Raw genomic sequence first — 141,176 nt, forward strand, 5'->3', positions numbered from 1 at the left:
CCGGCCGCGGACCATTTTCAGAAGTGGCGGGCAGACCGTGCGTCGAGTACTTGCTTTCTCGCGCGGCGGTACTGGGGTTCACTAGCATTGTTAAAATATTTTCATTTGCCATGAACTTGAAATTATACACTGTAATTTACGATCTTTTGTCAATTATTACAAGTTCTTCAAATTTATTCTTTGAAAGCAAATGATTTCATTTCACTCAAGAATTGTCTTGTCCACCACTACAACCGCCACCCAGCCGCCATCCATTGGAAGAGATAGGCTCTGCGGCACAAAGTGTCGTTTTAAACTGGACTGGGAACCAATGTGTGATGACATTTCGAGCTAAATTTATGCTCATTGTGTACCTAGAAGCATTGGGAACAACGCTCTGACTGTACATTTTTAGATTTTTGCCTCTAAATGAAAATATTTACAATCAAGTACTTTGCGAGCGCAGTTTAGAAGCTCCCGTAATGTTAAAGTCCTATCTCCTACAAGTATGTAAATACTGCTCTAGGGAACCAACAGTTCGCATCGTACTAGCTTTAAATCATATCCATATTGTTCCCAGTACTTTGCTGAACACTGTGGTGAGTGTACATTTTTCGTTTTTTGCTTTACAAGCGTAAAATTCGTCTGGTTTTATACCACTTCATTCGCTTCCATAGCCCGGTAACGGCGCCGCGCGGCGCGGCCGGCCGGCGCCCGCTGTAGTTCCAAACACTGCCCGATAGATGGCAGGCGCAGAAGTGGTCCCAGCCGTTCCGGTACGGCCGGCCGGCCGGCCGGCCGTGGGGACGCTCTTCAAAAGCTAATATCTTAGGAACGGGACATCCGATTGACAAGCGGTCTTCTTTACTGAATATCACTTGGACGTAAAAGTTCTGTGGTGTGATGGCCACCATGCGTTCTTGCCAACCACCGCACGTGGCGGCTGGCGCGTGGTAAAGTTGGACATTTTTTAAGAACCCCCAGAATTGCAACCTCAATAACGGCACAACGGTTGGGCCGATTGAATTGAAACTCGGTACACAGTTAGGTCTCCATCAGATAATTCATCTGCATGTGTTAAGGTTGGGGTGCTACAGCACGTGCGCACGTGCAGAATGCCGCTTCCAGATCTCAGGAACGGCTGGGCCGATTGCGTTCAAATTTGGCACACCGCTAGCGACCGGTTAGAAGGGTGCTTTGCACAACCCCGTTGGAACTTGGAAGTACCCTCTCGCCCTTGCGCACGTGCAGGGCTCACTATCTCGCTCGCTCGTTCTTCGCCCAAAAGGCGTTTTACTGGTAGGTAGTACGTTTTTGACATCGCACAGTAAGATAAACAGTACCTATCACCGTGTTCCTGAGCTCAAACTGCATCTGATAGACACATGAAAAAATGCGTTTTCTAAATTTGATTTTTGTTTTACCTGAAAGTGACCTGACCTCAGCTAAATGCGGCTGCAAAATGACTTCAAATTACTCAGACGATCGTTTTCGAAATCTATGAGTGAAATGGACCATACAACATGTGTCACGTGACCGATACATGAAGTACAATTTCCGTGACCTATGATGACCTGGCCTTTACCTGAAAAAAAGAAGTACAGGGTGTCCAGAAAAAACGGATAGGTACCTACTATTGTTTTTTGCTGTAATTCCAAACATAAACACCGCACAATTTAAAATGGCACATGCTTGTATTCGCAAAAATATGGCAAAACAGACAGCAGGTGCCACATGGCATATAAACTCTTTGGTCAGTCGCGGCAGCTCCTCAAAGTAGATTCTCAATGTGAGCGGCCTTCCGGCGGATCAGCTCCAGCACTAGCACAGTCTGCAGGTGACTGATGGTCATGTTGACCATCTCGGAGGGCAGGCAGACAATTTTCCAACGACGTATTACAGTGCCCATGAGTTTTGCCACATCTTGCACTATAAGCACATGAAGTTGGAAAGAAATCGGCACGTGCGTTAATTAATGCGACTTAATTTCCGTAGTATCTTTTTTTTCTGGACACCCTGTAGGTACGAGTTCCAAGTTATTCCAGCTCAGCTATTGTAGTTGGGAGAAAAAGCATTAAAATAGGCATGGGTGACATGTACGATAACCACACGATGCTTGAACAAGAACGCCCAAATAAAATTCCAGACGGTTATGGAATAAAGGAGCATTAAAAAAAAAACGTAAAAACAGTAAGACACCTAGGAAGAAATCATTTCCCGTGTATCACAGAACAATGGCGACGGGCGGAAGCCTCGGTGTGTGTGGCTCATTCGAACGACTGCGAAGAGAATCTATGATTGGCAATTAATGATATAATGAGGAGTTGATACATGTTGATACATACATGTACCTTTTATGAATGGCTAAATTTAAAATACGGGGTGGCCGCTTTGCCCAGTATCCCCTACCTACCTATATCCGGTCTAGTGTGCAAGTCCTTCGGTATACTTTTGCATGAGAAATGTTTCATCAGAGTTCCGCCTCATGACGCGTGTCAAAGGATGGCCACCAAGCAAGCCACCAGGTATGCCGTATGTATGTAGAGGGCCAACAAATACATGCCTTTTGTCTTTTTGTGATCTATGTATGTACTATGTAGATAACAATGCAAGGCGTTCCCACGGTCATATTAATGCGTGTTCTTATACTAAGAGGCTGTTTCACGAATAGTTCAAGTCGGCGATTATAATGTTAATTGCGAAAAGCGATAATACCAGCTCGAGGTGTTTGACGTGACCTCTGATATCACTTGTTTATCTGAGACCCTTAAAGGAAAAGGGCCACCTTCGTGAAATATGAAGATTTCGTTGTTTTTCATTTTGACATTATTATTTTTCATTTTCTTTTTAAAACTGGTGCCAGAAGTGCACAATTCGCGAAAAAGTATTTAAAACTATTTAACATATTGGTACTATGTTGATACTCTCTACGGCACCTACTGTATGATGGCATAGCGATGACGTCACACTCAAGCCAATCAGCGTTCAGAAGACAGACTCGTCGGATTGTGTCAGATAAGCTGATTGGTTAAAGCTGAGCTGGTTGGAGCTGATTGGTAAAAAACCAAAGCCTCGCCGCGGGTGGCTGTATTGTCGGATAAGAACGCATTCCTGGGATAAGGACGCATTCCTGGCGTATTTTCTTTTAAAATTGCCGATAACTACGAATGGAGTCCGAAATCGGCCGTAAGGAGGACGACAGATAGGTTTTCGGACACGGGCCACAAGATGGCTATCTCAGTTTCAATCCCCATGTTAAAGGTGGCCCTTTTCCTTTAACCCGGCGGCCGCTGGGCCTCCGCGACACCCGCCGGCCGCTGGGGGGGGGCATATAGTTGCCCCCCCTTTACTTCTGCGACGATATCGTCGCAACGCGAAGAGATAGAGAAGCGAAACTTTGCACACATCTTCCTGAATACCTAGTCGAGGTTGTGTCCAAATTTGGTGTCGATCCCATTTGAAATGACGTCACAGTGACGTCATAAGTGAAATTATAGATTTGCGACTCTCATATTCCTCACGATACATCAGATATATGGGACCGAATATAAAGGGCCGATTATTGGTCAGAAACTAGATGGAAGTGTAGTTAGATGTTTTAGGATGACAGCAGGTGCTGTCTAGTTCATTTACAGTCGAGTTTCATGCTCAGCGTCATCAGAAACGGTCTATATCGGAAAGCGACAAAACTTTATGACGTCACTGTGACGTCATCTTAGGTGCTACAACCACAAAACTTTCCTCAAACATTGCCTAGGTATTCATTTGAAGCTATGCCAAGTTTCACGTTCGCAGCTCGGAGCTTTCGCTTTCGGAGATATTTCACAAAACGTAAAGGGGGGCAACTTTATGCCCCCCCCCCAGCGGCTCGTGGGTTAAATTGGGTATCATCGGATTTGTCTTTTAGTAGGCAGCATGCCTATTTTCAAGTTTGTTAGTAAATATATTTTTACGGATAGCCTACGCGCGAATAGGTATGAATTAGGGGAGAGTGGTGCAGGAGGCCCCCCCTTAAGCTCAGTTGCTATTTTTAGACAACTGATAATATTTAAGAGCTAACGTGTGCATGCGCTGTGAGCATGCATCATTTTCCCATACATATTTGCATTCAAAATGAATCTAGGGGGTACACAAACCGTAAACTTTAACATTTTGGAAAAAGTTGCAAAAGGGCCTCTTACACTATGGGTATGGTAAGACGCCCCCCCCCCTCGGGCGTTTAACAAGGCAAGTCGACTTGTAAAAGACGTTTTGCGAACACAGCTGCAAGGCCTTTTATTTCGAAAAGCTAAGCAAATACGGTGTTATCGAAACCAATAACACTTCCAAAGCGCTCGAACAATGCGAAAACTAGCACAACCAAACGCTGATGACCAACGAAAATTGTACCTATTACCTCTAGAAAAAGAAACAGAAAAAAAGAAACAAAAACAAACTCCTTGAAAAAAAGAATGCCACGCCTGCCGCAGGTGCAGGCGTTTTAGCATCGGGGGCGTTTTTTATCGGGGGGGGCGTTTTATAATCCTCGAAGGGAGGGCCTCTTAACAAAATGCAGTGTTTTAACGTCACAATATTTATGGTTTATGAGACATTTGCAGCGCACCAGAACATGGTCTATTCTGAAGCTAACATGTGACAATTTCGATGAGATAAGATTGCATTTGATAGTCATTGTTTTTTCAGATGTATAAGGGTGATAAAGATGCATATATCTAGCAAGTAAAGGGGCAAAAACAGAAACAGGCTTACCAAAAGTCGCTGCGACGCACCTAATACCTCAGGTTTCGTGAGTTGTTGTTTCAAGAGGGCTTCTGCTTTACAAGAACATTAAAAAATAAATAACATTATTGGTTTGGTAAAAAAAGCGATGGGGCCTCTTACCGACCCTGGGCGTCTTACACGGATCTCCCCTAATGGTATAAGGCTTCCTCAAAACTTGTCATGTTTATGCCCCTTTTTGGCTCTCCTAACCTGACGATGAACCATGACGTTCTCTGTCATACCTAGATAGGGTGGAGCTGGAGACTTCCATTTCGCGTCTAGCTATAGACGCGTCTACATGTTAGTCGCCAGTTGGACGCCAGTGGAAGTATCCACCCATAGGTATGCTTCAGTTTTTTTTTAGGTGGGATCAAAAGCACAGCGTCTGCGTTTATGACCTTGACCTGATGGTGATTTGGCCTAAGGTCACAAAAAGTCAGTTTTCGTATTATTTCTAGGTCATATGCTACACACTACACAACAATGTTCGCTATTTATATCTAAAACTCTATTTTCAGCACCTGTTTGAAGTTTACGTCTGTGACGTCGACATTTGCCGTGCAAGAGTCTATAGGCCATTTTGTACTTCAAAAGATATCGAATTGTGGTAGAAAAGATATTGAAAGTTTCGAGCTTCTTTCTCTAAGCGTTTGGAAGCTATCGCAAAATATCACATACGTACCTACTGACAAGCGAGCGCAAAAACTCGCACTCGAATAGGATAGTCTTCCGAGAGCCAAAGAAAAGTACATAGTTACCCCAACAAATGCGCTCTAAAAAACAATTATTTTCCACCGTAGGTAATATTTATTTATGACAAACGCACCATTGCATTTGCAGAAACAACACGATCACTCGCAATTACATAAACGTATCACTCAACATTCAGCAAAACAAGCAAATAAATTAATGTAACTTAAAGCAACAAGCAACAAAACATACTGATCCAACAACTGGAAACCCGCATTTGCATGCCTTTCGGGAACATCGTCACAGACACAATGCCAGCTATTCACTATGCGATACACTTCGCATGCCGCCCAGCACTTGTATATCGGGCCGCTACACGCCGCTCCGTTAAGTTCGGTAACCTGACTCCGTGTCGGGCCGACCCAGACTGGTTCGGAGAGCTGACTTCGAGTCGGGCCGACGCAGCTCATTAGCAGCTGGCCGGGGGCCCAGCGCAGCTCAGCCGCGCTGCAGCAGCAGCTGGCCGGGCACCTGCTGGTCGCGCCGGCGCGTCAGCAGGTCCGCCAGCGGCCCCTCGCTCGAGCTCGGGCGGCGGGGGTGAGCCGAGCCGGGCAGGCCCGATCCCGGTCTCGCAGGCAGGCGCTGGCCGAACTGGCCAGGTCCCGGACGGAAGCCGGGCGGAGGCCGCGACGGGAACCCGGCCGGGGGCGGCCGCCGGAAGCCGGGCGGGGGCCGCCGCTGCAGCTCCGGCCGCGGCCTCGGTCCGTCGGGGGACGATCCGGACGGCCTTTGCTGAAACTCAGCTGGGTGCCTGTCCTGGTCCGGAGCGCCGGAAGGTCGGACTCTCGGTGGCGCCCTCGTCTGCTCGTCGGTCTCAGAGGGTCTCTGCTGGAACCCGAACGGGGGCCTACGCTGACCAGCCGGCGGTCTGCGCTGGCCAGCGGGGCCCCTCGGGGGTCTCTCAGAAGGATTCTGTTCGAACTGGTTGTGGGGCCTCTGCTGGAAGTCACTCGGAGGTCTCTGCTGGAAATCGTTTGGAGGCCTCTGCTGGAAGTCACTCGTAGGTCTGCGCTGGAGGCCATTAGGCCTCTGCTGGAAGTTGTTCGGTGGTCTCTGTTGGAAGCCATTCGGAGGCCTTTGCTGGAAGCCATTCGGAGGCCTTTGCTGGAAGTCATTCGGAGGCCTTTGCTGGAAGTCACCTGGAGGTCTCTGTAGACCGAAGGAAGAAGACGGCCTAGGTGGCCTGGGAGGAGACGAAGGCCGCTGCTCTTGGACTGACTTTTCTGTCACCTGACTGGCTTCCTGTCTGTTGTCGGGATGAGGCTGCAGCGGGAGGCGGCCGTCAGAACTCGGACCGGAAAGACTCGGAGGGAAACGTGTCCGGTCTTTGGATGGAGGACCGGAGGTCAGCTGGTTGAACGGCGGGCCCTGAGGGCGTCCCTTGGGGAGCGGTCTGCGCTGAGGCGGGCCGGGACGGGGGCGTCGGAAGGGAGGCTCGGGAAGGCCTCCGAAGGACTGCGGCGGGGCTCTCTCAGTCGACTGGGTGCTGAAGGGAGGCGGTCGGTTCTGGTTGCGATGCACAGGAGGTCCGATCGGCCTTCCCTGGAACGGAGGGAAGGGAGTCGAGCCGCTGATGGCGCCCGGCCGAGATTGCACGCTGCCACCGGCGAAGCGATGAGCTCCACCGAACGGCCGCGGGGAGTCCGGCAGGTGGCTCGTGGAGGGTCTCTGTCCGTCATCACCGGATGGTCGAGGCGAGCCGCCCGGGCGTTGGACTCCGAAATGCTGCTGTGCGGGACCAGTTGGGGGCCTCGGATGGCCCGTGTTCTTGGGTCCAGAGGGAAACTGCGTGGGTCTCGCACCAAGGTGCTGCCTGGGCGGGAAGCCGGGGAACGGACGCTGGTCGGGGGGACTTCCAGGGCGACGAACATCTTCGGAAGGATTTGCTCCGAACGGCGGCAGGCTTCCAGGGCGGGCGGGCGCCTGTCCTGGGCGAGGACGCTGACCGAATGATGGCGGAGGCCTGGGGAGAACGGACGACTGCTGATGACTCGTCGACTCATCGGCTCCAGGGAAGCGGATCTTACCACCGCTCGTGGCCTCCTTTTCGGGAGCTGGCGCCGGCGCCGGCGGACCAACGGGTCTGCGGACGGTGTGCACGACAGACGGCTGCTGCTGAGGAGCCGCAAACGTGGGCCTCGAGGGGACCTGCGTCGGCCGCCGCTCTCCCGAGACAAAGGTGCCGGACACCTCCACCCGCTGGGACTGGGGCGGCTGAGGCGGCGCCGCGCTCGCCTGGGGTCCAGCTGACGGTTGCGACTGGGGCGCGCTGAAACGAGAAGTGTCCGTGATCGGCTTGAAGCCGGACTCGTAGACGACCTCTGATGGCACGGCGCGTTCGGAAGAGGCCTGGACAGACTGCGGGCGGGGGCCCTGGAAGGCCGGCGATGCCGACTGACGACCGCCGTGAACCTGTGGACGAGTGGCCTGGAACCTCTGGACGTTCGGTCTGCGAATGGACGCAGCAACAGACTGTCTCGGAGGTTCCCGGCCATTTTGTATGGCAGCGGGGCCGTAGTTCTCCCGTCTTGGGCCCCTGGCTAGTTCAGCCTTCGTCAGTACGTCAAATAGCTCGCGCAGGGGTCTGGTCGTGACCTGTTCCGCGGGGAGGCTCGGAACGACAGGCTTGGGAACGTCCTCGGAGGACAGTTCGTTTTCGTTCTGTTCTTTCTCCTCCGCCAGTTTCTGCTTCAGCTTGGTTACTTTATCAGTCAGGTTCTGCTCGTTGTCGCTTTTACCGCCATTCGGTGGCCCTGGCTGGTCTGAAAACTGCTGCAGACTATCGGAGCTGGGCTCCTGCGCTGCCTGAGCTGTATCTCTGGATCCCGGCGACGCCAGCTGCGGCGCCTGCAGGGGCGGCTGCGGCGCCTGGGTCGGCTCGCGGGGAGGGGCGAACGGCGGGTAGTCGGGGTACTCCTCCGCACTCGGTTTGTAGTAGACGGTTTCCTCCGAACCGGCGTCGGCCGGCTGGGTGGCGGCCGGCTCCTCTGTGGGCCGCGCCGTGCTGGTGGGCGGCTGGATGGGTCTCCGGCGGCGGCTCGGCCGTCTGGCGGGGGTCGCCGATGTCTCGGTGGTGGCCTGCTGTGAGGGCCTGCGTCTCCTCTGGTGGGACGGGCTGTGGACAGGCCGGCGGCGGCGCAGTCCGAACGGCCTCCGCAGCCTCGGGGCCTCCGTGGCAGAGTCCTTCGCCTCAGTGCCCTGCTGGTCTGAGGTGGAGTCGGTGGCCGGTTCCTCGGACTTTTCAGCAGCGGCTGGCTTCTGGCGCCGCCTGATCACAGACAGCCGGGCTGGGTCCCGGGCGGCGCTCAGGCGCAGCTTCTTCCTCCGCTGCCTGAGGAGCGCCAGCCGGGCGCTGTGTCCCGCGCTGGCGCTGCCCTCCTCGGCGTCACTGGCACGTCCGTCCGCCGGCCCCTGGTCCTGACCGCCTGGTTCGCCGCCGGCATCACTCCTCTGCTCCGCCTCAGCCTGCTGGTTCCGCTCGCTGGGAGTCGGCGTCTGGTCGCCGGGAGTCGGCGTCTGGTCGAAGGAGAGCTGGTCGCCGCTGGAGAAGCCTTGCTCGGTCAGGTGGGTCACGTAGCTGGCCAGCTGGGCCGCTCGCGATCTCTGGCTGTCGCCGTCGGCGGCCTCCCCAGACCGTTCTGAGGCGGCCGGCGCGCCGCTCCTGTCCCAGGCCGGTCCGGGCCACGCGGCGGTCGACTCGCTCTGGTCGGCGAACAGGCCGAACCGGCTGCGGAAGTCGGTGTCGGCAGAGTCTGACGGCCCGCCAACCGCCGCCTGAGCCCAGACGACCACCGGGGCCACCTCGGCGGCGGGTCCGGGCCCGGCCAGGGCTGAGCAGGCGCCGAGCACCGCGGCCAGCGCCGAGAGCTGCAGCAGAGAGACGGGCACGGCGGTCACACACGGGCACAGCGAGACACAGGGCACAGCGTTACACACGGGCACAACGAGACACTAATAGTGGCGACACAGCCGACAAACGGAGCGGCGGCGAGACTTTGAGAACGAAACACAATTGCTGAGTGGAAACAGATATCAAACCATTCTGGAGAATCATGAATACTCCACTGGGACACATATTGCCCACAAAAGTTGTATCCCGTGTTTAGCCTGAAATCAGTCAGGTCCGTTCCATTCACTTTAGCGCTGAGGTTACAACTGGCAAACCTGTCTCCACACTGTTGCAATAAGTCTGACCCATTGCGCGGCGAAGCGCGAGAGCGATGACGTCAGCAATGAGCCTGCTTTACTAGCATGACGTCACCTGATATCTGAGAAATTGACAGGTTTGACCTGACCCGTGACCTCAGCTGGCTGACCGGAAGCGGAGCTCACTACCATACCCGTGCCGCTGTCCGTTATCCAAACTGGTTCGTGACAAGCTCATTGCAAAAAATAGGCCAGCTATTGCAACGATGAGCATTGGGCATATGCGAACAGGAAGCCAGGCATTAGCGCAGCATTTGCATATTATTGGCTGATAGGATTTAAAGAAACAGTTGCTGCAAATGAATGTGCAGTTCCGAATGAACTGGAATATGAGATGTGAAGCAATGCGCTTCGATGCAGCCAGTAGGTTGTTTGGTTTGATTCTAAAAGCATTCAACCTATTTAGCTGGGTGCTCTTTCATATGTTTCCATGAAACCACACATAAATAGTTAACAATGTAAAATAATATCCCAATAGTATATACGTCACGTATTCCAGAGACGAGCAAAAGCATCTTAAGGTTGTCAATATGACAAAATACAAATAAACGTTCACATGAAATGATTTCCTTGCTCGGTTTCTTTATGTACGCGTAAGATGATCAGCGTAACCTTCTCCAAATACATAGTATCATGAATTGTAGCGGTAAACCATTTTTTAGGATTTTCAGAACTGGCAGATTCCGTGCTAGAAAACCTAGTTTCGATAATTGTGATAAGAAAAGTGAAACATGCTGAAGAAAGTGGCAGAACTGCCTGAAATAAAAATAAATTGAAAAACCTATGCCGCACAGCGGTTCACGTGTCACTTCGTTTGAGCCGTTCACGTCAGAAAATATTTTTCAGTCACCCGTGACGGTCTGTAAAAACAGACAGGTGCGCACCACAAAAGGCCGCCACTGTTTCCGACGCCGGCGGCCCGGAGCGGTTTGACGTTCTCACTCCATGGCGCGCCACAGCGAAGGGCGTCACTCGGCACTCGACACAGGGCGGTCGGATTATTCAGCGGCTCACTGCTGATCGGCGGCCTCCACCCGTGTCCGATAGACAGAGCACTGGTCACTAACCGTGAGTATCCGTGTTCGCGCCATGGCGGCTGCGAGCCCTGTGTACGGGCCGGTGTCCAATGATACACTGCCGGTGGCCGGCGCCCACCGGGCCAGATATAGGTCATTGTTCGACGGCCCCCTCCCCGTCTCGGCGGCTTTCCTGCCGGGTTGCGCGGCACACCGGAAAACCGGTATACCGGAACCGCTGGGCTGTCCGCGCCGCGAGCCGCCGGCAGCCGCGAGTTGGGCAAGGAGTCGGCTCTGAGGAGGCGGACCTGCGCCCCCGGATTTCGGCGGCCTTGACCCCGAGCTGAGCAGACGCCGTGTCCGGCCTGAGTCACCGATCCGCGCCCGGGCCAGGATGAGACTGCTGGGCATTAGTGTCAACAGGTGTTGTGCAAGGTGGGCGCATCTACTAATGAATAGCATGCACATTGCACAGTGCTCATTGCACAGCGTCCATTGCACACAACTTCCGGAGGAGTTGTGCGTCATCGATACGTGGGCGGCTGGGGCGTGCTATGGCCTGGCTGTGATACTCCCGAATTTTCTCTCAGTTGAAATGTGTTGTGGTGAACTAACTTAAAGGGACCCTCCCACCTTCCAAAAAGTTTATGAATTGGCATGAAAGTGATGTCGCTCGGTTCAGAAAGAGCGAAAACGAATATCTACCAAATTTCACCGAAAAATATTCACCGGTTTTCAAGATATTAGACTTTTACTTTTGTTTACTTTTTGGGATCTCCGCTGTTTCTAGCGACTTTTTTTAGAAGTGCGGCGTTTGCGGCAGATGTTGCGCGCAAATAGCATATACCACCGCGTGCTACAAAACGTTTTAGTCAAACATTTAAAAATCGTTAGATATTTGCGCTGACGTCACACATTCAGAGGGGTATTCCTAAGCATTAGCCCCTCTGAATCAAAACGCTGCAATTTTGAAATTCAATATTTCCGATTTAAGGCATTTCTCGATGTTGTGAGTGCCGAAACCGGTAATTGTGAGCCAGGGACCCCATTTTGGCTATCATAACTCAAATCTAATGTTAAGGTGGGAGGGTCCCTTTAAGGCAAAAAAAATCCGGCAAGCGGCTATTTTTCTGTTGGTAAAACTGGCCTCTGACCTGTAACGTGAAACGACATCGATAGCAGTGGGATCAATGAGACTGACACCTAGTACACAGATACAAATACCACAGGGTGTCCGGAAAAAAGTTTACCCAAAGATTCTTTATTAAAATTTGTGATTTGTATTCAACTCATCTGAAATTTATACGATGCTTTAACAATGCAATGGGAAGTAAGAGGGCAAAGTTTCATGCGAATCGGTTGTGCTTAGCAGGAGTGGTGGCACGTCAAGACCCTAGAAGACCCGTGACCGGCAAAACATTTTATCTTTGACCTGACCTGTGACGTCATCGGTGACCCCGAGGTCAACAAAATTGGATTACCTTCAACAAATTTTATAGGACTTTCGAACGCAGTTTGAATTTTGCGGATCCGTTCGGTAGTTTCTGAGATACGAGGGGGGCAAAAATAGCCCCTCCCCCCACCAGGTCGCGTTATAAACCGATCCCACCAGGGCGCGGGTTAATGATGGTCATTGGTCGTTTGAGTAAAAAGGTCAGTCAATTCGTCCCGGAGACAGCAGGGGTCGAGCCAAGCATCTCCCATACGGCAAGCAGCGCCTGGCAATAAGCTATTTCCTTCACGAGACCGGGGGTACGGGGTCAGCCGTGTCACTGGTATAAAACAATTCGGCATGTCGCACACCGAATACTGGTGTGATTTGGAGGACTCGTTGGGAAGTCAATCACCGCCGAGCTTGCAGCGAAGGCCGTCAGCGAACCGGAAGCTCCTGTATCACGTGGCCCAGTTCAAATGACTGTCATTGGCTGCAGCCTGCAACTTAACCCTCGCCCGCACATGGGGGGGGGGTGGTTGCCACCCCCCCCCCAGGTAGTCTTTCTGCTCTGCACTCAACATTTTTAGAGCTAGAAGGCTGATGTTTCGTATAGCTGCTCCTCTATCCTTTCTTGATGTCCACTGAAAATTTCAAGTTTCTGTGATTTTTGGTTTCGGAGATATGACCTTGCTTTTCAGGTCATGTCATGACCCAAATGGCCAATTCTCAACATCTTGCGTTTGCCATGGGCCTTATGAGCTTTTGACACCCTGATTTCGGCCTTTTTTGCCAATCTTACCTCCCACCTATCATGGAACATGTTGTTCGACGATGTACAGGGGTCAAGGTCAGGGTCAAGGTCAACCTAGGTCATCTAAGATAATTGCGTTTTAGGCAAGCTGAATTTACTTTTTTTGAAGTTTTTGGACTGCAGTTTTGGTAAAAGCTTCTCAGATCATGATTTCATGCAATATGGACCCAAAAACAATCGGTGCACACATCAGTATACACACAGACACACACAGACATACAAACACATATAATTGACCTTGACCTAACTTGACCTGAAATGACCTCAGCAGCAAAATTCTGGTCGGGTAGTGTGACAAAGAGGTTCTAGCTGGCTTGGCACCAGAAAACAGCATCGTCATCGGTATTTGATACGCAGCACACTTGATATCCAACGGTGACCCAAAACAGCAACATTTTTTAGTTTGACCTGACCTGGAAGGTCAATGACTGACCTGAGAAGGTAAAACTGGGTATCATTGGATTCGTCTCTTCCCAAAGAATCTTTTTGGTCTTTACTGCTAAGCTCTATCTCCAACAGGAACGAAATGGCGCGGGGGGGTGGCAACCACCCCCCCCCCCCATGTGCGTTCTAGGATGGGAAAATGGCATGTGCGGGCGAGGGTTAAGCGGTGAGCGGCGCGCAGACTGGCTGGGCAGAGATGCGGCGCTCCGTGCTTAGAAAAGACGGCCACTCGGCGACATTTTCACTCAAACAAGCCCCACATTGAAATCATTCATTCTCGATGCCACACATAAGTTTATCAGGGCCATAGTGTAGTGTCATCTCTAAACGTGGACTTTGTGTTTGCGCTTGCTAGTGGAAAGGAACACTGGAGTATATGGCCGACGTTTGGTTACATAACTTCCTGGCGGTGTAACTAAGTATTACCTACTCAAGGAAGCGGATAACTTACTGATTCCTTGAGCGTGAACTTCTAACAAAGTAACATGAGCTACACATGTTGCGAAACAGACGTCAGAGCGGAATTCCTATCGACAATGGCGAGCTGCTTTTCCGGGGACCCACAGCCGGGAGAAAGAGAAAGTCGACGTCTGAAAATCGAGATCCACGAACCGTGTTCGTGCCAGGGAAGACATGATCCCTCGGTTTCCTGTGGGTCAGTCACGAGCGTTGTCTTGAATTAACATTGTCTGTACTGCCTGGTTAGCAGTGGCGATACCATGGGTGTCCTTACATTTTTTTTTTTGGTCTTTTACAGCTTCCGATATAATTTGTTTATTCCGCGCCGGGCCGGTGCTCGGCGCCACCCCTTCTAACTCGGCTCCGGGGGCACGTAGCGACACGCAGTAGGTAAGCGACATTGGAAAGAGCGTCCAAAACCAGGACGAAAATACCCTTGGGTCATTTTTTTTAGGTCAGGACAAAAGTCAGGTCATCAGAGGGCATCAAACGCAAAATGCTGCTTCATTTTACGAAACACCGGCGTATAACATGGGAACCAATAGAGCTACAGCGCTGCTTAAAAGGACCCTCCCACCTTAACATTATATTTTATCCTATAGTCGTGTTAAAGGTTGGCCGTCTTACCCTATCGATAAGGCCGTTTTACCCCATGGGGTGGGGGTATGATGGTTTTCTTCAACAGTTGCGAAAATAGCTACAATGCGTTTGCTACATCTGCTTCAAATCTCATCGTCTGGCCATTGGAAGTCAAATGTCTAAAGAACGTTTTCATTCGGTTTCAAGTCCCGGTGTGATTTCTACGCAGTCGAAAAATGGCGCTTAACCCGCGCACCGACGGGGGGGGCGGATATCCGCCCCCCTGAGGTTTTTCGCGAATAGCGGGAAAACCGCGGCGCGTAGCGCCGCGAAATTTGGTATGCCTATAACCTCATCAATTTTACACATGGTGTGCAAGTTTGAACCTCCTACCTTTTAAGGTCAGGTCACCAGGTCACTTTGAATGACCCAACCTCAAGTCACTTTTTTGCAACTTTGTCACCGTGCCAGAGCTACAGTAGATGTCGGAGGCCTTTGAAAGTCGCAGGATATTATTAGGTCATTAGTAGCTACAATTTGTATATCTCGGAATTTTGATATCGGTGACCTAAGGTCAGGTCAATTTCGCGACCTCCCCATTATAAGTCAATGGGGGGAAAAATCAACTCCCTGTTTTTACCACTAAAACGGGTCGGAATGGCCCCATATACCATACATGACTTCATATACGATCAACCTTCACTACCTTGAGGTCTGTTTTGCTGTTGGGCAGCTGTGAGGTCATGTGACGTCATCAAAGGTCACCAAAGGTTTTTGGCCAATAACTCCGTACAGGAACAAGATACAGACGCGTGGATGGTCTCATTGTGTTCAGCTCGTCAAGACGCATCGAATGATATACATGATGACCTCGAGGTCACGTGACCTGAGGTCAACCTTTGACCTTGACCTTTCGAGGTCAACATATATATCATTCGATGCGGATTGACGAGAGGATCACGATGATGCCCTTAGTTTGTTCCTATCTTGACTAATTCGAAAGTTATTCGAGAAAAACTCTCTCCATATCTAGCGCCGCCATTTTGGCTTTTTCGACCCCTGTGACGTCATCTTTGACCTGACCTGAAAATGACCTTAGTAAAAATTGTAGATCTTGGCCGTGCGTATCCGATGCCGTTTACCGCTTGTCGCTATCTTGCTTCGTTCTCGAGATCTCAGGGGGGGCGGTCATCCGCCCCCCCCCCCCCCGTCGGTGCGAAGTTGGTCGGTGCGCGGGTTAAGTTGTGGTGGCAGTCTTAGTTACGGAGCGAGCGAAGCGAGCGTAGTCTTTCCTTAGATTAACGGAAATTTCTGAGTATGAGCGGCCGGCCGGCCGGCCGGCCGTGCGGACGCTTTTGCGAGGCTTATATCTCAGCAACCACTTGACCGATTTACACGCGGTAAATTTTGTAGGGTAGCTTCATTCCTTCTACCAAGTATTGGACTATTCCCGATGCACGTGGGTGACCCCTTATGCACGTGCCACGTGCAAAACGAAGAGGTGTCAGTTTTGTAATTGTTGCAATATTTCGGTAACTACTTGGCCGATTGCGCTGAAAGTTGGCATGTAGGTAGGCATCCACTAGGCAATGCATATCCATGTGCCAGAGTTGGGGTGCTGCTGCACGTGCGCACGTGCAGGGGTCGTTTCCAGATCTCGAGAACGGCTGGACCGATGGCGCTCAAATTTGGTACACGGTTGGGGACCAGTTAGTAGGGTGCCGTGCACAAGTCAGTTTGGACCCATTTTGCACGTGCGCACGTGCAGGGTGCCGCTTCCAGATCTCGAGAACGGCTGGGCCGATTGTGCTCAAATTTGGCACATCGCTAGAGACCGGTTAGTAAGGTGCCGTGCACACAAGTCAGTTGGAGGTACCCCCTCGCAATTTTGCACGTGCAAGGCCCACCCTCTCGCTCGCTCCGTTAGTCGCCCCAAAAGGCGTTATACTGGTCTTACCCCACTTTCCCTAGCTAACACGCATGACCATTTCTAATCCCAGTCATCGTAACACATCGATGACGATATGGGCAATTACCGCTCCCACATGGTCTTGAGCCACTTGACGACAAGCGACCTTTGATAGATCAAAGCATTTAGTCAATTTCAGAGCAGGTACAGATAACATAACTCTTCTAATACGAATAACTACTTCAAAAATGGACTCTAGTTACGCTACAGTTCTAAAAATAAGTAGGTATTCGCCTCACTATCATACCTGACGGGCCATCCTCGCTTTTGTCGAAAAAAAGAATAGGGTAACTGTGGGGAAAACGCACCCCTGGGTTAAACGCCTCCCCTAAAAAATCGTATTTCTTATCGACGGATAGGTGTTTTATACTGTCTTTCAGAACAGTCAGCTGCTTGTTTACGTAGGTCTCTATTTCCGGTTCTGCGTCTTGAGGAGCAGCGTAGGTAGGTGCTGATGTTGGTTTTGGGTGTTGTTTTTGTTGTTTTTACAGAAGATTCCTAATATTTTGATGCCCTCTTTATATTACAAAACTTGCTATTGTGCACATCACTAAAAACTGCGTTTTATTGTCATTCTGTTGAATTTATTATGCTGCGGCGTTAGTGGCGCGTTTTTTGTCAATATTTTGTTGACCGGAAATGGAGCGGATGGGGAAAGACGCCTACTCGATGCATGGGGCAAGACGCCCCCAGTTTTCTAAAAGGGGGGCGTTTTGCACGGTGGTGAGAGTGCAGGGTAGCGCCTTGTAGGTGGGTGCCGAAAAGGCCTCTCCGTGTCCTTTTTTGCTGATATATCCTAAACGACTGCAGGTATCGTCACCAAACTTTCAGGACTCCTCCGGGCATCCATTTTATACATTGCAACAAAATGTTATTCCAAAGGCTATAATAGGTTGACCACAAATGACGTCAGAATGACGTCAAGTTCTGCAATGTTCATCATGTTCTGTTGCTGGATGGGGTGGGGGCGCTTTGCACATGGGTGTGGGCGTATTACCCAGGGTGTGGGGCAAAACGCCCTTTTGTAAGGGTATGCGAAAACCTTTTTGGAGAGTTAAATACCACACGCAGGTGTCTTTTCTTGGTCTCAAAGCGTGGTAACAAGAATGAGCTACATGATGGTGCCCAAAGGTTTGAGTAATCTGTGTTGGGTTGAGTGTCAGAAGGTTTCGCGCTTAACCCTCGCCCGCACATGGGGGGGGGGGGGTTGCCACCCCCCCCCCAGGCAGTCTTTCTGCTCTGCACTCAACATTTTTAGAGCTAGAAGGCTGATTTTTCGTATAGCTGCTCGACTATCCTTTTTTGATGTCCACTGAAAATTTCAAGTTTCTGTGATTTTTGGTTTCGGAGATATGACCTTGTTTTTCAGGTCATGTCATGACCCAAATGGCCAATTCTCAACATCTTGCGTTTGCCATGGGCCTTGTGAGCTTTTGACACCCTGATTTCGGCCTTTTTTGCCAGTCTTACCTCCCACCTATCATGGAACATGTTGTTCGACGATGTACAGGGGTTAAGGTCAGGGTCAAGGTCAACCTAGGTCATCTAAGATAATTGCGTTTTAGGCAAGCTGAATTTACTTTTTGTGAAGTTTTTTGACTGCATTTTTGGTAAAAGCTTCTCAGATCATGATTTCATGTGATATGGACCCAAAAACAATCGGTGCACACATCAGTATACACACAGACACACACAGACATACAAACACATATAATTGACCTTGACCTAACTTGACCTGAAATGACCTCAGCAGCAAAATTCTGGTCGGATAGTGTGACAAAGAGGTTCTAGCTGGCTTGGCACCAGAAAACAGCATCGTCATCGGTATTTGATAAGCAGCGTAGGTACTTGATATCCAACGGTGACCCAAAACAGCAACATTTTTTAGTTTGACCTGACCTGGAAGGTCAATGACTGACCTGAGAAGGTAAAACTGGGTATCATTGGATTCGTCTCTTCCCAAAGAATCTTTTTGGTCTTTACTGCTAAGCTCTATCTCCAACAGGCGAAATGGCGCGGGGGGGGGGGGTGGCAACCACCCCCCCCCCCCCATGTGCGTTCTAGGATGGGAAAATGGCATGTGCGGGCGAGGGTTAATGGGGGCGTTTTTGACCTATTCACCCTACCTAACTCACAATAAGACAAGGGCTGTAGAGTGCAACATTCCTAGAGATCAAAATCGCATCAACCTTGGTGGAAAGTAAGTGAGCGTCACATCTGTGTCAGACCTGACATACCTATAGGTATAACCGGTTACTCAGAAGGTCGCGTGACCAGCCCAAGCTCAGACCAGTCATGGGAACGAATCCAGAACACGCAAATGGCGCACAGCGGAGGGAGATGTTACCCATTACTGATTTTTGAAAGATTTTGTTTTCCATTACTTTCTAGTTTCTAAGCATATTAGTCAGGGACTAATTTTGGTGAACGGGCAGTCCGGCGTCCTTGGGCCGCCCGGAGTTCTGCATGTATCAGAGGTCAGTGACCTGATGTGACCGGAGCATGCGCAATTATTCCATAGGAATTAGAAGAATAGGTTTAAAGTGCACGTAACAATGTAAATTTTACTTTTTAGCTGTTCGTCAGTACTCCTCATAAGAGTCCCTTGTCTGCTTTGATCTCATAAACTGATGGCGCAGCATCGCTTATACCACCTCCGGATATGGTCGTCAATAAAATATCGGAAAAAACCGTACCTATGCAATAACACATGATGTCGAAGCAACAATATAAGAACATTCTTAAGAATGAAAGTGAAGGTGCAAGGGAGCGTTAGAAAGAGACCTTTGTTTGAAAGTAGAACAGGATTTTAACCGTCGTAAGATACGGACGTTGATATAAAGTATACAGAGAGGAAAACTGACAGCAAGTGAAAATATGTGAACTGGACTGCTGCATGCTTGCAAAATACGTTCGGTATGCGTCTCACACATATCTCGCAGGATCCAGTCTCAGCCAGATCGGGATTTGTTCGTTGGACATCACCTGAGTACAATCCCAACGTCCTTGTTTGTAAGATCTTTATTCTTTGGTCTTTACCGATTCTCACAGTTCGTGCTGCGAGCCAAAATTTCACTAACACGTATGATTACTGTTATACGGTTATCATACACAGGATTGCAACCAGCCATACCTACATGATTCCGAAAAAAAGAACGAAGAGCTCGAATGCTGTTAGAGATTTGGCATACTAAACATTAAGAATCGATCGTTTGAACGATATTACACAATCATTGTGTAAAAAGAAGAATAAATGAGAGGGCACGGATTCGGCTATCGAACCTTTGCCAGCACACCCACACATTACATAAGCGTAATTCCGAAAATAGCCACACATAGATATACAATGGCCGTTCGAATGCGCTGACCAGGGCGGCTCCAGTCGGTATTTGTGGCGCTCACGGCCGGCCTTCTGTTACACGGAGCGCTGAGGCAGACCAGCGGAGCGCTCCGAGATGTGACAGGTCTCCCGGCGCGCCCCGTCAGCAGCCGGCGCGGTGGTCACCGAACGATTACATAACGATGATGACACGGTCGCGGGCGGACGGAAGAAGGTCTTTTTTGCTGCTCTGGTGGGCGGCGAAGACCAGAGGACCCTCGGCTGCGGCCGGTCCGCCGGGGGAGTCGCTCGGAGGAGTCGGTCCCCAGAGGAGGTCCGTCCAGCAGAGGAGCCAGCCGGCAGCCACCTCTCCGCGGAGATGGCCGTCGGTTTCGGAGCCGAGCCCAGCGCGATGTCTACAGAGCCGCACAAGCCACCGGCCATCACCTTCGACCGGACGGGCCTGCACTTCCGGCCCGGAGACAGCATGGTAAGAGCGCAAAGCAGGCCCTGACGGGTGATAATTCTATAAGCTTATCATAGGCGGTGGAACGGGGGGGGGGAAGAGGGCACCGTGCCCCCTTGATTTTGACATTTTAACATTAGCCCTATGGGCTTTGCATGGAAAGAATGGGACCAAAAGTCGACAGTGCCCATCCCCCCCCCCTTAATTGAAGATGTTCCGCCGCTACTGAACCCCATCCGTGCCAGCCATAACAAAAAAAAAACAAGAACAATAAATGCCCAAAATAGGTACCCCTCATTAATTACTGACTGGTTCCAATCATTCGTTAAAATGGTGTTGCCAGAGCGAGCAATCATTCCTTCCTTGAGACGATGCTATTTGACCCTGATCTGTATAAGTGTTTGTGCGGCGGCTTGCGTTAGGTGTTGGTGTTAGTGGGGAGGGTCAATCACGCCCCCTTCAACTGTTTGGTCACTAATTGAGCTACAGCAGGTCAGGTTAATGACCCAAATCTCAGGAAAATCGAGACCTGAAATAGGTCACACCTTTCTGCATTGGAGATCGGGTTACGTCAGGTCCGGTCAACCATCAGACATCCTGCCGCCTATTTTGTGTTGACCACTACTGGCCATAGGCGGCGCAACGGGGAGGGCACCGGGGCACCGTGCTCCCCTTTGATTTTTAACATTAGCCCTATGGGCGTTGCATGAAAACAATGGGACCAAAAGTCGGCAGTGCCCCCTTAATTGAAGATGTTCCGCCGCCACTGCCACTGGCAAGTGGCAGCTGCTGCAGAAGCCGTGCGGCATGAGGTCAAAAGCGGCATGAGGTCATAAAAATAATAGCCGCTTCCCAGGTGCTGATAAATGTTGAACTCGAAATCTGCTTAAAAACTACGGTAAATTGTTGTAAAACTTTAAAAAATGGCAAACGAGGTCATTTCGGATATTGTTTCCGTTTAGGTGTAAGATTGATTAGAGTGACCACCCCAACTAAACATTAGTTTTGAGTTGAGATAGCCAAACTGGGGTCCCTGGCTTGCATTTACCGGTTTGGGCACTCAGTAAGTATAACTTCATAGACCAGAGGCCAGTTTTACCAAAAAACACCAGCCGGCCGCCGAAATAAAATATCCAGCCGAAAAAATAGCCGCCACACAGCCACGAGTTTCACCAACAAAAAAATCCCAGCCAACATCGGCCGGAAATATTTGTCGCCGGCAGTCAGCTGATATTTTAATATCGATAATGGTCAAGGAGATTGATAAATTATTTAAAACATGCTTCAAATAAAGTTAAGCGTGTTTTTTTAAAGCAAATACAACAAAGATTGAGAAATATTATTATTGGAAAACATAACATATATTTTCAAGAGTTGTCACCACAAAATAGACTATAATAAACTTGCCAATACAAGACCACCAAATTGTAAACCTACGTCATTTATGACGGTCACGATAGGAAGCGTGCGTTTTAGTGGATCTTTTTTTCCTGTCAGCCTATTATTTTTCATTTTTACAATACCTTCAACTTGCAATTAACCTTTTTGTCTGCTTTTAGTTGCACCTTGTAGAAAATAATCGTGTCGAACGTGCACGCAATGTATGGACCCCCACTCCCACCTTTTATGAGGTGGGGACTATAATAGATGGGACCCGCTCCCGACGCGGGAGCCGCACCTCTTTCCTAGATGTCAAAAGAGTGGGGAAGAAGCGGCAAACATTGTTCCCAGAGGCGCCACCTGAAGCTGGACGGACAGTTCCGCTGCCGAGCGAGTGAACTGCGGTGCTGCGAGGCGGCTTCGCGCGCACTGCATTACACCTACTTCTAGGACCAAGAGGGCTAAGGATTCGCCAAAGCCTATATGGGTAAAGCCTTGTGCCAAGGCGAGTGTCATACCTCAGGAAGATACCTACCCAGATTAACTGCACCGCGGTCATTGCAGGGCTGAGGGCGGTCATTCGCCCCACTTCGGCGAGGTGGAAGTCATGCAGCCCGGCTAGGTGGTTTCAGCCGATATGCAGGCCCTGTTTGCCGGGCCCAGTCAAGACGAAGGAACGCCACACAGCAAACAATATAAGCTCCGGCCCCGCTACACTGGTCCGGCTCGTAACAATACCTGCGCTAGCTTCGTCGACCGTCGTTCGACTGCGCCCAGTACCGCTCAGTGGAGAGTCCTGCCGAACTCGTCCACGTGTGCCGAGATCATTCGTTGCGCACGGACACAATCGTCCGACGGAGACCGCTTTACATGATGATCGCGTGGTGACCACCTTTTCGCCGGCTTCCACGCCCAGTCGAGCCGTCTGGCTACGCCCCAACCAAATGATCGTTCTAAGCCTTTCGACTGGTTTGCAAAACTCGGGTCTAATATCGAAGTATTTGAGAGTAAGGACACGTTAAATCCGTGTTCATGAACAAATATACATTATGCAACTAAAAACGCCTTACCTACTTTAACTTTTCTGGGCTGATGACAAGGTAAACACCTATTCATTGTAATATTTCTAAAATGTAAATAAATCATGAGCGATGAGCGTAAAAAAGGTGAAAAAAGCGATCAACTAGAAGCTAGCGTGGAAATCCACTGACGTAGGTCGCCTCGTACTGGCGCAGCTCGTACAGCGGCACCGGCGTCTCCCGCACCCGGCCGACCACCTTGCCCGCCTGCGCCATCAGCCGCTAGAAATGGCTGGGCTGCCGCTCAAACATTAGCGTGACCGCCTGGCCGGCCCGGCTAACGCGCGCCGTCCGACGCACGCAGTGTGCCTTCAACAGCGCCGGGATGTCGTACGACACGACCGCGTCCACGGCGTCCACGTCAATACCGCGCGCCATAGCCTCGAGCACACCAGCATCTCAGCTGGCGCGCGCCGCCGCCGCGCTGGCCCGCCGGCACTGCCCCAGGGAACTCGGCCTCGCGCGCGCCCAGCACCGACAGCGGTAGCTCCAGCTGGTGCGCTGCCTCGTTCTAGTTGACCAACACGAGCGAGCGCCGCCAGTCGGGCTGTCGGAGCAACTTGTGCATCAGCAGCGGCTTCAGCGGCTGCGGCGCCACCACGTTGAACGACTCGCTCAGCTCGGCCGGCGTGGTGAACCTGCCGACGAACTGACCGGGCAGTGCGATGGCGGCCGGCCGTGCCGGCCACCAGCAGTCGCGGCTGGAACAGCGACATTCGCTCCAGCTTCTCCGGCCTCCGGGTTCTGTGACAGGGTAGCCAAGAACGGCAGCTTCTGCAGCGGCAGGTGAGGCGCGCAGACGGCGGCGGCCGTCAGCCGGCCGGCGATGCAGGGCGGCGGGCCGTGGCTGCCGCCACCCGCTCCACCGCTTTCAGCCAGCCCGTCTCGGCCATCTCGATCACCCGGTCGGCTTCGTCGATCACCAGGTAGCGCAGGTGCGCTAGCGAGAAGCCCTCGGCGCTGGGTATGTGATCCATCAGCCAGCCAGGAGTGCTCACCACGATCAGCCAGGGAGACCGGGCCGCGCGGCCCCACCGCCACCAGTTGGTGCCCCCCCCCCCCTCGTGCCACTTCGTCTCCACCCAGCAGCCGGACGCAGAGCGGCGTGTCGGCGTCGTACTGGCGGAACACGGCGGGCACCTGAGCGGGCAGCGCCTGTGTGGGTAGCACAGCTAGCGCGCGCACCCGGCGGCCGGCGCACCGCGGCGCCGCGCCTGCACCAGCGGCAGCACGAACGGCAGCGTCTTACCGCGGCCGGCCGGCGCCGAGACGCAGAGGTCGGCCGGTGGCAGCGGCGACTCTGCGGCCGCCAGCAACTCGGGCAGCACCGTCACCTGCACCAGGAACACCTGTTCGATGCCCTCGGCGGCGATGCCCTCGTGTGGGAATAATTGAGGCCAATTATTCCCACACGACATCAAAAAAATAGACGGGGTCGCCTGTCTATTTTTTGGGGCTGTTTTTCTACATATAATGGCGCAGATAAACACTCCATTAATGTCGCATTTGCCGTTGGTGAAACTCGTTGGCTATTTTTCTGGCTGATATTTGTTCACGCCGGCGGATATTTTTTCGCCTGGTTGGTGAAACTCGTCGGCGGGTTTTTGACAGACAAATTGCGCCGGGCTGCTATTTTTCTGTTGGTAAAACTGGCCTCAGTATAACGCCTTTTGGGGCGACTAACGGAGCGAGCGAGAGGGTGGGCCTTGCGCGTGCGAAATTGCGAGGGGGTACCTCCAACTGACTTGTGCATGACATCCTACTAACCGGTCTCTAGCGATGTGCCAAATTTGGGCACAATCGGCCCAGCCGTTCTCGAGATCTGGAAGCGGCACCCTGCACGTGCGCACGTGCAAAATGGGTCCCAACTGACTTGTGCACGGCACCCTACTAACCGGTCCCTAACTGTGTACCAAATTTGAGGGTAATTGGTCGAGCCGTTCTCGAGATCTGGAAACGACCCCTGCACGTGCGCACGTGCAGCAGCGCCCCAACTCTAGCACATGGATATGTAGTGCCTAGTGGGTGCCAACCTACATGCCAACTTTCAGCGCAATCGGCCAAGTAGTTACCGAGATATTGCAACAATTACAAAACGGACACCTCTTCGTTTTGCACGTGGCACGTGCATAAGGGGTCACCCACATGCATCAGGAATAGTCCAATACTTGTTAGAAGGAATGAAGCTACCCTACAAAAATTACCGCGTGTAAATCGGTCAAGTGGTTGCTGAGATATAAGCCTAGCAAAAGCGTGACCACGGCCGGCCGGCCGCTCATACTCAGAAATTTCCGTTAACCCGCGCCCCGCTGGGCTATTCAGCCATACGCGCCCTGCTGGGGGGGGGGGGGCAGATTCTGCCCCCCCTGTCTTACTTCCGAACCGATGGTCGTAGAAAGACGGGGAAAACGGCAATCAAAAGCTCTCAACAAGGCGGATCTTAAGAGCCCAAATTTTTTTGCTTAAGTAGGTCAGAGGTCAGGTCAAGGTCAGGTCAAGGGTACAAAATGCAAGTTTCTGCAGTATCGGCCTTGCACCGTAGTTGCCGAAGAATGGACTGAGACTGATTGCCCAAAACGTGTTCTTAGACTACCAAGACAATATTCGTTGCACACAATGTCATTCAAAGGTCAAGGTCAAGGTCAGGTCAGGTCAGGTCAGGTCACCAAAAACAAAATATAGAAAAGGGCATGTGCGACACATGTTTTATGGGTCATTTTACTCATGGAATTCAATAAGCACACTCAATGAGTGATATGGACCACCTCTGGATGAATTTCAGGTCGAGGTCAGGTCAAGGTCAGGTCAAGTGAGGTCAAATTTTGAAGTTGGTTGTTAAAGGAAATAGTTCACTTTTAACATGGGGTTTTAAACTGGAATAGCAGTTTCGTAGCTTGGGCTGAGACTAGCACAAATCAGGAGCTTTTACGGCTCAACGATCACCCTAGACGAAGATATTCCATTTCTCGTTCCGAATAGAGTGCCTTGCAGAGGAATGCGTGCCTTGCACAGGAATGCAGCCACGTCATCGTCAGCCAATCAGCATGCTGCTTACAGCCAATGCAGTATGCGTAGGTTTGAACTACGCGATATGATTGGTCAACGCGCAATAAGCTTCCGCGTCAAACATTATTTTACATAGAATATAGTTCGTCCTATATTAAAATATAGAAAATAATTGTTTTTACAAAAAGTTTTATTTTATTCCACGATCATTTTGAGCATAAACAATCATAAATCAATAGTAATTATTAGGTATGCTATTAATAACCTTATGCTCATATTAGTAATTATATTCAAAAAGAAAAGTACAAATTAATATATTTCGACTTGCGCCTTCATCAGAATATCGATAGGCGTTATCACAAGTGTATTCGCGGCCATTGGGGCGACGTAAGAAAAGAAAAAACCAACTGGCCCCAAGAACTTTAAATTATCAGTTAGCATGCACCTTTTCCTTGATGTGTAGAGAATTTACCATTAATTGTTACAGAAAATTGCATTTAAATTCTTCCATTTATGCTTTTTTCATCGTTTGCACAATATGTTCTTTTACTAAGCTAGAAACACTAATTAGAAATAGTTCCCGCATCATCAAGAACAATAGGGAAGGCTTGAAGTGAATAAAATAAATTAAACGGTTTTGTTATCTATGCGAAGGCACTTCTAAAATTGCCTGTAGAAATATTGAAGGCAAAAGTTCAACTTTTTCACAAGACGGATGTCTATAAACCTATTTAACTTGTGACAACTCAGCCGGTATTTCGTCGCCTACAGCCCAGCTTTCCCTAGTGACCGATAGAGGCGCTGCTATCGATGTCCGCCCGTGCCGCCTAACGTGAGATCAATTTGTCGACACACGAAATAAAACTAAGACGATTCACTGAGTACAAACGTGCATAAATAAACGGTGGCCTTCAATTCAAGATTAGGGTTACACATTTAGTAGGTCGAAATTCTATCATCATCATAGGTGCACATAAATAAACACAACATGACAGTCAATAAAACTGAACACGTATAATACATATTTAACACTTTGTAATACATATTTATAGAATGATATATAGTACATACAAGTGAATATGATACATAACAGTGAATATGATACATAAAGAATGTCATATAATATACATAGGTACATGAGACAATACATCATACATATAATGCATAAATACAATACCAGGTATGTTAAGTACAATACGAAATACATATATGGTACATAGAACAGGATACATATTTACATCGTATACCAAAGTATTTAAGTATGGTTCGTCGCAGAAGAGCCATGTGTATATGCTGGTGGTCTGAGGAGGGGCCAGGATGACGTGTGTGTGTTTAGAGAGGGTTTTTGGTTCCGAATTTCAATAGATTCTGATATCTTAAGGTCCGCTACGTCTTTGCACACTCGCTCGATGGAAATTTTGAATGACCGTGCAGTTATGTTGCTGGATGGGTGCTGCTGTGCCACATGGTCGCCGAGAGGTGTGTTGCGAGTTTTGTTTTTGGCGTTTCTGATGTGTTCGTTAAAACGATCCCGGACACGTCGCTTGGACTCACCTACGTAAACTGCTGGATTGTCGGTGCACATGTTACACTCAATTTTGTATACAGCGTTCTTTGTGTGACAACGACCCTCAAGTCCCGCTTCGCAGGTGGAACAGCGCCTTTGACCAGCCGGGCAGGGAGGGCTCTGTAGAGCTGATTTGGTTAAGTACTGGGTCAGTGTCTTTCCACTGACCCAAGCAACACGGGCCTGTAAGCCTGAGGACTTGAACACCCCCTCTACCCGGCGGGCCAAAGTGTCATCAATGTAAGGCAGTGATACGTATGTAGTGTCATGCTTGTTTTTGATGTCTCTGTTCGCTTTCCTAGCTGATGTCCTAGTGTTGTGGCCTGTGGTGTCGCTAATGACTCTGTGTCTGGTTCTCTGTATGAGTCAATGTGGGTATCCATTGTGCTTGAACAAAGTTTCAAGCACAATGGATACCCACATACCCACTCCGGCCCATAGTTTCTGCCTGTGGGGACCCACTTGACAAGCTGACATGGCTACTCGAAAGGATTATCACTCAGCTGTTAATGTTTGTTCCTGCGCACCTCACGGATACACAGGACTACCTAAAGCGACTAAAAACACAATTCCCTAACAAACTCCCAGCAGGAGCAATAGTATTTTCCGTGGATGTGGCAAATCTGTATGGGAATATCCCCACTGATGAAGCCATTCAGGCCACCATCAAACTCATTGAAAGACACAAAGATCAGATAAATACATTTGGACTTAGTCTTCAAGATATAGAGACACTTCTATCCCATTGCCTAAACAACAACTATGTTCGATTCGGGGAGAAGCCCATGTGCTCGGAACTCGTACTGCTAAGCTATACGGTCTCCCTAAGACGCATAAGCCAGATGCGCCGCTCCGGCCCATAGTTTCTGCCTGTGGGGACCCACTTGACAAGCTGACATGGCTACTCGAAAGGATTATCACTCAGCTGTTAATGTTTGTTCCTGCGCACCTCACGGATACACAGGACTACCTAAAGCGACTAAAAACACAATTCCCTAACAAACTCCCAGCAGGAGCAATAGTATTTTCCGTGGATGTGGCAAATCTGTATGGGAATATCCCCACTGATGAAGCCATTCAGGCCACCATCAAACTCATTGAAAGACACAAAGATCAGATAAATACATTTGGACTTAGTCTTCAAGATATAGAGACACTTCTATCCCATTGCCTAAACAACAACTATGTTCGATTCGGGGAGAAGTACTTTAAACAGACCGTGGGTGTGGCGATGGGATCAAGGGTAGCCCCACCCCTGGCTATTGTATTCATGGACGCCATTGAGTCACTGCTTTTGACCGCACCCGCCGCGCAGTACCAGCCTGTAATATACATGCGCTATATCGATGATGTGCTGGGGGTCTGGACACACGGACCAGAAAAACTTGATGAGTACTTTCATTTTCTCAACAACTTTCACCCAGCGCTAAAGTTTACCATCGAGAGATCAGACCAGACTCCTACTCAACAAATACCATTCCTAGACACACTCATCACTGTCCAGAACGATGGCACGTACAGCACAGAGCTTTATATTAAGCCCATGGCAGCACCCATAATCATCCACTTCAACTCAGCACATCCCATTCAGTGCAAGCGCTCGGTGCTCTACTCGCAACTCCTCAGAGCCAAACGGTTAGGGTCAAACAGAGAAGCACAGAACCGCGGCATGCACATAATCGAAACTTTGTTCAAGCACAATGGATACCCACATCGACTCATACAGAGAACCAGACACAGAGTCATTAGCGACACCACAGGCCACAACACTAGGACATCAGCTAGGAAAGCGAACAGAGACATCAAAAACAAGCATGACACTACATACGTATCACTGCCTTACATTGATGACACTTTGGCCCGCCGGGTAGAGGGGGTGTTCAAGTCCTCAGGCTTACAGGCCCGTGTTGCTTGGGTCAGTGGAAAGACACTGACCCAGTACTTAACCAAATCAGCTCTACAGAGCCCTCCCTGCCCGGCTGGTCAAAGGCGCTGTTCCACCTGCGAAGCGGGACTTGAGGGTCGTTGTCACACAAAGAACGCTGTATACAAAATTGAGTGTAACATGTGCACCGACAATCCAGCAGTTTACGTAGGTGAGTCCAAGCGACGTGTCCGGGATCGTTTTAACGAACACATCAGAAACGCCAAAAACAAAACTCGCAACACACCTCTCGGCGACCATGTGGCACAGCAGCACCCATCCAGCAACATAACTGCACGGTCATTCAAAATTTCCATCGAGCGAGTGTGCAAAGACGTAGCGGACCTTAAGATATCAGAATCTATTGAAATTCGGAACCAAAAACCCTCTCTAAACACACACACGTCATCCTGGCCCCTCCTCAGACCACCAGCATATACACATGGCTCTTCTGCGACGAACCATACTTAAATACTTTGGTATACGATGTAAATATGTATCCTGTTCTATGTACCATATATGTATTTCGTATTGTACTTAACATACCTGGTATTGTATTTATGCATTATATGTATGATGTATTGTCTCATGTATGTATATTATATGACATTCTTTATGTATCATATTCACTGTTATGTATCATATTCACTTGTATGTACTATATATCATTCTATAAATATGTATTACAAAGTGTTAAATATGTATTATACGTGTTCAGTTTTATTGACTGTCATGTTGTGTTTATTTATGTACACCTATGATGATGATAGAATTTCGACCTACTAAATGTGTAACCCTAATCTTGAATTGAAGGCCACCGTTTATTTATGCACGTTTGTACTCAGTGAATCGTCTTAGTTTTATTTCGTGTGTCGACAAATTGATCTCATATTCTGATGAAGGCGCAAGTCGAAATATATTAATTTGTACTTTTCTTTTTGAATATAATTACTAATATGAGCATAAGGTTATTAATAGCATACCTAATAATTACATTCATAATGCTCAAAAGTGCCATTGCAAGATTACAATAAATCAATAGCAAAATACTAATTTCAGGAAAGTGAACTGTTTCCTTTAAGGCCTAAAAAGGTGTCTATCCGATGCAGTTTTTCACGGCGAATCGAATGGTGCTATTTTTGTTTCCGTACGAGGTCTAGAACTTCCAAAAAATCATTTTTCAAAAATTTTGTGTCGTGACGTCATAAAATTTTGAATAACTCCCACACTTTTGAACCGATTCTTCTAAAAATTGGTATGTAGGTGCACATAGACCACTTCTTTGACATTTATTCCGGTTTTTTCGATAAACTCAAAACTTTGGATTTTGTAAATGTTTCCCAAAAAAGTCAGTTTTTTGGTAAAATTTTGGCCAAAACCCAAAATTTTCAAAAAACCGAGATAGCCATTTGATAGACAAAGTAGAATCACGTATAACCTTTTTTGTTACGTCTTGATTCCTTTAAAAATGAAGATGTTAACGGCGTTTGAAATTTTGCCGTTTTTGAGGCGAAAATGGCGAACATGACGTCACTAAAACGTCAATTTCTGAAAAATTTTCCGACGGATTTCGCTCAAATTTTTAGGGAACGTGTCAAATTGATGTATGATAAGGTACTGAAAGTTTGACGTCGCTGGCGTAACGCGTTTAGAAGTTATTTGCGAAAAACGGGAGGGGGCAGATTCTGCCCCCCCCCCAGCGGGGCGCGGGTTAATCTAAGGAAAGACTACGCTCGCTTCGCTCGCTCCGTAATAAACCTCTGCACGGTGCTCAGATGTCGTAACTTCGCAACGCCCTCAAAGCCAGGGAACTTTCACAGGGAGATGAAACTTACAGGATGTAGTATCTTCCTGAGTTCTCACAACTTGTAGGGGAGTGTGGGGTAAGATGCCCAGGGTGGGAAAGACGCCCCACCCCCTCTAGCGGCGAAACAAAGAATCGAGCCTGGAAATTAATGTTCTTAGCGTAAAGCGGAAGCCTGAATTGTTAACTGCTCAAAAATTTGCGAAGCTCCGTTGGGCAGCGACTGGCTGGTGATTGCATGTTTTTTATTTGCTGCTTTCAAAAAATATTTTGGTGTCAAAACATTGTAAATATCAAAGAAGGTAGATAATTTTTGCGTCCCTTGCTATAGTCGTGATACATTAACATGCGTGTACTGTGTCCCAAACAGTTTGTTTCAGGGTGTTGTTTTATGGCTAACAAATGCTGCTGATATAATGTTACTTCGGTACCTTGGGGTAAGATGCCCCCTGTCCTGATGGGGAAAGACGCCCCCAGCGGCGTATTTAGAAAATCGCGAAGGGGGGGGGGCCAAGGGTTTGGAGGGCGCCACCTCACCCAAGGAGGGCGCCATACGGTCGCGAGATAAGAAATCGCTCAGCGGGGTGGGGGGTGGGGGGGGGGGGTTGGGAGGCGTTTTTTACCATGCCACCAGTTTTTTTTTTGCGTAACCTCGTATAGGTCGTGCTGCATTGATTTTGCATCGTGTGTATTCTTTATACTCCAGGTCACAAAAGGTCAAGTGTTCTTGAAATGCTGCGCCGAAGGCGCGCAAAATTTTTGAAAACAACCTTTTCCTCCGCTTTTTAGGCACGCCTTTTATACGATCACCGTTCAAAGCTCCTCTCGCTCTTTTACCAAATTTGAAGGTGTAAAAAATACCAAAGGTTTGGTCGGGCCGCTGCCACACAAACTGTATAGAAAGCTTGGCTCATGGGTGTCGATGTATAAAAGTTTATTGGCGGTGGCATATCTACGCACCAGATCACCGTATCGGATTGATACCGGAGCGCGAGATGCGTAAACATCATCCAAATTACCTCAGACCCCAGCCTTCATAGCTTTCTCACAGATGCATACAGTGTACCCACATAACCAGTTTCAATCACCGAAACTTCAGATGCCTGCTGTTGCGGCCGAACCTGTTGACAATACTTAATCGTAATCCATATAGATGCCATGATGCACGTAAAGTAGGATCAATCCGTTAAGACCAAAGACGTGTTTTATGCATCGTAGAGCGTAGATAGTTTTGGTAGGTATAGGTACTTCATTCATTGTGCTGAATGCACGTTCATTTGTGGCAGTTTTCACAGGCAAGACATCAACTATGTGCAATAGAACGACTAAGTTGAAAAACATGCCAAAGGAGTAAATAAATGATAAGAGGGCAGCGATCAACGGATGTTGCCAATAGGTAGAAGGGCTGCGATCCACAGGAGGGCGCTAATAGGTAGGAGAGCCCCGATCAACATCCCGAGTTTCGATAGTAGGGCACCGATAGGTAGGAAGTTGGCGAGCAGCAGGAGGGCGCCAATGGATAGAAGGGCAGCGATCAACAGGAGGGCACCAATAGGTAGGAGGGCCCCGATCAACAATCAACAGGAGGGCGCCACCAGGTAAGAGGGTGGCGAGGAACAGGAGAGCACCAATAGGAGGGTGGCGATCAACAAGAGGTCGCCAATAGGTGGGAGGGCGGTCATCAACTGGAAGTCGTTAATGAGCGGAAGGGTGACGATTAAAATGGGGGTGGCAATGGTGAGGAGGGCGCCTTTGCTCAAGAGGATGACACGAACAGGAGGGCGTCTGTGCGGAGGGCGCTGGTCAACAGGAAGGTACCAGTGGATAGGAGGGCGGTGATCAACAGGAGGGTGCCAGTGGTTAGGAGGGCGGCGATCAACACGAGGGCGCCAATAAGAGAAGGGCCCCGATTAACCCGCGCCCCGTAGGGGGGGGGGCCGAAACGGCCCCCCCCTGTCTATTTCGGTCGATATCTCCTAAACGGCTGGAGATATCGCCACCAAACTTTCAGGACCCCTCCGGGCATCAATTTTACACATTGTGACCAAAAATTTTTTCCAGAGGCTATGATAGGTTGGCCACAAATGACGTCAGAGTGACGTCATGTTCTGTCATTTTCGACCGAAAAAAGACCTTCGCGAGAAGACCTGTCAGGACTACAGCTTTGAAGATACAGAAAAATGATCAAGACATAAAAGGTGTAGAATTGACAGGGCTACAAAACTGCTATCTCGAATTTTTGAAATTTTTGAGTTTTGACCCCCAAAAATCAAAAAAGCATTTTTTTGGATATATTCGCCAAAAAATCCAAAAAGTTTTTTGAGTTTCGAAAAAACCGGAATATATGTGATAGTGCCTACCGTCTTCTATCCACATACCAAATTTCAGATCGATACCTCGTTTTTTGGCCAAGTTATAGCGAAAAAACTGTTCAAAAATGATGACGTCAAATTTTCAAACTCAATTTTTGGCAATTCTAGAACTCGTAGAGCAAAACGAAGACCACCATTAGACTCCCCGTGACGAGCTGCATCGAATCGATACCCATTTTATGCAAAAATATCAACTTTGAAATTTGACCTAATTTGACCTGACCTTGACCTGACCTTCACCAAAACGTGACCTAGGCTGGCCCCAAAGGCTGCCTAACCCACATAATCGCATTTGTCATGTAAAATGGACCATAAAACATGTATCACACGACACATTCATATTGTGACCCCCGGTGACCTGACCTCGCTGTGACCTGACCTGGTATCAGTGACCTCAGATAGCAAAGTATGTGTTTGACGAACAATGTACCATCGATGGTTTTCAATAAATTACCAATTTACTCGCTTTCACAGCACATTTCTTGACTTGCCTGTGAACGGTGAAAATCTGACCTTTGACCTGACCTGTGACGTCATCGGTTTGACCTAGGTCAATGAAATTTGGTCACAAGGTAGTTCCCGGGTGGGGCTATCGAACGCCGTTTGAATTTTGAAAATCGGCCGGTAACTTTCCGAGATCTTAGGGGGGGGGGGCCGAAACGGCCCCCCCCCCTACGGGTGGTAGGGTCCGCCGGTAGCCCTACGGGGCGCGGGTTAACATTCAACAGGAAGGACTAGGGAACCAATAGGTAGGAGGGCGGCACTGAACAATAGGGTGCCAAAAAGGAGAAAGGCGGCCTTGAAAATTTCACATGAGGGCGCAATAGGTAGGAGAGCGCCAATAATTATGAGGACGCCGATCAGCAGAAGGGCGGCAATATGTAGCAGGGTGGCGACCTACAGGAGGGCGCCTTCGGGTGAGAGGGCGCTTATTTACGGGACAGCGGCTTACATAGGCGACCACCGTTACGCTTAGAGAGCTACAGCCTACAAATGTGGTTGGAGGGCGCCCGATGGAGCCCTCCAACCGTATTTGGAGGGCGTATTTGGAATGGGCGTCCTCCGAGGGCGCCCTCCATCCGTATTTTCCCTGTAAACACATTCGCGATTGGAGGGCGCCCTCCAGTCGCGATTGTTTTTCGATTCGATTATATCACAATCGCAAAGGGCGCCTTCGGCGCCCAAGGGGGGGGGGGGGGGCCATGGCCCAGTGCCCCCCCCCCTGCCTACGCCCCTGGACGCCCCCCTAAATCCGTAGGCTGTCCTTCAAGCAGCCCGTCAAATCATTTATTACATACTTGTGATGAGAGACAAAAGCCGATCTGGGACTATTGAGAGTCCAGTACGGTCGGGTGCTCCCCATCCCGGTCTCTCGGCCCACACAGCGACTTTTTGGGCGGCATCTGACTCTGAGAGCCCTCACGAGGGTCTCTTTGGGCCCCATTATTGGCTCCAGGGCCCCTCACGACATCCTTTGAGGGCTCCCACGCTGGCTCCATGGGCCGCGCTGGCATCTGAGGTCCCCGCGATGGGCTCGAGGGCCCTCAAGCATCATGAAGACCTATAAGGGCCTCACAGTGGTCTCCGAACGCCACCACGGAGGCTTGTTTGGCCGCGCGGGACTATGATGGCCCTAACGATGACCTCTGAAGCCCCTTACGACTACTTTTGAGGGCCCTTACGATGACGTTTGGTGTCTACTGCAGGCTCGAAGGGACTACTGATTCGTTCAGGCGATTCACGTGCCCATTTATGTCACTTATAGTGCAGGGGGGCATCTTCCCCAACGCCAAGGGGCGTCTTTCCCACCCTGTGGGGTAAGATGCCCCCTTTCACTTCTTCAGGAAAATGCTTCATAGCAAAAAAAAAGTTATCATATTTCAGGCAGGAAACTGTGATATTTTTGGAGAAAAATGATGTCGGCTTCCGTTGAAACTCCAAGTTTTTGCTTTCCGATCGTCATTTTCGAACAATCTATGACATAGCAAAACCCTGGGCATCTTTCCCCACTCTCCCCTATATCTAGGATTTTCCCTAAATGTCACCTGAGGTCAGGTGGTCATTGGTCACGTGACCTCACCAAAGTAAACGGGAAAAAATGAAAACTGCCATTTTGGCGCCAGGCACGATCTAAAGTACGTCGGAATCGTAATTTCAATTACTCCTTGCAGGGTTCAATGCTTCACTTTTGCATTATTGACCTTGCGTGACGTCATTTATGACGTCACTTGGGTCATAAGTTTTTTTCGTCATCAATTCCCGACCAAATTGAACTGGCGAGTCGGGGAAGGCGCCAATGGACTCAGAAAGACCTGCCGAATCGAATGATAGGTATGCAACACGACCTCCTTCGACAAGCTTCGTGACCTGGGGCACTGACCTGACCTTGTCCTTGACCCGTGGTTAATACCTCAAGTTGACCTCATCCGAACAAAAAATATAGGTACCATTCAACGCGCCTGAGCGAGGCAAACACGATGATGCTAAATCGCGGCTATGCAACCGTTTTTTTTTGCGAAGTTATTTATGAAAAACTGAACCCGTGCTTTGGGTCACATGACCTGGCCTCAGAGCTCACCGGTTGACCGGAGACCTTAACCCGCGCCGGGCAAGGGGGGGGGGAGGTTTGAACATCCCCCTTGCGGTTTTTCGCAGATATCTCAAAAAACGGCGGCGTGGAGCGCAGCCGTTTTTGGCACACCTGTTCGTGCATCTTTTCCGCACATGTTGTGAAAATTTCAGACCCAGGTCGCCTTATGTCAGGTCACCAGGTCACGCCAAGTGACCTCACCTCAGAAAAAAATAAGGATGCTCGTCATAGCCACACCGATTGATCGATTGCCTTGAAACTTTCAGCGATTGATAAGAGCAAGATTAGGTATCTATAAAATGTAGGTATATCTCGGAATTTTGATATCGGTGACCAAAGGTCAGGTCAATTTTGTGGCCTCTCCATTATAGGTAGGTACTTAAGTCAATGGGAGAAAATTGAAAAGCGTCTGTTTTGCACGAACGCTATTCTAGACACTTTCAAACATCGAGATGTAGGTAAAATTGACACAGTGAACCGGAAAATGGCAACTGTGACCCCTCGTTATGTCCCCGAGGTCATCTCAGGTCACGAACAGAATCTAACAGTTTTTCGCTAATAACTTCTGATAGAGGCGTGCTAGAGCGCTGAAAACGCCTTAGATGTGTTCGGCTCGACGTTGCAGATCGACTGATATGCCACATGACCTTTTCCGGTCAGGTCATGACCTTGACCTGAGGTCAAATTTTCAAGTTGACCTTGCAAGGTCAAATTATAGTTCATTCGACGCGTCTCGACGAGAGAAATACGATTCTGGCAAAAGTAGGTACTGTCAGGGCTCTTTTGAGTCAAAAGTTATTGCCGAAAAAACACTTTTCGTAAAAACGGCTATTTTTGGAATTTTTGCCCTCTGGAGGCTAAACCGTTGACCTAAGGTCAAATCTGAGAGCATTACACAGAGAGGTCTGTAAAAGGGCTAGGTATCGAATGCGCTTTTCCGCGGCGCTGTAGCTCTATCGGTTCCCGAGATAGCCGTTGGCAGTTTCCAAAATGTTGAAATAGTCAACATTTTACCTTTGGTGACCTCTGGTGACCTGACCTTTGACCAGACCCAAAAAATGACCGAAGTGTTTTCGTCCTTATTTTGGACGTTCTTTCGATTGCCGCTTACCGCGTGTCGCTACGTGGCCCAGGAGCCGAGTTAGAAGGGGGGGGTGTTCAGACACCACCCCCCCCCGGCCCGGCGCGGAATCTCAGAGCACCGGCCTGGCGCGGGTTAGAAACGGGTACCAGCTAACGGGTAAATAGCTAATGTTGTCATGCGCTCGGCAAAAGTGAGCAAAAAATTAGAAGGCGGAAACCATAAATTTTAAATAAATACTTTTGCTGGGCCGAAGTTTCCATACCTACCTACATATACTAGCATACAACATTGTCCACTAGCATTTTGAAAAGTGTGCAGTGTTGCAGCACACACGAATTTGTCATTTTCGAAAAGCCAAGGGTCGCTTCTATCTAGGCCCTGTTGCTTAACATTGTACGTAAACAGATAAGTAAGTTATTGAGGCTTAACCAAAAAAGAGGGCCAAAGTTGCACGAAACTACGGTATGGCTGCTCGCAATAGCTATGCCGATGAAAGATTGCTTTGAATCTTTCAGCGATTGATCAGGGTGACGGTCGCCTGGATATACAACAGCGGGGCGAGGCTTGGTTCATGAGTTATCAAACGATTTGTCAAAAACGTGAATATCAGGAAAAATGTGACCCTCGATGACCCCCGTTGACCCGCCGTCCGCCTGTCGGTGCCGGCCCCGCCCTGACGCCCCGGTCCGCCCGCAGCTGCTGCGCGCCGCGGCGTTCGCGGCGCTGCTGCTGCGAGAGCTGGTGTTCTACCTGCTGTACGTGGGCCGCCAGCTGGCCGACCTGGCGCTCAACGCGCCGCTGGAGCAGCTGCAGCGTCCGGCGCCGCCGGGCCTGCCGCCGCCGGCCGCGCCGCTCCCCCTGTCCGCCGGCCGGCTGGCGCACCGTATCCGCACCGGCCAGCTGACCAGCCAGCTGACGGTGGCCGCGTGCATCGCGCGCCTCCGCCAGGTGGAGCCGCAGCTGCACGGCCTGGCCGAGGAGCGGTTCCAACAGGCGCTGCTCGAGGCGCGTGCCGCCGACGCCGAGCTGGCGCGACTGCGTGCCGAGCTGCCGCCCAGCCGGCGCGACGGCCGAGAGCGGGACTGGGCGCTGGTGACGCACCTGTATACGCACCGGCCGCTACTCGGCGTGCCCTTCACCGTGCAGGAGACGGTGGCGGCGCGCGGCCTGCGTGTGCGCCGCGGCGCCGCCGCCCCGGCCGACTCAGAGGCCGTGGCCGCGCTGCGTGCCGCCGGCGCCATCCTACTGGCCACCACGCGCGCCGCCGCGCCCGCCGAGTGGTGGGCCGCAGAGGGCGACGTCCGGCTGCCCCACGACGTGCGGCGGGTGGTCGGTGACGGTGGCGCCGCCCTGGTGGCGGCCGAGGCCACTCCGCTGGCGCTCGGAGTCGGAGCCACGCTGCTGGTGCCGGCAGCCCACTGCGGCCTGTTCAGCCACACGGCGTCATCCCGGACGGTGGCCGCCAGTGCCGTGCCCCCGCCACCAGCCGATCAGACCGCAGACGAGCTGATCCTACAGAAAATGAGGTCCACCGATAACCTGAGCACGACAGACGCCAACCATAACACCGACGGCATATTCAAACCCCCGCCGCAGAAGGCCCCGGCGGCGTCCGAGCCGGTGCCGCACCAGCCGCAGGTGGGCGTCGTGGCGCGGCACGCCGAGGACCTGCGGGCCACGCTGCGGCTGCTGGCGCGCGGGCCCGTCCAGCGGGGCCGGCTGCGCGAGCTGGTGCCCGTGGCGCGGCTGCGCGTCTTCACCGCCGAGCTGCCGGCGCTGCTCGTCACCTCTGTGGCCACGCGCGAGGCGCGCGCCGCCCTGCACAGCGCTGCCGACACGCTGCGCGGCCGCGGCGCCGCCGTCACGGCCGCCGAGCTGCCAGAGACGGCGCACCTGTTCGAGATCGTGCGCTCGCGGCTGTCCGGGGAGGGCGACTGTAGCACGCTGCCGCCGCCGGCGCGGCTGCTTGCTCTGCTGAGCGGCGGCGGGCGGCGCGGCGCGCGCCAGGCTCGCCTGCTGCGCCGCCGGCTGGTGGCGCTGCTGGGCGCCGACGGCGTGCTGCTGCTGCCGGCGCACCCGGGGCCGGCGCCGCTGGCCGCCCAGCGGCTGCTGAGACCGCTGGACGCGGTGCCGGCGCTGCTGGCGGCCGCCCTGCAGCTGCCCGGCTGCGGCGTGCCCTGGGGCCGCACGGCCGACGGCCTGCCGCTGGCCGTGCAGCTGGTGGCCGGGCCGGGCGCCGACCACCTCTGCCTCACCGCCGCCGAGGCGCTGAGGAGGACGGCCGTGCGGCCCGCCTGGGCCGCCGCCGACCACACAGCAGAAAAGGCGAGCCGGAGCGGAGTGATCGAGACGGACCTGTAGACGGCGGCCGGCGCCGGCAGAACCGTAGGCAGACGGACCTGTAGGCACCGGCCGGCGCCGACAGGCCAGGTATAGGCAGCACAGCAGCCGGCGCTGGCCCGCTGGTCCGTGAAGCCAAGTAGCCGAACTGCTGGTGCAGCCATGCATGAACTGAACTCATAAGTGCGCGGCTGAGTAAGTCACTGTGCGCGACTGAGTAAGTCGCTGGGGAAAATGATGGGGTGTGATGCTAAACATTATTGAGGCGGAAAGGTTGCTGCTGCACCTTGATATGACCAATAAACCGAATAAACGCTTAATATGGATTTGGCTGCATATATCAGGCCCTACGTGTTGCATCCCAGAGAAGATGCCCAGGCAGAGCAGAGCCTACGCGGAAGCAAACAAAATGCCTCTTTGAAATTGTGGGCAAGCTGATAAAATCTAACTCTTTTAATAGCCCTCAGTGATGCCTTCAAACGCAACATCATTGTCAATCAAAATTAACCCGCGCCCTGATGGGGGGGGGGGGCCATTTTGGCCCCCCCTGTGGTTTTTCTTAAATAGCGAAAAAACGGCGGCGCGCAGCGCCGCCAAATTTTGGGTACCTTACCGGGCATCAATTTGACACCGTCACACAAAATTTCAAGTCACAGGTCACCTCAGGTCAGGAGTTATTGAGGTCAAACTGAGGTCATGTTCGAGCAAAAATGAGCAAAAAACATGACATCTTTAAACGCTCACAAATTCTACAGTTAACAAGCAATTTTAAAGTTCTTTATGTGGTTGTGTAGAGAAAAGACGGCGCTACAAAACTGCTATCTCGGATTTTCGAAATTTTGGGATTTTGACCCCCAAAAATCAAAAAAATTGATTTTTTTAGAAAAACTCGAAAAAATTCCAAAAAATTTTCGAATTTCGAAAAAACCGGAATATATGTGATAGTCCCTGCGCTCTTCGATATACATACCAAATTTTAGATCGATACCTCTTTTTTTGGCCAAGTTATAGCGAAAAAACTGTTAAAAATTGATGACGTCAAATTTTTGAACTCAATTTTTAGCATTGCTAGACCTCGTAGCGCAAAACGGAGACCACCATTGAACTCCCCGTGACGAGCTGCATCGAATCGATACCCATTTTATGCAAAAATATCAACTTTGAAATTTGACCTTTTTTGACCTGACCTTGACCTGACCTTGACCTGACCTTGACCAAAACGTGACCTAAGCTGGCCCTAAAGTCTGTCTGACCCACATAATCGCATTTGTCATGTAAAATGGACCATAAAACATGTGTCACATGACACTTTCATATTGTGACCCCCCAGTGACCTGACCTCTGTGACCTGACCTGGTATCAGTGACCTCAAATAGCAAAATATGTGTTTGAAGAACATTTCCCCATCGATAATTTTCAATGAAATGCATTTTACTCGATTTTACAACGCATTTCTTGAAATGCCTGTAAACGGTGAAAATTCGACCTTTGACCTGACCTGTGACGTCATCGGTTTGACCGAGGTCAATGAAATTGGGTCACAAGGTAGTTCCCCGTTGGGGCTATCCAACACCGTTTACCGCTTGTCGCTATGTTGCGTGGTTCTCGAGATCTGAGGGGGGGCCAAAATGGCCCCCCCCCCCCCATCAGACCGCGTTGCTCGGCAGACCCCATCTGGGCGCGGGTTAAAATGCGATGTCTAAGCTAAGAGACTTTGGCGTTCATTGTCTTTATTTTATTTTGCGTTGTTCGTTGAATAACATCGTTATAACTACCTAGTTCGACACATACATAGCTTTCACTCAAAATCCGCGTCGCACTGGTATTGCACTGGTTCAGATGGTCTCAAAAACAAATATCACTTTCAAGGATCATACACGAAAGCATAAAAATCGGATCGGACTACACCTAGGCTAATTGCACCAAAAAAGAACTTACCGAAATAGCCTAAAATTCAACTTCAAACATAGATTCATGAATTTATCCCATCATTGACAAGTCAGAAAATGGTAATGAAGTGCACCTAATCAATGCCTACCTTTTCTTACGCATGCTCAATGGAGGAACATTTTGCCAGCACATGAAAGAAAGTAGCGGAGGTCCGACATACAATCCACTTATAAGACTGCTGAGAGGACATGATTTCAGAACACAGATGTTACCCGTCCATTGCCGCTCGAAAAGCGAGACACTAGCGCAAAGATCAGCTAGGACGAGAATGAACCACGATATAAGACGAGTCGTGAAAAGTTCCACCACCGAGACGACGAGACAATCACATGGTATCAAAACTATGGTCGGCAGTCGGCACCACCTACAACCGATGGAACCAGCCGTGGCCTCCCGCTCAGTGTTCAGCACATTCCCTGGCCGTCCTTCAATCGGCGAACCCTGTCCTTCAGTCACAATTCTGCACAATCGGACGTACTTACACCCGCCCCTCGGCCCGAACTCAGGGCCGCAGACCGACCTCGGGCCTGGACGGTATCGCTGTTTGTCAAGTCCAGAGAGGATCAGATATATGGAGTGCTGGCGCCGCTGTGTGGGGGAGGGAGCGCGAGAGGGGAGGGAGGACTCCAGTGAGCCCTCGCCCACCTCTACTGGCGCTCCGAGATGTACTGGTGGAGGGCGCCGTCCAGCTCTATGTAGTGTACTGGTGGAGGTCGTCGCCCACCTCTACTGGCGCTCCGAGATGTACTTGTAGACGGCCGAGAAGTCGAGCTGGCCGAGGCCGTGGTTGACGAGCAGTCGGTAGATCTGCAGCGCGGCGCCGCCCAGCGGAGTGGCCGAGTCGGTGGCCGCCGCCGCCGACTGCGCCAGGCCCAGGTCCTTACACATCAGAGCCGTGCCGAAACCGCCCTGACGACCGGGGGGGGGGGGGGGGGCACGTCAGTGACTAGTCAGAGTCGGTCCTGCCGACGGGGGGGGGGGTCATTAATCTGGTTCTCCAATATATCCTTTTTCGGGGCCGTCGACCACGCTCAACAAAATGTCCTCCCACGACGCGCACGCCACCGCCTGGTGGAAAACATCGCGGAAAAGTACCTATCCCCACGACAGATATCAAGCGGTATATGTAGACCCGCTATCCCGCTCGCCGACCCACCGTCCGTCCTCTCAGCGCGGTCGCCGGCCCTCGCTGACCCACGGTCCGCCCTCTCAGACCCTCTTCCCGGGGTACCCCCGCCACTCCACTGCCCGGGGGGCCGCCACTGCACTGACCTGGTAGTTGTTGGAGGAGGGCACGTTATCGAACACGCCCGGCACCGGGTTGTAGGTGTCGATGGCCCAGCAGCGGCCCGTGCTGGTCGACAGGATGCCCGCCAGCAGCTTCGGGTCCACCCCCAGCCTGTGGCAGGGAGGAGGGGGGTTAGTGGTACTGGGTACCGGCCAGCAGCTTCGGGTCCACGCCCAGACTGTGGTGGGGGGGGGGGGGGGGAGACGGGTTAGTGGTACTGGGTACCGGCCAGCAGCCTCGGGTCCACCCCCAGCCTGTGGCGGGGGGAGGGGGAGGGGTTAGTGGTGGCACATCGGGAGGCAGAGGGGTTAGTGACGGCACATATCGGGGTAGGGGTACATTTCTTAGCAATACGCTCCCAGTGCAAATGAGAGATGCCGCAGATAATCGAAACACCATAACTAAGTCAAACTAAATGTCCCTGTGTCCCTCAAAAGCCTATACGGCCTGGGAAGTGAAAATGAAAATGAATAAACTCAAGTCACGTCGTCAATGCTACAAAATTAAGCAGATAAAACAGCGCCAGTCCTGCAGGTCTGCTGGCCATGGATCCCCGCCGTCTGCGGGGTGTACCCCGCCGCCGAGCTGCGGGGGGGCCGGGGGGGGGGCTGCCGCCGACTCACCGGGCCCCCAGGTTCATGGTCTCCGCCGCGCCGATCATCGAGATGGCCAGCATCATGTTGTTGCAGATTTTCACCGACTGGCCCATGCCAACGTCGCCGCAATGCACAATGTTCTTGCCCATGGCCTCCAGCAGAGCCTTGGCGGCGGCGAAGTGCTCCTCGGGGCCGCCCACCATGAACGTGAGCGTGCCGCCGCGCGCCGCCGGGACACCTACAGAGCGGGAGGGGAGGGAAGGGGGTCAGTGGGGCCCTGGGGAGGGAGGTGGCGGTCATGTGAAAGATAACAGCTATTAGCTACAGCACGAAAATTGATATTAACTTTGCAAGACTGCCATTAAAAATGAGTTGCAGATAAAACGCGAGCGTTATAACCCATGACTAGAAAAAGGGGTGACAAACGGCCTGCGGCGCCTCCCGGCCCGACAGTCGCCACTGTCTGCCCTGAGACAGGTCATATCCCTCGCGTACCTCCAGACACGGGCGCGTCCATGTAGACAGCAGACTTGTCCTTGGCCGCCAGCGCCATCTCTTGGGAGACGGCGGGATCAATAGTACTGCTGTCCACCATCAGGGTGCCGGGCTTCACCGCGCTGAAACGGCCCGGCAGAGCACACATGAAAAAGGCCGCCCAAGAAAGTGACTTCCGTTCGTGTCCGCAATATAAATAAGCGTAGACAAATAATAAAGTAACACATGCCGAGATCGTGAATAATAATGTTGCGCAGTCGCAGTCCCAGCAACGTCTAAATTATACAAAGCGACCGTCATGTGCTACTTTGGCACGGCTCCCGTTACAGCTCCGGTTCCAGCTGGGCCGGCCGACGGCCCGACGCTCACCTGAGCAGACCGTCGGGCCCGGCGAACACGGCCTGCACGTGCTGGCTGTTAGGCAGCATGGTGACCACCTGGTCACTGGCTGCGGCCACGGCCGCCGGCGTGCGGCACGGCGCCGCGCCCAGGCCGCCCAGACGGGACACCGCCTCAGCGGACACGTCATACACAGACACCTGGTGGCCCTGCAACACGGCGGGTGTGACGTCATACACAACATCGCCTCAGCGGACACGTCATACACAGACACCTGGTGGCCCTGCAACACGGCGGGTGTGACGTCATACACAACATCGCCTCGGCGGACACGTCATACACCGACACCTGGTGGCCCTGGAACACGGCGGGCGTGACGTCATACACACACACACGGCGGGTGTGACGTCAAACAGACACACGGAGGCCCTGGAACACGGCGGGTGTGACGTCATACACAGACACCTGGTGGCCCTGGAACACGGCGGGCGTGACGTCATACACAGACACCTGGTGGCCCTGGAACACGGCGGGTGTGACGTCATACACAGACACCTGGTGGCCCTGGAACACGGCGGGCGTGACGTCATACACAGACACCTGGTGGCCCTGGAACACGGCGGGCGTGACGTCATACACAGACACCTGGTGGCCCTGGAACACGGCGGGCGTGACGTCATACACAGACACCTGGTGGCCCTGGAACACGGCGGGTGTGACGTCATACACAACACCGCCTCAGCGGACACGTCATACACAGACACCTGGGCCCTGTTTCACCGGTGATAGCAGCACGCTACTATCAAATTGCGCGAGCTGACGTAATGTGATGACCTCACACTAATGACGTTTCGTGTAATCCGTGAGCTTTTTCATAGCTACGTTTGGAACAGAGTTGCTGTCTCGTTGAATGCGTTTGATACATTCGCACGGCCGTGAAGATGTTAGCAGCAATATTTGATGACATCACACAGTTTGACGACGCCATGGTTTGTAGATGTTTCCATGGAAACCCAATTTGACACGTGTGATAGCAGCGTGCTGCTATCACCGGTGAAACAGGGCCCTGGTGGCCCTGGAACACGGCGGGGTGTGACGTCATACACAGACACCCGGTGGCCCTGGAACACGGCGGGTGTGACGTCATACACCGACACCTGGTGGCCCTGGAACACAGCGGGCGTGACGTCATACACAGACACACGGCGGATGTGACGTCAAACAGACACACGGAGGCCCTGGAACACGGCGGGCGTGACGTCATACAGACACCCGGTGGCTAATGGAACACAACCGAGTGTTTGAATGCTAGGCGGGAACTGGGAAATTGGAGTCCGACTTCGTCTAGGCCCCACCGGAAAATGTTTATGTGCTGACGGTGCAGGCATGTAGAGCCTGACTGATTGATGACAGGATACCTACCTTAGTGGAATCTTACCTGGCTGAGGAGGTTCTCTGCCATTGGTCCTCCCATGTTCCCCAGGCCGATGAATCCAACCTTGGCATTTCTGGGTTGACTTCCTGAAGCTGAAACGGACACGACGTTAGGCATTGGCAACAATGCGCAAACACCTTGCTTTTTACTTAAGTGATGGGCACGCGAGGAACTGTACCCACTTAAATCCACGCCCTGTTGGAGGGAGCAGGTATTTGGTATTTCAGTCCTAATGTGTTTGGTATTTTGTTGGTATCCTGAACCCCCACTACTGTATAAGAGGCTAAGAAATCGGTAAAAAGTTGGTAATTCCCTCATGTTCCCAAGTTGGTTTGGTTTCGCTATTTCTCTACGGTTTTGGTTGGTTTGGTATCGGTATTCCGATTTTCCGTAACTGACATCACTACTTAATACCATGTTACATAATATGCTAGAGACAAATAGCATCCTGTTTATAATGCCTCTCCTACTTGCTCATGAATCCCAGAACCTGTATTATACGCCTGTCAAATATGCTAGCCTGCTTAACATTATCTGCAGTCAACAATTCTATAACAATGATCAACATGTAAGCCAAATCAGACAAATCTATACAGCCTGTCCAGCACTTGAAGTATGAACCTGTAATGCAGTGACACATTAGGTATCATCCAGCACATGTGCTACCAACACATCACAGATATGTGGACAAAGCCAGCCCATTGTAGGTACCTACTCAATATATCCTGGCCTATTGCACTGGTGGGCACTCGTAACTTGACCCGGACTTCGATAACGATAACTCGATAACCAAATCAGTCACTTCGACAACACGATAGCCAAAACGATAACGATAACTTCAAAAAAGAAAGAAATTTAAAGGATAAAATATTTGAAAAGAAAAAGCTTCTTATTAATATTTAGCCCATTCGATCATACAACACCGGTATTACCCAGATATTATTTTCTCCTACAAATAAACAGACAAGCGTACAAACTACAAACAAAAACTTGAATATCTTATCAATCTAAAAAACTGCTATCTCGGTTCTGAGTTCAAAACCTAATGCTGAAGGTGAACTATTTTCTTTAAGATGCTCGCGTCGTATTTGATGAAGTCATCGTTATCGATTGACCGAAACGGGGACTTCGATATCGCTACTTCGATAACGATAGTCAATAACGATAAACTTGAAAACACGTTAACGTCGATATCGATTTCGATAATCGTTATCGATACGAGTTATCGAAGTGCCCACCACTGGCCTATTGTAGCCTGATTGGGTGATTTCAAAACATCTGCCTGTGTAATTTGATCGAGGGTCTTACTTGTCAAGGTCCTGCAGGCAGTGGCCTGAACACGGCAGAGAAGAGTGCGGAATGATTTCAGGGACAGCATTTTTTTCTCTGAAAAGAAACCAGACATAGACAACTCAAATACATGCGGATTACATTACACACTGGTTGAGTGCTGCTGTGAGCAGGGCTGCAGAGTCGGAGTCAGAGTCGGAGTCGCCCGGAGTCGACAGTTGTGCCCCGAGTCGGAGTCGGAGTCGCCAAAAAATTCCGACCCCGACTCCCGGAGTCCGAGTTGACGCTGCATAGCTCAAAACGTCATTCCCTGCATCTCTTTGTTTGGCGATCCTACTCTCATTGACCTTTCAAAATCAGTTTCTGTAGAACAAAAAGACCATATTCCTGTTTAAGACTAGAGCTTTTGGCGAAAGAAGCAGAAGAAGGTGAATTCGCCAGAACCCTTTTTTAATTATGCAATATGCAAGTTCTTTATAAGGCATAATAGTGCAATGTATGGCCTTGAAACACACAAAGGATCTTTTCAGGCACCTAAAGATATCTCCACTAGAATTTTAACCCTTGCCGGCACAGGGGGGGGGGGGGTTGATGCAACCCCCCTAAGGTTTTTTTTCGTGAATAACTCGCGTAAAAAGCGGCCGAACGCGACGAAACATTCAGTACCCTCGCATTGATCAATTTTACACCTACCCTCCAAATTTCATGACCCTGACCCCAATGACCTTTGGCCTGTGACCTCTTCCGTGACCATGTTTGGCCGAAATCGCGATTCGGCGTATGTCGGCTCGCATTAGCTTCGCGTTTGCAAGCTTTTCGTGGTTTCAAACGTTCAAACATGTGATTTGATGTTGCTCCCATGCATTTGGGTGGGTGTCAAGGTCACCTGAAGGTCAGGTCAGGTCATTGACCTTTGGTGACCTCGGTTCACTTTTTCGAGTTGTACATGTTTCTAGGCTAGTTTTTGGAGCTGAATTCGAATTTAGCAACCATTTGAACATTTACGAAGTAGTTTTAGTGCCTTCGTAACATGTTGCGAAGCTGTCAGAGGCGGATGACAGGTAGGTACAGTCGTGTTATTGTGTACAGGTTGATGGTCCCCTACTCTTTATCCACCGGGTTCCTATGGCTCAGCATTGGCTCTCTGGAGGATTCTAGAGCTTTCTGGAGGTTTCTGGAGGTTTCTGGAGGCGCTGGAACAGGCCCTAAGTGGCCGAAATCCGTTGCGATTTTAATTTTGGGCATAGGTACTAGGTAGGGGCACCACTTCCATTCATGACCCTCCCCTCTGAGTTTTCCCGAATCCGCCTCTGGTACTAAAACATCAAATTTAAGGGGGGCACCTTGCTATTGGTGCCCCCTTGCAGAATTCAAGGGGGCACGGTGCCCCCCTCCGTTCCGCCGCCTATGGTGACACTCAATGAAGCAGCTTCAGCATCCGCATCATCAACGACATCATCAACGACAACGAACGCTCTACCTGCTGAACTTGAAGTCTGCCGAAACCCGACTGGAAAAAATGCCTCCACTACGCTGAAGTTCTCGGCGGAGGTGATGCGCCGAAATTTCGGCGCAAGGGTTTATGCGCCGAAATTATTTTACCAAGCCATGCTTCATGCGCCGAAAATTTTCAAGGCTTACTGATGGCTGCAGGCTGTAGCCACGCACTTTCCGTCGAGGGGGGGGGGGCTGGCGTGTGTGTGTGGCTGTCTTTCAGTGACTACTGTCTACAGACGGTTGTTGGCACGGTCGACGGGATCGGGCAGACAATAGACATCAGCAGGCCATGCGGGACCGAGCACCAGCGTTCGCTAACACAAAATCTCCTGACTCACAAACTCACTGGCATGTTCCATAACGTAACCTTTATTTTGTTGCCCGGCTCTGATCAGCAGTATGTGCCCAGCCGGTGACTGACGCCTGACGGGGCCTTCAACAGGCGTGGTGCAAGCACAGCCGATGGGATCGGGCAGATACCAGGCCACGCGGGACCGATTGCCAGCGTCCGCTCGCAAACCACACGCCGGAAATACAGGAATCACAACGGTCAATACGCAAACGATAGCATACGTTATCTGAACTAGGGGATCCGACAATCCATAACCTCACTCTCGATCGGTGAACTGTTCCCGCCGTGGGAGTCACAATCAGGTTCACTGAACATGACTTAAATACCCTGAGACGAACACGAGACAAGATAAGTGATATTTAAGATGTTTAACTCCCGAAGACATTTAACCCTCGCCGGCCGAGGGGGATTGGTGCCACCCCCTGACGGGTTTTTCGCGACTGCTCCGGAGCCGTTTGCGATAGAGATAGAGAAAACCGTCGATTTACGCCGAAGTACGCCGAAAATTTCGGCGCAAGCCGTCGATTTACGCCGAAGTACGCCGAAAAACTTCGGCGCAAACGCCCAACTACGCTCGAGTTCTCGACGAAAGCGTGCATTTTTTCCAGTCGGGTGCCGAAACACTTGATATTCAAGACACGACTTGACAGTAAGGTATGAAGAAATGTGGATATGAAGAAATGCATGACAAAGAAATTTCGTGGGAAGATTTGTCCTGGAATCATTAATTTTATTACGAGCGAGCGAGCGCAGCGAGCGAAGCGAAGTCTTTTCAATATAACGGAAAAATCTCAGTATGAGCGGCCCGGCCCGGCCCGGCCCGGCCCGGCCCGGCCTGTAACGCTTTTGAGAGGCTTATATCTCAGCAACCGCTGGACCGAATGGCCTGCGGTCTTTTTTGCTGGGTAGCCCCATCCCTTCTACCCCGTAATTGACTACTTTTGATACATCTCAGTGACCGCCGTGGCACGTGCCACGTGAAAAGTCAAGGGTGTTCAAGCAGCTTTGCAAAAGTAATGATTTTGAGAAGCCCATATCTCAGCAGCGGCTTGAGCGATTGTCTTGCGGTCATTTTTATAGGGTAGCTGCACCCCTTCTACCAAAGGTCGGATACTCTTCATCTATGTGAGTGACCCCCACTGCACGTGCAAAATACAACAATAAGAGGTGCCAAATTTGTTCCCATCTCAGTAACTCGGTAATTACTGGGGTGATTTCGCTGAAACTTGGCATACAGGCAGGTACCCACCAGGCAATGCATTCCCATGTGTTGCGGTTAGGGTGCTACTGCACGTGCGCACGTGCAGGGGGCGTTTCCAGATCTCGAGAACGGCTGGGCCGGTTGCGCTTAAATTTGGTACACGGTTGGGGACTGGTTAGTAGGGTGCCGTGCAAAAGTCATTTTGGACCCCATTTGCACGTGCGCACGTGCAGAATGCCGCTTCCAGATCTCAGGAACGGCTGGGCCGATTGCGTTCAAATTTGGTACACCGCTAGCGACCGGTTAGAAGGGTGCTTTAAGCCCGTTGGAACTTGGAAGTACCCTATCGCCCTTCCGCACGTGCAGGCCTCACTATCTCGCTCGCTCGTTCTTCGCCCAAAAGGCGTTTTACTGGTAGATATTGGATTGGGATAGGATCAGCCAATTTCAGTTGGTGCCTAGGTAGGTAGGTACCTACTTGACTTGCTTGGATCACAGGCTTCTAGCACTAATGCAAGCTCCTACAGTGACTACTGACAACACCAAAAGATATTTGCTAATTTGTGCATTTAAATATACAAGGTAACTAAAACCCACATACTTTCCAGCAATTTTATCCACGGTAAGTACATACCTTATGTTTGCCTGCCGGTGCCTTATGCCGGGGCCAAAAAGATGGACTGGTGACCATTTATTCTTTTTTTTGTTAGAATGGTGCCGGTTCTCGGCTTTTCATTGGTGACATTCGCTTGAGGTGTGTGATAACCAATGAGAGGCTGAATAATTTCAGCAAGTGTCTTCCATATATGGCAAAATTGGCAGCACATTCTGAAAAAGCAGCAGCTGAACATCTTTCAAAAAAGACATCTATGCCGCAGTTTTTTCAATCGGGGTTAGGCCCCGCGTTCGATGTCTCTCGGACGACGAAGATTCTACGCCGTCCGGCCAATAACGTTCCATATCCACAGCCGAGCCCCCGCTGACCTTGAACGTGATTGGCCGAACGACGTAGAACCTTCGTCGTCCGAGTTACATCGAACGCGGGGAAAAAGATTTTCGAGACTTCCCTGCCATTAGTTTAGTGGTTGCTTGGGTTGCGCGCTGTCTTGTCCGTGAAAGGGCATTAGATGTTAAAGGAGAATATACGCGTCAATATACGTTTGATACGTACCTATATGCTCTGGTACGGTGATCTATATACTCTGATGTACCCATGGTTTAAAATGTTGGCATTCAAAGGCAGTTTGAGTACCCTGACCCTGACCCTGTACTTACCGTACCTTCTGTTTTGTTTTGGTTTATTCCAATTTCCAGTTTAATCGCTTGTAGCTGCTTTAATCCAATTCTCGTGCTGCATCAACGGTGATCTATATACTCTGGCATCAACATTCATCAGTCTCCAAGCGCTTCAAGCATTTTAGGTTGCGGAAACTTGCTTCTACAATCACTTATTTCGAATGTCACTGGCTGCTGGCTAAGGATTCCAGGCCCCGGGGTCAGGGTTCGTAGAAGGTAGGCGATTTATAACAGTACCCCACTGTATAACAGTATAACAGCATCCTGACTGTATGTATGTATTTATCTAAATGTTAACAGGTATCACACCCAGTTACAGATGCAGTCATTGATAAATATGTGGAGTACTTTCCCAGTACTTTTCCAGTTGTCCCCAGACCATACCTACCTAAGTAATCTTGGTATTAGTAGAGCAGACGTCACACGAAGGTTTTCCAACCAAGGAGAGGTGCCATACCCTGAGGCCGGAGGTGCTTCTTTTCTATCTAGGAAAACCTAAACAAACCTAACCTAACCTGACCTAATGTAACCTACAACCTAAAAACCTACAACCTACAAACCTGCAGTGCCTCTCCTCGGTTGGAATACCTTCATGTGACGTCTGCTCTACTAATGCTGTAACCTTGACCTAAACCCACCTGTCCTAAACCAACCAAAAACATGCCCAAAACCCAGGAGTTCTGGTGGGGTGCTGATGCAAAGGCAGTACCCTGAAGACATCATCATCATCATCATCATTACAAAGTTCTCATGAGAAAGGCCTGTACCTCAAGCTCAGTTTGGCCTGTCCTGTAGCTTAGTTATGGTTGATAAAGCATTGGATTCCTGGAAGTAAAAGCCTGGGTTCAAGTCACTCCAGCACTCAATATTTGAGATATTGACAGAAATGTTCTGAGGTTGGTGGAAGCAGCCATGGCAACTGGCAGATAAAAGTCAGTTGAGTGGGATAGGCCTTGACTCTAGCTTTGATGGGCTTGTTAAAATTTTGACATTTAAATTCCCCTGTCACCCAGAGGCCGGCATTATGCGCTCAGACGTTTGGTAAGTTATGGTAGGGATCAAGGTCTATGCAACAAGACAAGCTCTGCTTAGCATGGTCTACATCTTGGTCAATCTGTCATTTAAAATATTTGAGCTAGATTTATTTGAAAAGGCCATGAAGGCTTGGTAAGCCATTCAGAGTTTGTATTTAGAAGTTCTCCCAGTAAATTATCATATAGCTGCTCTCAGCAGGCTACTGGACAGGAAAGACTCATGATGACCTGATGTGATTGGTGGTGTAAAGGTAGAGCACAGAGTGGCAAGAGTTTGTGCCACTGGGGAAGAGTTGCATCTGTTGCTTACTCGCAGATCTGTGGCTGGAATATGTCCCACACTGCTAAATCAGATGAAGCCAGACACAGGGAATTGGGTGTCTCATGTTCTTGTCAACTGAAAGGGGCAGGAGACTCTGTGTGGGATGAGGATTGGCCACACCACTTTAGCCCATTGACTATTGAATTGATCAGCTGCCTCGTATATGCTGCAACTTATGACAATATTAGCTTGATGTTAAGCATGCTAATGTACCTACTGTTCATGAAGATGTTGCCAGTTCACTGTCACAAGGGAGAATCTGGCATTGGTATGTCAAGATGTTGATATGTGTATGTCACTGGTGACTGGAGAGTGGAGACCGTACAGGGTAGAATTGGACCAACTGTGGTGGATGCTGTGTTTGAACTTTGAGAATACCTTCATGGCTGGCCACTGCAACTTTCTGATTCCAGTGACCTACATCATTGAACTTAAAGGAAAAGTGACCGAAGTACTGAGCCTCTCAGAGCTTATTGAGATATATCAATTCCTTTTCCATGTCTTGCTAGCTTCCCTAGTTTCTGAGATGCCTAATCACTAATCAGTTCTGGTCAGCCATCAAAACCCCCTAGTCCCCCTACCCCCCACCATGATGGGCTGGGCTGAGCAGTGTCCCAAAATATTTCGATTTAGGTGGGAAACGACATCCAAATAAAAATCATTTTGCACTCTCATCTTAAATATCTAAGAGCAATTATCCACTCCCAGCTTTACTGAGAATAAGCATTTGCATTGGTCATTTAACATATTACATTTTACCTCATTATATATAAATGCATGCCATTGATCTCTTTTCCACTCTTTTTGGGCCTTATCTGACTGGGGAATTTTCCACTCTTATCCCCCTTTTTGGAGAGGAATTTTCCCTCTGACACCTAAGCCAAAACATAATTTTGGGACACTGGGGCTGAGTCACACACCCTGACTGCTTTATCTGTGCACTAGTGCTGACAAACATTCTGTTTCAGAGGACAGAGAAGCATGGCCTCAGTCTGGCTCAGTGTGGTAATTTTCAGTACAGTGAGCCTGTGCTCGGAATGTTTTGTGTTTGATGCCGAGGAGATAAAATCGCTGAATTTTGTGGTGGACATATCGGACCAGCCGGTGCTCCTCAGTGAGGTAAGGTCGAAGACAGGCACTTTAAACTATAAGCTGCAAATGCTCGTCATGGGACTATATAAAAACAACGAGCAACACCAACGAATAAATCTGCATCAGCATGCGCCAGTGAAGCTAGAAGTCGCTAGGCGATAGCAGCCTTCACAAGGCGAGGCTTTAAATCATTAAAACACTTGGCGAATAATTCGAAAACCTGTGCATGTGGGCCAGATAATGATTAAAAGTATTGTAAAGGGAACTGCTAGGAACTGCCGAGTCTTCAGTACCTACGTCGGTATGTTGGCCAGTAATGCACGTTACCCCAGTTGGGCACTTCTGACCGCGGTGCTGCCGTTCCTCCGACACGGGCGCTTTGGCTGCGGACAGACGCCGGGGGAGCGCACCGTGCAGATGTACAACCGGGCCGGCCAGCCGTACTCGTGCCAGCTGCCGGACACGGAGGCGCTGCTGCAGCCGCACAGGGAGGACGCCGAGGCCGGCCAGCTCGCCTCCGTGCCCAGTCAGTGACTCTACGGACTCCCCGACTGCCCTGAGTGCCCTGACTCCGCCGACTGCCCGGCCTCTGTGCCCAGTCAGTGACTCTACGGACTCCCCGACTGCCCTGAGTGCCCTGACTCCGCCGACTGCCCGGCCTCCGTGCCCAGTCAGTGACTACTGACTCCCCTAATGCCCCAGTGACTAGTCAGTGTCTCCCACGACTCCCGGCTTCCCCGGAGACTAATTCAGTGACTCTACTCTGCCACTGAGTCCAGCGTCATAGGTCACACGCAGCTGACCGCAGCCAGAAAGAGGGAGTCAGTCTTACCAAGTCGCACTTTGTCGCGGTGACTGTTTGTGGCATTTAACACTGATTTCATTCAGTTTCATCAGTTCATCTTGTGGCTGTCGCTGTATGCCATTTGACAGTGATAACGTTCAGAGAGTGCGCACCTTGCCCTGCCGCGGCTGCCATATGACATTTGACGGTAGTTACATCAGACAGTCCGCACGCTGCCATGCTGCTGTCGTAGTTATGTAATTTGCCGTTGATTCCATCAGGCAGTCCGCACGCTGCCCTGCGGCTGTCTCTGTGTCTGACCCGTCCCGGCGGCGTCTGACCTGTCCCCTGCCCGGCTGCGCTCTGACCGGTCCGGGCGTCTGCGTCCCAGGCCTGTTGGCGCCCATGTCAAGCGGGCCGTGTCTGCAGCGTACCCGCGACTGGTGGACCTACGAGCTCTGCCCCATGGCCGAGATCCGGCAGTACCATCTCGAGGGTGAGTCGCTCGACTAACGAGCAGCTGATGAACGACCGCCGCAGCGCACTTCACACCGTGTGCGAACTCCTCAGAAGACCCCCCCCCCCCCCGGTCCGTTGAGACGTTTCTAGGGGCCAAGATCCGTTTAGTTGGTGGTCCCGTGGTCTTACAGGTCAGATCTGATGCTCGCTCGATAACTTAGGCGGTCAGATCTGATGCTCCCACAGTCCCGCAGGCGGTCAGATTTGACGCTCCCACCGTTCCGCAGGCGGCCAGATAGTCGGCCCGGTGAGCGTGCTGGGACGGTTCGAATCGGACTACGACTGGAGCGGCGACGACGGCCGGTCGCGCCACGCCAAGCACCGCTACCACAGCCAGACGTATGTCAACGGCTCTGACTGCGACCTGACGGGCCGGCCCCGGTCGGCAGAGGTCAGGGTGAGTCAGGGGCGGTCAGAGGTCAGTGACCCGACAGATCGGCAGAGGTCAGGGTGAGTGGAGCGGTCAGAGGTCAGTGACCTGACGGGTCGGCGGAGGTGAGAGTGGATAGGGGGTCAGAGGTCTGGATGGGCAGTGAGCACCCAACCAGCGAAAGCACACCGGCCCGAGCAGGAAGAAACGTTCACGGGTTGCGTTGCAATGCGTTGTGGGGTGAAGTTTATCAATATGCTAGCGTATGTAATTATGTATGTATGTTTATTTGCTAAAATCCATCCATCAGACATTGTTTTTTCGGGAGTTGCGTCATACAGGTATACGATTAAAATGAATAAAAGCAACACGGGTGCACAAGATAAGCGTATCGTGATGTTTGCTCTTATTTCTATAATGCATCAATGATATGTTCAAAATATGACGTCAGGTTCTAACGAGCTTGCCATTACGATCTCTTCGTCGACTGCACTATGGTCATCCAGCTGCTCTCCCCTCTCCTCCTCTCTGCCCTGCTCTCTTAGCCTGACCCTCCACCCCTGCCAGTGTCTGTGTGTCAGTACGTGTGCGAGGAGGGCGGGGACACCGTCCCAGTCTAACCCATCTGTCTCTTGTAACGAATCCATGACAGATGTAAAATGACGATAATAACTCAAGTTTATTGTACAAGACAAAGCTTTCGATACATAAAGTATCTTGATCACTGTCAATGAGATGTAGAATATTTGAAAATTCACAAATAACAAAAACCGACGCAAGTCGTTGCATTTCTTTCTTCCTAACATGTGACATTCACCCTATGACACTTTCACTGCTAATTTTGCTGCTATGCTAGACCATGTAATAAACCCGTTTCTTGTGTTGAACGTATTTCTTGACATGATATGAGCCGCTTCGAGACATTTTCGTTTTCGTTTCTTCATATTTCGTTCCAATATTTTGGTATCGTCCCACTTCGGCAGGTGCTGGCATTCTTCTATGTGCAGTACGATCGCATTGGAAGTCCGGTGAAATTTGACATCGCTCTTATGTTCCTGTAATCGCGTTTTTAATCCCCTTCCTGTCTCGCCTACGTAAGTCTTATAACACCCCGAACAAGGTACTTCGTAAACAATGCTCTTCTCGGAGCCTTCGTTTTTCTCTTTTCTTTCTAATATGTTCTTGATTTTCTGTCCTGAGTTCGTAGCAATCCGCACACCTATGCTCTCTAGTTGTTTTGAGATGGCATTCGCTTCTCTTGAATAGGGAATCGTTATCCATCTATTAGGCTTGTCTGTACGCTTCTTCGTTTGTCCTCTCTTCTTTTTCTTGACGATTTCTTCTGCTTTTTTCCTCTGCTGTATCAGAAAACCCTTTGGGTACTTCAATCTTTCAAAGGTCTCGTATATGTGCTGAAGTTCTTCTTGTAAGTAGTCATCATCACAAACCCTAAACGCTCTAAGGAAAAAGCCAATAACTATACCACTTTTCACCCTGTCTGCATGAGCCGAATAAAAATGCACGTAATCTTCCTTATTGGTAGGCTTTCTGAAAACTTTAAATTTGAAGTTGCTGTCTGTCCTCAAGATGGAAGTGTCTAAAAATGGCAGCTGGGCGTTCTGTTCCTTCTCCAATGTAAACTGTATATGTAGTGGTACCGCAAGACATGGACTTGGACGAAAAACTGAACCTCTTGAATGCTGTCAACCCAAAGATACAGTTTACATTGGAGAAGGAACAGAACGCCCAGCTGCCATTTTTAGACACTTCCATCTTGAGGACAGACAGCAACTTCAAATTTAAAGTTTTCAGAAAGCCTACCAATAAGGAAGATTACGTGCATTTTTATTCGGCTCATGCAGACAGGGTGAAAAGTGGTATAGTTATTGGCTTTTTCCTTAGAGCGTTTAGGATTTGTGATGATGACTACTTACAAGAAGAACTTCAGCACATATACGAGACCTTTGAAAGATTGAAGTACCCAAAGGGTTTTCTGATACAGCAGAGGAAAAAAGCAGAAGAAATCGTCAAGAAAAAGAAGAGAGGACAAACGAAGAAGCGTACAGACAAGCCTGATAGATGGATAACGATTCCCTATTCAAGAGAAGCGAATGCCATCTCAAAACAACTAGAGAGCATAGGTGTGCGGATTGCTACGAACTCAGGACAGAAAATCAAGAACATATTAGAAAGAAAAGAGAAAAACGAAGGCTCCGAGAAGAGCATTGTTTACGAAGTACCTTGTTCGGGGTGTTATAAGACTTACGTAGGCGAGACAGGAAGGGGATTAAAAACGCGATTACAGGAACATAAGAGCGATGTCAAATTTCACCGGACTTCCAATGCGATCGTACTACACATAGAAGAATGCCAGCACCTGCCGAAGTGGGACGATACCAAAATATTGGAACGAAATATGAAGAAACGAAAACGAAAATGTCTCGAAGCGGCTCATATCATGTCAAGAAATACGTTCAACACAAGAAACGGGTTTATTACATGGTCTAGCATAGCAGCAAAATTAGCAGTGAAAGTGTCATAGGGTGAATGTCACATGTTAGGAAGAAAGAAATGCAACGACTTGCGTCGGTTTTTGTTATTTGTGAATTTTCAAATATTCTACATCTCATTGACAGTGATCAAGATACTTTATGTATCGAAAGCTTGTCTTGTACAATAAACTTGAGTTATTATCGTCATTTTCCATCTGTCTCTGTCTGTCTGTCAGTACGTGTGTGAGGAGGACGGGGACACCGTCCCAGTCTGACCCCCCCCCCCCCGTCTGTCTGTGTGTCAGTACGTGTGCGAGGAGGGCGGGGACACCGTCCCAGTCTAACCCATCTGTCTCTGTTTCTGTGTGTCAGTACGTATGCGAGGAGGGCGGCGCGGACGCGCTGGTCCGGGTCGATGAGCCCGAGACGTGCCGTTACGTGCTGACGGTGCGCACGGCGCGGCTGTGCGCGCACCGTCGGCTGGCGCCGCCGCCCAGCCGCCGGCCGCAGCCGGTCACCTGTCGGCCGGCGCTCAGTGCCCAGCAGCTCCAGCGACTGGCCGAGGCGCGACTGGAGCGGGCGCGCCGCGACGCCGAGCGCGCCGCCGCCGACAGGGAGCGGCGCGAGAGCGGCAGGAGAGAGCGGCAGCGTCAGAGCGCCGAGAGCGGCAGGAGAGAGCGGCAGCGTCAGAGCGCCGAGAGCACGGCGGCGGGCAGCAGCGAGCGGTCCGGCGACAGGGGCAGGTCCTACCTGGAGAAAGGTGAGCGGCCACAGAACGATCTGTTGCTGACACTGTTTGATAGTCACCGGATCTTGCCATTTTGCATCTTCCCTTGATGCGCTATTGATAATCTATGTGATGTTATGTTGTTTAAGCTGGCGTTTTGGCGACTTCACAATACAGCAATTGTTTCCCTTTTCAGCGAAGCACTTGTTTGACGGAATCGCAGCTCAGACAAATAAGCTTGGCAATGTACTGGAGGACGTCATTCACAACTACGTTCACATAGTATCGGAATTTAACACAGGTAAGAGCCGTTCTTCAGTATCTCCTCAGTTGGATTGGCTTTTTATTTTTGGCTGGTATGCCTTACACTGTCATGCATATTTTGCTTAATTTATCATATGTCAATTGTCACACCAATATGATATTATCCATCAATATTATCAAATACAAGCCGAATCTTACCAGGCTGATGATTAGCAAATCCAACCATTGGTATCCGAGAAAATGAATGCTAGAAGTGCAAGACATTTTAAATGCACCTGATTCTGCAGCTCCGACATCCTTTTGCCGTGTAGTACCTCACGTATCCGCTCTGTGACTGGTGATGCGCCGTCCTCTGACTGACGACTCTGTCCGCTCGCTCTGCTGCAGAGAAGGAGTACGGCCTGGAGCGTCTGCATGAGCTCCAGGACCGGCACCGCGCCGCGCGCGAGCACCACGCCGCGCACGCTGACCGGATCCGGGTGAGTTACAGCTCGCAGCCCCAGGGGGAGGGGAGGGGTGCCGCGCGCGAGCACCACGCCGCGCACGCCGACCGGATCCGGGTGAGTTACAGCTCGCAGCCCCAGGGGGAGGGGGTGCCGCGCGCGAGCACCACGCCGCGCACGCCGACCGGATCCGGGTGAGACACAGCTCGCAGCCCCAGGGGGAGGGGGTGCCGCGCGCGAGCACCACGCCGCGCACGCCGACCGGATCCGGGTGAGTTACAGCTCTCAGCCCCAGGGGGAGGGGGAGGGGTGCCGCGCGCGAGCACCACGCCGCGCACGCCGACAGGATCCGGGTGAGTTACAGCTCGCAGCTTAGCAGGGGATCAAGGTGAGTTGCAACTCGCAGCCCCAGCGTGGGATCAGGGTGAGGCACTGTCCCAGTGGGGCGGGGTACCACGGCGCACCCGATTACCACGGCGCGCACGCAGATAAGATTGGGTTGAGAATGAGATATAGCCCTTTAGCGGGGTACCGGGCGCGCGTCCTGGGCCACGACGGCAGAGAGACCAACTTTTGAGTTGTGAAATGCATTCAAATAGGACACATTTGTTCCTAAGATTGTACGACTATAACACACCTACTCAACAATGTTCTTGCGGTGTGTGAATTTTTTTCTGTCATAATTGGCATTCATTGCGTCTGTTGGTAGGCTTTCGGCTGTATTTGTCCGTGCTGTAGAGGAGCCACTCTGCCACTGCAGTCATACCGGTGTTGCCAGAGCACCCCTGTAGCCGGTGCCTATGACCTGGCCCGTTAGGCGTTACCGTAGCCACCACTGACCGAGTCCGTGGTCCGCAGGCGCTGTTCGAACTGGCCGACCGCGGCCACTACCTGACGGCGCAGATTGTCAGCGACCTGCTGGCCTACACCGACACACTATCCGTCTTCTCTGAGGTACGGCTCGGGAGGGGAGGGGAGGGTGTAAAGAATCTCTGACGGCTCAGTCAGCGACCTGCTGGCCTACACCGACACACTGTCCGTCTTCTCTGAGGTACGGTACGGGCGGGGAGGGGAGGGTGTAAAGACTCTCTGACGGCGCAGATTGTCAGCGACCTGCTGGCCTACACGGACACACTGTCTGTCTTCTCTGAGGTACGGTACGGGCGGGGAGGGGAGGGTGTAAAGACTCTCTGACGGCGCAGATTGTCAGCGACCTGCTGGCCTACACGGACACACTGGCCGTCTTCTCTGAGGTACTGTACGGTACTGGCGGACACGCTCGGGGAGGGGAGGGGAGGGGAGGGTGTAAAGACTCTGATGGCTCAGATAGTGACCTGCCGGCCTACACCGACACACTGACTGTCTTCTCAGTGGTATAGCTGCCTTCGAATGTCTTGTCACACGAATTCGATCGCGGGTAAGTATGACCACATATCTGTTTATGTGTGCGTTTTGAGACGATCCATATCTTTCCCTCGTATGCCAAATATTGTCATGTTGTTATTGCTTTTAAACTGTCACCGTCGTGTCGAAACGACTTGGACTGCGATGAATAATTATTGGCATGCATGGCTTGTATCGGTTCATCATCATTTTGTTTAAAATATACAACCCCCCCCCCCCCTCCCCACTGCCTACTATCTCGCCAGCAAGGCTCGTCCATTGTCGTGCTGACCCTCCCTGTTCGGCTCAGGTGATATTCGGTATATCGGACGAGTCCCTCCCTCCCCCGCCCTCCACCCGGGATTAGAGGAGGGTCTGATGTCTGACACTGTCCCTCAGGTGATGGTCGGTATATCGGACGAGTCCCGCCCGATATACCGGGATCAGAGGAGGGTCTGATGTCTGACACTGTCCTCAGGTGATGGTCGGTATATCGGACGAGTCCCGCCCGATATACCGGGATCAGAGGAGGGTCTGATGTCTGGCACTGTCCTCAGGTGATGGTCGGTATATCGGACGAGTCCCGCCCGGGGGCAGAGGAGGGTCTGATGTCTGGCACTGTCCCTCAGGTGATGGTCGGTATATCGGACGAGTCCCGCCCGGGATCAGAGGAGGGTCTGACGTCTGACACTGTCCCTCAGGTGATGGTCGGTATATCGGACGAGTCCCGGCCGGGACCAGAGGTTGGGTCTGATGTCTGGCACTGTCCCTCAGGTGATGGTCGGTATATCGGACGAGTCCCGCCCGGGATCAGAGGAGGGTCTGACGTCTGACACTGTCCTTAGGTGATGGTCGGTATATCGGACGAGTCCCGCCCGATATACCGGGATCAGAGTAGGGTCTGATGTCTGACACTGTCCTCAGGTGATGGTTGGTATATCGGACGAGTCCCGCCCGGGATCAGAGGAGGGTCTGATGTCTGACACTGTCCTCAGGTGATGGTCGGTATATCGGACGAGTCCCGCCCGGGATCAGAGGAGGGTCTGATTTCTGACACTGTCCTCAGGTGATGGTCGGTATATCGGACGAGTCCCGCCCGATATACCGGGATCAGAGGAGGGTCTGTTGTCTGACACTGTCCGCCAGGTGATGGTCGGTATATCGGACGAGTCCCGCCCGGGATCAGAGGAGGGTCTGATGTCTGACACTGTCCCTCAGGTGATGGTCGGTATATCGGACGAGTCCCGCCCGATATACCGGGATCAGAGGAGGGTCTGATGTCTGACAATGTCCTCAGGTGATGGTTGGTATATCGGACGAGTCCCGCCCGGGATCAGAGGAGGGTCTGATGTCTGACACTGTCCTCAGGTGATGGTCGGTATATCGGACGAGTCCCGCCCGGGATCAGAGGAGGGTCTGACGTCTGACACTGTCCTCAGGTGATGGTCGGTATATCGGACGAGTCCCGCCCGGGATCAGAGGAGGGTCTGACGTCTGACACTGTCCTTAGGTGATGGTCGGTATATCGGACGAGTCCCGCCCGATATACCGGGATCAGAGGAGGGTCTGATGTCTGACACTGTCCTCAGGTGATGGTTGGTATATCGGACGAGTCCCGCCCGGGATCAGAGGAGGGTCTGATGTCTGACACTGTCCTCAGGTGATGGTCGGTATATCGGACGAGTCCCGCCCGGGATCAGAGGAGGGTCTGATGTCTGACACTGTCCCTCAGGTGATGGTCGGTATATCGGACGAGTCCCGCCCGATATACCGGGATCAGAGGAGGGTCTGATGTCTGACACTGTCCTCAGGTGATGGTTGGTATATCGGACGAGTCCCGCCCGGGATCAGAGGAGGGTCTGATGTCTGACACTGTCCTCAGGTGATGGTCGGTATATCGGACGAGTCCCGCCCGGGATCAGAGGAGGGTCTGACGTCTGACACTGTCCTTAGGTGATGGTCGGTATATCGGACGAGTCCCGCCCGATATACCGGGATCAGAGGAGGGTCTGATGTCTGACAATGTCCTCAGGTGATGGTTGGTATATCGGACGAGTCCCGCCCGGGATCAGAGGAGGGTCTGATGTCTGACACTGTCCTCAGGTGATGGTCGGTATATCGGACGAGTCCCGCCCGGGATCAGAGGAGGGTCTGATGTCTGACACTGTCCCTCAGGTGATGGTCGGTATATCGGACGAGTCCCGCCCGGGATCAGAGGAGGGTCTGATGTCTGACACTGTCCTCAGATGATGGTCGGTATCTCGGACGAGTCCCGGCGGATATACCGGGATCAGAGGAGGGTCTGATGTCTGGCACTGTCCTCAGGTGATGGTCGGTATATCGGACGAGTCCCGGCCGATATACCGGGATCAGAGGAGGGTCTGATGTCTGACACTGTCCTCAGGTGATGGTCGGTATATCGGACGAGTCCCGGCCGATATACCGGGATCAGAGGAGGGTCTGATGTCTGACACTGTCCCTCAGGTGATGGTCGGTATATCGGACGAGTCCCGCCCGGGATCAGAGGAGGGTCTGATGTCTGACACTGTCCTCAGATGATGGTCGGTATCTCGGACGAGTCCCGGCGGATATACCGGGATCAGAGGAGGGTCTGATGTCTGGCACTGTCCTCAGGTGATGGTCGGTATATCGGACGAGTCCCGGCCGATATACCGGGATCAGAGGAGGGTCTGATGTCTGACACTGTCCCTCAGGTGATGGTCGGTATATCGGACGAGTCCCGCCCGGGATCAGAGGAGGGTCTGATGTCTGGCACTGTCCTCAGGTGATGGTCGGTATATTGGACGAGTTCCGCCCGGTATCAGAGGAGGCTCTGATGTCTGACACTGTCCCTCAGGTGATGGTCGGTATATCGGACGAGTCCCGCCCGGGATCAGAGGAGGGTCTGATGTCTGACACTGTCCTCAGGTGATGGTCGGTATATCGGACGAGTCCCGCCCAATATACCGGGATCAGAGGAGGGTCTGAATTCTGATGTCTGACACTGTCCCTCAGGTGATGGTCGGTATATCGGACGAGTCCCGCCGGCTGAAGGAGTTTATGAGCAGCGAGCCGGCTATGGTGACGGACGGCACCCTGGGCCACCTGATCTCCACCATGGCCAGCCTCTCCCAGCTCTCTGTCCAGCTGCGACGCTTCTTCGCCGATACGGAGGTGAGTAGGCATCAGCGGACCGCCCGCCAACGAGCGCCGCTCTGCAGACACGGGTAGACGTAGTCTCTCCGTCAGTTATGATGTGGATAGCAGTGCCTGACTGCACCCCTAACCTGTGGGGCGTCGGCCGCCACGGCACAGCATCGTCAGCTGACAGCTGACGGAGTCCTTACCGCTCCTGTTGTCTGTCGGCAGGTGTGGCAGGCGGAGCTGCTGACCTGGCAGGCCGACCTGGAGTCCACGGAGGACTCAGAGTCCCCGGTGGACTCTGAGTCACCGGTGGACTCCGAGTCACCGACCGAAGGCCAATCCGACCCGGCCGTAGGGGATGCGGACCCCACAGGCGATAGTGCTGAGCCGACAGACGCCGACTCCGAGGAGCAGGGTAAGGGCGACGCTTTCAGAGACGCCGTGTAATGGTGGATACTTTGCTCAACCGGTGTCCGAGAGGGGAGGGGGGGGGGGGCTGCCGTACCGACCATTGGTGTCCGCGAAGGGGAGGGGGCTGCCGTACTGAACACCGGTGGGGGGGGGGGGGGGTTGCCGTACTGACCACCGGTGTCCAAGGGGGGGGGGGCTGCGGCGCCCACTGACAGTGCCCGGTCCTCTGACAGCCACGCTGGACGTACTGGAGCTGCTGAGGACGCACTCTGAGCGCTCCTCCGAGGACAGAAGGAGCTCGTCTGAGGACAAGGGGAGTTCCTCTGTGGAGGACGGTCCGCTGTCCTCTGAGGACTCCGACGAGGACGATACAGAGGATGAGGATGAGGAGGATGATCTGGAGGAGTCTGCTGACTCACCGAAAAAGGTACAGAACTCCACAGTATGCAATTCAGAGGTATACAGAGCTCCACGTGCACGGTATAAATATTCAATACGTATGTGACATTAATACGTGCAATATCTACGCTTATATAATGGATTAAATTCCGCCTTGCAAAAAAAAAAAATATGATGATGCCTTATTACAATATGATTTATGCAGCAATGTTCAGAGAAAATTCACTTGCTATTTTTTGCCTTTTTCTAACTCGAAAACACTTATTCTTGCCTCACTGTTTCACAGCCTGGACTGTGTCGCCCCCGTGCGGCTGCCTTTGTACACTCGTCCCGGCGAGGCAGTGAGTCTGCCACTGAAGGTTGTGACCGCAGTCCTCTCTCTGCCGCCAGAAACGAGTAAAGTTCTCCACTCTGCGCTCCCTGGGTCTGGACAAAATGGTTCAGATCAGTGAGATTGACCGCGAACAGCGGGTCCAGATAGAGCGGGCCGTCAAACAGAAACTGCACAAAGTCGGACTGGATACCAACGGTGAGAACAGTTGGGAGGTGATCTGACGAATAGAGTGGCTGGGGAGGGAGACGAGCGGTGAGTGGAGAGATGAGAGATAAACCAAGGGGAGAGGATTGATCAGCTAAACCAATGGTGACAGGGAAAGGCGAGATAAACTAAGATGGGGATGAGGAGCCCACGGTGAGCCGAGTGGGGAGAGGGAGAGAGACCAACGTGGAGCGGTGCTCGGGAGACAGGCCTGTTCGGTAGTGGTATAGGACGTGCTTCAGCTACGTGCTGTCCCTGTCGAATTGCTATATAATGCCAGTGGTATCTGATACATTTAAGCGAGTCATTTTAATGGCTGGATTGTGGTTATAGGGTCTTCACGTCGAGTGTTCCGCTGAAAGTCTACTTGCCTGATTATTATCGATGTCTGGATGGGTCCTGTGAAAAGGACACCCGACGCCCTGGCTGCCACCAGCCGGGGGTCTGGCATGGGGATCACTGTCACCCGTGACCTTACCTGGGAGCCACTCTGACCTGACCTGAGTGCCAGTGCTACCCTGACCGGGCCTGAGGACCACCCTGACCTGACCTGCGGACCACCCTGACCGGACGTGCCACGTGCCGCCAGGTCCGGAGATAAAGGTGCGCTTCCTCAAGTTCCCGGACGTGGACCACCTGGACCGGGACCACACTCTCAGTGAGGAGGAGATGGCCGCCTTCGAGAACGCCCTCATCGCCGTCATGGTGAGGACACAGCGCTCACCATATCTGCCCCTGGCAGCTGGGGTCCGACATTGGGCTCAGACAGCCCTCTGTCCCTGGAGGCTTGTTTTGTATGGAACCGGGGACGACCACCTGGCGCATCGCTCCTTCGTAGAGGGTGGTATTCGCTAAGCCAGTGGTGACAATGCTCACCCTTTCCCTCTCTTACCGGACAGAGCTATGTGGGCACCACAGCAAATAGTCTAAGTACTATGCTGCTGATAAGTTACGACCCACGCTCCCGTTTGTAAATCATTTATAGTTATGTGTGGCTGACGTGTTTGCTGTATCACTGGTAGCTCGTCCACGGCGTTCGTTGATCGTCTCCTTACTCGACTGACTGCTCCTCTCCACTCCCTATCCTGTCCTGTGAGCTCAGATGGGCGGCCCGCGCTCTCAGCTGCACGCGGCCCGGCTGACCCCCTTACTGTCCCGTGCGCGCAGATGGGCGGTAACGAGGCGCTCCCAGCTGCACGCGGCCCAGCTGATTAACTGTCCCGTGCGCGCAGATGGGCGGTAACGAGGCGCTCCCAGCTGCACGCGGCCCACTGACTAACTATCCCGTGCTCGCAGATGGGCGGTAACGAGGCGCTCCCAGCTGCACGCGGCCCAGCTGATTAACCCGCGCCCGGCTGGGGGTCCTGGATTTCCACGCCCTGCTGGGGGGGGGGTGTTTGAACACCCCCCCTTGTAACTCGGCTCCTGGGCCACGTAGCGATACGCGGAAGGCGGCGTTCGAAAGAGCGTCAAAAATAATGACGAAATCACTTCGGTCAATTTTTTGGTCAGGTCAAAGGTCAGGTCACCAGAGGTCATTGAAGGCAAAATTTCGCCGATTTCCAGGTCGAATGGCGAAAATTTCCAAGAAACCAACGCATAACTCGGGAACCAATAGAGCTACAGCGCCGCGGAAAAGCGTATTCGATAGCCCTATTAACGCCCTTTCTGAGTAATTCTCTCAGATTTGACCTAACGTCAACGGTTTTGCCTGCAGGGGGCAAAAACTGCAAAAATAGCCGATTTTTTCGGAAACAGTTTTTCTGCAATAACTTTTGACCCAAGCCCTGTACGAGCTTACCTTTACCGGCATCGTGTTCCTCTCGTCAAGACGCATCGAATGAACTATAACTTGACCTTGAAAGGTCAACTTGAAAATTTGACCTCAGGTCAAGGTCATGACCTGACCGGAAAGGGTCATGTTGCATATCAGTCGATCCGTATCGTCGAGCTGAACACATCTAAGGCGTTTTCATCGCTCTAGCATGCCTCTATCAAAAGTTATTTGCGAAAAACTGTTAGATACCATTCGTGACCTAAGATGACCTCAGGGCATAAACAAGGGTCACGGACACCATTTTCATGTTCAGTGTGTCTAAACCACTTGTAATTCGGTGTTTGGGAGTGTTTATAATGTCTTTCATCCAAAAGAGGCGCATTTCAATTTTCTCCCATTGACTTATAATGGGGAGGTCGCAAAATTGACCTGACCTTAGGTCATCGATATCAAAATTCTGAGATATACATTTTGTACATGCTATTGCTCTTAGCAATCGCTGAAAGTTTTAAAGCGATCGGTCACTCGGTGTAGCTATGACAGACATTGAAACTTTTTATGAGGTGAGGTCACTTCAAGTGACCTGGTGACCTGACCTTGAATGACCTTGGTCTGAAATTTTCACAACATGTGTAGAATTGATGTATGATAAGGTGTACCAAAAACGGCGGCGCTCCGCGCCGCCGTTTTTGAGATATTCGCGAAAAACCACAAGGGGGGGGTGTTCAAACACCCCCCCCCCCCCAGCAGGGCGCGGGTTAACTGTCCCGTGCTCGCAGATGGGCGGTAACGAGGCGCTCCCAGCTGCACGCGGCCCACTGACTAACTATCCCGTGCTCGCAGATGGGCGGTAACGAGGCGCTCGTGGAGCATGAGAAGCATTCGCAGCAGGCGGCCAACTACGAGTACAGCTTCGAGCGGGCCGTCAACGACCTGGAGTCGGAGCCCGGCCCGGCGGACGGCGGCGACGAGCAGCCGCCGGCCCCCGACCCCGGACTGTTCACACTGGTGTAGGGGCGCCTGTCCCGCCGACCCGGGACTGTTCACACTGGTGTAGGGGCGCCTGTCCCGCCTGTCCCGCCAGCCACCGACCCCGGACTGTTCACACTGGTGTAGTAGGGGCGCCCGTACCGCCCGTACCGCCGACCCGGGACAGGCCACACTGGTGTGGGTGGCGCGGGACGGACGGAGGAGGTCGGACAGTCACCCCACTGTCGGTCAGGGGCGACGGCGAGTGACGCCGATCCATGGGGGTGGCGAGCTTGTGCTTGGAGCTGAAGAGAGTTGACGTACTTCCGAATTTTGGATTATCCATAAAGCTACCTCTCGCCTGTTTCCAGACTAGGCATGGTTGGCGACAACAGGGTACCCTGCGTAAAATTACTAATGAGGCCTTTGCTAGCCCTCACGTCTTTTTCTAAGTCACGATGCACATGATGGGCGCACAGCTATGTTGGAGCTCTGAATGTCTGGCGTAGCGTGACCCTGCACAGGCATCATGTGCCTATGTAACATACATGACTGTATCAAAACAGGCCTGGGGAGTTGTGTGCCTGTGCGCATGCTAGTGATGGTAGGATGCGCTATAGGCGATCAGTGTCACGTTCTTAACGCATCTCTGCGTTTCGAGCTAACAGAATCTTGTCGCGCTCTGGGGAGCTTTCCCCCGAAATCTTTTGTCGATAAGGGAAGTCACCGACAGGTATAAATATATCCGTAAGTCTCGGTGTCCTGATCAGACGGCGCGGCTGTGGGTGCGCTCTGAGCGCCGTCGCGGCTCCTGCGGTGGTAGCTGACTGTGGCCTGTGCGGTGGATGGTGTTACTGTGACTGTGACCTGTGCGGCGAGCTGTTACTGTGACGGTGACCTGTGCGGCGAGCGGTGCCACTGTGACTGACCGGTGCGGTGGGTGGGGTATGACTGCCACCCCGCCTCACCGCGAGCCGGTACCAGCGGCGGTGATGTCACCCCCGTATGGGCGGTGTTACTGTGGGGTGTATTACCGGTGTGTTTTGGGCGTACGGTCCCGGGGTGATGGGCCCCCGCCGGGCCGAGTTGTCTTTCACGGGTTCCGGGGCACCGCTGCACTATGGTTGGAAACGGCCTCACGGATGGCCGGGGGTCAACGCGAAAAAATGTTTTGCCCATAACTTGTTAATGCGTAGACCGACTGCGATGAAACTTTGCATAGGTATACCAGTGTCTTTCGTGCATCATACAGTAACTCAGAAATGACGAGGTCACGTCACGTCACGCGTGTGTGACGTCATCATTGCAAGTATGTCATAAGTCGCCTATGTCTTTCGTTATGTTATCGATATCGTGAGGCATTTTGAACATGTTTTGAATACTGCTATTACTGAATGGATATTGTTGTTATGCTTTAGGGCGAGAAATATCAACGTAGTGACGCACAGTGTCTTACTATTGGTCATAAAGGGTCACAAATTTGGAGAAAGAGTATTTATGATTTTTTTTTAGATTAGGCAAAAAAGTAAGAAATAAAATGACGATCAAATGACAAAACATGCGTCAGATTAACCCGGCAGTTGCTGGGGTATTTCCCCATCCGCCGTTTGCCGGGGGGGGGGGGGGGCGTTCAACGCCCCCAGCCGATAACTCGCGAACAAATAGGCGCAGCGAAACGCACGAGGCGCGGCAAACGAAAGAAGAACGCGACGAGACGATTCACATGAATACTTTAAAGCTGAATTTCGAGGTCACAGGTCGGGTCAAGGTCAGGTCAAACACTTGAAATCGGGCTTTCAGTAGCATGGACTTTAGAACCTCGCAATCGGTGCCTCGCGTTTCGCGTTTCAATTATATCGTCATCAGTTGGTCCTAAATAAATTCAGTCATCAGTTGGTCCTAAACAATCTGTCACAACTGTCACAACTGTCACAACCCTTCATATAAGTGCTAAAAGAGTGTCAGATCAATGTAGGGGTCAGTCAAGCATAGGCCACTGGCCAGGGTCAAAGTCAGGTCAATCAGGTAAGCACATAACCCCGAAAATTAAAACTGGTACCTATCCGCAGCCCATGCATGACACATGTTTTATGGGTACTTTTGGGCGTAGAACACGATGGTGACATTCATTTTATCATACGAGTACGTGGCTGGTTGAAAAAAGATCAATTTCAGAAATGCATGCGTCATGGTCGTGAAGTAGTCACGAGAAATTGCCAACATTCAGTTCAAGATTTTGGAAACTGTAGAACGATGATCAAAAACCATAGATAGCCATTTGATTTGCCATGGTATTGGCAGTGTAATGGAGTTTACAGCATGTCTGTATGTCTGTTCTGTCAGTGGATATCCATATCCATACTCCAGGATATCCATACACGTTTGCACGATATTCATACTCCAGGTGCAGGGGCGAGCAGTTACTTCTTACGAGGGGTGCGGAGTCGAAGTCAGAGTCGGAGTCGGAGTCGGAGTCGGAGTCAGAGTCGCCCAGAGTCGTGGCAACGAGCCAGGAGTCGGAGTCGGAGTCGGGGTCGGTCAGGAGCCCGCAGTGGAAGTCGGAGTCGGTCCGAATCGGAACAGCTCCATCGCGACTCCGAAACACTGGCAGGGGTCCGGAGTCGGAGACAGAGTCGGCCGGAGTCATGGCAACGAGTCAGGAGTCGGAGTCGTAGTCGGAGTCGGATTTGGCGCCACCACGACTCCGCAACCCTGCTTCTTACCATCATTTATAAGGATAAGCGATTGCAAGACTGACGAGCCGACCTGGTGCTAACGAAGCGACGGGTAGGTACGCCTCGGGAGATGACGCTTCACGGACGATTTTGCGCACAAGTGCGCAGTCTGCTTTTACGTTCCCCTTACGCAGAATTGAACAGCGATTTATTCTGCCAAAAAGCTCAATGGAGGTCGATGGAGAACTTTTTGTATGTCCAATGAAACATAAACGCAATTTTGCAAATATTGCTGTGGTGACACTGCAAACAGAATGCAATGCCGTTCCTGATTTTGAACACGCATGGGAAAAAGAGTCACTCCACTCGATAGCCAACATAACAAGGATTATTTTGATATATAATAATCCAGTTTTACAACGTCATGGAGGTACTCCACATGCTATCACCAGCGCGGTTGTTTAAACCTTTGACGGCGCACCAAAAAAGTCACTGTCAGAAACTCCCGATTCCACGTACAATAATGGAGACTAAATGCGCAACTAAATAATTTTTTCTGCCCAATTCAAAACATTTCATCAATTTCCAACAGAATGACACCCCAAATATACATATATTCCGAAATTGCCCACGGCCATCCGTGAGGCCGTTTCCAACCATAGTGCGCTGGGGCGTTTGGCTGTTATTTGTTGTTCCGCCCGGTCGACCGGCTGGCCGCTGCAGTTTTGTTATGTACCAGAGTGTGATCGGTTTGCCTTTACGTGCGGTGTCGTATCGTATGCTGGTTGTGTTCGGGGTGTTATGCACGCTCATGTTCGTCTGTGACCGCACAGAATACCGTGGAACTATCCTATCGCTCCCGCCGGCGGCATGGTCGGCCTCGCACTCTCGCGTGTAGATGAGGCAACTACTGCCTGGAGCGCTGACTTGGGGTTTTCTCTGTGGCCGCTGTGGGCGCTCCGGTCGCGGGTTACGTTTTTGAAACACCATCCACCAAAATGCCCTCTCAGAACATGTTTGTGCCAGTCAATAAGTCTAGATAAGTCTAGATGCATTCAAGCCGTTACATTTCCGTTTTTATCAAACGTACAAATCGTAGACTGCAGCAGCACTGTGTGCCTCTGCGACTTTCGAGTCTGATAACTTGCGACTGCGATATCCGTCCTGGCTGAAACGCTGCACGAATCTGAGCCGCTTCTGTTGCCTCACATCTACCTATTTTCTGAATGGGGTTACCATATCGTTTGAGTGGAAGGACTGTGTTATTGGTTTCAGCCTTTCGTAGCGGTAAGGGGACGCCGCGCTACTTGTGATCTGTTGTTCAATGTATTTTTATGGAAATATACGTCGCTGATAAATTTGCGTGTGTTCTGAGTGTTGGGTATAGGGCAGATGACTACGTATCTATAACGGTTAATACACAGATTCCTCTCTGACCGGGGTCCAATCCTGACGCTAGAGGTGGGGTCTGCCTCTGCCGTCCGCAGTCGCAATGGGTGACAACTGACAGCCGGTCGGTATTTCATTTAAAATATTTGAAACTATTTGACTATTTGAAATGCGGACGTTGAGAAGGTATTGGTTGATGTATTGATGGCATTGGAGGTATCGAACTGGTAGAGGAATTCGAAGCGAATTACTCGGGGGGGGGGGGGCGGATGAGATAAAGCTAGTGACAACCGCGACTTTTCATTGACTGAGCGAAGGTGTAGGCATTTACTCGTGCTGAGGAATGATGCTAATCGTGACAAGATGTTCGCTAGCTCAACTTCACTCTACCGGGAACATCTAAGCGGGGTTCTCCGGTCCGTTTACTTCACGAAAGGTAGAACACCATTGATTCAGGTTCGCAGTCTTTTGAACCCAATGACAAAGCTGCCCGTATGCACATGTCACGTCTCACGGGCGCAACGCTCCACGGTCCGTATTTCCACGAACAATTCGCATCCTTCGTGTCAGACTGGTCAAGGTTTGGCCAGGGCTGCCAGATTGATCCGGATCATATGGCAGCTCCGGCGGATCAATTGGCCGCGCCTCTAGGCCGGCGTCGGGTTTAAGCGCGCTGTTATTGGTGTTTGTACGTCGGCGGGGGAGGATATCGGACGCAGCCGGCGGGACAGCGGAGACTCAGGCCGTCGGGGGCGGAGACATTCCGGAGACCGAGACGGAGGCGGAGGCGTTCGAGAGACGGGTGGACGGGCAGAAACGGTCCTCACGCAGACGAGTAGAGGGACAGCCTTACGGGTCAACAGACAGAGACTGACATACGACAAACGTTTACAAAGTACAAACCGACGGATAGACGGACGGACAGATAGACGGACGGACACACAGACAGACGGACACACAGACAGACGGACACACAGACAGACATACACCATGACGGAGACGATGATCGGAAAGTGGAAGATGGAGTCGAGCGAAAACTTCGACGAATATATGAAGGCGCTCGGTAAGTATGTATCGAACTCATTCGAAGACAATCAAATTGATCACATTGCACCGATGGGTGTGCTGACAGGGCGCGCTACAGACTGCGTATACACTTGCACCGACATCAGGTCGCTGACTTTTCAGGCGATTACTTTACTCAGCGTGTCATTCATTGCGAAGCAGTCCTCACGTCATCAATCAAGTCATTGCAGACCTGAAATTCGTGTGGCATGTAAATAAGTGGTATTGAAACCCTCAGCACGAACAAGAATAATAATGCTTCTAAAGCACACAAAGCACACAAAACCCAACGACTTATCCACTTCGATCTATGTAGACTGTAGTCGTGCATGGCATCGTATTACGGATCCTATACAGGGCACTCAGGTCAGAAACTAACTAGAAAGGTTGTTGACCGTGATTCATTTCAAATGTCATTTATCCTCAAACCGTCCGGCGTCCGCATAGGTGAAAACCACCCAGTTACGCGGCCAAGCCGCCTGGTTTGACCCGGCTGCCCCAGCTGACCCCCCCCCCCCCCGCCCTGTGTGTCAGACGTGAACGTGATGCTGCGGAAGATGGCCAGCACGGCCTCCCCGACGGTGGAGATCTCGGAGCAGGGCGGCACCTTCCAACTGACTACCTGCACTGCCTTCAAGACCACCACCATCACCTTCCGGCTGGGCGAGCAGTTCAACGAGGAGACGGCCGACGGCAGGAAGGTCAAGGTCAGTCCAGGGCCAGTCCGAGTCAGCCGGGGTCAGCCGGGGTCAGTCCGGGTCACCGGTGGGTCGGCGCAAACGGCGACGGCAGGAAGGTCAAGGTCAGTCCGGGTCAGTCCAGGGTCAGTTCGGGTCAGTCCGGGTCAGCCGGGGTCACCGGTGAGTCGGCGCAGACGGCCGTGCAAATCATGGTGGCGTCTCTCCAACACACGTAAAAATTAACCCGGCAGGCGGTGGGCCTCCCGGCCACCTTCCGCGCGGTGGGGGAGGGGCATTTTTTGTCCTCCCCGTATCTCCGAAACTACTGGACGGATCCGAAAATTCAAACGGCGTTCGATAGCCCTGTCAAATTTGTCGAAGGAAACCAAATTTCATTGACCTCGGGGTCACCGATGACGTCACAGGTCAGGTCAAAGATAAAATGTTTCACCGTTCACAGGGCTTCTAAGGGAAAGCGCTATAACACCGAGTAAAACGCATTTTGTCGAAAATCAGCGATAGAGCGTCAGTTGTCTAGTACATATGTTGCTATTAGAGGTCACTGGTCATACCAGGTCAGGTCACAGGTCAGGTCACCAAAGGTCACCAAGAGTCACCACATGAACCCAACTTTACTAAGGTTGTGCGATGCATGTTTTATGGCCAGTTTTTCATTTCCAACTCAATGGTGTTGGTCAGTTGGCTATAGACCATCAGGTACGGTTTAGGTCACTTTCTGGTGGAGGTCAGGTCAAGGTCAGGTAAAAAAGGTCAAATTTCAAAGTTGATATTTTTGCATAAAATGGGTATTGATTCGATGCAGCTCGTCACGGGGAGTCTAATGGTGGTCTTTGTTTTGCGCTACTAGGTCTAGAATTGCTAAAAATTGAGTTTGAAAATTTGACGTCATCAATTTTTGAAGTTTTTTTGCTATAACTTGGCCAAAAAAAGAGGGATCGATCCCAAATTTGATGTGTAGATAGAACGTGATAGGGAATATCTTATATATTCAGGTTTCTTTTCGAAATTAAAAAAAAAAAACTTTTTTGATTTTTCGGCTATTATATTCAAAAAATCTATTTTTTATTTTTGGGGGTCAAAATCCAAAACATTCAAAAATCCGAGATAGCAGTTTTGTAGCCCTTCTAATTCTACACTTCTTATGTCTGAAACATTTTTCTGTATCTCTAAAGCTGTAGGCCTGACAGGCGACAGCTCTTCCCGCGAAACCTTTTTTGGGTCGAAAATGGCAAAAATGACGTCACTCTGACGTCTTTAGCGGCCAATCTATCATAGCCTTTGGAAAATTTTTGGTCACAATGTGCAATAGCTATTCACTGGAGGGTACTGAAAGTTTGGTGACAATCGGCGCAGCGGTTCTCGAGATATATCGAAAAAACTAAAGGGGGGCAAAAAAAATGCCCCCCCCCCCTCCACCGTCTGGAAGGTTAATCGTTCCCTCAGTTACACCGACTGAATGATACCTTTGACACTCAAAGACGGATCCATACATATGTATATAGGCGGTCTCAGACGCTGGGGAGGGGAGTAGTAAAGGAATCTTGGAAGAGGGGGAACCCAAAACAGTTTTTTTTTCCGGCCATTACAAAATCTCCTCGGAGTCAGGTTGCTTGTGGACCTCGGTGTAGTTAAGGGCAAACGTTTTTTCATAAAAAGTTAAAGCAATCAAATTTTCGTTCTATTTATCCTAGAAAAACGACTATTTTTCATCGATTGATAGGGCGCTGCGAGGAGGCATTTGCCCCCAAATGCCTTCCCCCCCCCCGCCCTCCATCCGCCTATTGTTGGCACTTTAAGTCTGTATGTTAAAGGTTGCAGAGTGTATGAAAATATATAGTTTCGCATTTGTGACCTACTTCCTAAGCTGAGGTCATTTTGTGACACACTCACGGAGGTGTGCGGAAGTGTCTCTATAAACTGACCCGGATTGTTGCCGCGGAGTTCGGATGTTCCGCCGCTGAGGCACAGACCGGACATCTGCCCTCTCTGACCGCCCTGCGGCCTCTCCCCAGTCGACCATGACCTGGGAGGACGGCACACTGGTGCACGACCAGAAGGGTGACACGGAGAAGGGCCAGAAGGACACCGTGCTCTGGCGCACCTTCGACGGAGACACCATGACTCTGGTGAGCCGGGAACGGCCCGTGGCGCCCCGCGTTCACCGCCCGGGGCTGTGTGTGATGCAATAATAATGTCTCTTAAAGAAAAGAATAGAGGAGCCGTGTTGAATAGATGACTATAAATAACAAATCGGTGGGCTAGTTGAACACCTTGTTGGTGTATATTAACATAATATATTTTAAGGATTTTAATTATCCATTAACGTTCAAGAATGAAAACCTTGTGTTTTATTTGCATTACATAGTCTATTTCTTGTTATGGATTCAAAACATTATTATGTAACTATTATAAAATCGCAAGGTGATGTTGGATAATTATTTCAACTTGAATTGACTCGCGACGTAGCTGTTTGTCTTCAAAGTTCAACTAACCACCATGTATTTCTGTCGTTTTCAGAAATGCACAGTGGACGATATAACTGCCACGCGCGTCTACAAGCGGGAAAAGTAGGCGGCACCGTCCAGCCCCTCGGGGTACAACAGCCAGATGGCCAACAGTGCGATATAATCTGCCCGAGTGCAGATCGCACACCCGGAGACAGAGCCACCTCAGTTATCCTTAGCTTGATAGGTAATGAATACGCACACTTGGAATACAATTATTTGGTATCGGACTCTCATGTGATGTTATAGTTATGCACGATTGCGCTTTTTATGAGCGTTAGGCTGCATAATAAGCTGCGAATTGGATGTGTCTCATGGCACTTGCATCGAAACAAAGGAAAGGATCTGGCCGTCATGCCTAGTTACTTGTGTCATCAGTGAATCACTGCGATGCGGAATGCCAATCATTGATGCACTGCGGCACAGTATATCAATCAGTGGTGCACTGCGGCACAGTATAACCACAGAGTATAACAATATGTGGTGCACTGCGGCACAGTATACCAATATGTATGTGGCGCACTGCGGAACAGTAGGTATTCCAATCAGTGGTGTTCTGCGGCATATAATGCCAATCATTCTTGCACTGCGGTACAGTATTAAGTATAACATATGTGGTGCACTGCGGCACAGTATATCAGCTATGAATGCATCAAAGTCGCTTGTTTAAATAGCCTGGAAAAATCAAAATGCGTGCTTACATGTCAATGAGCAAAGCCAAATTGATATATTACTGTCGTCTAAACGATCTATGATAAAAACTCAAAAGAAAACTTGAAAGTAGCAGATCCCACACTACGTGTCCTTAACCCTCGCCCGTATTGGTGTTTTCCAGCCGCGAACGTATAAGAGGGGGGGGGGTCCGTTGGACCCCCCCCCCTTTGCCGTTTCGCCCCTGATCGAGCTAGAGCTTCGCGGAAAAAAACGAGCGTGTTGCCCGTGACGAAAGGAAGCTGATGATGCCCATTTTTAAGGTCCTAAGTCATCGGTTGACCTTCCAGGTCAGGTCAATGACCCAAAAGTCGGGAAAATCGGGACCTGTTAGAAGGTCGTAAAGCGTGGCTGCTATGGGGTTTTTCGGGGTGCTGATCACGAAAATCATGTTAGTTTTGATTACAGATGATGTTTTCATGCATTTAGGCCAGGTCGGTTCAGGTCAGGTCAGGTCAACCAACCAGTGAGGATATTCGTAGTAGGTGGCAACCGCCTCTGACAGCTTCGTAACATGTTACGAAGGCACCAAAACTACTTCGTAAATGTTTATATGGTTACTAAATTCGAATTCAGCTCCAAAAACTGGCCTAGAAACATGTAAAACTCGAAAAAGTGAAACGAGGTCATCAAAGGTCAATGACCTGACTTGACCTTCCGGTGACCTTGACACCCACCCTCATGCATGGGAGCAACATCATATCCCATGTTTGAACGCTTAAAACCACGAAAAGACTGCAAACGCGCTGCTAATGCGAGCCGACATACGCCGAATCGCGATTCCTGCCAAACATGGTCTCGAAAAGTAGGTCTCAGGTCAAAGGTCATTAGGGTAAGAGTCATGAAAATTGCAGGGTAGGTGGAAAATTGAAAAACGCGAGGGTACTGAAAGTTTCGTCGCGATCGGCCGCTTTTTACGCGAGTTATTCGCGAAAAACCGAGGAGAGAGGTTAACCCTCGCCCCCTATACGGGCGAGGGTTAAGCCCGTTGACCCTTTCACGCACATACGTCTGTTTGAAGCAAACATCACGTGTATTACCTCAAACGGTGAATCTGTCCGTCATAAGACACTTTGCGAACCACCTACCCAGTACCCCCTGTATACACGTCGGCCGGGCGGGGACAAGGTCTGGCCGTGTCAGCGTACCGGCGTCGGCCCATTCATCACTGGCCGCCCGTGTGTGTCTGTCTGTCTGTCTGCGCGCCGGTCAGCGGAGGGTGTTTCGTCACTGACTGGTGTAACGGGGTACCCAAAGGAAACTTCCACGTGAACATGCTCACTGCTCAGACAGCAGCAAAGCCTGCAAAGGCGATGAGTCATCTTTGTCAGCATGCAGAGTTAGCCGACAGGTCGATGTCGCATGTATTTACGTATTTATATCGATTTTTACATGCGTACCTATTTGTTTTATTGTTTAAACGCTCTGTCTTTTAACCGCACGCCTGTAACGAAATCAGGTAAATGCGTGTCGCCCATCGCTTGCTCATTGTTATTCATGTCAGACAGCAGTGACAGCGAGATATTTATCGATCCATCGGACGCAATCCTTGCAGTTCAATGGAATTCCGCGGCAGAGCTGGAGGTAAACACACGACAGAACTGGAGGCAAGCACACATTACACACAGGTACGGGCCGGAGCAGCGGGCGCCTTCTATTTACCCCAGACACACAATGTCTGGCAGTGGTTGTATTTCCAGTGATAGGCACCCGTTAGCATCACGTGACAATGACAATTGCTTTATTTAGGTAGCATTTTACAAACGGTCAGCTAGAGATGAATCACTAGCAGGCAGCAGCTCTAAGCGAATTGGATTCCACAAACTTGAGAAAGGGGAGTTTAGGGCGCCTCCCTTAGCATCTGAGCTAAAGCTATAATTATAACTAAAATAAACCAGAACCTAAACCAAAACTACCAGTTCAATGCTTCAAATTTCAGAAGATAGGAATACTGCTGAATTCGAGAACTTATCAAGCAGAGCAGATCTGACATGAATTTATCAAAGAGGTCTTATACACGGCTTGGAATGGTCCGATCATATTATTGCATGCTGCAGCGGAGTTCTATAGGCATAGCCTTGGCTCCAGCACTGATCTCCTGAAAATATATAAAAAATACTTGAGGCGCCTATTCAAGTGATAAGCAATCAGAGGGGGCTCGATTCATATTATGCTTCAACGTCTTATCACTACTTGCCGGACGGACTGACAATCCGTCGGTCCGCCCGCCCGTCCGTCCGTCCGTCCGTCCGTCCGTCCGTCCGTCCGTCCGTCTTCCGGTCCGTCCGTCCGTCTGGCTGTTCGTCTGTCTTGTGTCTATCCCTCATCCCTCATCCCGTCTGTCCGTCTGTCCGTCCGTCCGTCGCGGCGACCTTCCTCGGTTCGCCGGCTGCGCCACCCACCCAGGTCGTACCCGAAGCTGCGTCAGCGATCGGTCGTGTCTTTCTAAGAAGGGCACCACGACCCGTATCCGCGGGGCCGACGCGTCTGGACGGCAGCCGCTCACAAAGTCCGGCCGACCACATCCAGCTACCGTCCTAGTCTGACAATGAGTGAATGGTGGTCACTAGCTGATGGACGACCTTAAGTGACACGATTGCGTACCTAACGCTTGTGCATTAGATAGGTAGCAGTACCCATACCTATCTAAAATTTTAACTTTCCCGGCGATTTGAGATACCTATACCTACATACCTAAATCAGAACTGGTGGAGCGGAAGTGCCTACCTAATTGAGTGTTCGGAGATTGTGAAATAGTTAAAACCAGATAGGTTACGAAGTGCTTTATTTATACTGATTTTACATAAGACTTCTAATATGACGAAATCCAGAACAAGGTATACATAAGCATTGCATATGAGGGCTGTATCTTAGCTTTTCATTTGTGATGATTCGATAAAACTACACCATCAGGTGTAGCCTTTGAGCCGTTCTCGGTTTCCTCGAAGCAATAATGAGTACCGAGCAATGAGAGATGGTGTGCGGTTCTTGCTCGCACGTCTTACGTCCTACTCAAACATTCCTCGTCGTACTACATTCCAAAGTGTTTATTCCGAGTTCCGAGTCTCCGTGAGTCCCATTGCACCCGTCACCGAGGCGAACAGACTGTGGCCGCATGAAGAAGCGAACTCAAGTGGATCATTAATCATTATTATATCATTAGCGACAAACTGCTGGAAGGCTTTTATTAACCTTCAGAGCAGGGAAGGCCGGCGCTCACCACGACAGCCACTGTCGACCGCTGACTGCTGAGGGGACGCGGCTGAATGCAGCAGGCAGCTGCAGCGGGGCAGCTGGTCAACCACAGCCACCGTCGACGGCCGCTGCCTGCCGCGGCTGGGCGCAGCAGGCAGCTGCAGCAGGGCAGCTGCAGTACGGCGAACGGTCGTCGCACGCGCAAAAACGCTCAGCGCCGCAGACTAAATAGTAAACTGGGTCCCTCCGGCACCCTCTGTCCGTCCATCTGACGCAGAACGGGACGGCAGCATAGTGAACGGCAGAGTAAAAACGGCGCCGAGTGAGCCCGCCGAGCCGGCGTCAATGGAGCGTCCGGCCGGAAGGTGCCGGTGGACTGTGCCCAGTGCCGAGCCGCGCTGCACGGGTGGGGGTCGTGTCAGGGTCCGACTGGCCAGTCTGCACATCACACGACCCTGACTCACCAGTCACCGCCCCGCTCCCCCTCTCCGTCCGACCCCACTGCACCCGCCCCGGACAACAATCACAATCACTCCACAGCGAGGCTACAGACGGCGAGCTGCATCAGTGGCACAGTCGCCGCTCCCGCCCGCACCCCACCGTGCATTAGGAGCCGTGTCGCGCGTGCAGCACACCGGTGAAGACACGGCGCGCGCCGGGCTCGACTGCGGCGCGCCGCGGATCGCCGCAGTCGTGTGTCCAGTGTCAATAGACGGCGGGGTGGGTGGCGGCCGACCGACCGGGCAGCGCCGGGCGGGCCATAAGGCGGGGGCGGCCGTCTGCTCGTCCGACTTACCTTGACTGCCTGCGCCGGGCGATGACAGGGCAGACGGAGCGACCAAACACACCCGAGTCCGCACAGACTTCGACACGTCAGCGGCATTCGGACCGAAACTGAGCGATAGGCAGCCACGTGACGGTCAGACTTCAGCCGAATTCGATGATGAAATATCGGTCTTGTTATTATTGATTTAGAAACAGTGCACTATAACCTTCGCATGTGTGCGGCGTTTGCCAGCTTCTAACGTGTGTGTGGGGGGGGGGGGTCGGTTGGACCCCCCCCCCTTGCCGTTTGGCCCCTGACCGAGCTTGAGCTTCGCAGAAAAAAACGAGCGTGCTGCCCGTCACGATACGAAGCCGATGATACCCAATTTTAAAGTCCTAGGTCATTGGTTGATCTTCCAGGTCAGGTTAATGACCCAAAAGTCGGGGAAATCGGAACCTGTTAAAAAGTCGTAAAGTGTAGCTGCTATGGGGTTTCCGGGGTGCTGATCACGAATATCATGTTAGTTTTTATCACAGATGATGTCTTTAAGCATTTAGAACAGGTCGGGTCAGGTCAGGTCAAGTCAACCAGTAGGGGTCGTGACGGGTATTCGTAGTAGGTGTCAACCGCCTCTGACAGTTTCGTAACATGTTACGAAGGGGGCATTCCACGTCAAATCGAACAAAAATCGGCTGTTTTGCACCTTACCATCAGCGATTTCATTATAAATTTGTGAGCGAGTTCCTGTGTGGCCCCGGACATTACATTGATGTTTTTTTGCACATTCTGACCACAGGTCTTCTAAATATAGGGCATCAAATTTTTACAAAATGTTGCATCTTTATATTTTTGAACGACCATAACTTTGGTTGTAGTTGTTTGATTAGAATGAAATAAACCTTACTGTTTAGGTAATTTCTTAAGCATTTGTTTAGAATTGCACCTACTTAAATGTATGACCTTGAAATTTGCTTAACTCTGTTCTTAAGCACAAATATTGAAATAGCAAAAAACACGTCACCTTCGATTTGGCTCATTTTCATATATTTTATTGCCTACCATATTCTTAACAACCTGTGAAAAAATTAGAGTGGGCCATTCATAAGTTTTGAAGAAAATTGCACATATGCAAACGTATGTTAGCACGCGCAGTGGAGGGGGAAGAGCGAATTTCGCCCACCCCTCCTGTTTTTCGCCAATATCTCATAAGATTAATGCGAAATTAATTATGGCTACCTGTCAAGAATTGAATTGGACATCTCATCGTGCAAGCAATAAGAAAATCGGTTCACAACTGTTCTAGTAATAGCGGTGTAAAGTGAACATCCTGTCGCCGCAGCGACGCGGCGACTCGGCAGCCGGCGGCGACCGCTACGCGCCGCCTGAATTGTAGACTGTGCCGGGACGGAACGGAACGGTTCCGTCTTTACATCGCGCTCCCTACCGCTGATTACGTTTGATTCGCGTCAAATTTTGTGAGAAGACTAAGAAATGTACAGGCAATCTTATGGTGAAAGAATTTTGAAAATCGGTTGTTAAACAATTGGAAAAAGAACGTGTAAACACAAAATTGTGATTGCTGCGTTTCCCGCATCGGCCGAGCCCGCCTCAGCCGGCGACATGTTACTCTTAGCAGGCCTCTAACTGCCATATTTATTATTGGATTAACTAGAAATTCCCCATACATACTAAAAAATGTATGTTCTTTCGTATAGTGAAGATCAAAAGACCTGAAGATATCGTTGCGTGATAATGTTTTCGTTGAATTTACTTCATGATGCATTTCCACACGGCTCAAAATTCACCGCAAAATACCGTTTGCCTGAGACACTTTTACTATGGAACGTGAATGCTTGACTACGATGACTATGCATTTCCATTCTCGCAGAGTTTGGGATATCACTAATCAGCAATCATTCATTTCAGAAAGTGTACACAAGCAAGCATGTCTTGACTCTGTCTTTCAAGGTCACGCGCGGTTGCGTGATGTTGATGCATGAAAACGGCGTTTGCCGCGAAATTTATGAATGGCCCACTCCAATTTTTTCACAGATGGTTAGGAACATTGTGACGGACATAATATGTAAAAATTACCCAAATCGAAGGTGACGTGTTTTTTGCTATTTAAATTTTTCTGATTTAATTCAAGGTCAAATGCATTTCAAGGTCACTTCAATTTAATTTTAAAATTAAAAATCAAAGCCTTATCAATTGCCTATAAGACCCTGTTAATATCATATTGATACCAGAAAAGGAATCAGAGTTATAGCCATTTAAAAAATTGATGTGTGGCATTTTTCGCTATATTCGATGATCTATATCTCAGCGATACGTTATCAAATTTCGAAAATATTATACGTAACTCAGTTTTGAACCATGCCCAGTCTGCCTACAAATTTTCAGAAAAATCGAAGGGGATGACGGATTTTGGTGTTTGATTTGACGTGGAATGCCCCGAAGGCACCAAAACTGCTTCGTAAATGTTCAAATGGTTTCTAAATTCGAATTCAGCTCCAAAAACTAGCCCAGAAACATGTAAAACTCGAAAAAGTGAGCCGAGGTCACCAAAGGTCATTGACCTGACCTGACCTTCAGGTGACCTTGACATCCACCCTAATGCATGGGAGCAACATCAAATCACATGTTTGAACGTTTGAAACCACGAAAAGCTTGCAAACGCGCGGCTAATTGCGAGCCGACATACGCCGAATCGCGATTCCGGCCAAACATGGCCTCGAGAAATAGGTCAAAGGTCACTTGGGTCAGGGTCATGAAATTTTCAGATTAGGTCAACTCGAGGGTACTGAAAGCGATCGGCCGCTTTTTGCGCGAGTTATTCGCGAAAAATCATTGGGGGGGGGTCCATCCGACCCCCTCCCCTACACATGCGAGGGATAATCCTCAAGAATTTGAGTGATTTCATTTGATTGGTTCCAGCAAATGAATAAAGAATATCCCAGAATTTAATTATCGGTCCGTATTGAGAAATATGAATACATAATAAGTAAGTAAGTAAACGATCGTCATTCTGCTTGGAGTGCAACTCATAGTAACACCCTCGTCCCTCATAAAAGCCGACAGGTCCCTGAATTGGTACCTATACTATACCCACATATCCGACCAGCCACAATTCAGCTATGGGTAGAAGCTAAGGAAGCAGTTCAGTTGGGCGGCAGCCGCACCATAATTCAGCGCACTGCCCTACGGGTCACCGCGACTGAAGTGTTCATTGTATTTGATCGACTGACAACTACCACTGGTCGCGGCTGGTTCAAGAGATTATAAATCACCCTCACCGGGCCATTGTAAGCGCGGTCTCAGGCAGCAGTTTTACTGCCGTTACGAGTCCATCGCGAGCCGTTATGGTGTCCTAATAGACCGGCTACTGTAAACGCACTCAGGGAGCGGCCGTCCGAGGGTACGGGGGTTGACGTCACGCACGTTCCGGCTGCCGAATACCTACATGTGAAGAAGTGAGGACTGACTGCGGGGACCCACTGAATGCTGCTGACAGCGCTGTTCTCCATGCAGTAATTGATTCATCGTGGCAGCTTTACATGATGGCTCGTTGGCCTCATGTATTGTGACCATGTGAACAGCTGAGTGACTGCAGATAGCTGTCGCATAGTTTTCTATGCACTGCAGTCATTCTAAAGCATTCCCTTCAGACGCAATCCGTCACACGAGTTCCTAGTGTGACAACCTATATCAAATAGCAACAGCGATGTCTTCCCAACATCACTGTATAGTTGCCATACCATTCATCTTCCTCGACGCCGGCGCGATCCTTCCAGCTACTCGCTACAAACATTTCGTAAGCAGATTTCGGTCCGTGTGTCGTCACCCGCCCCCTGACCCGCGGCCGTCGGCCGGAGGGGGTCGGAGGGGGGTCGGCGGCGTCCGGGGTATTCTGGCGGACCTGGACTTTGTTCGGGTAGCGGCCGCCGCTCGGTATGTTTATCTTATCGGCGGGCTGGGGAGCGGGGGTGAGCAGGGTTGACCTGGGGAGTCGGGTCGGCGTGCACCGCACTCCCCTCTCACACCGTCTACCGGTCACACGCGCTCCGCCGCTCCTCCAGCCACCAGCCACCATCAACCAGCCACCATGGTCAACTACAACGGAGAGTACAAGCTGACCTCGTCGGAGAACTTCGACGAGTACATGAAGACCGTCGGTGAGTGAGCGCCAGCGGCCAGAGACGACAACACGGTGGTAATGCGACGGACGACTAATGCGGTGACCTACCCGGTGCGAGCGACTTAAGCGAGTGTCATTTGAGCGAACGTCATTTGAGCGAACCATTTTCAGCGATTGGCAACTTAGCGAATATCAAATTGAGCGATTATCAAATATAGCGATTATCAATTTAAGCGAAAGCTATGTTTCAGCGACATCTTTTTCGTCGACTACAGTTTGAGCGACTGTCATTTCAGCGAAACACTTCATCGTCCCGTAACGGTGCATTTTTCTTTCTTTTTTCTTTTGCGAGCGTTCGTACAACGAATGTTTCCGGAACTTTTCATGGTTATCCGGAACTGGATGGCGGATGTCACGTTCAAAGTTCAGACATTAAGCTCCAAATTTAATGCCACATTTCTCAAAAATTTCAGCGGTTCGATTTCACCCCCCTCCCTCTCTGCTGTTTGCCAATAATGATGACCAAACGTTTGTTCAGAGATTCATATTGCTTGTGCTGTTTTTGCGAAATTCCCCCGCTTGAATTTGGATCAGTTCCCCATGTAAAATTTGTTCTTGCCCCAAGCAGCAACGTACGAATTTCCAGATATTTGGGTTAGGTCCCTGAAACATATACTGGATCCCCCTGTGCCATCCCTCGAGTTTATTATTGGTCCTTGACATTCCTTCCATCGTCATATCTCTCACGTTCCACATTTCCAGATCAAAGTTGCAGAATGAGGCCAGATATTTTTTTGTGGTTTCCATGCTTAGAAGCAAATTTTTTATTTGCCGCGCGCAGCTTGAAGCATGACACACACCAAGCGAGTATTCCAAGGGCAAGAATTCCCGAAAAGTAGCAAATGATTGACTTCCGTCGCGTTCGGTTTCGCTGTACCTAACTGTGTTCGCTCAATTGGTCCCCCATTGACCTGCATATATTCGCTCAATCTGGTTTCGCTGATTCTGGTCCTCGCTTAAGTTGATAATCGCTGTGATTGAATTCGCCGACTTGACAATCGCTGAAAAAGTCAATCGCTTAAATTGCTAATCGCTGAAAAGGCTTCGCTCAAATGTCGTTCGCTGAAATGACGCTCGCTCAGGTGTCGCAGAACCGACCTACCGACCTCCCATACGACCTCTCTGTGATGGACGGATGGACTGCCTCTGACTATATGTGACGGACGGACAACGCAGGACAGTGACACCAGCGAGCCGGACAACTTTCACTCCATTGTCTCTCCGCTGTCACACCCCGTCTCCCCCAAAGATAGCTGCGGCCCAGATGCATTCCGCGAGTCGCCAGCCCTGGGTCTGACTGATGTGTGACTGACCGCCGTCCTCTGGTCGCGCCGCCAGGAGTGGGTATGATCACGCGGAAGGCGGCCAACGCGGCCACGCCCGTGGTCACCGTCACCACCGACGGCTCCCACTGGAAGCTCAAGCAGGTCACCTCCTTCAAGACGCACGAGCAGGAGTTCGACATCGGCGTCGAGCAGGAGATCAGCACCGCTGACGGCCGCAAGGTCAAGGTAAGCGTGTTCAGCTTCCCAGGCCGCTACCGCCACCATTAAGTCCGCCAATAACCCCCAATATGATCTGCTTCGCTGATCTTTCGCCGACCAACATCCATTAGAAACGTCAATCAAATTGAAACATCAAATCCAAATCATATTTTACAAAACGTATAACATCGTTATAAAATCCAGGGGGCACCGACTGTGGGAGCCAGGAAACTGTCGACTCTCAGTGATGCTGGCTTCCGGCGACCGAGCGCGACGCACCTCTCACAAAAACTACACCAACTTCTTTTAATTACCTTCCTGTAGTAATGCAAAAAGTCCAGTACACTCAGATGCCTCTATTCACACCCGTACCCGCTCGTGTCCCGGAGCGCACTGCCCGGCTTCACCACATTAGCCTAGATCATACCTCTGTACACGTCATATCACGTCATATCACGTCATTCTGAACCCTAGACAAAGGCTGATCAATTTCTCCCTCCGCCGACTCACCGTCGCCATAAGACCCTGGCTCGCAATACGACGCGCACCATCATCGCTCGAACCACGCAATGACTAAGACACAGACTACACCTCACCCTGATCCTCAAGATCATCACTTCCGCTGCTGCTGTTTAACGCATCAATCGGCACCACGTGGCCGAAGAAGTCAGGCGGCCGCCGATTACGCTGACCTCGGCGCACCACCCTTTCGCCGCTGTCGCTCTCAGACCGGCCGCATTCACCACCCGCATCATCAGCCTCCTCCACCGGGCGCCCCGGCGCGCCATCGCCCTCATAACCGAATGTCATGACGATCGGGGACCCGGCACGGTCCTCCTCCGCTTCCTGTGGGCCCCCGCTGCCCCGGTCGGGGGTCCGAGGGCCTGCTGCTGGTCCCCCGGTGTCACCGCAGTGGCGGAGGTCTCTGATGTGCCAAGGCACGCCGCCCACTTCAACCACCTGCGGCGACACCACGCCAGACACCGTTCCTCGAACCGACCGCTCGGTGCAGCGGGTGCCCGGCCGCCTCACCCACACGGCGTCCCCCACCTGGAAGTCGCCCTCCCGCCGGGCTGGCGGCCGTCCTATCACGGCCTCCTCGGACGCTCCGGCGGTAGCTCTTTGTCTCACGGCGTCCCTCACAGGGTAGCGGTAGATGCCGTTGGCGGGCGCCTCAGCCGCCGTCCCGCCGTCACGGGGCGTGATATTGTACAGGTGCACGGCCTCTCCGATGCCACACTTCTTCCGCGCCGCGATCACTTTGACACTGCGGTGGTTCCGCTCCACGATGGAGTTCCCGCTGGGGCGATGCACTGCGCGGAAACGCAGCAGCACTCCCCAGCGGGCAGCGAAAGCGGCGAACTGACGACTGCGGAAAGCGGTGTCGTTGTCCGCCAGAAGCTCAGCCGGTGCGCCTCGCTCCGCGAACACTTGTTCGAGTTCACTCGTGACTGTCGCCGCGTCCGACCGCCGCAGCAGCCTCCACACACAAAACCGTGACGGGCCACAGTCTATCACCGACAAGTAGGACTGACCACCGTAGTGCGTGACATCGATGGCCAGCCGGTCCCACGTCCCCTCCACAGCCAGCGACCCGTGCCTCCAGGTCACCGGCGCCGGGTCAACCGCGCGGCAGACGTCACAGGCCGTCACCACTTCCCTGACCACTTTCCGGGAAATCGACGATGACACATCCCGACGCGCGAAATACAGCGTTCGTCGGACACCCGGGTGACCCGCCCTGACATGTACGTCAGTGACGGCCTGTCGGAAGTCCACGGTAACGGCGCCGCCGCCGTCTCCCACTTCCGATCCAACCACTGCCGCTGCTGCCACTGGCTGTCCATCGCTCGGCCGCTGGTCCGCTGGCTGCGAGTCCTGACGCAACCACAGGGACGGCACTCGGGTCAGCGTGTCCGAACGGTTCTGAGACGAGCGGACTAGAGACACGGTGAGAGAAATGCCCAGCTCTGCGACCAGCTGCCTGATGACGTCGACCCGCCGGCGGATAAGCATCTCTCCATGTGCCTTGGTTCGCAGTCTCGCGCGCCCGCTCAGAGCGTCGCTGACCCACCGGTGAACAGTGGCGGAGTCCGTCTTCAGCTCGATGGTCTTCATGTCCCACGCCAGGGCCAGGTTGATGCCCCGCACGGCGGCGTCGAGCTCCGCCATGTTGATGTGGGTGGCCTCGTCCCGGCGGAGCCAGCACGCGTCCTCGATGACGTCACCTCCCTCGCTCTCCAGCACGACGCCGGCGGCTATCGAGCTGGCGTCCGTCCACAGTACGGCGCGGTGCCCAGTCACGCACCACTGCCCACGGGCCGGGTCCTCGCTCGCCAGTCGCTCAGCCACGTGCTTCAGCTGTTCCCGCAGGGCCGCGTCGTGTGTGACGTCATCCCACCCGCGTGTGAGAGAGTTGACACGACGCTTCAGCCACGCTGTCGCTGGTCTCAGCCAACCGCAGACCGGCAGGTGCGCCACGATACGACCACACCATGAAAACACGGAGCGCCGCGTCATTGCCGCGGGCGGTGAGCCGACTGGGTTGTCACGCCTCCAGGCCAGCCCACCCCCGACTGGCTCCACACGCAGTCCCAGCAGCCGCGCTCCGTCCGCAGCCCGCTCCGGCGGCTTACACTGGAGCCCATAGCTCGCGAAGTGGGCGATCACGCGCTCCGCGCTCACCACGTCCTCATTGACGCACAGATCGTCGACGTACGGTATGACGGCGCCCTGCATCACTGGGTCCTGTTGCAGCACCGTCCGCACCACCGCCTTCATGATGAGAGGCGCGACGTTGAGCCCGAATCCGACACGGGTAAGAGCGTACCTTTGGCCATCAATCACGACTGTCTGAAACGGCCACAGCCGACGATCGGTCCTGAGCTGCAAGTACGCCCTCTTCAGGTCGACGACGGCGACGTTGGCCCCGTGCCGCCGCCATTTCCTCAGCGTGTCGGCACATACGTCAGCGTCGGCCGTGTGTGCCTCCACATGGCTGTTGAGCTCGCGGCAGTCTAAGACTGGTCGTACTTTAGTCTTGTTCTGCTGTTCAACAGCCATGAGAGGGATCAGCCCGCGCGGCGGCCCGTCCACCGTCTCGTCGTACGGCTCCAGCCAGCCGTTGTCGATCCATGTACGGAGTTCAGCATCAAACTCCTGCCGTGCCTCGGCCGGCACGCCGTACTGGGGGACACCGTTCCTCAGGCACCCTGGCTCCGCCCCGTTCCGCCACTTCCACGCCACCGTCCAGTGTTGACTTTTCGCGTCATAAGTGACCGTGAAGTCTCGCTCTTCCACGGTCAACGCCGGGGGCGTCACGGCGCTGCATCGCGGCGGCACCCCTCCCGGGCCCGGCACGGCCACGTCGGGCCTCTCGCTGGCACCGAACACCACATCGTCCGCCGCCCGCACTGTCACCCCGCCCAGCGCCGCGATGCCGGTCATCCCCACCAGCATATCCACGCCCAGTGGTTTGTCCGGCACTACCACGGCGCTGAGCGTCACCGCGGGCCCGCCGCTCTTCAGCTGAACCGCCACCTCCGTTACTCCGCTGCTTGGCAGCCGGGACCCGTTGACGGCCATTACAGTCACGCCGCACCGTCTCCAGCTCGCGCAGCACGACTCGTGGATGATGGTGCAGCTGCAGCCCGAGTCGATAACAGCCACTCTGCGCTGCCCATTCACCAGCAGCTGCACCGTCGGTAGCGCGCCTCTTACTCTTGGGCTGCCCGAGAGGAGGTTGGCGCAGACACCGCCTCTCCTGACGCGTTTCCCGGCATCCGTTCCGGGCAGCGTGCCGCGGCGTGTCCTGGCTGCTCGCACCGGAAACAGATGATGTCCGCTCTCCTCTCCGCCCGGCAGTCACGAGCGAAGTGACCGGCTCGACCGCAGCGGTAACACCGTGATGACGCCGGCGTGTGGCGGGAACGGGCCGGCGCAGCGGCGGCAGCGGCTGCAGCGACGGCATTCTCTGCCATCAGCGCCCGAGCCCGCTCCACCAGCTCGGCCAGCGTCAGGCTCTCCATGCGGCAGCCGGCCCTCAAGGTATGCCTCGCCGCATCCGGGAGACCGGCCACGAAGCCGCACATCAGCGCCGTGTCGCCGAGCCCGCCGAACAGGGAGGCCAGCCGCCGCAGGTCTGCCAGGTAGACGTCGACGCTCTCGCCGACACGAAGTCTTCTCGCCGTGAACTCCTCGTACGCCTGGAACTTATCCACAGCGAACGCCCGCAGCAGGGCAGCTTTGACGGCAGAGTACTGCAGCTTCTCCTCGGGCTTCAGCTGCTGGTAGACGCTGAAGGCTCCGCCGGTCAACCGCAGGGGGACGACGGTTTGAATGTCGGACACTCCGCGCAGCTGACAGACGAGCTCCGTCTTATCCAGCCACTCTTCCACAGAGGCGTTACCGCCATCGAACTCGGGGATTAGCCGCATGTCCAGCGCCGAACTTGCCACAGCGCTTTCCTGTGACATGGTTGCCGAAATAGCTTGTAGTAATGCAAAAAGTCCAGTACACTCAGATGCCTCTATTCACACCCGTACCCGCTCGTGTCCCGGAGCGCACTGCCCGGCTTCACCACATTAGCCTAGATCATACCTCTGTACACGTCATATCACGTCATATCACGTCATTCTGAACCCTAGACAAAGGCTGATCAATTTCTCCCTCCGCCGACTCACCGTCGCCATAAGACCCTGGCTCGCAATACGACGCGCACCATCATCGCTCGAACCACGCAATGACTAAGACACAGACTACACTTCCTTCTATCTACATTCCTCAGCGCAGAACTTTACCTACATTTCCGACTGGGAAATCCTGAGATAGATTGTCGCATACGGCATAATCTCAATTATTTAACTTATTTACGCAATTATGCATACCTACTCGCATTAAATGTTGTATTCCAAACACAAAATAGTTTTAAATTTATTGTAAAAATTAAATTTAATGTTGCAAACCAACAGCCAGCCTTGAAAGCGTTAATCCTCGCCGGACCTATTGGTTTTCTACCTACGCGCCGGCCGAGGGGGGGGGGGGGGGGGTACGACCCCCCCCTCGCCGTTTCGCCCCTGGTGGAGCTAGCGCGTCGCGGAAAAAACGAGCGTGTGCGCCGTTACGAGACGCAGAGATTGGTACCCGATTTTAAGGTCCTAGGTCAACCGGTGACCTCTGAGGTCAGGTCAAGTGCCCCAAGGTACGGTTCAGTTTTTGGTGAATAACTTTGCAAAAAAAGGCCGCAGAGCCGCGATTTTGGCAGCATCGTGTTCGCCTCGCTCAGGCGCGTCGAATGATATACTTTTTGTTCGGGTCAGGTCAACTTGGGGTGTTGACCTCAGGTCAAGGTCAGGTCAGCACCCCCAGGTCACGAAGGTGGTCGAAAGAGGTCATGTCGCATATCATTCGATTTGGCAGGTCTTCCTGAGTCCATTGGTGGCTTCCCCGACTCGCTAGCTCAATTTGATCAAGAGTTATTGACGAAAAACTAATATGACCTTAATGACGTCATAAATGACGTCACACAAGGTCAACATTGCAAAAGTGACGCATCTAACCTTGCAAGGAGTGCATCAAATCACGATTCTGTATGCTTGAGATAGTTGGAGATCGTTCCCGGCGCCAGAATAACAGTTTTCATTTTTCCCCATTGACTTATAATGGTGAGGTCACGAAAATGACCTGACCTCATGTGCCATATAGGAAAAATCCGAGATATACAAGTTGTGAGACTCATAATGGATACTAGATCCTGCAAGTTTCATTTCCCTGTAACATCTCCTCTGGCAGTGAGGGCGTTGCGAAGTTGCGACATCTGAAGACCGTGCAGAGGTTCACTTATGACGTCATAGGTCAGTGACCTGACCTGACCCAAACATGCGGTTGGTGTCAAAAGATGCGGCTTGGATCAAAGGTCAGGTATGCCAAGTTTCAGCTCTCTATCGCTAGCGTGTTCGGAGCTATCGCGAAAAAAACCTATGGGGGGGGGGCGGCACCCCCCCCCCCTCGGCCGGCGAGGGTTAAAACTAAAATAGGTTGGGTTCCAGTTTTGGATAAACAATGACATTGACTACGCCGGTTGCAAAACTATATACGTAACCCGGCAACGCCTGGGCTATTTTCGCACAAACGACGGGGGGGAGGGGGTCGGCCTCCTGTTATCTTGAGAACCAATGGTCGTATCGAGCCCCGCGAGGCGGCGCTTGGAAGCTCTTCATGAACCTTTCCAAGGAATGCTTGATATTTCAAAACTGATGTCAACTTTCGGGTCAAGGTCAGGTCAAATGTCAGATTTTGAGGCTTCTGCGTGATACGGCTTATGAACGCAAAAGCAATCATTTCTGCCCAAAACTTAGCCAAAGTGACCTAAATAATAGATACGAAACCATTAGAATATTAGCGTTACAAATACCTAATGCGAAGCATGGGCCAAGGTCAAGGTAAAGTCACAAAACGTCACTGAAAGACGACAATCGGCAAGGGTTGCGATACCTTTTTAAAGATATTTTTTGCGCTTAGCTTGATGATGGTGGTCTCGTCCATCCGTCCCCATCTTAGTTATAAAAAATTAATTCGCGACCAAGGCCACACCAGGTCAGGTCAGGTAACGTAAGATCATTTTTTACTACGGGGGTAAGCGACACATGATTTAGGTAGGTATTATTTTTCACGTCAGATCCGATAGTCATGGTTATACCACTTTCGTTCTCACTGGTCTGATGTTTAAGCTGACAACAACAATTATCTATGATATCATACCATAATAATTCAGTATTTTTTACCATTTTAGGGTTAAAAATATATATAAAAGTGGCAATTTGGCACACCTCGTGTTTAAAGGGACCATCCCACCTTAACATTAGTTTTGAGTTGAGATAGCCAAGTTTGCGGCCAGGCTCAGAAACCACCATTTATCCTGGTCGCAACCCCCGCAGCTTTATGGTGTTCAAGAAATTTCTTCCCTTTACTTGCAGGGTGGGACCAGCTTAGTCCCTATCTCTTAACCATTAGCGGTTTGTTGATGACGTCAGCAGTCATTTCAACGCCCGCCATTCCTTGAACCCGAGTTTTGCTGACCTTGTGCTCCCTTATTTATCAACGTGAAATCCGTCGTCGGCGCTGAGAAAGCCTATTGCTTTTCATTTTAATTTGAATATTAGAAGATACCCACCACTGGAACTTGGACTGATATTATACCAAGGCCGAAGATGATCAAGCTGCCTGCTATATCTGGAGCTTGGTGTTCAACTTCAACATGGAATGAAAAACAAAATATCAAAGCAAACTGGATATGGTACTGCAAGTTTAAGTCCAAAGAAATTTGAAGAGCTGACAATTGACATTAATTCTTTTCCCGCAAGGTTTCCATAGGAGATCACACCATGAAGAAATATTTTTGATGTTAACAGTTGAAAGGGGATTGATCTTCCAGTTTTGACGAAAGACGCTGCTGACTGTCTTTGGAAAAGGATGTCGGCGTGAGGTGCAATTGTGCTTGTGAAGTGGTTATAACTGGTCTTTTCACAGTGTTAAATTAAATGTGCCATTGCAGCCAAGTGTGTTATCATGCCATTCCTAGTCATCAATCCTACATATGTCTACTGTTGATCCTTCTATGTACCATCCTACCGGACATGAGCACCAAATAGACCAAGTCTAACCTAGCTCATCAACCTTAACCTTAACCTTAACCTTATGTAAGGTAAAATCAAAACTACAATGTTGGTTTTACGAGCATTGAGAAGGCTGGTAGGTAACACCTGCCTGTGCTCGTAAATCATGCTGCCAAAGTATTCTAAATTAATTTTATCATACACTTTTGTTGTCCAGAATGGTTGCACTATTGTTTGGTATCATATTATTCCATGTACATATGGTAGTGTTAAGTCCGACCAACATGTTACCAGATTTGAAGCTGTTACGTTACCTAAGTACCTGTTCTTTACTGGCGTGGTGAATGTCACCTGGATTTTGTTTTGAGGTGCAGACTTAGTAACTCTGACTACATGGGTTTGAAGCTATTATCTATTCTGTTTTTACTGGCCTGGTGAATGGCGACTGATGTTGTCCGTGGATGGCACTGAAACAAATTTTGAGTGTTTTGTACAGTGTTTTAATACAATGCTGAGGGCTGAAAGTTGTCTTGTTTAGAGTGGTGAAAGTTCAGGATATGCCAGCCACCATGGTGGGTCAGAGTTAAATGTGTTGCAGTCAGTTCGGCTTCGGCAAGCACACGGATGGGCATACGCATCAAGACCTGCTCTGCCATACTTTCAGCCAATTTTACCTAGGTAAGTCTTTTCTTTTTTCTGCCAAAAGCTATGACATTGTGAATTTCAGCACTGTGGACTGTGTGTAGCTTTCAGGAAAGCAATTCTAAATAAAGCTCTGATAATATAAAGTGCAAAATCAGCAATGCAGCCCTCTATTACATTTTCTACAACATCTTACTTGTTCCTTGCATGGAGAGAAAAATGCAATGTTATGAATTCGTTTATTCACATAATTTGACAAGCATGCAGTTACCTGCTACTATCACTGCACAAAACAGAGCAGAAAACATCAGTTGATCAAACACAAGACATAACAGAAGTTTACAACATAGGGCTGCCGAACCTGCTTCCTCCCACCACAGTTGATGCCATTTCCTAGCCTGGCTTGATGTGAGCACTGAATAGCTGCTTTGTCTAATTACAGCTCACTACCATTCAACTTAAACTACTCTCTTTAAAGTAAGAGTGAGAGCGTTCAGTGTTCATAGCAGCTCGACAGACGACAGACAACAAACATCTTGACAAACCAACCAGTATTTGATTTGGCTAATGATTTATGTGCTTGTTGTATCATGGCCAAACTATAATATAATCCCTGCAATAATCCAATAATCCCTGTTTCATCTTGATCTTGCTTTTATTTCCATTTGAACTCAGATCTTGAAACAATCATCTGAAGTGATATCAGATACTGGCTTCTGTTTCTCTTGAAAGCAAGTTAAAACAACAATGATAAACTAAGGCAGGAGATGTGAGTTGTTGCAGTAGATTTTTGATTCAACATATGTCAACCTTATATTGCTTATGACCTCTGTGGCAGACAAACAAATATTTATAGTTTTTTCATAGTTTGGATTCTTGGCTTGATTTAGCAGATCAGCTGTGAACCTTGACTTTGAAATCACATAAATGTCATGGTACCCGAACGAATCCTCGCATGACATTTCTTCGTAGCACAATTTTTCGTCCGGATTTCTTCGTCTACAAATCTTCGTCGGTGCATTTATTTGTCCCTCAATGCTTACTCTTGCATATATTTGCGTTGAAGAAGAAATGCCAGCCGATTTTCATATACCCTGGTGCGAGACAAAGTAATGCGATAGGTACGAATAAATGCCCTGACGAAGATTTGCAGACGAAGAATTGCGATACGAAGAAATGCCATAAGAATTGTCCTGGAATCCTTTATTGGCCATCATATATTGACCTTGATAAGATAAACGCATCATTCGCGCAATATTTGTCGCACTTTGATACCAAACTATTGCTTCCAAATGCCGACGTAAAGAAAAGCTTTATGTGACGTCATAGAAACAGCGGATTTCCCAAAAAGTAAACAAAAATAAAAGTCTTATATCTCGAAAACGGGTGAATATTTTCCGGTAAAATTTGGTAGATGTTCATTTTCGCTCTTTGTGATTCACGCTACATCACTTTTATGCCAATTCATTAACTTTTTTGAAGGTGGGAGGGTCCCTTTAATCAGAGCTCTTAACCCGCGCCCCACTGGGGGGGGGGCTATTTATAGCCCCCCCCCCCCAGTTTTTCTGCAATAACTTCCAAACCGCTTGATGTATCGACGCCAAACTTTCAGTACGTTAGGCTGCATCAATTTGACACCTTGTGTCAAAATTTAAACTTCGTACCTACTATAGGTCGGCCGGAAATGACGTCAGAGTGACGTCATGTTCGGCCGATTTCGACGCAAAACATTGAACCACGGCAATCGCTCCCAAGAGCTCAGTTTTTAGGCTAGATCCAATTTCTTTGCATGAGAGGACTCAGAATAGACTGCGCTATCAAACTGCTATCTCGGATTTTCGAAATTTTGAAAATTTTGAAAATTTGATATAATAATATCCAAAATTTATATTTTTACATTTTTGCAAAAAGTTTTTAACTTTTCGAAAAAACCGGAATACATGTGATAGAACGCATTATTATAACTAACTCTAGCAAGTTTTAGCTAAATATCTTCAAAAAATGGCCAAGTTTTACGCATTATTGCAAAAAATTCTCAATAATTAATTTTTCAAATCAATTTTTCAGCACGTATTTGACATCGCACGCCAATATAAATAGCACCATCGTGTTTCTGAGCTCAAACTGCATCCAATAGACACCTTTTTTATTGAAAAATTTCAACTTCAAAATTTGACATTTTTTGACCTGAAAATGACCTAACATAAGCTAAATTCGACTCAAAATGACCTCGAATGACACAGACGACATCAAATTCGAAATCTCTGACCTAAATGGACCATAAAACATGTGTCACGTGACCGACGCATGATATAATATTTTCGTGACCTGTGATGACCTGACCTTAACCTGAAAATCAAAGTACAAGTTTGGTACCCTCAGGGTAACTAGAGCATCTGTTCCCGAGTGTGTGATCCAAAAATGAGCCTGATCTGACCTGTAAAACGGCGGCCAGAGCCCAAAACGTGAATAAGCCAAAATGCTAATAATTTTTACTTTGACCTGACCTGTGACGTCATCGGTGACCTCGAGGTCAATGAAATTAGGTTTCGCTCGACAGTTTTTCCGGGGCTATCAGACGCCGTTTGAATTTTGACGATCGGCCCAGTAGTTTCGGAGTTAGGAGGGGGGGGGGGCTATGAATAGCCCCCCCCCCCCAGTAGGGCGTGTTATACGCAGACCCCAGTGGGGCGCGGGTTAAACATATATTCTAGTTCTTGAAACTTTTGCAGAGAAACTGTTTTCGTGTTGAAAACATTTTTAAATTTTATGAGATAAAAAGCTTTTTTCTGGGAAATTCGGACTTGAACAACTGAGGTGAGTGCGTCTTGTGACGTTTTTCATCTGCATTTTGCTGATAGCTCCATCTTTATTGCGATTTTTTCTAATGGCGATTTTTGCGATTTTTCAAACATATGACATGTAAGGTAACCCTCGCAGGCCCGGGAGGGCAATATTTACACCCCCCCCCCCGCCCTGACGAATTTTTGCGTTGCGATAGCTCCCGAGCGCTTAGATAGAAGCGCCAAACTTTCAGTACCTTTTCTCCCATTAATTTCACATCTCCTGGAGTAAAACTTTACCCAGCCCCTTTAATGACATCACAGGGTCGACTTTCCTAGAACGAGACCCTTGCACGACAAATTTCAACGCCACATACGTGAACTTCAGCTGCTAAACATATAATTTTAGAGATAAATACAAATTTCGAGCATGGTTGTGTAACATATGACAGGTAAAAATACAAAATAATTTTGGTGACCTGAGGTCAGAGGTCAGGTCAACGACCCTGAGATGGGATTTCAGTTTTCGCAAATAACTTCAACAAAAAAAATGGCCCTATAAAGCTTGGTACCACTGTCTACCAACGCATGCGTCCTGCCAAGACGCATCGAATGACATACATTTTGCTTAGAAAAGGACATGTCTTATGTTGACCTCGAATGACCTTTGGTTGACCCTGACACATGAAAGGTGGTTTGTGATGAATTCGTAGCTGCTGATCACGAATCTGGTATTCATTTTGCTCTAAGCATCCATTTAGAGCGTCAGCATAGCAAAAATAGCTGAACTTGACTGCTTGATGGCTTGATAGCTTGATGGCTGACTTGAATCAGTGAAGTAGCCTCTAGCAAGGATACTCTTGCCCGATCTTGACCTGGGGACATCCTTGTAACGGAACATGAACCACAAATAGGTGCCTGATGACCTTCGAAATATTTCAAAACATTTTGGAAATTAGTGTACAAGATATACGAAAAAGTGCAGTTTGAGGTCAATTTTGAGCATGACCTTGACCTTACCCTCAAAGTTCAAGCATAATTCTGTTTCATGCATCCTACCGTACTCTGGAACACTTTTTTGAAATCACTACACATGTGCCGGTTTTAAACCAACCAACCCCAAGGGTTTTCGCAAATAACGTAAAAACGGCGGTAGCCCCGCCAAATTTGGCATATCCTCTGGGGCAGCCTTTTGGCGCATATCATGAAAATTTCAGGCTTCAGTCTTTTCAGGTCAGGTCACCAGGTCCCAAAAACCGGTACAAGGTCAGGGGAAAATTGAGATAGTTTATCGGCAACTGAATGCCAGAGTTTTTCGTTGATAGCGTGAATGCTATGGCACGTAGCGCTATACCAAACATCAGACACGACTTGGGACTATATTTGTCACATGATCTGCGAGTTTAGGTTCCAGTGACTTCAGGTCAGGCCACAAGGTCACAAAAACCGGCACATTGTCCAAATGGAACTAAAAATGCACTATTTCGTTCATGAAAACTATATTTCTTCATTGATTTGATTCAAACTTGCAGAATATGCTTAGCTCACCGAGTGACATCATATGCACCCCAGTTTTTTTCAAATTTGGTTGACCTAAGGTCATCTAGAGGTCATCACAAATTTTAAGGAAATCTGCCCGAATGTGTAAAGATGAGAGGTGTGTGCTCCATTTTAACGTTTTTGGGTTTTACTACCTTGATTTACTTCTACTTGGTGTTTGCAAGCTGCAAGAACGCTTGGGTCGGGCCAACTGAGGTCAACTACGGTCAAACTACGTTTGGCACACAATGAGGCTAGAGCTTCAAAAATGGTGTTATTGTGTTCCTTGTGACCAGTCAATTGAATTGCTATGCAATAGGTATGACGCATTTTGATTAACTTAAACTTAATTAATTATTATAATTGTTCACTTAATTTTTAAGAAACTTTAAAGCTCACTTAAATTGGTAATTAAGTATTTTGCTCGATGCGCACGGACGTGCTGAGTTCACTGGTGTTTTTATTTTTGCTCTATCTTTACTAGATAAAAAGTTACAGGCGAAAACCTTTGGCATATTTTAGCGAACTTCTTGCACTTATACCTACCTTCCCCCAACCTCTTCCCCCTAAATATTGACTTATAGTCACCAAATTTTTACGGGGGCGAGATATCCTATGGCCCCACCTACCCTGTAAATTTGGCGTTTCTAAGTGCCATAGGAGTCAATCGCCAGGGGCGGGAGGGGGGGGTTGACCGTCCGTGTTACGAAAAAGGCCCTCGCCTGGCGAGGGTTAAGCCTCTGATCTCGACCTCTGACCTTGAAAATTGACCTGAGGTCAAAAAGTTTAGGTGGTTCAGAGCCGTCTCGTAGAGGCCTTGCGTTTGGTACCGTTTTTGTTTCCGTAGCTTCTGTATTTACGGAGTTAGACGGGGGGGGGGGGTAAATATTGTCCTCCCGGGCTGCCGTGGTTGAGATTACCCCTGGGTTGGGTTAACCCTCGCCCCGTTGGGGGGGGGCCATTTTGGCCCCCCCCCCTGTGGTTTTTCCTGAATAGCAAGCAAACGGCGGCGCGCAGCGCCGCCAAATTTTCAGTACCTTCCCGGGCATCAATTTGACACCTTCACACCAAATTTCAAGTCTTAGGTCACCTTAGGTCAGGAGTTATTGAGGTCAAACTGAGGTCATGTTCGAGCAAAAATGGGCAAAAAACATGCAATCTTGAAACGCTCACCAAATCTACAGTTATCAAGCAATTTCAAAGTTCTTTATATGGTCTAGTAGACAAAAAGCGGCGCTACAAAACTGCTATCTCGGATTTTCAAAATTTTTGGTTTTTGACCAAAAAAAATTCAAAAAATTGATTTTTTTTAGAAAAACTTTGAAAAAATCCGAAAATTTTTAGAATTTCGAAAAAACCGGAATATATGTGGTAGTCCCAGCGCTCTTCTATATACATACCAAATTTCAGATCGATATCTCGTTTTTTGGCCAAGTTATAGCGAAAAAACTGTTCAAAAATGATGACGTCAAATTTTTGAATTCAATTTTTAGCAATTCTAGACCACGTACGGCAAAACAAAGACCACCATTGAACTCCCCGTGACGAGCTGCATCGATTCAATACCCATTTTATGCAAAAATATTAACTTTGAAATTTGACCTAATTTGACCTGACCTTGACCTGACCTTGACCTGACCTTGACCAAAACGTGATCTAAGCTGGCCCCAAAGGCTGCCTGACCCATATAATCGCATTTGTCATGTAAAATGGACCATAAAACATGTATCACACGACACTTTCATATTGTGACCCCCCCGTGACCTGACCTCTGTGACCTGACCTGGTATCAGTGACCTCAAATAGCAAAATATGTGTTTGAAGAACATTTCCCCATCGATGATTTTCAATGAAATGCATTTTACTCGATTTTACAACGCATTTCTTGAAGTGCCTGTAAACGGTGAAAATTGGACCTTTGACGTGACCTGTGACGTCATCGGTTTGACCTAGGTCAATAAAATTGGGTCACAAGGTAGTTCCCCGTTGGGGCTATCCAACGCCGTTTACCGCTTGTCGCTATGTTGCGTGGTTCTCGAGATCTTAGGGGGGGGGGCCAAAATGGCCCCCCCCCCCAACCGGGCGCGTTGCTCGGCAGAGCCCAACGGGGCGCGGGTTAAAGAAAATATCAAGTTGCTAGGATAGTAAGTAAAGTAGGAACCTATACCTATCTTAGAACATTTTAATCAAATTGCCGTCGAAAAATATGTCAAATTGATGGTAGGTCATATTGTCAAATTGGAAAAGGTATACACCCGGTATTTGAAACCGTTCATCAGTTATCTTAGAAAAACGAATGGGTCTAATCGGATGTGACCCTCCTCGGCACACATCTCTGTATCTCCACCCCTCCCACCGCCACTACCCCAGGTACACACGGGGCGGCGCCGGTCGTCACCGGTCGTGTACCCTGTACCGTCCCTTCTCCCCCCCCCCCTCCCCAGCCACGACCCCAGGTACACACGGGGCGGGGCCGTTCGTCACTGTCCGCGGCCGCCCGGGCCGTTTACAGTTCCACCACGGCTAGTCTAAACAGCGCCTGGGCGGGCGGCGGGGGTCGGCCGGGGGCGCCCGGTCCCACGCCGGTACGGTTACACGGCGGGGCACGCCACCTCGCCTGCATTCATAGCTTCCTGCTGAGTCACAGCCACCGGGACATATACCTACGTCCTACATATACACTAGTGATGTCAATTACGGAAAACCAGAATACCGATACCAAACCAAATACCAACCAAAACCGTGGGGAAATACCGAAACCAAACCAACTTGGGAACATGAGGAAAATACCAACTTTTTACCGATTTCTTAGCCTCTTTAAACATTAGCGAGGGTTCATGATACCAACAAAATACCAAACTCATTAGGATTGAAATACCAAATACCGAGTTGGTATCGGTTTGGTATCGGTATACCAAAAAGTTGGTATCCGATTGACATCTCTAATACACACATACCGCCCTCCTGTGCTGAGCTGATGCACGGCTCCGTGCAGTCATTGCCACCGGGTCAATGCCTACATACACGGCCTGTGTTGAGTCAGGACCACCTAACTACACACACGGCCTGTGCCGAGTCAAGGCTAACCGGGCCGGCGAAAGTTTGCAGGCTTATGAAGGCCTGAATTCGTTCAGTGTCAGTTGCTATCACGTTGTTTGATGCGGCTTGTTGCGGCACTAGTACTGTGTTGAAATTACGTGCTCCCGACTATCAGAAACGTGGACCGGATCCCGTCTGTGAGCGGGTGCTGTTTATCGTAGCATAGCTGCAGAGTGCCATGCCATAATCGAGGCCGCTGAAAGCCCAAACACTGCAGAGAATAGCGGGAAATCTCGCGGCTAAGTTTGTCCGAAGCTCAGAAATAGCTCAGTTACTGGCAGTTTTCGGAGTTCTCCCGCTGAGAGCTTTACGACTCCCGGGGCGAGCCCTGACCCGCCCCTGGCACCGACCTCCACCGTCCGGCGTCACTCTTGGGCCGACCCGAGGTCCACCGAGACCCTGTGACCTGACCAGTCTGTTACTCGGAACCCGTATTAGTCAGACGGAGAATCCACCGGAATCTGCCGAGCACCTGTGACCTGACCAGTCGGTTACTCGGAGTACCTGTGAGTACTGAGTTGTGACCTGCCCAGTCGGTTGCTCGGAGCACCTGTGACCTGCCGAGTCTGTTACTCGGAGCACCTGTGACCTGACGAGTCGGTTACTCGGGCACCTGTGACCTGACGAGTCTGTAACTCGGGCACCTGTGACTTGACGGGTCGGTTACTCGGAGGCCCTGTGACCTGACGAGTCTGTAACTCGGCCCGGCCCGGCTCGGACGGCGGTCGCTGTGGCAACGTGGCCAGGTTTGGGCCGCCGCCGGCCTGCGTCAGCGCACTCCGCCACCCATACACAAACGGGGGCGGCGCGGCGGGCGGAGCTGTTTGTTGAACTGGTCCTCTCGGCGGGGAGGTTCCGGCGGCGCCGCGCCGACCGACGGCCGACGCCGCCGCGGCTCCGGTTCGGCCGACAGCCAGACGCACCGCGGAGCGAGCGGAACGCGGAGAGTAGCTCAGACCAAGCCCCGAGCGACAGGTTCAGTCTTCAGACGTTACCTCATCTGCCGACTGGCTGGGTCAGCATCATCGCCCCCAGTTCCAAGGTCACCCTTACGGTCTTCACGTATGACCAGCACATTGGCTGAGTCGAATGATGTCAAACTGTCTTGTTTGTCCGTTGCTGGGATTTTTCGTGGCTCTACTTCCCTCATTGTGGCTATTTCTTCTTCTTCTAAGTACCTATTGACATTCCCAGCTACAGTAACCATCCACCCACAACCATCGACTCCAAATCAACAGGCGGCGCCATCTCGCAACGTTCCCTGACGCCCCACACCACGCTCTCTGAACAGCAGCAGTGTGAGCGCTGCTCACTGCTCAGTCCCAGTCCCCCGCGTACTGGGTCACCCGTGCCCCTGAGCGCAGACCGCTGCACCTGCGTCTGTCCCGTGTCCAGTGACCTACGTCTGACCCGTTCCGCTGTGACCCGCGTCTGACGCGTGCTCACTGCCCCGTCCATTAGGGAGCTGTGTGATCTGCCACTGACCCCAGACCACTGTGATCCACCTCTGACCTCTGCGCCCCCGCCTTGTTACCTGCCTCCGATCCCTTCCCATGCCCGCAGAGCTGGTGACCAAGGAGGGCGGCGACCTGACCTCTGACCGTCCCCCCGTGACCCGCCAATGACCCCTCCGTCCGCTGCCCGCAGAGTGTGGTGACCTGTCACTGACCCCGTCCCCCTGTCCACAGAGCGTGGTGACCCGCCTCTGACAGGTCCCCCGCCCGCAGAGCGTGGTGACCTGTCACTGACCCGCCTGTCCCCCGCCCGCAGAGCGTGGTGACCCGCCTCTGACCCCTCCGTCCGCTGCCCGCAGAGCGTGGTGACCAAGGAGGGCGACGTGCTGACCGAGACCCAGGTGGGCGACGGCAAGACCTCCACCCTGGTGCGCAAGTTCACCGACAGCGCCATGGAGATGGTGGGTGCACCCCCTCCCGTCCCGTCCCGTCCCCCGGCTCGCCCAGCCCTATACCCGTCCGCCCAGTCTCCGGCCGTCCTCCCTCCGTCGCGCGGCTCAGGCAGTTGGCTCAATTGGATGATGGCCGTATTACGGCGCCCCGCTGCCCAGAGCAGTCGGTGCACAAAGGGAGACGGCTGCAGCGCACAGTACCCAGTGGGCAGAGGGGACACTGAGAGAGCGCTGCAGACGGAATTGATATGACCCGGACCGCGCCCCAGAGGGGCCGGCCGGGGAGACTGGCGCGTAAATAGACAGCCCGGTCTGTTTACTGCCCACGGCCGCCGGCAGATGTGGTGTGCGTTTTTGCGCTGTCCAGTTTTTGCTAGTGCCCGTTTATCAATCTGTTCCATTTGCGCCGTAAACTACTGTTGGATCTGGGTTGCGCGGCGACAGACGATGTCTGGGCAGCCCCCGGGCCCTCCTCCCCGACTGACCCCTCCCCCCCCCCCCCTGTGTCCTCGGCAGACGGTCAGCTGCGGCGACGTCGTCTGTAAGCGGGTCTACACGCGGCAGTAGGAGGGGAGCAGCGAGACGCCCGGACCACCGGGGCGCAGGGCTATGAGCGGCCCGACCGCGACGGCCGCCGGCCCTGGACACATCACTACCGACAATACACGACTCACGGGACGAGCTCAGCGTTTGTGGACGGAGCGGGTTATTATAGGAGCGGTGGTTCGGGGGAGAAAGGGTTCCCAAGCGGTGTCCACAGTCCTACCGGCATGTCGACAGGATGACGACACACCGAAGCGTATAAATGTAGGGGTCTGGTAACGTATGTAAGCTCTGTAGAATGAACGGAGGGATCAGTGTCCTAGAGGTGGGGACGGCAGGGCTGTGCAACGCTGTGGTAGGCCGTTTGCCAGCCTGTTACCAAGGACTGCATCAGTGTCATCTAATAATGCGCCGTACCTTAATTTTGACTCACACTGGAAAAAGACACTATCAGGCCTCACCAGGTGGCCTCATCTCACTGTTTTACGAAGCTGTGTCTACCACAGAGTAACATCTATGATCGTTCTACTCGCGTTATCACTAATACTCCTCACTTCAGGACGCACACATTTATATTTGAACCGCAGAACGGTACATTAGGTACAGGACAATGGCATGAGACCGAGTCATAGAATAGCTGCTCTGAAATATTGCACTGGTATACAAACCGTCCCCGTCAGACGCTACGATTGTACATCACCATCGGTATCGTATTGCCGCAGATCGAGAACAACGCGCGATGGACGCACCAATTTCCCCGGCGAGACACCCGGACTCCATCAGCTAACAATAAACAGCTCCATAAAATGGCTATCGGCCGCCGCGTGTGACGACCCTATTCTGGTAGGCACTGGTAGTGGCGTGTTGGTCCACCGGTTTAATACTGCCCGCCCGCTCTACGAGTGGCTCCGTCCCGGGGGATCCCGGGTCAGTCGGATCTATCGGTGGCTATCCGCTAACTAGCTGGCTCTCCGTCTGAGAGGTCTGGCCCGACGGCCACAAGGCACTGGTATCTCTCCCTGCTTCATAAGGACGGTATCACAACGGCCGGGCGGCATCCAGGCCGGGCAGACCGCCGGCCCAGTGCGGCCAACGGCGCCCGTCGCCGCCTCCGCCCGCCTCCTGAACGTAACGGGACCGGCCGGACTGACCAGACCGGGCAGGACTGACCAGACCAGCAGGACTGACCTGACCAGCAGGACTGACCTGACCGGGCCGGACTGACCAGACCGGGCCGGACTGACCTGACCGGGCCGGACTGACCTGACCAGCAGGACTGACCAGACCGGGCCGGACTAACCTGACCAGCAGGACTGACCGGACCGGGCCGGACTGACCTGAGCCGGCCGACTGACCAGTCACGGCGCCGGCGCGGTCCCCGCCGGCGCCGGCTATAGGGCGGCCATGAAGTTCTTCTTGCCGCCGCCGCCGCCGACCGGAGCCAGACGCGCCGGCTTTCGCGCGTCCGGCTGAAAGCCTGGGGAGGTTCAGGGGCGTCAGGGGAGGCTGAAAGCCTGGGGAGGTTCAGGAGCGTCAGGGGAATATTCAGTCGTCCGGCTAAAAGCCTGAGGAGGTTCAGGGGCGTCAGGGGGGACTGAAAGCCTGGGGAGGTTCAGGGGCGTCAGGGGGACTGAAAGCCTGGGGAGGTTCAGGGGCATCAGCGAATGGCTGCCGAGGCCGGGGGGGGGGCGAACAACGTAAAAATGCAGTGTTTACCGCTACGCGGATAGTCGGGATGCCAGCTAGGCGCAACAACATCATGGACAATATCGGCATCGCATAGCTTAGACTCGTTCAATAGATGACAACTGAGATGACTGCCAGTAAAACGTTGAAAGACTATAATGACAGATATAGATATTAGATACTTGAAGATCGTTCGAATGGTCATGAACACAAATTATGAGCTGTATGCACAGCTATGCAATATGCATGGTTCCAATACATGCAATACGTAAGTGACAAGCAGCAACGCATAGTTGCAACATGCAATAAAGCGCAAAAAGTCGACATACCTCTCCCCATAGGTGCAAAGCTGTGGTTGGATCCTGCGAAGGAAATGAGAGGGAGAACATAATGTAAGGAAAAGGTTGGCGGTGTCGTTATTTTTTTTTACGTCGACACAGTCTTAGAACGTAACTTTTGATAAATGACGTACATTTTGATACGTCTTTATCAATAAAATCCGTAGATCGGAAAATAGCCCCTTATACACAACATAGGACGGTGGGGCCGGTCAGCTCCGACCCTCCGGGGCACCTCTCGCCGTTATTTATAGGGACTGGACTGGGTGCTCCTTACCTGTGGGACTGGGCGGGGCGCTCTTGGTCCAGTAGGCGGCAGGGTCCATGTAGCCTGGACAGACAGGAGGACAGGACAGCACAGGTGAGGAACAGAGAGGCACAGGTGAGACAAAGGGAGGAACGAATAACACATGGGCGAGGCGTGGGAAGTCAGCGAGTGAAACACGCACCAGAAACCGTGCGGGTGTACTGCTCGGGCGTGCTACTACACCATCCGGCTCTGTAGGAGAGCCGGATGGTGTTGATACTCAGGGACTCAGGTGGCACTCACGAGCTCGTGCGATTGTGGACGCGTGTGTGCCGCGAGTGTCAGACTTCAGGGCACTCCACTGCACACCGGAGTGGTAGTGTGTGCGGGGGCGCCGACAGACCGCGGCTGGTGGGTCTCTCACGGACGTCCGTCCAGGCCACACGGCTGAGAGAGCCACTGGCTGCCGGGACCGTGCTGACTGCTGGCGGACCATCTCAGTCCGGCGCTGAACCCGCCCTGTACGGCAGTCCGTGTGACCGTGCAGGGGTAGTGAGGTGCTGTGCCGCTGGACCCCTCCCCTCCCCTGTACCGAGGGTGGCCACGCTGGCCCACGAGCTCGGCCGGTGGCGGCGGGCGCGCCGGCCCTGTGCGGCAGTGTGTGACAGTGCAGGGGCAGTGCTGTGCCGCTGGACCCCTCCCCCGCCTGTACCGAGGGTGGTCACGCTGGCCCACGAGCTGGGTCCCTGGCCGGTGGCGGCGGGCGCGCCGGCCCTGTGCGGCAGTGTGTGACAGTGCAGGGGCAGTGCTGTGCCGCTGGACCCCCTGCCCCTGTATGTACCGAGGGTGGTCACGCTGGCCCACGAGCTGGGTCCCTGGCCGGGGGCGGCGGGCGCGCCAGCCGCGCCGCCCAGGGAGTGCAGTCCGTGGAAACTGCGGCTCAGCCCGTGACCGTAGGCCAGGCTCTGAGACAGGCCCGGGCCGGGCCGAGCTGTAACCGCGCCAGTGCGTACGTCAGGGGCCGTCAGAGGGTCCACGCGCACCGACCGACGCTGGTCGCGCCAGGGGAGACCAACAGACTGGGCGGCACCAGAGGCTCCAATATCGGAATATCCAGGCAGAGGTCAGCGCCACGACTGAATGACAGAGCTAAATGCTGCTATCGTACACAATCCGATCTGCCGTAGCTGGTATGCCATGATCAGTCACAAACTGTGACGCGAAATTGATTGTGAAGTCCTTCTACTGTACATGACGTGAGTGGCTGCGAATTGATATTTTGTGACCTCCAGTGGAACAACTATATGCCTATACAAAAATGGCAACAATACATACACGATAAATGAAAGCTACGCGTCATTAGGACATAACACAACACACAACCCGCACATCAATGAGAACTGCAATGAATGTCTCAGCCAACAACGACACATCATGCAAAACGCTATGAGAGTTCGATGTCTGGCACTAGGCTACGCTACCAAACCTTAGCACCTATTTACAAGTATGTATTTACATCGTGCAATCGGTCCATGAACACATGGCTATTATGATTGACATGTCATAAAAACGGAACATCGGGATTCAGTTGCACAACTAACACACACATTGACGCACACACACTCAGCTCGCACATTTGTACCACGGGCTCAGTCACTGTCACTGTCACTGAACAGCCTGAAGCGTCTATGAAAAACACCTGCGATGCCCAGTCATACTAGTGCCAGACGCTGCTTTACTAGACAAAAGCAAGGTGGAGCAGGCAGGGTTAACGGTCAGGCGTAGAATGTCAAAATTGTCTTAAGGCCTGGCTACACTATGCGTTTTCTGCGTGCGTTTTTTGCGTGTTTGCGTGTTTTGCGTGATATCGTGCTAGAAAAAATCGATATTACGTTTTTTTAATGTTATTTTTCATATTCAATTTTAGCTTATATAAGAATTGCATTACCTTTTATACATAACTTATGTAAAAGTTTTATTAAATAGGTATAGCTTTCTTCTAAAACGATATTACGCAAATCACGCAAACACGCAGAAAACGCATAGTGTAGCCAGGCCTTTAGTCATACCAAACCTAGCAACTGGCTCGTCAGCTTTCTAAGTCTCTGATGTAGCTGAAACGCGCCGAAATGAGGTTCCTCATTTGAATTTCTGGTCTCAAAAATGGTTATTAAAAATTGTGAGCCGCTTATCTCACCAAGCCCATGTCAGCCCTCCCCTGGACGGGACCCGACCCGCGATGTCCCATCTCCGACCGTCCCCTAGTCTGACGGCCCGTCGGTCCGCCCTGACTCACCCTGTCCCTGTGGCCGCCTGTCATCTCGGTCCCCTGTGACGGCCGGCCGGTCCGCCCGACTCACCCTGTCCCTGTGGCCGCCTGTCATCTCGGTCTCGGCCCGTCGGTCCGCCCTGACTCACCCCGTCTCTGTTTAGCCGCCTGTCATCTCGGTCCCCTGTGACGGCCCGTCGGTCCGCCCTGACTCACCCTGTGGCCGCCTGTCATCTCGGTCCCCTGTGACGGCCCGCCGGTCCGCCCTGACTCACCCTGTCCCTGTGGCCGCCTGTCATCTCGGTCCCCTCAGAAGGCCCGACGGCCCGCCCTGACTCACCCTGTCCCTGTGGCCGCCTGTCATCTCGGTACCCTGTGACGGCCCGCCGGTCCGCCCTGACTCACCCTGTCCCTGTTTGGCAGCCTGCTCGGCCGCCAGCTGCGTCTTGAACAGGATCTCCGCCTGGCGCGTGTTGGTCGGGTGTTTGAAGTAGGAGCCGGCGATATTCTCCTCGGCGCCGCGCTCCAGACGCTGTCGGCCGGCGCGCAGCGGTCATAGGTCAAGGGGGTCACGGGGGTCAGTCAGGGTCAGGGACGGTGCTAAATACAGGTAATACGGCATATGGGAAAACGAGGATAACTGACGCTCAGATGGAAACGTTACCACTGGCTAGTGCGAAAACGATAAATAAGCACGTTACTGCGCTACTGACTCCAACATCAGCTTCTGTCGCAGGCTGTCACTTGTCAGGTTTTACCAAAAACGTCTTAAAGGTACACCCTGTGATTGTTAAAGATCTTGCAGGAGAATATAAGCGAGTCTGATAATTGAAACAGCAACACAATACTCCTAAACACGCAGTGACTGACAATTGTTCCCCTGTCCCACACCCGCAGCCCGAGGCCCACGGTCCCAGCCGGTGCTAGGTGGCACCACATCCCGGCCCGGGCGGGCGGGCGGCGGCGGCGGCCCCTGGCGACCAGACCAGCCCACCAGAGGACTGGATGCGTACATTGGAGATGCGCGTCTCCTCCTGGGCCCAGTCCGTGCCGCCGGGACCCTTGTACTTGGTGCTGGTGGTCGGCGCGCCGAAACCCAGCACTGCAACAGCAGAGCGAATGTGCGAGGTGCAGCTGTGAGACAGGTGGCCAGAAAACGTGCCGCAAACACGCACACAACACATCGGCAGCCGGGAACACATGGGGTAACCAGAAACAAAACCAACGAAATATGGCAGGCAGTAGCAGGTCCACACCAAACAACACGTCAGGCAGCGATCCGATTGCCGGTCAACACAAATGTGCAGTTTTCACTGAAATGCACACTGGTAAACACTGACACTCCCATGCAAACAATTTAATCAGTTAAAATCATGAGCGTAGCAGACCCACACAAAACCATACCAAACAGAGCTGCTGATGCAGAGCTGCACAATGCAAACACCCACACCAGCTGACGGCTGTGCAGAGCAGGCAGATCAGCTCTCCATGCGCGGTGCCTGTGAACCGGGCCCACCCCACCCCACGGTCCCGTGCAGCCCACGCGGCACTGCGGCAGGCGGCCGGGGCGGCGGCACCTTGAGGAACTTGTCCTCGCCGGCCGGCTCGCCCCAGGCGTCGGTGAGCCGGGCGGGGGCCGTGAGCGCCGGAGGACGCGTCCCCTCCTCCCCGTCCTCCTCCTGCGCCTGCTCCTGCTGCTCCTGCTGCTCCTCCTGTCGGCGGGACACGGCCACGGCGCCGCCCACGGCCACTGCGCGGCGTCCACAGCGGGGTGTGACACAGGGCGTAATACACGGCACCCACGGCACATACGGCAGTCCGCACAGGGCGTAACACACAGCACACACGGCGACAGACACCGGGCCGTGATACACAGTACATACGGCGGTTCACACAGACGTGATACACAACACATACGGCGGTCCGCAAAGGGCGTGATACAGGACGTGATACACAGCACATACGGCGGTTCACACAGACGTGATACACAATGCGGTACGCATAGCAGGGGACCAGACACGTACGGTGGAGACCGCACTCGCTGTACCACACGGTTGATCTGCTATTCCAACACATCGTCACAATTCACATAATTGTCGACTTACCTAGTGAATAGGTTTGACGCGACGCATAGAACTGAGATGTAGCATTGTAAACGTTCCCCTCCTTTCAGGTATGAGGCCGGTTCTCCAACATGTATGCACCAACACCCACATCCAGCCCGGACCACCAGTAATCTGAGCCCTCTGGACCCGCCCCGTCTCCCCTCCCTCAGCTGACCGGGCTGTGTACGAACTGTGTGACTGGTTACGTACCGGGCGGCGGCAGCTTGGTCTTCTGCAGCTGCAGCTCGGGCAGCCGCCACTTCTGCTCCACCTCGTCCCAGATGGCCTGCTTCTTGATGGCCTCCAGGTCGGAGTAGTTGCAGTCCTTGCGGATGGTGGGCTGCACGCGCGCCAGCAGCTGCTCCAGCAGGCGCATGCCCTGCTCCTGGCGCCGGATCGTCTCCAGGTAGTCGTCTCGCTCCACAGCGAACTCGCGCTGGATGTCGCGGATCTCCTGCTCCTGGGCCTTCAGCTGACGGACCGGGAGCAGCGTCAGACACCGAGTACTGAGGCGCGGGAGGGCTGACACACGGCGGACGCCATCCACCGCCGCAGTGAGCTGACGACTCTTTACTGAAAATACGAGACTAATCCCAAACCCAGCAGAGCAGCTATAGAGCCCATGACACCGTTACTCCCTAAGAGCGCCACATATCTAAGGACTAAGATGTCATACTATGCGCACATTATCAAAATTACATAATAATCATACCCCAGCAATGCCTCCGATCATTGAAAAGAATCCCTCCCTTCCACCACGTCCCCGGCTGCAGTTTGGGGCGCTGACGGCCTGTTACGAACACCGCTCGGATACTGCGCCGCAGTGCCGTCGTGCCCGGCGGTACAGCCTAACTCCCTCCCACACCAGCGCGCCGCCCGGCCCTCCGCCCAGCCCGCAGCGCGCACTCACCCGGCTCTTCATCTTCTTGGCGAGGTCTGTGCGCGCGCGCAGCGTCGACTGCACGTCGTCGTACGCCTTGACGAGTATCTCGTCATCGTCCTCGTCCTCGGCGGCGCTGCGTCCGAGCGCGGCGGCGATCTCCTTCCTGCGCCGCTGCACCTCCTCGTTCTGTTTGCGGCGCTTCATGACCGCCTGCTGGTCGTTGGCCGACTCTCCGCCCACGATCTGCTGCTGCAGCACGCGCAGTCTGCAGCGGACGCGGGGGTGCGGGAATACAGGGTGTGAGTGCTGGGTAAGGTGTGTTACGCTACTCCTTGCCGGTGTTAAACGTAGTCCAATGTCAAACGATTAGTTTGTTGTTATGGCACAGAAGCACTGAGCTCAGATAATCCTGCTGTAACGACGGGCCGGTAACGACACAGAGGAACACATCAAACAGCCAGCATAGTTAACCCGCGCCGGGCCGGGGGGGGGGTGTTTGAACACCCCCCTTGCGGTTTTTCGCAGATATCTCAAAAACGGCGGCGCGGAGCGCCGCCGTTTTTGGCACACCTGTTTTTGCATTTTTTCCGCACATGTTGTGAAAATTTCAGACCCAGGTCACCTTAGGTCAGGTCACCAGGTCACGCCAAGTGACCTCACCTCAGAAAAAATAAGAATGCTCGTCATAGCTACACCGACTGAGCGATTGCCTTGAAACTTTCAGCGATTGATTAGAGCAACAATATCTATAAAATGTATATCTCGGAATTTTGATATCGGTGACCTAAGGTCAGGTCAATTTTGCGGCCTCTCCATTATAAGTCAATGGGAGAAAATTGAACAGCGCCTGTTTTGCACGAACGCTATTCTAGACACTCTCAAACATCGAGATGTAGGTAAAATAGACACACTGAACCAGAAAATGGGAACTGTGACCCCTCGTTATGTCCCCGAGGTCATCTCAGGTCACGAACAGAATCTAACAGTTTTTCGATGATAACTTCTGATAGAGGCGTGCTAGAGCGCTGAAAACGCCTTAGATGTGTTCGGCTCGACGTTGCGGATCGACTGATATGCAACATGACCTTTTCCGGTCAGGTCATGACCTTGACCTGAGGTCAAATTTTCCAGTTGACCTTTCAAGGTCAACTTATAGTTCATTCGACGCGTCTTGACGAGAGGAACACGATGCTGGCAAAAGTAATGTCATAGCTCTTTTGAGTCAAAAGTTATTGCCGAAAAAACGTTTTTCGTAAAAACGGCTATTTTTGGAGTTTTTGCCCTCTGGAGGCTAAACCGTTGACCTGAGGTCAAATCTGAGAACATTACCCAGAAAGGTCTGTGAAAGGGCTATCGAATGCGCTTTTTTGCGGCGCTGTAGCTCTATCGGTTCCCGAGATAGCCGTTGGCAGTTTCCAAAATGTTGAAATAGTCAACATTTTACCTTTGGTGACCTCTGGTGACCTGACCTTTGACCTGACCCAAAAAATGACCTAAGTGTTTTCGTCCTTATTTTTGACGTTCTTTCGATTGCCGCTTACCGCGTGTCGCTACGTGGCCCAGGAGCCGAGTTAGAAGGGGGGGTGTTCAAACACCCCCCCGCGGCCCGGCGCGGAATTTCAGGGCACCGGCCCGGCGCGGGTTAACAATACACCTATCATTATGTCAATAATAGTTTTATGAGGCCTGTATGCAACTGTAGGCCTGCTATGTAATTATCTATTTGACCATGTGATAATGCTAGTGCGACGGCATTGTTCAGCTGCAGTGTGCGGCACTGACTTTTCGTAGACCTCTGGGTCGACGTTTTGCGGTATGGCGCCGCCGGACATCATGGCTTTCTGAGCCTCCAGCTCCTCCTGAGAACACAACAGTGAGAGGCCGGAGTGATAGGACACCAGACGGCACACCGCAGGGCAGGGGTCAGAGGATAGAACACGGCGGGGCCGAGGTGAGGAAGCAGCACACTGGAGTGGGGTGAGCCGTCAGCTGTGTCCAGTCACCAGCGTCAGACCGGCTGCTCAGACCGGCGCCTCAGGTGCGTACAGACACAGCGAGTGTGCAGGTGATATACAGCAGCTCAGGGCTACCTCATCGCTAGGGCACTCAGGGGCCGAGATCAGCATATGGAGTCTGAGGGGGTCACCATATGTAGGTACACAGTCGATAGCTGAAACATATCTATCATCTTCCGCCACTATTTCACTGCTACACTATACTTGCGTTAGTTCCTTTCCTTTCACACGAATGATGATCACAAGTTACTCCCACCATCCATATAAAAAATAGAGGGTAACGGTGAAATAGCAGCCTCCCTCCCCTGGCGCTCATCCCAGCGGCCCGCAGCGGGGCGGTGACTGACCCTCATTTTGCGCTCCCGCTCCTCGAACTCGGCCCGTATTTTGGCGGCCTGTTTTTCCACTTCGGCCGGGTCGGGCGGTCCGCTGCCGCCGCCGGCCTTCTGCTGCTTCTCCAGCTCCTTTTTCATCTTCTTCATCTCCTGATCGTACTCGGCCTTGAGCTTCTCCCGCTCGCGCTGGATCGCCTCCTCGTCCACAACTGGAACAGCGGGGGTCGGGTTAGACAGCGCGACTCTGGCCACAGCTGAGTAACGCTGGAACAGCGGCGGTGGGGGGCAGTGGGTCAAACAGTGCGACTCTGGCCACACAGCTGAGTAGCAGTACACCACTGGAGCAGCGGGGGCCGCGTCAGACAGTACGGCGAAGACAGTACACTGCTACCCACAGCTGAGTAGCAGGTACCGCTGAATACAGCTGATCGGAGACCGTTGGGTACATAACTGAACTACCGCTGATGAGATAGCTCACACAAGGTCAAACAAAAAATGGCAGTGGTTCGCATTGCCTGACTATGAAGTCAGCGAAAAATAATCAGGCAAAGTTCGTTCGAGGTCTGCTGATTGAAAGCCATGCATCAAGCACACGCCGAAAAAAGGCCAGCTTCAACACCGTCACTCGGAAAAGGTGCCAAACATGAACAATGGGCATTGGGCACGTACCCAAAATATTCATCAATCTTGAGAACCCCAAGAAAAACATCTCAACAAACGACAATCCTGTTTCGTGAATGAGTGTTAGGTTATGTAAAGAAAATAAGATAAACAGCCAAACCTTTGCAAAACAAGAACAAAAAGCTGAACCATTCCTGTTTCACAATCACTTACACGGGTCTGAGGTAAGATCACCTGCATGGACACACGACCGGGGTGATCAGTTCTCTTCCATTGCCACATAGCGCAGGGACATTGGACGTGCGTGGTAATTGTGTCATGTGTGCACGGGTGTATGTCAAAGTGTGTGAGAGAGGGCGGGTTGGCTGCTGTTTGGCACCCGCCACACAGCGGCACTGTCCCGGCACCAGTGAGGCACGCACTGACGACAAACACCGGTGATTTGAGCCGACACCAGCAGTGGCAACCCATCAGACCAGCACTTGACGAGCTAGCGGTCGACGCAGCCCGGCTGCATCGCGGTCAGCTCCACAAGTGCAGAAATGGTGTCTTTTAGATCCAGTGCATCGAATTGTTTTTGTTTTTTGTTTTTTTGTTCAATGACGTTAGTTTTGCTGCTGCTCTTTTTAACAATGCATATATTACGCAAACTAATAAAACCAGCCACGACGAGTAACAGTCTGCACGCCAATACACCACGCCGACTATGCAGTCACAGTACCACCACGCCACAGGCCCACGACACCAGTCTGCCGGCAGCCGGCCAGGCCACTCACCTTTCTCGAGTTTGACCTGGGCGGGCCCGCCGGCCGACTCCAGCTGCTCCTTGAGCTTCTTGATCTCCTCGGCGTACTCCCTGAGCAGGGTGTCCTTGGGGTCCTCGTTGATCTTGGGCTTGTTCTTGATCTGTTTGGCGCGGTTGGCGTAGCGCAGGGTGCTGACCGTCTCGTCGTAGTTGTTGTCGGCCGGCGACAGACAGGCTACCATCATCGTCTTGGTGTTGCCTCCCAGAGAGTCCTGTGAACCGGGCAACCGGGCTAACACGGGACAATCGGTATCCGCTCACCGCGGAACGCCTCCATCACCGGACTCGGAAACGGTATTAGCTGACCACGGAATGCTAGTATAACCGACATCGGCAACAACTATAGTGCCATAAAGCAATTGAAAAGGCACACGGATAATAAACTATCCAGCGTTTTAGCACGGGCACACCATTGTACAGTCTGTCTTAAAAGTACCGCGCAAAGTGGCGGTGGATCCATCAAGCCTGACCGATGAAGGACTGCCAAATTTGAGTCACCGAAGCAATGGACATCCTCGTCCGTTCCCCAGCTCCATTGGTTCGGTGACTTTCAAATTATAGCAGGCCCTTCCTCGGTCAGGCTTGATGGATCCACCGTCACTTTGCGCGGTACTTTTAAGACAGACTGTACACAATAGGCTGATAGAATAGACGTCTGCTTCACATTAATCCTATTGTCTTTTCACGCACCAGCCAATACCGGCCATCGGTCGGCAGCGTCAGGGCAGCCAGGAATAATAAGCAGATTCAGACGGCAAACCCCTTTCATCCGTTTAGAATTAGAGGTGGTCGGCGACGACATGATAAATGGATCGCCTCTAGCATTCAGCACCAAATCGGCCTCCTACCCCGCAGCCTGACGTGATATCGCCAGGAGCTAGCTGCTGGGGCCGTGCAGCCGGCGAATAGCTGGGGACTGTGGCGCTGCATTGTGAATAAGTAACTACACCTGTTACTGCCCCACTCTGTACCGGCTGCGGCCGGGCGGGGATGCGGGCCACACTGCGGGCCGGGCGAGGGCGCCGCGTTTCACCGCTGGGCGGAATGAGGACAGGACGGTGCCGAGTGCCGACTGACCCAGTTACGGGGAACGACGCGTGTTGGAACTTGGAAGGCTGTGCCACCGGCGGTCTGCGCTATAACCGACTGCAGAGGGGCGACAGATTCCCACACCGTGACGTGGCTCACGGCCATATCGAGCTCAGGACGGTGTCGGTACCGCGCAGGACATGACTGATACGAACGTAATACAATGCCCCGATCACGGGGCAGTAATTACTATGTTATACATGAGTTTGCGTAAACCTTAGCACGAGGTAACTCGGCAATCACACACAGCTGCTGCACTCTGACTTGAACGTGAATTCAAACAGGTCGTGGCACAAACCTGACCTTGACGATGCCATTTTCCAATCACATGTCCAAAACGGACCATAAAACAAGTGTCGCATGACCTTTTATAAGCCCTAAAATTCCATTCACCATTTGTAACTTAGGCTGACCGAGCTTTCATGACCTGAAACATGCCCAGCACAAGCTCTTGGGTCAAAATATGTTTACAGTGATGGTCGAACTAAAACGAATTATAGGTTCCTTTCGATAGTTCTTTTCAGGGCTATCCAACGCCGTTTGAATTTATCCAACGCCGTAATCGAACCAGTACTTTCTTAGATAGGAGGGGGTCTACAGAGACCCCCAGTCGCTCGCGTTATGGAATATACCCGTCATGCGCGGGCTAATCAAGCAATAACATCAGTGCGTGCGAAAACGCATCACTTCTTACCGTCTGCCAAACTGGCCATAAATTTCAGCTGTGCGGCTTCTTGGACGCTGCACACTTCATTAGACAGTGGACACGATAATGTCAATAATTTAGCGTCCATCCTCACATTAGCCGCTGCACCATGCAATTGCACACTGCACAAAGGAACGCTCATTACCCATGATCTATAATAAGGCTGCCAACAACATGTTCAATAAAGACTCAGCGTATGAAGTCAGAAGGGCAAGTCAGATGGGAAGCCTAACACTGCAGAGTTCCGAATGGCAGGCACTGGACGCATAAGACTGCAGTTTGCGATCACACCTAAGAGCAGCACGTGCAAGCAACCAAGCGGTTACAAACACACGAATACATGCTATAAAATGCTTCGTAGCTGACGTCTCGGTACGTTTTGTATCTGTAGCTCAGTGTTTTACCTGCAGCAGTCGGGTCAGTTCGGACTTCGGAGTCCCGGAACGTTTTGAATCTGTGGCTCAGTGTTTTACCTGCAGCATCGGGTGAGTTTGGAGTCCCGGTAAGATATGTGAGTCTGTAGCCCAGTGTTTTACCTGCAGTAGTCGGGTTAGTTTGGAGTCTCGGTAGGGGATGTGTTTGCTCTTGCCGTCGACCAGGGCCGAGATGACGTTTCCCAGCGCGGACAGCGACAGGTTGATTTTGGTGGCCTCCTTCAGACGATCGCCGGTGGCACCTGCCGGAGACGCGGCCGACATCCACCGTTATCACAGCACCCAACCAGTATAAACTCACATCACTACCAAACATGTGAAAACGCCTCGGCCCCAGCGGCCTGCACGCACCCGTTTTTCCCTGTCGCTCGGAGCCGGCCAAGTCGACCAGGTTCAGTTTGCCGGCGCGGATGTTGTCCTTGGCGCCCGGCTTTTTGGCCGGCGTGATCATCTCGATGAAGATGGTGAAGATGGAGTGCGAGCGCGACGAGTCCTTGTTCATCAGCGTCTCGCCGACGGATCGGTTGTTCCAGCCCTTGGCCATGAGCGCCTCGCACTCCTTGGTGTTGGCCACCGGGTGTTTGGTCAGGTCCTGCACGTAGACGCCCTTCTCCGGGTGCTCCTTCAACTCGATCTTCTTCTTGGAGTCGACGCCCAGCAGGTCGCGGATCTCCTCGTTGTAGATCTCCAGGTAGGATCCGTGCACCTGCCGGAAAAGACGTGTCGGCGTCGGATACATACAGCAAGGGTGCCGTCGGTGCCGCAGACATGGGTAACAAATGCTGCTGGATTGTATATGTCACGGTCAAGGCATTCCATAACAACAGTGATCAATTTATTCTGAGGGCAATGTAAAAAAAGGTTTTCATTCAACATTCCGAGTGCATGGCCACATCGACTTAAGTGCGACAATGGCAAACAGCTGTGAATCATACAGCAGAAGATAGCAGTATCTTTCCGTCTTTTAATTCAATTACCGTAAGTATCTACGATTGGAGCCCCTCCCCCTCCATGTAGCCAGTCAGGCACGCCAAATCCCCCGCCTCCTCTACCCCCGTCACCGAGGAGCACGGCCGAGCGGTCGACCCGGCCCGGTCACCCCGGGCCTGTACGTACTCACCAGAAACTTGGACTCATCCGAAGTGGAGGTCACGTCGAATATGTGCTCGAACGCACGCGGGATTAGGCCGACCTGCGTGGGCGGGTCCTTGATGCCCTGCATGGAGAACGACTTGCCGCAGCCGGTCTGTCCGTAGGCGAAGATGGTGCCGTTGTAGCCCTCGAGGGTGCCCTCGACCAGCGGGTAGGCCATGTCCTTGTAGATGTTCTCGGTGATGGAGTCCATGTAGTAGACGCCGTCGAAGGTGAAGGACTTTGGCGGCGCGTTCTTGTCGGCCGGGTTGACGATGGAGACCTGCATCACGCTCGGCTCCATGAACACCACCACCTGAGCACGGACAGCAGGGGGGAGGGGGAGGGGGGGGGGGGGTCAGGGGACAGTACAACTGTCAGTAGCCGGGTTGACGATGGAGACCTGCATCACGCTCGGCTCCATGAACACCACCACCTGAGCACGGACAGCAGGGGGGAGGGGAAGGGGGGTCAGGGGACAGTACAACTGTCAGTAGTCGGGTTGACGATGGAGACCTGCATCACGCTCGGCTCCATAAACACCACCACCTGAGCACGGACAGCAGGGGGGAGGGGGAGGGGGGTCAGGGGGACTGACGGTGGCGGGGGGGGGGGGGTCAGTGGGACTGACGGCAGCAGGGGGGGGGGGGTCAGTGGGACTGACGGCAGCAGGGGGAGGAGGGTCAGTGGGACTGACGGCAGCAGGGGAGGGGGGTCAGCGGGACTGACGGTGGCGGGGGGGGGGGGGGGGGGTCAGTGGGACTGACGGACGGCAGCAGGGGGGGGGGGTGAAAAGGTGACAATCAACCGACCGAGGGAGAACAACGCAATACAGAAAACTATTTAGTTACCGCTACTGTCAAAGCAGGGAGGGGCTGCTGTCAGAGGAGGGCATGATAAAGTCAACTCTATTTTCTCTCGTCATTAACTGCATGGCCGGATACGACAAATCCACCCACCGACTTTATCTGGCTTGTAACGTGGCCATTGGGCAGACTGTGGCACTGATCGGTGCAAGCCAATCCCGTCGAAAGCGGCAAAAATACCAAAGTCAGACTGGCCAAAGCCGGGTTCTGGACTTTATCTGGAGATAATCATCTCTCTCCGCCGATCTAGTGAGGACGACAAAGTGAGCGATCCTGTACAACTCTCCGCAGGTAGTGTCGGGCCCCCGCCGGTAGTAACAATGTCACGTCCATCCACACCAATGGTGCCAGCCAGGCGTTCCCCCGAGCCACCGTCCGCCGTCCCTGAATAATGGATACGATACACCAGCGTTGACTTCAGTAGCCGTGCTGGAGCCCGTGACAGTGCCGCCAGGGGCCGTTCCATGCAAAAGCAGCACTTCATAAATGTCCAACTGAAACATGGTTCACTCAGCACGACCGTAACATACAGTCCAAAAGGATCCGTCCAATTGTCTTTCGGAGTCAACTAAATAACACATGACTTCAGGAGCGTTACGTAACCGTATAGTCCTGCGCGCTGGTCAATGGCGGATATTCGCGTGTACCTTGCTTTGAGTAATGGCCACATGGTGCGAGGACTAGCCAGGAAACATGTCGAAGCGATGAGCAAGGCAGAGCACACCCTCGGCCAGGGTCGGATGGTAGCGGGGACCGGGCCGGGCCCCAGAAGCCATGTGTGTCGGCTCAGCCACCGGTCACTGTGGGACCGGGCCGGGCCCCAGAAGCCCTGTGTGTCGGCTCAGCCACCGGTCACTGTGGGATCGGGTCGGGCCCCAGAAGCCCTGTGTGTCGGCTCAGCCACCGGTCACTGTGGGACCGGGCCGGGCCCCAGAATCCCTGTGTGTTGGCTCAGCCACCGGTCACTGTGGGACCGGGCCGGGCCCCAGAAGCCCTGTGTGTCGGCTCAGCCACCGGTCACTGTGGGACCGGGCCGGGCCCCAGAAGCCCTGTGTGTCGGCTCAGCCACCGGTCACTGTGGGACCGGGCCGGGCCCCAGAAGCCCTGTGTGTCGGCTCAGCCACCAGCCATCGCTGGGGTTACCCAGTCGCCGCCCCTCCCCTCCCTCCACCGCGTGCGTGGTCCACAGGCGGCTCACAAACCGGGCCGGGGCCTCGGTGGCCGTAGCCTTTCAGCTGCTTCAATGGCACACACTCCGCGCCAATCGATGAGCGAAGTCCGGTCCCCGGCGGCCTCACACAGTGGGCAGCGGAGTGCGACCACCGGCTAACGGCCCCGGGCCCGCAGCCCAGGCAGGACAACAGGTGACGGGCGCAGGGCAACCGATACTATCGCCCCGGTCAGGATATAGCCTATATGGAGGCAAATTGGAATCGTCCTAATTGCAGGAAATCCCATATCCAGAGTAGTCGCGCGATTTCGCCTGAACAGCAGTTGGTCCAAGTGTGTTTCAGGCGGCCTGCATCAAAGCTGTCCTCCAAACGTGAGCGTGCCACGTATCAAAGAAGTAGCACATTTCAGCACGCACCACAGGGCACCCGACTTCATTGCAGTGCGCACATACATACAAATGATTCGGCGGGCCCAGGGGCGACATTACACATCGATTCGTCGGCGGTCGGCGCTGCAAAGGTCACAGGCCGGCCGTGGGACTGCCGGCCGGCCCGGCCCGGCCCGGCCCGGTCGGACTGGCAGGCCGGGCGCAGTGCACCGGTACACACTCACACACACACACACACACACACGACTGTTTACGGTCGATCGGAGCGGGCGCTGACCGGTCGATGGTGACCACCAATAGCACAGCGCGCCGCGGCCGCCGTGACATTGCCCCGGCCGGCAACCGCCCGGCCCACTGAGGTATTACCCCCGGCCGGCGACCGCCCAGAGGACTGTGACATTACCCCGCCCTGTGCAGTGACATAACCCCCGGCCGGCAACCGCCCGGCCCACTGAGGTATTACCCCCGGCCGGCAACCGCCCGACCCACTGAGGCATTACCCCCGGCCGGCGACCGTCCAGAAGACTGTGACATTACCCCGCCCTGTGCACTGACATAACCCCCGGCCGGCAACCGCCCGGCCCACTGAGGCATTACCCCCGGCCGGCGACCGTCCAGAAGACTGTGACATTACCCCGCCCTGTGCACTGACATAACCCCCGGCCGGTAACCGCCCGGCCCACTGAGGCATTACCCCCGGCCGGCGACCGCCCAGAGGACTGTGATATTACCCCCTACCCCCCCCCCCCCCCAGCCGCCGTGACATTGCCACGGCCCAACGACCGCCCAGTCATTGAGGCAGTATCCCCGCCGGCGCCTATTGTGACATTACCCCACCCGGCCTATTGTGAAATTATCCCACCCGGCGACCCCCAGCGCACTGTGACATTACTCTCTCCCCACCCCCACCGCGGCATTACTCCGGCCCGGTCTATTGTAACATTGCCCCACCCGGCGACCACTCTACCCACCGCAACATTACCCCCGCCCCGCCCGGCTTATTGTAGGTACATTGCCCCACTCGGCGAGAGCCCTGCGGCTGACTGGGCTGGCCGTCCCGACGTGCACGCTGGATCACCGCCGCTGTCACCACTACCACCTGAGGAGCACGAGTCGGCGGCAAATACCGGAGGCGCTATAACCCGGCGCCTGTCCCGGACGGGTCAGCAGTGTGTCACCCGTGACTGGGGCGATTCCACTCACCTCACAGTTGAGACCCTTCTCTCGACTGTTCATGGGCCGACATCGGACCAGCACCTTGACGGATTCGGCCATAGTGCGGTCTCCCTCAGCCTGTGAACACAGCACCGGTCGGTGGCAGTCAGTAGAGACACTGCATAGATGGCACACTGCTCACATGTCCCGCCCCTATGCCTATACAGTATACATTGGCGGCTCCCTACGGAGCAGCGCCCGGCGTATCGCCGCGGGTGGCCACGATATCACTGCACAACTGCACAGGACGCAGCAGTCAGCACAGTCAGTGAGACAGTGCGCCCGACGGCGGCCGGCGATACATCCCAGATTCTATCACCGAAAGGTAGAGCGATCCCTACTTGGGAAACAGGCAAACGTGTGCCTATCGAAGGGCAACCTACATGAAACACGAGCACACATTCAAATCATTAACGTTAGCAACAAAGGCGTGCCACCGGCTAGATAACCACCGCCACGAAAATAAAGGTAAGGTTGCTGAGAGAAACCAGCATGTTAAATTGTCAATGTTCTACCAGTGGCGGCGGAACACCTTCAACTAAGGGGGGGGGGGACACTGCCAACTTTTGGTCCCATTCTTTCCATGCAACGCCCATAGGGCGAAAGTTAAAATGTCAAAATCAAAGGGGGGCACGGTGCCCCGGTGCCCTCCCCGTTCGCCACCTATGTGTTCTACATCTTCTGCTCTTAGCAAAGTGCTAAAATGTCTGTGACATATAAGTGCATGTATGCTAAAATGTCCTTTAGGAAGCCATGGCTCCGACCCCGCCCGTTCCCGTAGTTCTGCCAGTAACAGCGAATCTGAGGTGGCCGTGGGCATTGGGCAATGACAGTCTTACCTTCAAAAGTTAGGGTTGCCTTCTCGCAGATTCTGAACCTAAGCTGAATTCAAAAAGGGTGAAGAAAACAAAGCAGTAAAACATTTCAAAACTTCTGTGTTTCATGTTCCTGAGCCAGGGGTTCACATTTCTGCAATAAGGGAAGGTCGCCGAGGTTTGTCCACATCTGAAAAAGAAGAAACGATCAGTTATAGCAAACAATCAGATAAGGTAAGCACAAGACGCGCTCCCTGATTCGAACACACACTCGGTGTCTTTGTCGTGTTGATTCCATCCTGGAATGTCCAGAGGTAACTGCCACTCTTCCGTCCCGAACTGAGCAAGTAGGTACACAGCGCTGTACTGATATGTACTGCTGGCTGGTGACAGAGCCCGGGTTCGAGTCACTCCGACACCGACTGCTGGCTGGTGACAGAGCCCGGGTTCGAGTCACTCCGACACCGACTGCTGGCTTGTGACAGAGCCCAGGTTCGATTCGCTCCGACACCGACTGCTGGCTGGTGGCAGAGCCCGGGTTCGAGTCACTCCGACACCGACTGCTGGCTGGTGGCAGAGCCCGGGTTCGAGTCACTCCGACACCGACTGCTGGCTGGTGACAGAGCCCGGGTTCGAGTCACTCCGACACCGACTGCTGGCTGGTCACAGAGCCCGGGTTCGAGTCACTCCGACACCGACTGCTGGCTGGTGACAGAGGGCTCGAGTCACTCCGACACCGACTGCTGGCTGGTGACAGAGCCCGGGTTCGAGTCACTCCGACACCGACTGCTGGCTGGTGACAGAGCCTGGGTTCAAGTCACTCCGACCCCGACTGCTGGCTGGTGACAGAGCCCGGGTTCGAGTCACTCCGACACCGACTGCTGGATGGTGGCAGAGCCCGGGTTCAAGTCACTCCGACACCGACTGCTGGCTGGTGACAGAGCCCGGGTTCGAGTCACTCCGACCCCGGCCCCGGTCAGCTCAAGTGCCCCATGGTATGTACGGCTTCAGCTGTTGGTACCTAAATACCTTCGCCAAAAATGGTCGCAGAACCAGGATTTTGGCAGCATCGTGTTCGCCACGCTCCGGCGCGTCGAATGGCATACATATTATTGAGTGAGATTAACTTGGTGTTGACCTAGGTTAAAGGTCAGGCCAGAGCCACTCAGGCCAAAGTTTGTCGAAGGATGTCATATCGCACATCATTCGATTCGGCAGGTCTTCCAAAGTACAATGGCGGCTTTCCCGACTCCTAGCTAAATTTGATCGGGAGTTATTGACGAAATATCTCCTAACCAGGGATTGGTGTTTGTAGTTTGGTCACCACCTAAAGGGTCATTATGTTACCCTACGAGCATGTAAATATTCCTTGCTGCTTAAAAAGTTAAAAGTACCTACCATGATGAACCCACTGCACGTTTATGACCACGACCGATTCACCGGTGTTGCTACTTACTTATGTCGAACGTTCGATGCACTTCAGGTAGATGGCGGTAAGTCGGGTGCATCGCATCACCATTATCAGCAGCTACTTGGCATATCCGTTGAGGTTTGACCAGGTGGGCAACATCGGGATTCTGAGACAATTGGTTACGCAATCGGCAGTACCGTTAACAATAGATAATAGTCATGACAAATGTGCTTAGCCTATAAGTAAAACCATAGTAACGATAGGTCCAGTAGTGAAGCTATTGAAAATTTTTGTCCCGTAGCTCAGTTGGTAGAGCATTGGACTCCCGGTAGTGAGAGCGCGGGTTCGAAACGCTACGGCGCTCGATATTTGAGACTCCTGACGGGAATGGTCTGCGATTGGTGAGAGCAGCCGCAGCCAGTTGAAGTCAGTTGAGTGGGACAGGCCGTGTCCGGCTTTGAAGGGCACGTTAACCCGCGAGTTGCTGGGGGGGGGGGGGTTAAACGCCCCCACTTTTTTCGCCGGGCCATAGCATAAAAACGGCGCGCCGCAGGCGCGCCAAATTTTGGGTACCTGTAGGGAATCGATTGAAGTTTATTGTGACAAAGTTTAAAAAAAATCGGTCAGAAAATTTTTGAGATATCGAGGTTTTAGTGACGTCATGATTTCTGAGTTTTCGACCAAAAACGGCATATGTTCAAAAAATCATATAAAATCACAGAATAGACATACAGACATGCCGTAAACGCCATTAGACTGCCAATACCATGGTCAATCAAATGGCTATCTTCGATTATTGATTAGCGTTCCGCATTTTCCATAATCTTGAACTGAATCTTGGCAATTTTTCGTGACTAGTTCACGACCATGATACATGAATTTCTTAAATTGAACTTTTTGAGCCAAACACGTACACATATGATAAAATGAATGTCACCATCGTGTTCTACGCCCCAAATTACCTATAAAACATGTGTCACAGGCTGCGAATATCAGTTTTGATTTTCGGGGATATGTGCCTACCCGGTTGATCTGACCTTGACCCTGACCTATGCTTGACTGACCCCTACATGGAGCTGACACTCTTGTAGGCCTTATAAGATGGATTGTGCACCGTTTTGACAGAGTTTATGGCGAGAGGCGCCCATTGCGAAGTCCTGAAGTCCATGCTACTGAAAGCCCGATTTCAGGTGTTTGACCTGACCTTGACCCGACCTGTGACCTCAAAATTCAACTTTAAAGTACTCATCTGAAGCGTCTCGTCGCGCTCTTTCGTTTGCCGCCTCGTGCGTTTCGCTGCGCCTATTGGTTCTCGAGTTATCGGCTGGGGGCGTTTAACGCCCCCCCCCCCCAGCAAACGGTGGGTGGCGAAATACCCCAGCAACTGCCGGGTTAACTTTGGCATCTAAATTTTCCCGTTACCCGGAATTGCGCGATCGGACGGTAGGGGTCGGGGTCTGCGCAACAAGCTCTGCTTAGCGTGGGCTCCGGCTACGTCAATCCGTCCATTCAAACATTCGAGCTAAATTTATTTTAAAAAAAAAATCAACTATGTTCAGCTGCAGGTAGGGTCCTTTTCGAGCATCTTAAATTGTGCGTTTTTCTGTATTTCGTATCTTACGCCATATTTTTTTTCAAAACGAAATTTTTCGAAATTTTCAAAAAAAGGTTATTCAGAGTTCAATTCACTGTTCACACTGTTCAATTCCACATCAGCCTAAGCAAAAATGACGAAAAAATACCAAACGGTTTTCATTTTACAGCGATTTTACTAAACCACTACCTTACTGTCTCAGCTACCCGATGATGTGCTTTGGTTTGGGATCCGGCCGACCTTTATACTCGAGAACCGCTGAGCAACTTTATTTTCGACATAACCCGGAAATGAGCTAGAGGGAAAGTAAGGTTACATGCTGGCAAGACAATTGGTGTCGTTTTTAGCGGTCTAGCTCTACTGGGTGGGCCACAAACTGTTGTGCAAATTTTGATCACGTGAGCTTTGCTGACCTCTGCAGGTCAAACCGCTGGGGTTGCCACCGAATGGCTAGGGCTGTGGTTTGTGTACGTCTCGGCCTGCAAGTTTCAGTTTGATCTGAGGTTTCCCGAATCTGGGCCGAATCCTGGCTGAATCTGAATATGAGCTGTCTTGTTGGACATTTCTTGCGGTGCCGCTGAATAATTGCAGTTTTACCATACCTATGTTATATGTAGGTACCTACCGGTTTTTGTGACGAGGTTAACTGAGCCGAAACGAATGGGACTTGAAATTTTCAGGACATGCGTCAAAATAATGCCGCATACGGTGATCAAAACTTGGCGGATCTATGCGATGCCATATCAAAGTGATTTGCAAAAACTTACGTACTTAACCAGAACCTATTCCCCTGGCATTGGCGATGGTCAAGTTTAAAAATGCGAAATTAAGATTACATTCGATAAGATTTTTAGTAATGCTGAGTGCCGCAAAGAACATGTGACGCTTCTTGACATCACAACACCAGCTAAAGCTTTGCAATATAAGATGAAAAAAATGAGCAAAGCTAAATTGAGATTTGTCAGAACAGAGCGAGAGTAGAGACCCCACAGAATGCTGCTATAAAATACAGGCGACTATAAAGTAATACTTTACTTACCGAGTTTGGAGCGCAGTGAAGATTTCCTCGTACTTCTTGGTCACATGAAATAATTCCAGCGAAAATATTCTAAAGTTAACAAATAATTTTGATGGGCAGGTAGCGCCCGCGGAACCCAACCCCAGCGATTTCCGAGAGAACTGCCGCCAGCTGCTAGCACATGGGCAACAAACCAGCAGGTGGTTGCTATGGATAGTGCTGCCACCTGTGCCCGAGATCGACACTACACCTTCGCCAATGCACCTCCAGGCTGCGGAGCTGCAGTCACAGAATCGCCCGTTTGGTGTTTTGCCAGCAGCGAACGTAACTCTGAGGACGAATCGGGTTATTTCAATGCAATGCTGAGATTACAATACATACTTCCAGAGATGATAGGCAGACCAAACACCTGGCCGGAAAGTTTCATCTCGCATAATAACGTCAGTATCAGTGTCTGTGTCCGCGCCCTGCTGGGGGGGGGGGGGGGGGCCCTGTCTAACTTCCGAACCGACGGTCGTAGAAAGACGGGGAAAACGGAAATCGAAAGCTCTCAACAAGGCGCATCTTAAGAGCCCAATTTTTTTTGCTTAAGTAGGTCAGAGGTCAGGTCAAGGTCAGGTCAAGGCCCAGGGGTACAAAATGCAAGGTTCTACAGTATCGGCCTTGCACCGTAGTTGCCGAAGAATGGACTGAGACTGATTGCCCAAAACGTGTTCTTAGACTACCAAGACAATATTCGTTGCATACAATGTCATTCAAAGGTCAAGGTCAAGGTCAGGTCAGGTCAGGTCAGGTCACCAAAAACAAAATATAGAAAAGGGCATGTGCGACACATGTTTTATGGGTCATTTTACTCATAGAATTCAATAGGCACACACAATAAGTGATATGGACCACCTCTGGATGAATTTCAGGTCGAGGTCAGGTCAAGGTCAGGTCAAGTGAGGTCAAATTTTGAAGTTAGTTGTAAAGGCCTAAAAAGGTGTCTATCTGATGCAGTTTTTCACGACAAAACGAATGGTGCTATTTTTGTTTCCTTACGAGGTCTACAACTTCCAAAAACAAACATTTTTCAAAAAATTTGTGTGTCGTTACGTCATAAAATTTTGAATAAATCCCACATTTTTGAACCGATTCTTCTAAAAATTGGTATGTAGGTACACATAGACCACTTCTCTGACATATATTCCGGTTTTTCGATACACTCAAAATTTTGAATTTTATAATTATTTTCGCAAAAAGTCAGTTTTTGAAAAAAATGGGCCCAAATCCAAAAATTTTAAAAACCGAGATAGCCATTTGATTGACAAAGCAGAATCACGTGTAACCTTTTTTGTTACGTCTTGATGTTTTTAAAAATGAAGATGTTAGCGGCGTTTGAAATTTTGCCGTTTTTGAGGCGAAAATGGCGAACATGACGTCACTTTTCTACATATTGATGTATGATAAGGTACTGAAAGTTTGACGTCGCTGGCGTAACGCGTTTAGAAGTTATTGGCGAAAAACGGGAGGGGGCAGATTCTGCCCCCCCCCCCCCCAGCAGCGGGGCGCGGGGTAAGGTCAGTGTCGGTGTCATTGCCAGTCTTAGAGTCAGTGTCATTACCGGTGTCATTGCCAGTGTTAGAGTCAGTGTCATTACCGGTGTCGGTGTGAGTGTCAGTAGCAACGTCAGTGTCAGAGTCAGTATCAGTGTTAGTGTCAGCGTAGCGATGTCAGTGTCAGTATCAACTATCAGTATCAGTATCAATGTAAAAGTCAGTGTCATTCGCGGTGTCGATGTCAGTGTCAATCCAAGCACCAGTGTCAGTGTCGGTGTCGGTGTCGGTATCAGTGTCAGTACTCAGTATCAGTACCTATAAGTGTCAGTGGCGGTGTCAGTGTCGGCCGACCGCGGGTCACGGGCTGCAGCCGCCGGGAGCCGCTGCGGTCGACCTTTGACGCGGCGCACGAGTCGCGCCGGAACCGCCCCATTTCCGCCGCCATTGGCGCTCATTACGGCGCGCCGGGGCGCCGGAACCGGCTACTGCGGCTACCGCGCCGGGTCAGGGCTGTGCTCAGAAGGGACCACTAATTACCGAGGACAGAAACAATGCTGCTGCCCGTGTGTGAGGTCAGCTGTGTAATCCGGCGCCTGTTTATCCGTTTTCAGACCAAGTGGTCTCACCTGAGTCTCTGTCTGCCCGGTACATCATGTGGGGTAGACGCTTGATATTGTACTGACCTGATGCGTAACCAACGTCTACTCTTCGGAATTTACAGCTTTTAATCAAATTCCATTTACCCTCAGCAGCACCTCAATCGAAGACAACCGATCAAGGACGCATACCTATTCACGCTTCCTCCCAGCAGTAACGTTACGGTAAAAAAGCATGGATGTTGAGTCTCGATTATGTACTTACTTGACAGTTAACATATTGCTCGCCGCTCTTTTATCTATCAAACTACTGGCATACATAGTAATAGAAGGCCCAGCTAGCCGGTTCTAGATTCTCCCGTGTTGTGAGACCTGGCAACAGACCCTGGCTGTGACCAGGTCAGGGCAGGACCGGATAGTTCTGTGATCTGGTCAAATTAGAACAAGACCATGATGACCCGGTGAGGTCAGGACGGATCCGTGACCCGGTCAGGTCAGTTGAGAACAGGTCCTTGACCCGGTGAGGTCAACACAAGACCTTGACCCGGTGAGGTCAGGGCGGATTCGTGACCCGGTCAGGTCAGTTGAGAACAAGTCCGTGACCCGGTCAGGTCAGGTGAGGACTGGTGAGGTCCGTGACCCGGTCTGGTCAGGTGAGGACAGGTGAAGTCCCTGACCCGGTCAGGTCACGTGAGAACAGGTCCGTGACCCGGTTAAGATGGGTCCGTGACCAAGTCAGGTGAGGTCAGGTGACAATGTCGGTCCGTGACCAGGAACAGAGATTAACAGAGGCAGTGCTCATCCACCCGACAAGCAGGAATTTTCCAACGAAACGGAAGATTACCTATTCAACACACAAAATTACTTTAGTGAGCTTAGGTAATTTCGCATGTGGGCAAAAGTGCAAAACTACAGCACAGCTCAGATCGGCCAAGATACATTAAGCTACTTACAACAGAAGAGTCAGCTCAGCAAAATCCACTCTCAGCCAGGTTACATAACTTTTCTGAGCGTTGGCTGGGATTTGTCCTGTAGGTACTCACGCCCACACGCAAACAAAGTACCCCTCGGTTACATGCACACATACAATGCGGCGACCCCGGCGTGCCTGCTTTAATTCCGTGCTGCTTACTCTTGCGGTAAAGTGGTCGCACCCGGGCTGCAGAACAAAACAAAGAGAAAGCGCAGCCGTGTGTTTTAGTGAGCAAGGCGTGCGCCAGTCGCTCTGTTTTAGCGAGCACGGCCTGCGCCAGTCGCTCTGTTTTAGTGAGCGGGACCTGCACCAGTCGCAGGTCCTCGCTCACAGCGCAGTGTGCGTGGCGGGACGGTGGCGGCTGGCAGGACCCCAGCGGCACCCCGACAGAACCCCTGTGAGGAGGACCGGGGACCGCTCCGGCGACTGGCAGTGTGAGCGGCCTCCCGGCACACGACTGTGACTGGGACTGGGATTGGGACTGGGACTGGGACTGGGACTGGGACTGGGACTGGGACTGGGACTGAGTGATTCTGACGATCGGCCGCTGCTCGGGCGCAGTCGATCGCACGGGCCTTCCGCACACACGATCAGTTCCGGCCGCCGAGAGCCGTGTCGGTTTTCCGCGCCGGTTGTGCCGGTCACGGCCGCCCCCGCCCCCGCCCCCGGCCGGGGAGGCGGCGGCGGGCACGATTTCAGCGGGTATACGGTGCGCACAGTGCCGCCCCCGCCGCGTGCCGTGCTGCTCATACCGGCACAGCCAGAGGAGCCGGTGGAATCAGTGCAGTGGTGACGCGGACACAGAGCTGAGGACGCCGTGAAGAGACACCGTTCAGGAGGCGCACAGGGCATCGTGTCGGGAACCACCACCAGCGCAGGTCAGTGGGGTGGGGCGGGACAGGTCAGAGGCATAGGCGGCGGAACGGGGAGGGCACCGGAGCACCGTGCCCCCTTTGATTTTGGCAATTTAAAATTAGCCCTATGGGCGTTACATGGAAAGAATGGGACAAAAAGTTGGCAGTGTCCACCTTAATTGAAGGTGTTCCGCCGCTACTGGTCAGAGAAAAGTAGTTTTGGTGTCTTCGTAACATGTCACAAAGCTGTCAGAGGCGTTTGACACCTACTATGTACGATTACCCGTCACGACCCCTACTGGTTGACCTGAACTGACCTGACCCGACCTGGTCTAAATGCTTAAAGACATCTGTGATCAAACCTAACACGATATTCGTGATCAACACCCCGAAAAAAACATAGCAGCCACACTTCACGACTTTCTAACAGGTCCCGATTTTCCCGACTTTTGGGTCATTAACCTGACCTGGAAGGTCATCTGATGACCTAGGGGCTAGGACCTTAAAATTGGGTATCATCACTTCCTCTCGTGACGAGCAACACGCTCGTTTTTTCCACGAAGCTCTACCTCGATCAGGGGCCAAACGCGAAGGGGGTCGTACCCCCCCCCCCCTTGTGCCGTCGCAGGATGCAAAATGGCCTGTGCCGGCGAGGGTTAAGCTGGAAAGAAATGCCTTTACGTCTGTCGCGGAACAGTGGCGACGGGCCGGAAAACCCCGTTGTGGCTCGTTTGAACCAACACGAAGAAAACTACGCATAATCGGCAACCATAAGCTGGAGCTGACGTCAGTTGTGAAGGGCAAAACGCGGGGCGGCCACTTTGCCCCGGGTGTCCACCTGGTCCTGGTCTCCCCTACAGGTCAGATCAGAGGGATTGGGCGGGATAATTTAATAAGATGCTGTGGGACAGGTCAGTGGGGCGAGGAGGGACAGGTCAGTCGTTTCTTCAAGGGACGCCTCGATTTGTGATAAATAACTTTGCACAAAACGAGCGTCGCGCCGTGATTTTGGCATCATCGTGTTCGCCTTGCTCAGGCACGTCGAATGGTATAGGTACTTTTTGGTCGGGTAAGGCCAACTTAAGGTGTTGACCTCGGGTCAAGGTCAGGTCACAGACCCCAGGCCACAAAATTGGTCGGAGGAGGTCATATTTCATATCATTCGATTCAGCAGGTCTTCCTGAGTCCATTGGTGGCTTTCCCGACTCGGTAGCTCAATTTGATCGGGAGTTATTGACGAAAAACTCTCATGACCCTAGTGACGTCATAAATGACGTCACGCAAGGTCAACAATGCAAAAGTGAAACATCGAGACTTACAAAGAGTGCATGAAATCCCGATTTCGTGTGGTTGAGATAGTTTGTAATCGTTCCCGGCGCCAAAATAGCAGTTTTCATTTTTCCCAGTTGACTTTTATTGGTGAGATCACGTGACCGACCTGACTTCCTGTGACCTTTAGGGAAAATCCGACATAAACAGGCTATGATATGATACCTCTGGAGAATACTACGTCCTGTAAGTTCCTTCTCCCTGTGAAAGTTCCTCTGGCACTGAGGACGTTGCAAAGTTGAGACATCTGAAGACCGTGCAAAGATTCACTTATGCCGTCATAGGTCAGTGACCTGACCTCACCTGAAAATTCGGTTGGTGTCACAGGATCCGGCTTGAATTAAAGGTCAGCTATTCCAAGTTTCAACTTTCTATCGCCGGCGTGTTTGGAGCTATCGCGAAAAAAACCCTATGGGTTTTTTTTCGCCGGCGGGGGTTAAAGAAAGAAAAATGAACAACTTTCAGTAGGACAATATTGCTTTAAACTTTACACAGCGTCTAAGGAATCGAAATCCGAGATTTTTTTGAATTCGAAAATATTTTTTTGCGGGGCGTATATCCCTTGCAGCGTCCAAGACCGCCACGCTGCAAGATACACTAGAGCCCATGCGTCGTATGCTCACTGTTGATGCTACCTGATTCTGACACGAGAAACATCATTCTATGTGCTGTGTTTACTTATAGGCCGGATTTTTTCTCCGTTACCTCATAACAATACAAATATATAGTGACCGTTCAACTTGGAAATCGTTTTTTTCTGATGGCGTGTAACCATGGGGCTTGAACAAACGGTAGACGTGAATTGTTCTACCTACTCCGAAAAATACTCAACCAGAACCCACATACCTGAATACACATACCGTATGTCACAACTTATAACGACATCACTTAGAATGCTGGAAAACGTTAAACGAAAAAAGCAGCGGTGCCGTTTCACGCGTACACGAATCTTTGGCACGAAGCGTACATACGCACCGAGAAAGTATATCGGCAGCGCGCGTCATCCTCCTGGTGAAAAGGCACGCGCGCGCTCAGCCGACTGTCCCGCTCTGCTCGTGCGCCGTTTTCCGATCGTGAACTAAGCGTCAGAGCACGCGGAGAGATGCAACGCGCCAGCAGCCAGGGGCGTTACGATAGCGTGGCACGTGCACGATTCTTCTGAAACTGCGCAAAATCCAAACAGACCTTTCTTACCAGGTGACTTCACAATTCTTATCTCGGTATATAACTATAAGGCATTAGACCTTCCGAACAAAATAAATTAATTATTAAACATCGGAATCTGAAAGGAAATTGTCATAAGATATTGATTTACAATGGTCAAGGAGTGAGAAGTAATTCACCTCAGCCATCTCTCGCCGCCCAGTGCCCAGTGCCCGCCGGCCAGTGGCGACTGCAATGCGGATAGGTGGCTAGTTACATCCCGTCGTCTTGGAGACTGCAATAAAGCAGCAGACGGTAGTACCACCATTACCCTATCTCACTGACACTGGGCTCCACTTCTGGCCGAGGTGAACGTATGTGCGACGTGCGTCCATCGGCATTTGAGAGGTCCGTTTGGTGCATAAAGAAAACGATCTTTTCCACGTATTTCCATGATTTACAGAGAACATTTCATGCAGGAATGTTATCGGTACATTGTTATTATACAACGCGGAAAACATATCGCAGGCACACTAATTGAATAATTTTCAATATAAATACAGCCCTATCGATAAGAAGCAGTAAAATGCACACTGCGAAGTCCATAATGGTCATGCACAGTGCACACGTAAGGACCTGCTTACGATTGGGAGAAGCGCAGCCGCCTCGGAGATCCCCTTAGTGGGCCGATCAGAGTGGTCTGTTGGCGCCGTTTGTGGGTGAGCAGCCCATTAGTCAGCCGACCACTGCACCGGTCTGTAGCCCGTCGCCCTGAGCAATCTGATATCGCCGTGTGGGCGTATGGGCGCCGGTGTCGCCTCCCCAGTCATGTGTGGGGTCTGTCGACGTGACACCGACCCGGGGGTGTCCGGTGTCGTTCACAGAATCGCCCGGTGATCGACCCACCAGGCACGATTACACGGGGGAGCGAGTCGGCCAGTCGAGCAGGAGTCAGGTGGGAGGGGAGAGGGGTCTCAGCTCCAGAGGGAGGCGCTATCCCATTCTAGTGGCGAAAGAAATAAACACGAGAAAGAATCACTTATCAAATGTTCATCTATTCCAAATGGAAATCTTCAATGTTGTTGATTCTAAAAACTGCCGGAAAATTAGTGACTCAAAGCGCTAAGTTGAATCGACCATATTTTTTATCCAATACCTACTTTGGCCCTATCAGGCACTACCTGCGGAGGATAGGACTGATTAGGACCTTTGCATTGTTGGCGATGCATGTGCTCCACAAGACTAAACTTAACCCTCGCATGTATGCGGCGTTTTCCAGCTTCTAATGTGTAGGGGGGGGGTCGGTTGGACCCCCCTTGCCGTTTGGCCCCTGATCGAGCTAGAGCTTCGCGGAAAAAACGAGCGTGTTGCCCGTGACGAGAGGAAGCCGACGATATCCAATTTTAAGGTCCTAGGTCATTGGTTGACGTTCCAGGTCAGGTCAATGACCCAAAGTCGGGAAAATCGGGACCTATTAGAAAGTCGTAAAGTGTGGCTGCTAAGGGGTTTTTCGGGGTGCTGATCACGAATATCGTGTTAGTTTTGATCACAGATGATGTCTTTAAGCATTTAGACCAGGTCGGGTCAGGTCAGGTCAGGTCAATCAGTAGGCGTCGTGACGGGTATTCGTAGTACGTGTCAACCGCCTCTGACAGCTTCGTAACATGTTACGAAGGCACCAAAACTACTTCGTAAATGTTCAAATGGTTGCTAAATTCGAATTCAGCTCCAAAAACTAGCCTAGAAACATGTAAAACTCGAAAAAGTGAACCGAGATCACCCGAGGTCACCGAAGGTCAATGACCTGACCTGACCTTCAGGTGACCTTGACACCCACCCTAATGCATGGGAGCAACATCAAATCACATGTTTGAACGTTTGAAACCACGAAAAGCTTGCAAACGCGCGGCTAATGCGAGCCGACGTACGCCGAATCGCGATTCCGGCCAAACATGGTCTCGGAAAAGAGGTCACAGGTCAAAGGTCATTTGGGTCAGGGTCATGAAATTTTAAGGGTAGGTGTCAAATTGATCGATGCGAGGGTACTGAAAGTTTCGTCGCGATCGGCCGCTTTTTACGCGAGTTATTCGCGAAAAACCATGGGGGGGTCCATCCGACCCCCCCCCCCTACACATGCGAGGGATAAAGACTGAAAAATAAATAAATAAAAATAAATGGATAATAGTTAGCAATTAACCGATCTATGGGGGCGCGATCTATGGGGAGACGAACAGTGCTCCAGAACCGACGAAGGGGGGCCGGCGAACGGGGTGAGGGTGGTTGGGCACGGGACATACGTTCCTATTGGACGTAAAGTAATGATAGATTATCAGTTCGTGAGCGCAGGCTTGTACTAGTAAGATGTCTTTTACAGTGAGTGGTTTCCTGGTATCAGTAGAAGAAAGCAGGAGTTATTTAGTTAGCAGTGAGAAGAGGCAGAAAAGTAATTTGGATATAGGGTGCTATGGTCTAATTTGGTGTATAGGAAAGGTCTTGGTACTCTATTGGCCTCTTCATGTGACTGTTCAGATTAACGCGGATAGGTTTGGCCACCTAGGAAGCATAAACAAGGCCAATCTGTTAAATATGGGGCTGTACGTGTGTCATGCAGTGTATGTGTCTAGGTATATCATAGATATCATAAATGACTCAACTGAATCTAGTTAGCTTTAATGCACGGGGCATAAGGGACAGACAAAAGAGGCGTATGATATTTCGCCACATGCATTTAAAGTATCCGAAACACTTTGTATGTCTCCAAGAAACACATTCGACAGCCGAACTAGAACAGAGATGGATAAATGAGTGGGGATCAAATGTTTTGTACAGCCATGGCTCGAACCTTAGCTCAGGAGTGGCCATTTTCCTACCAAGTTGCTTCACAGTGCCAATTCAAAAGATGTATTGTGATGATGAGGGACGGATAATTGCTTTTCAATTTACGTTAGATGGGGAAGTAGTTGCAATCATAGGAATTTATGCTCCTGCAGTTGAGTTACAAACACAAAAAGTCGATTTTCTAAAAAAGTTGAAAGATACATTGGTCGATTTTGCTTGCGACAACCTTGTGTTATGTGGAGATTTTAACATTCATTTAGGCCCACTAGATGCAGAGAAAGGAAAATACAAGAACACCAATGCAAGCAGATGCTTGCATGAGATAAGTGACCAATTATGTCTGAAGGATATATGGAGGGTGCAACATCCTCAAAAAAGAGAATTCACATGGAGAAGGGTTGAGCCATTGCAACAATCTAGAATAGATTATATATTTGTCAGTGCATTGTTGCATTCCAACTATGAGATACGGTCATCTATTGAGGCTGGAATTAGAAGTGACCACAGTATTATTGCGATAAAAGCGGAATCAGCACAAAGAAGACGCGGTCCAGGCTTATATAGATTCAATAACGAGTTATTATCTGATACAGAGTTCGTAGCAACAAGTAAAAAGGAAATATTGAATGCGATGGCTGATCTAGGATTTTATGGGGGTGACCTGGACGCAGGGTTAAAATTAGAGATGTTGCTAAGTAAGATCAGAGGCATAGCTATTTCAAGAAGTAAAGAATTGGCAAAGAAAATGAGGGAGGAGGAAAATAAGCTGTTACGAATGATAACAAAATGTGAAAGAGATCTTCAAAAGCTTAATGACATTGAAAAGGTGGAGTATGAAACATGCAAGCAGAAGTTGGATGAAATCTCGCTCCGGCGGGCCAAAAGGGCAATATTAGCGTCAGGGGCAAGATGGGTTGAAGAGGGCGAGAGGGCCACGGCGTACTTCCTAAGCAGAGGAAAGCAGCTGTCTGCACAAAAAACGATTACTAAATTGAACAAAAATGGTATGGTAATTACTGATAATAAAGAAATATTAGAACACTGTGCACAATACTTTGAAGCCCATTTTCAGTCCGCGGACATAGACAGATTGATGATGCAGAAGTTTTTAGACTGCGAAGGGATACCAAAGCTTTCAAATGAAGAGAGACAAAAGTGCGATGGGCCTATAAGTAATGAGGAATGTAAAGCAGCCCTTTCAAATATGAAAAGGAATAAGGCACCAGGCGTGACGGGGTTTACACCAGAGTTTTTTGTGCACTTCTGGGAAGAAATAGGCGCTCTGGTTGTTAATTATATCAATGATGCATTTCAACATGGATTTTTCATCAACCAGCGTAGAGGCATCGTAACTTTGATTCCAAAAAAGGGAGAGCAGTCCGAACTAAAAAATAAAAGACCAATATGTCTTCTGGACGTAGTGTATAAATTGGTAGCTAAAGTGATAGCTAACCGGTTGGGGCTTGTCGTAGAGAGATTGATATCACCAGAACAAACTGGCTTTGTGAAAAAACGATACATCGGTGAAAACTTGCGACTGGTGTCAGATGTGATAGAATACTGCCAAATGGACAAACGTGAGGGTCTAATTATTGCTTGCGATTTCCAATCTGCCTTCGATTCCATAGAACACGAGTTCATCATGGAAGCTCTTAAAGCATTTAACTTTGGGGATAATTTGATAGAGTGGGTACGCCTTCTTTATTGTAATGCTTCGTTAACAATAATGAACAACGGTCACATATCCCGATGGATCGATTGTAAACGTGGGACGTTTCAAGGATCTCCCTTGAGTGGGATTCTGTTCGTCCTGGCGGTTGAAATATTGGCCATTAACATAAGAAGAAACCCGAATATACGAGGGATTACTACAAGTGGGATAGAAGTAAAGATAAGTCTTTACGCCGACGACATAACACTGCTTCTAAATGATAAGCAGTCTAGCGTACAAGCGTTGCAGACTATAGAAAATTTTGGCAAAGCTTCAGGGCTACAGCTTAATTCTGACAAATGTCACGCAATGTGGCTAGGTAAGGAAAAGGAAAGGAGAGATCCAATAGGAAGGATACAAGCAGCTCGCGAAATAAAAATCTTGGGAGCGTGGTTTAGCGCGTCAGAGAATTGTTTAAGAAAAAATACTGAGCCCGTTACAGAAAAGATTGAAAAAACAATTAATATCTGGAGCCAAAGAACTATCACCATTAAAGGCAGAATAACAATTGCCAGAACATTACTTGCCTCGCAATTAGTCTACCTCAGTGCTTTTACGAAAGTTCCAAGAAGAATGATGTGTAGAATACAAAGTAAAATCATGAAATTTGTGTGGCGAGGTAGGCCACCAAAAGTAGCCAAAGATACACTGGTTCAAGAGATCGAACATGGAGGGCTAAGACAAATAGACATAGAGGCGTTTATGATATCGCTAAGAAGTGCATGGATTCGACGTATGTACACAAATCAGTCATCAGCTTGGTGTGTGATATTGCAGGCAAGGATTGGTGATATGAGCGTTCGTGATTTAATCAGAAGCAGTTTAAGCATAAGAGACATCAAAAGAATGAACATCCCACATTTTTATAAAGATGTTTTAACCCTATATCAGGACTACAAATGCAAGGAGGTAGAAAGCGTCAAGTCGATACAGATGGAAATGATATGGTACAACCGAAATATTCAAGTGCACAGAAAGACAATATTTATTCCATGCTTATACAGGCACGGAATTAAGTTTGTTGGTGACATAACAAGAGAAAATGGCTCCTTTATGAGCCTGCAAAATTTAAAAGAAAAACTGCCTTCTCTGCGATTAGACTTCCTAACATATGAAACGATACTGCGAGCAATTCCAAATCACTGGAAAACGATCCTTACAAATACAGCGGTCAGAACCTTGTCCCCTGAAGAAAGAAACGAAGATCCCATCATTCGTGTGAACGATCGCGAAATACGCATAACCGAAGTACGCCCCCGTCATTTATACAGATACGGAATGCCTTGTAAAAAGCCAAAGGCGGTTAAAAGGTGGGAGGAAAGAGGATATGACAGTATGGATTGGGAAAAGTTGTTCAAAATTCCGTATCAATGTACCAAATCGACTCAGTTGCAGTCTTTCCAATATAGAGTATTGAACAGATACATTCCGACGAGAAGATATTTATGCATTAGACAATTGATCGACAGCCCTTTATGTCAAGAATGTGGCTCGCAAGATGATTTGGAGCACTTCTTTTACGAATGTTTCACTGTTCACCATATCTGGGATAAAGTTTTTGAGGGTCTAGGTATGTCTGAACACAATAACGTAAAACATGTGCTTTTTGGAATAGAAGAGGGCCGTAATGCAGTAAATCTTATAATCCTGCTTATCAAACAATACATCGCTAATTGTAAGCTACGGCACAATCAGATAAAACCATCCTACGAAGGGGCTCGAGCCACGGTTGTTCATCAAGTGAGGGTAGAAAAACATGCAGCATTTGTCAGTGACACCCTTAAAGCCTTTATTGAAAAGTGGCAAAACATATTCTTGTGCAGGGACATACATAGCATGGTGATGAATCGGTAAATAAGGATTACGATGCGTTTCAATCGGCACAGACGATCGCACAGTGCATCCTTTTGTAGTATGCATTGCTTAGTATGCTCCTCGCGCATCATGTGTATCTTGTATCTTGTGCTATGCATGTGAGTTGAGTGAGCTGTTGCTGATAAAATAAGCAGCATATGCGCACTGCCCGCCCCTAACCCAACCCGGCTAACCGGAGGCCGGCACTATTAAGGGTCGGCCGGCCGGCCGGGCGCGCGGCTCGCCAACCTATCAGGGTGACGGGTCGCGGGCCCGGCCGGCGGCCTGGGGCATCGCCCCAGCGAGGACGGGCATGTGTGTCAATCGCGGGGCGATGCGGGGCGGGGCAGGAAGGCATAGGTGTATTAAACGCAAATGGAAAGTGAAACAATAAGGTGTAAGTGTGCAAATATCGTGTGATTGTGAAAATATATGAACAAGTTGGAAAAAAAAAAGTTAGCAATTAACTCCAGACAAAACCGTTACAGATTGTATAACCATCGTGACTGAAAAAGCATTACCAATTCTCGGCTCGTTTTGAAATAGAAACAGAAGCATTCAATGGAGCAAAGCGGAGTCTCTGCGCTGTTCTCAATTTTCGGTACCTGCTATCTCACCACCAGCCACACTACCCCT

General features: G+C 51.4%; 8 protein-coding genes across 12 annotated transcripts; 4 read left to right on the forward strand and 4 right to left on the reverse strand.

Moving 5' to 3' along the window:
• Nucleotides 1-5,729: 5,729 nt before the first annotated feature.
• LOC122368821 (basic proline-rich protein-like) lies at nt 5,730-10,870 on the reverse strand. Its single transcript, XM_043343080.1, has 2 exons — nt 10,764-10,870; nt 5,730-9,357 (listed from the first exon to the last, which is right to left on the reverse strand). The coding sequence occupies exons 1-2, from the start codon at nt 10,785-10,787 to the stop codon at nt 5,929-5,931; spliced, it is 3,453 nt and encodes a 1,150-aa protein (XP_043199015.1). The 5' UTR covers nt 10,788-10,870; the 3' UTR covers nt 5,730-5,928.
• A 9,217-nt stretch (nt 10,871-20,087) lies between these two features.
• LOC122368812 (fatty-acid amide hydrolase 2-B-like) lies at nt 20,088-39,604 on the forward strand. Its single transcript, XM_043343067.1, has 3 exons — nt 20,088-20,218; nt 37,697-38,968; nt 39,038-39,604. Exons 1-3 carry the CDS (start codon nt 20,108-20,110, stop codon nt 39,359-39,361), a joined length of 1,707 nt encoding a protein of 568 aa, XP_043199002.1. The 5' UTR covers nt 20,088-20,107; the 3' UTR covers nt 39,362-39,604.
• Nucleotides 39,605-41,060: 1,456 nt separating this feature from the next.
• LOC122368814 (3-hydroxyisobutyrate dehydrogenase, mitochondrial-like) lies at nt 41,061-50,730 on the reverse strand. 4 transcript variants are annotated; one of them, XM_043343072.1, is made up of 8 exons: nt 50,418-50,730; nt 46,752-46,829; nt 45,447-45,535; nt 44,039-44,217; nt 43,670-43,791; nt 43,202-43,412; nt 42,563-42,689; nt 41,061-42,199 (listed from the first exon to the last, which is right to left on the reverse strand). In XM_043343072.1, exons 2-8 carry the CDS (start codon nt 46,819-46,821, stop codon nt 42,017-42,019), a joined length of 981 nt encoding a protein of 326 aa, XP_043199007.1. In that variant the 5' UTR covers nt 46,822-46,829; nt 50,418-50,730; the 3' UTR covers nt 41,061-42,016. The 4 variants fall into 4 exon arrangements, with proteins under 4 accessions (XP_043199007.1, XP_043199004.1, XP_043199006.1 ...); XM_043343069.1 differs by having other exon boundaries at nt 50,385-50,495; XM_043343071.1 differs by lacking the exon at nt 50,418-50,730 and adding an exon at nt 50,262-50,411.
• Nucleotides 50,731-50,863: 133 nt separating this feature from the next.
• Nucleotides 50,864-69,299, forward strand: LOC122368816. 2 transcript variants are annotated; one of them, XM_043343073.1, is made up of 15 exons: nt 50,864-50,966; nt 53,404-53,554; nt 53,921-54,053; nt 54,703-54,807; nt 55,058-55,227; nt 58,065-58,452; nt 58,616-58,720; nt 59,071-59,162; nt 59,985-60,080; nt 63,525-63,683; nt 63,879-64,068; nt 64,298-64,491; nt 64,854-64,992; nt 65,591-65,706; nt 67,622-69,299. In XM_043343073.1, the coding sequence occupies exons 2-15, from the start codon at nt 53,417-53,419 to the stop codon at nt 67,790-67,792; spliced, it is 2,196 nt and encodes a 731-aa protein (XP_043199008.1). In that variant the 5' UTR covers nt 50,864-50,966; nt 53,404-53,416; the 3' UTR covers nt 67,793-69,299. The 2 variants fall into 2 exon arrangements, with proteins under 2 accessions (XP_043199008.1, XP_043199009.1); XM_043343074.1 differs by lacking the exon at nt 67,622-69,299 and adding an exon at nt 66,169-66,370 and having other exon boundaries at nt 50,881-50,966.
• A 3,208-nt stretch (nt 69,300-72,507) lies between these two features.
• Nucleotides 72,508-76,309, forward strand: LOC122368817 (sodium/calcium exchanger regulatory protein 1-like). The gene is made up of 4 exons (XM_043343076.1): nt 72,508-72,874; nt 73,411-73,583; nt 75,590-75,703; nt 76,095-76,309. The coding sequence occupies exons 1-4, from the start codon at nt 72,802-72,804 to the stop codon at nt 76,146-76,148; spliced, it is 414 nt and encodes a 137-aa protein (XP_043199011.1). The 5' UTR covers nt 72,508-72,801; the 3' UTR covers nt 76,149-76,309.
• Nucleotides 76,310-84,728: 8,419 nt separating this feature from the next.
• Nucleotides 84,729-104,698, forward strand: LOC122368819 (sodium/calcium exchanger regulatory protein 1-like). Its single transcript, XM_043343078.1, has 4 exons — nt 84,729-84,928; nt 86,290-86,462; nt 103,925-104,026; nt 104,534-104,698. The coding sequence occupies exons 1-4, from the start codon at nt 84,859-84,861 to the stop codon at nt 104,582-104,584; spliced, it is 396 nt and encodes a 131-aa protein (XP_043199013.1). The 5' UTR covers nt 84,729-84,858; the 3' UTR covers nt 104,585-104,698.
• Nucleotides 90,139-90,910, reverse strand: LOC122368818. The gene is made up of 2 exons (XM_043343077.1): nt 90,239-90,910; nt 90,139-90,166 (listed from the first exon to the last, which is right to left on the reverse strand). Exons 1-2 carry the CDS (start codon nt 90,908-90,910, stop codon nt 90,152-90,154), a joined length of 687 nt encoding a protein of 228 aa, XP_043199012.1. The 3' UTR covers nt 90,139-90,151.
• Nucleotides 104,699-105,114: 416 nt separating the features above from the next.
• Nucleotides 105,115-127,906, reverse strand: LOC122368813 (osmotic avoidance abnormal protein 3-like). The gene is made up of 16 exons (XM_043343068.1): nt 127,726-127,906; nt 123,706-123,871; nt 122,855-122,944; nt 119,214-119,540; nt 118,445-118,799; nt 118,196-118,335; nt 115,836-116,076; nt 114,451-114,647; nt 113,871-113,947; nt 112,116-112,353; nt 111,416-111,677; nt 110,114-110,202; nt 109,506-109,632; nt 106,862-106,915; nt 106,576-106,608; nt 105,115-106,037 (listed from the first exon to the last, which is right to left on the reverse strand). Exons 3-16 carry the CDS (start codon nt 122,924-122,926, stop codon nt 105,952-105,954), a joined length of 2,298 nt encoding a protein of 765 aa, XP_043199003.1. The 5' UTR covers nt 122,927-122,944; nt 123,706-123,871; nt 127,726-127,906; the 3' UTR covers nt 105,115-105,951.
• Nucleotides 127,907-141,176: the final 13,270 nt, after the last annotated feature.

The sequence above is a fragment of the Amphibalanus amphitrite genome, unplaced genomic scaffold (assembly GCF_019059575.1).
Source record: "Amphibalanus amphitrite isolate SeventyFive unplaced genomic scaffold, NRLGWU_Aamphi_draft 000978F_arrow, whole genome shotgun sequence".
NCBI lineage: Eukaryota > Metazoa > Arthropoda > Thecostraca > Balanomorpha > Balanidae > Amphibalanus > Amphibalanus amphitrite.

Excerpts from the sequence above, each read along its gene's own strand:
- LOC122368814 (XM_043343069.1), bottom strand. The coding sequence starts at position 50,415 with ATGTACTTACCGTGGATAAAATTGCTGGAAA. Across the intron at positions 44,218-45,446 it reads CAGAGAACCTCCTCAGCCAG|GGCCACCAGGTGTCTGTGTA; the intron begins GTAAGATTCCAC and ends GCCGTGTTGCAG. Across the intron at positions 43,792-44,038 it reads GGGCCCGACGGTCTGCTCAG|CGCGGTGAAGCCCGGCACCC; the intron begins GTGAGCGTCGGG and ends GGGCCGTTTCAG.
- LOC122368821 (XM_043343080.1), bottom strand. The coding sequence starts at position 10,787 with ATGGCGCGAACACGGATACTCACG. Across the intron at positions 9,358-10,763 it reads CGCGAACACGGATACTCACG|CTCTCGGCGCTGGCCGCGGT; the intron begins GTTAGTGACCAG and ends TCTCTGCTGCAG.
- LOC122368812 (XM_043343067.1), top strand. The coding sequence starts at position 20,108 with ATGGCCGTCGGTTTCGGAGCCGAGCCCAGCGCGATGTCTACAGAGCCG. Across the intron at positions 20,219-37,696 it reads TCCGGCCCGGAGACAGCATG|CTGCTGCGCGCCGCGGCGTT; the intron begins GTAAGAGCGCAA and ends GTCCGCCCGCAG. Across the intron at positions 38,969-39,037 it reads CGCCGCCGGCGCGGCTGCTT|CTGCTGGGCGCCGACGGCGT; the intron begins GCTCTGCTGAGC and ends CGGCTGGTGGCG.
- LOC122368813 (XM_043343068.1), bottom strand. The coding sequence starts at position 122,926 with ATGGCCGAATCCGTCAAGGTGCTGGTCCGATGTCGGCCCATGAACAGT. Across the intron at positions 118,336-118,444 it reads CGAGCGACAGGGAAAAACGG|GTGCCACCGGCGATCGTCTG; the intron begins GTGCGTGCAGGC and ends CGTCTCCGGCAG. Across the intron at positions 113,948-114,450 it reads AGCGGGAGCGCAAAATGAGG|GAGGAGCTGGAGGCTCAGAA; the intron begins GTCAGTCACCGC and ends TTGTGTTCTCAG.
- LOC122368818 (XM_043343077.1), bottom strand. The coding sequence starts at position 90,910 with ATGTCACAGGAAAGCGCTGTGGCAAGTTCGGCGCTGGACATGCGGCTA.
- LOC122368817 (XM_043343076.1), top strand. The coding sequence starts at position 72,802 with ATGACGGAGACGATGATCGGAAAGTGGAAGATGGAGTCGAGCGAAAAC. Across the intron at positions 72,875-73,410 it reads CGAATATATGAAGGCGCTCG|ACGTGAACGTGATGCTGCGG; the intron begins GTAAGTATGTAT and ends CCTGTGTGTCAG. Across the intron at positions 73,584-75,589 it reads CCGACGGCAGGAAGGTCAAG|TCGACCATGACCTGGGAGGA; the intron begins GTCAGTCCAGGG and ends GCCTCTCCCCAG.
- LOC122368819 (XM_043343078.1), top strand. The coding sequence starts at position 84,859 with ATGGTCAACTACAACGGAGAGTACAAGCTGACCTCGTCGGAGAACTTC. Across the intron at positions 86,463-103,924 it reads CTGACGGCCGCAAGGTCAAG|AGCGTGGTGACCAAGGAGGG; the intron begins GTAAGCGTGTTC and ends CGCTGCCCGCAG. Across the intron at positions 104,027-104,533 it reads CCGACAGCGCCATGGAGATG|ACGGTCAGCTGCGGCGACGT; the intron begins GTGGGTGCACCC and ends TGTCCTCGGCAG.
- LOC122368816 (XM_043343073.1), top strand. The coding sequence starts at position 53,417 with ATGGCCTCAGTCTGGCTCAGTGTGGTAATTTTCAGTACAGTGAGCCTG. Across the intron at positions 59,163-59,984 it reads CGCACGCTGACCGGATCCGG|GCGCTGTTCGAACTGGCCGA; the intron begins GTGAGTTACAGC and ends CGTGGTCCGCAG. Across the intron at positions 64,492-64,853 it reads CTGCTGACTCACCGAAAAAG|AAACGAGTAAAGTTCTCCAC; the intron begins GTACAGAACTCC and ends CTCTGCCGCCAG.